Source organism: Dendropsophus ebraccatus, chromosome 2, assembly GCF_027789765.1.
Source record: "Dendropsophus ebraccatus isolate aDenEbr1 chromosome 2, aDenEbr1.pat, whole genome shotgun sequence".
NCBI classification, from domain to species: Eukaryota; Metazoa; Chordata; class Amphibia; order Anura; family Hylidae; genus Dendropsophus; species Dendropsophus ebraccatus.
The window spans coordinates 827062-971240 of NC_091455.1; the positions used below are offsets into that span (position 1 = coordinate 827062).

Genomic DNA, 144179 nt, shown 5'->3' on the forward strand with positions numbered 1-144179 from the left:
ACTTGTATATATAGGCCGGGTCTCCTGTGTACTGTATATATAGAGCCGGTCTCCTGTGTACTGTATATATAGCCCGGTCTCCTGTGTATATAGCCCGGTCCTCCTGTGTATCTGTATATATAGGCCTCGGTCTCCTGTATATATAGCCCGGTCTCCTGTGTACTGTATATATAGCCCGGTCTCCTGTGTATATAGCCCGGTCCCCTGTGTACTGTATATATAGCCCGGTCCCCTGTATACTGTATATATAGCCCGGTCTCCTGTATATATAGCCCAGTCTCCTGTGTACTGTATATATAGCCCGGTCTCCTGTGTACTGTATATATAGCCCGGTCTCCTGTATATATAGCCCGGTCTCCTGTGTACTGTATATATAGCCCGGTCTCCTGTGTACTGTATATATAGCCCGGTCTCCTGTATATATAGCCCGGTCTCCTGTATATATAGCCCGGTCTCCTGTGTACTGTATATATAGCCCGGTCTCCTGTATATATAGGTCGGTCTCCTGTGTATATAGCCCGGTCTCCTGTATATATAGCCCGGTCTCCTGTGTACTGTATATATAGCCCGGTCTCCTGTATATATAGGCCGGTTCTCCTGTGTATATAGCCCGGTCTCCTGTGTATATAGCCCGGTCTCCTGTATATATAGCCCGGTCTCCTGTGTACTGTATATATATAGCCCGGTCTCCTGTATATATAGGCCGGTCTCCTGTGTATATAGCCCGGTCTCCTGTATATATAGCCCGGTCTCCTGTATATATAGCCCGGTCTCCTGTATATATAGCCCGGTGTCCTGTATATATAGGCCGGTCTCCTGTGTACTGTATATATAGCCCGGTCTCCTGTATATATAGCCCGGTCTCCTGTGTACTGTATATATAGCCCGGTCTCCTGTGTACTGTATATATAGCCCGGTCTCCTGTATATATAGCCCGGTCTCCTGTGTACTGTATATATAGCCCGGTCTCCTGTGTACTGTATATATAGCCCGGTCCCCTGTGTACTGTATATATAGCCCGGTCTCCTGTGTACTGTATATATAGGCCGGTCTCCTGTGTACTGTATATATAGCCCGGTCTCCTGTATATATAGGCCGGTCTCCTGTGTACTATATATATAGGCCGGTCTCCTGTGTACTATATATATAGGCCGGTCTCCTGTGTACTGTATATATAGCCCGGTCCCCTGTGTACTGTGTATATAGCCCGGTCTCCTGTGTACTGTGTATATAGCCTGGTCTCCTGTGTATATAGCCCGGTCCCCTGTGTACTGTATATATAGCCCAGTCTCCTGTGTACTGTATATATAGGCCGGTCTCCTGTGTACTGTGTATATATAGCCCGGTCTCCTGTATATATAGCCCGGTCCCCTGTGTACTGTATATATAGGCCGGTCCCCTGTGTACTGTATATATAGCCCGGTCCCCTGTGTACTGTATATATAGGCCGGTCCCCTGTGTACTGTATATATTGCCCGGTCTCCTGTGTACTGTATATATAGCCCGGTCTCCTGTGTACTGTATATATAGCCCGGTCTCCTGTGTACTGTATATATAGGCCGGTCCCCTGTGTACTGTGTATATAGCCCGGTCTCCTGTATACTGTATATATAGCCCGGTCTCCTGTATATATAGCCCGGTCTCCTGTGTACTGTATATATAGCCCGGTCCTCCTGTATATATAGCCGGTCTCCTGTGTACTGTATATATAGCCCGGTCTCCTGTGTATATAACCCGGTCTCCTGTGTACTGTATATATAGCCCGGTCTCTTGTATATATAGCCCAGTCTCCTGTGTACTGTGTATATATAGGCCGGTCTCCTGTGTACTGTATATATAGGCCGGTCCCCTGTGTACTGTATATATAGCCCGGTCTCTTGTATATATAGCCCAGTCTCCTGTGTACTGTGTATATAGCCCGGTCTCCTGTGTACTGTATATATAGCCCGGTCTCCTGTGTACTGTATATATAGGCCGGTCCCCTTTGTACTGTATATATAGCCCGGTCTCCTGTGTACTGTGTATATAGCCCGGTCTCCTGTGTACTGTATATATAGCCCGGTCTCCTGTGTACTGTATATATAGCCCGGTCTCCTGTATATATAGGCCGGTCTCCTGTGTACTGTATATATAGGCCGGTCCGCCGTGTACTGTATATATAGCCCGGTCTCCTGTATATATAGCCCGGTCTCCTGTGTACTGTATATATAGCCCGGTCTCCTGTGTACTGTATATATAGCCCGGTCTCCTGTGTACTGTATATATAGCCCGGTCCCCTGTGTACTGTATATATAGCCCGGTCTCCTGTGTACTGTATATATAGCCCGGTCTCCTGTATATATAGCCCGGTCTCCTGTGTACTGTATATATAGCCCGGTCTCCTGTGTACTGTATATATAGCCCGGTCTCCTGTGTACTGTATATATAGCCTGGTCTCCTGTGTAACTGTATATATAGCCCGTCCCCTGTGTACTGTATATATAGGCCGGTCTCCTGTGTACTGTATATATAGGCCGGTCCCTGTGTACTGTATATATAGGCCCGGTCTCCTGTGTACTGTATATATAGCCCGGTCTCCTGTGTACTGTATATAGCCCGGTCTCCTGTTTACTGTATATATAGGCCGGTCTCCTGTGTATATATAGCCCGGTCTCCTGTGTATATAGGCCGGTCCCCTGTGTACTGTATATATAAGCCCGGTCCCCTGTGTACTGTATATATAGCCCGGTCTCCTGTGTACTGTATATATAGCCCGGTCCCCTGTGTACTGTATATATAGCCCGGTCTCCTGTGTACTGTATATATAGGCCGGTCCACTGTGTACTGTATATATAGCCCGGTCTCCTGTGTACTGTGTATATAGCCCGGTCTTCTGTGTACTGTATATATAGCCCGGTCTCCTGTGTACTGTATATATAGGCCGGTCTCCTGTGTACTGTATATATAGGCCGGTCCCCCTGTGTACTGTATATATAGCCCGGTCTCCTGTGTACTGTATATATAGCCGGTCCCCTGTATATATAGGCCGGTCTCCTGTGTACTGTATATATAGCCCGGTCTCCTGTATATATAGGCCGGTCTCCTGTGTACTGTATATATAGCCCGGTCTCCTGTATATATAGGCCGGTCTCCTGTGTACTGTATATATAGCCCGGTCTCCTGTATATATAGGCCGGTCTCCTGTGTACTGTATATATAGCCCGGTCTCCTGTATATATAGGCCGGTCTCCTGTGTACTGTATATATAGCCCGGTCTCCTGTGTACTATATATATAGCCCGGTCTCCTGTGTACTGTATATATAGCCCGTTCTCCTGTGTACTGTATATATAGCCCGGTCTCCTGTGTACTGTATATATAGGCCGGTCTCCTGTGTACTATATATATAGCCCGGTCTCCTGTGTATATATAGCCCGGTCTCCTGTATATATAGCTCGGTCTCCTGTGTACTGTATATATAGCCCGGTCTCCTGTGTACTGTATATATAGGCCGGTCTCCTGTGTACTGTATATATAGCCCGGTCTCCTGTGTACTGTATATATAGCCCGGTCTCCTGTGTACTGTATATATAGGCCGGTCTCCTGTATATATAGCCCGGTCTCCTGTGTACTGTGTATATAGCCCGGTCTCCTGTGTACTGTATATATAGGCCGGTCCCCTGTGTACTGTATATATAGCCCGGTCTCCTGTGTATATAGGCCGGTCTCCTGTGTACTGTATATATAGCCCGGTCTCCTGTGTACTGTATATATAGCCCGGTCTCCTGTGTACTGTATATATAGCCCGGTCCCCTGTGTACTGTATATATAGGCCGGTCTCCTGTGTACTGTATATATAGCCCGGTCTCCTGTGTACTGTATATATAGCCCGGTCTCCTGTATATATAGGCCGGTCTCCTGTGTACTGTATAGTCGGTCCCCCATATAGCCAGGATTTGCTGTGTTAGAGCTCAGACGGGCAGGATTTCGGTTACTTTGGGCCTGTATATAAGGGCTGAATTTCTTTTGGTTTCAATAAACAATCAGGGACATCTTTATAAAAGTTTGTGTCCCTGTTTGTGTCCGTGTCTCTGACGGCCAATCCTGTTGTCTGCCCGACTCTACAGAGCTAATCTCCCACACTGTATATACATACATATACCCTATATAAGGGGGAACACCGCATATATTATTTTAGACAAACTGAATTTAGCTGCATCAGTATAACCCTCATCTGTCCACTATCACTGACAGCCATTGCTGCATGCTGAGAGGATGATGGGAGTAACTCTCCAGATCTCAGTCCAAAGACCAGATCACCCATCAAATGACGCTTATATGACCTCCGTGTGCTTGAAGTATCATGTTATAAGGACTTTGACCTTCTTATTTTACCGCTTTGTATTTTATTTCTTTAATATTTGTCTTTATTTTATTGCAGCACAAGGGCCCTGTGGCCGATGGATTTTATAGGTTTCTGATTCCAACCCCCTATTAGCGCTTAATGCTTAGAGGACAGATACTGTCAGGAACCGGACAGCAGGACAATACAAGACAGTGAGCCCTAAGCTCAGCCCCGCCCACTGTCCTCTACCTACTTGGCACAATCCGCCCTAAGATGGCAGCGAGCAACTGGGCGGCGGTCCCTGCACTGGCTAGGTGGGACACAAAGACAAGACAGACAGACAAAACACAATGAAGAATAGTCGACAGTCCGGGTCACAACAATCGGGCAGCAAAAGTACAAAATCACAATCCAATAAGCAGAGTCAAAAAACAAGCAATATGGTCAGGGGCCGGCGGCAAGCAAGGATGGTCAGAACACAGGGCAGAAGGGTCAGAGACACAACAGATAATAGCAGAAGTCAAGCAGGCAGAGACTAAGTCAATAACCAGCAATGATATCCCAGACTGAGGAGGTTATATAGGAGGCCGGGGATCTGATCCAGAACATTATTGGACCATCCCCCTGATCTCCAAGCACAGACAGCTGAGAACAAAACAGATCCACTGGCAGGAAGACCTGTCAGTCACAGCAGAACCAAAACACAGATTAACCCTGACATGGCCAGACAGAACTCAGCAGGTGAAGTCGGGTGTGTCTCTCAAAGAGAGCAAATAAACCAGTGTTCAGACACAGCAAAACAAACCACAGAACAGAATAAGAGAATATCAGCGCCTTCTCGGCCGCACAGCACGAGCAGAGGGACGCATGACGCTCCGCAAAGATACCATCCTGACAGATACATTTTCTTTTACGGCTACAAACAGCCTCCTCCACTACTCAAGCTTCCATCCTGCCTCTACACGGACAGCGCTCCCTACGGGCCAATTTCTTAGACTACGACGGATCTGCACTGATTTCTCAGACTTCAAGGTGGCTTCGGCGGACCTTACAAAGAGACTAAGGACTCGGGGTTATCCGAAGAGAGTGGTGTCCAAAGCCAACCAACGGGCTTTGAGGAGCGATAGGACGGAACTGTTACAAACTAAAACCAAAGTGGACCCACCAATCATCAGACTGGTTGCTACCTACAATGAGAATTGGAATGAGGTAAGACAATTGCTAACAAAAAACTGGGGCATTTTAATGAGCGATAACAAGATTGCACAATTTATTTTGGATAAACCTACTATTACGGCACGCAGGGCCCCGAACTTGAGGAACCAGTTGGTGAGAAGCCATTTTGAAAAAAACGGGTAGAAGGCCTCAAAAATTGTGGCCACCTATCCCTGGGGTGAATGTAATGTATGCCCCTTTATGATTTCTAGGAATGAGTTCATCAACCAATCGGATGGACAGAGAAAGAATCTGCGGGAGTATGCTATATCTATTGCTGTGCTCCTGCCCGATAACTTATGTAGGACAGACCACTCAACCCCTGAAGAAACGGCTACAGAAACATCTATCTACAATCTCCTTGGCCAGGCGGGACAAGACAAATGGTAAGACCCTTACTTCAGTGGCTGAACCTTTTCTCATGAAACACAACTGCAGTACAAGAGATCTAAGAGTCGCTGTTTTGGGTAGGATCCATGGCAATGTTCGGGGGGGTGACATGGTCCGTCCCCTGCTCAGAATGGAGTCTCGATACAATTAGGAACTGGACACTCTAACACCAAACGGCTTGATTGAGGAGTTGTTATTCTCAGGGTTCTACAAGAGATGATTTGATGCCATATTCCAACCTTTGTAGTTTGACCTGGTAGGTAGTATTTTCTCTCTTACACTATGGAGCACCAACCATGTGTGGGTCCTCTTCATGGCATGAGTGTTGTGGGGAGGCACTGGGATGGGGTACACGTGTGTGTCAGGGTGGGGGGTGGGGAGGGTCTGGGTGTGTATGTGTGTGCGGGGGGGGGGGGGGGCCTGTAGTAGTGGGTTGTCCCTCTTGGGGGACCTTACGAGGCACATGGACATTCATTGGGTCGTCCTCAGGTCGTCCTCGTCACAGGGCACACGGGTCACTGCTTCACACTTTTCACCCACTGTGCAGTTTTTTTTACATTCATATAGGTTGGGGTCACGCACTGGGCCCCCATGTTGGTCTCTTGTTTACGATAACATATCCTGCTAGTTACACATATAGTATATCCTGCAAGATATACATAATTATAGTGCCAGGCTTTTCCAATCCTGGACAAACCTTAGCCGCCTCCAGGTTACCTGTATCGTCTTCTCTCTTTGAGGTTAGATACACCCACATATACTGTCGTTTTCATCATGTTAATAACCCCTACTCCGTTCTTTATTTATCCTTGAAGGTTAGATACCTCCATTCGTGTTGCCTTATGCGTCTGATCCCTATTACCCTTGTATACAAATCACGGGAGGATACCTCTGCGAAGATGCGTGAAAATCAAAGTCAAGCCAGAAGAGAAAGGAGAAAGAGAAATTGTCTGGATAACCTTAACAGAGAAACTAACCTCTAATCAGATGTCCCCTTGGTTGGAGAAGATACAGAGTGGACTTTAACAAATGTTTGGCCAGGATTTGGATTGTGCTTGGACTGTATGGGATCTTCCCATCCTGCTCACGGTACATTCGCACCTTATTCACCACTATTGTGTGATCAATTGACCTGCATATCGCTTCTTTATTTTTTTTATTTAATTTTTTTTTTTTATTCACTATTGTTCATACATGTGCAGGAGAATATATCATTATTTCCAGATCGTCCCTCATGACAGCACCACCTGGAGATTGATCCCCATTGGTCCTAATAGGAACAGGAAGCACAAGAGGTTAAAAAGGGCCCCACCCCTCCACCTCCTCGGTGGTTTCCTGTTCCTACAGGTCCTGGGGCTGGCGCGGGATCAGTGTTTTTCTGCCAGGCGGGCGAAGGCGACTGATCCTCCCCATCTCTTCGATTGCTCGCACGACTTGGGGTCTGTGCCTCCTGGTCCCATCGTTACCCCGCTGCCGCGCTTAATGAGTTTAAGCAGCAGGGGAAGCAGCATGGAGCTGCGTGCCAGGCCTCGGTCCCACGTGTGTGGTTTCCCTGGTTTCCTCCCGGCCCAGGATCCCTGCCGGCGCGCGCGGCGTCCCACGTCATCACGCTGCGTTGAGCGGGGTACCCTGGGACCGGAAGCTCCGCCTCCAAAATGGCGCCGTCCACCGGAACGCTGCCGCAATGGGGATGCCGGAGGGCAGGTGCTGGGGGCGTTTTGGCGCCAGGATCCCAGCTGATCTGAGGTCTGCTGCTTATTTAAGGTAAGCCAGTGCTGCATTTTCTCCCTCTTTGTATCATGGACGCTCCCCGCTCTGAATCTGTGGAGCAGGCCACTGCGGCGAACCCAGTAAGTAGCTGAGCCAGGGGCTCACTTACTATACTTGGTTACAAACATGCTGGTAGTAGCTCTCCTTCTCTCTCTAGGGAGACAAGGAGACCGCTAAGAAGCCTAAATCCAAGAGATGCAGTATATGCAATGACAGGCTGCCAGAGGGTTATGGAAAACAACTATGTAAGTCCTGTACGGCCAGAATATTGCGGCAGGAGTCCACCTCAGTTATGGATGAACTCCGTAAAGCTATCACCGAAGAGGTTAAAGCCTCGGTGTCTGCAGCTTTAATTAAAGATAAGCCTCCTTCCCCTCAACCACCACCTAAAAAGAGGCGCATGGTTATTGCTGACTCCGACTCTGAGGTAGAGGCTTTATCTACTGGGGATAAATCTGAGGAAAATGAGGCTGAGGATATAGAACCCACTATAGAGAATGTGGTACAAGATACTTCTACTTTTCGGCTGAAGACACTGACATCGCTGTAAGGAGCACAATGGATAGAGAACCCTCTAATAAACAGGACGAAATGTTTGGTGGTCTCAAACCGAAAAAAAGACAAGTATTTCCTGTGCATGAAAATGTAAAAGGTTTAGGTATAGATGAATGGCAGGAGCCAGAGAAGAAATTGCAAATTGCAAAAGAATATAGAGCCAGGTTCCCCTTTGATGAGGAGGAAACTAAGTTATGGACTGAGTCTCCAAAGGTAGACGTACAGGTCTCCAAGATGGTGAAGAAAATTTCTCTTCCCTTTGAGGATGCCTCACAGTTAAGGGATCCTATGGACAGGAAAATAGATGGACTGTTGCGCAGAGCATGGACCTCCACGTCCTCTGCGATCAATCCAAATATTGCTGCTACCACCGTAGCCAGATCCCTGTTTATCTGGCTCCAGGAGTTGGAAAGCCATCTAGAGAAAAAGACTCCTCCAGAAAAGATTTTGGAGTCCATCCCTATGCTCAAACTGCCCACTGCTTATCTAGTAGATATCTCAGCCGAATCAGTTCGTTTTGCAGCTAATTCTGCGGCCGTGACTACGGCAGCCAGGAGGGCCCTGTGGCTAAAAAACTGGGATGGGGATAGTACATCGAAGAATAAACTGTGTGCCATTCCCTTTGAAGGTTCCATGCTGTTCGGCTCCATGCTCAACACCATTCTAGAGCAAGCAGCCGACAAAAAGAAGGACTTCCCCAAGGAAAAAGCTGCAAAAGGTAAACAAAATTTTCGTTCCTTCAAGCAGTATCCCTCTAAATCCTATAGAGGTAAAGGCAAAACTGGGAGGTGGAGCTACCCCAAGGGTGGAAAAGGGAGAGAGTTCCTCCTCAACCCTAAATCCTCAGATAAGAAGCAATAGCAGCCTTCGGGTGGGGGGCAGACTCTCCCAGTTCTATCATCAATGGGAGAACATAAAAAACCCTTTCATTCTGTCATCTTTAGAAAACGGGTTTAAAATAGAATTTTCAGACCCCCCTCCTCAAAAATATTGTACCACTTAATTAGGTTCGGACACCTTAAATGAGCGTCTGTGGCAAGGGGTGTCGGAACTTATTACATTAGATGCAATTATCGAGGTACCTCCGGACCAACAAGGTCAGGGCCACTATTCCAGATTGTTTTTGGTCCAGAAACCTAATGGTACTTATAGAACGATAATAAATCTAAAACCTCTAAACCAGGTAATAGTGTATATAAGATTTAAAATGCAAACACTCAAAACAGCCATCCCCCTAATTTCTAAGGATGCCTGGTTAGCCACGATAGACCTCAAAGACGCTTATTTTCATATACCCATATGCGAAAAACATCAGAAATATCTGAGATTCGCAATAGTTCACAACCACATTACTCACCATTTTCAGTTCAAAGCCCTACCATTTGGAATAGCGTCAGCACCACGCATATTTACAAAAGTTATGGTCAAGTAGTAGCCTATCTCAGACTACAAAATGTGACAATTATTCCATATCTAGATGACCTACTGTTGGTAGCTCAGTCAAAAGATCTTCTAGAGTCAAATATTGCAATAACCATATCTTGCCTTCAGGAGCTAGGATGGATCGTAAATCTTCAAAAATCGGACTTACATCCGTCTCACAGAAAGAAGTTCCTAGGCATGCTTCTGGATACAGAACTTCAGACAACATTTCTTCCTCAAGAAAAGGTAAACACGCTTCTAGAAAAATTCAGGAAATTATCCAAGAAAAAAGTGATGACCATACGAGAGGCAATGTCTGTCCTGGGATCAATGACTTCTTGCATCCCGGCAGTGCCTTGGTGTCAAAGCCACTCTCGGACATTGCAGTCCCAGATCCTAAAATCATGGAATCAGCTTCAGTCTTCCCTTGATACGGAAATGACAGTATCCAGTCAAGTAAAGGCATCACTAAAATGGTGGGTAAACCAAAAGAGCCTAACCAAAGGTCTTCTCTGGTTTCCTCCCCGGGTGACAGCGTTAACCACGGATGCCAGTCAACAGGGCTGGGGCGCCCACATAGGAGGCCGGTACCTACAGGGGCAATGGTCGGAGAGGATAAATCTATGTTCCTCCAATTATCGAGAACTAAGAGCAACATACGAAGCTTTAAGACAAGCAGAACATCAACTCCACCGACATCACGTCAAAGTGTATTCGGACAATGCGACAACGGTGGCGTTTCTAAACCATCAGGGAGGGACACGCCACTCCCTGTTGCAAAGACTATCAGAAAAGATCTTCATCTGGGCGGAACTACATCTACAGTCCCTAACTGCAGTCCATCTAAAGCAGGGGTGGGGAACCTTTTCCATGTCAAGGGCCGGTCGGGCATTAATAAAATCATTCGAGGACCACATACCGTGTGCGGCAGTTAGTAGCGTGGGTTTGCAGCACCCAGGGCAAGGCAAAGTATTGTTCCCCTAGTTCCCCTGCTATTGTAGTTAACCCCCCCCCCCCCCCAGTGATGCCCCTTGTAGTCTAGTTAACCCCCAAGTCATGTCCCTGGTAGCCTAGTTAACCCCCCCAGTGATGCCTCTGGTAGGCCTAGTTAACCCCCATCAGGCATGTCCCTGGTGGCCTAGTTAACCCCCATCAGGCATGTCCCTGGTGGCCAAGTTAACCCCCATCAGGCATGTCCCTGGTAGTCTAGTTAACCCCCATCAGTCATGTCCCTGGTGGCCTAGTTAACCCCCATCAGGCATGTCCCTGGTGGCCTAGTTAACCCCCATCAGGCATGTCCCTGGTGGCCTAGTTAACCCCCATCAGGCATGTCCCTGGTGGCCTAGTTAAACCCCACAGGTCCTCTGTGCTGGTCTTTCTCCTGCAGGCGGCGCGCGATGAAATGACGTCATCGCGCGCGGCCCGCAGGAGACTGAAGACACGCACCGCTCTGCTGGGGAAGAAGCTGGCACAGACAGCATCCTCCTGTATCCGGCAGCTGTCACAGACACCGGAGGATGCTGTGTATGCCGGCTCCTTCCTCCTCCAGAGCGGCGCGCATCACAGGGGAGCTGCGGGCCGCATCGGGAGGTCTCAGGGGCCGGATGCGGCCCGTGGGCCGGAGGTTCCCCACCCCTGATCTAAAGGGCTCAAGCAATGTCGTAGTGGATTACCTCAGTTGCCAACGAATGCTACCAGGGGAATGGAGCCTCAGTCAGGCAGTATTTCTAAATCTCACAGTAAAATGGGGCACCCCAGAGATAGACCTTTTTGCATCAAAGAGAAACAAAAAAGGTAAAAAGATTCTTTTCATTAAATCCACAGGACAATCCAGAACGCTCTAGCCCAGAACTGGGACTTTCACCTAGCTTATGCATTCCCTCCCTTCCCTCTACTGGGGAAGGCCCTTCACAAAATCCTAACAGGCCAAACGCGAGTCATCTTCATAGCCCCAGTTTGGCCGAGAAGGAGCTGGTTCTGCCTCCTAAGACGTCTGTCAGTAGAGGATCCCATCATCCTTCCTCAGACGCACGACCTTCTGACCCAAGGCCCTCTACATCATCAGGGATTAGAACAACTCCATCTGGCAGCGTGGCTACTGAAAAGTCCTTCTTAGCCCACAAGGGTCTCTCCACTAAGGTCATAGACACTTTGCTGAAAAGCAAAAAAGATGTAACCTCCACTATTTATCTTAAATACTGGAAAAAAGTCTGTACTTGGTGAGTCTCCTCCAGATCCTCTTAACCCAGACGTTCCCCAAGTACTAGAATTTTTGCAAGATGGCTTGGATAAGGGACTAGCCCTCAGTACCCTAAAGGTACAGGTATCCGCACTGGGATGTTTTTTTGATTTCCCCATCTCCGAACACAAGTGGGTTAAGAGATTTTTTCGAGCTGTTTCCAGGATGAAGCCAAAAATCACTAATCTTACTCCTCCTTGGGACCTTACTTTGGTCCTTCAAGCCTTAACCCAAAATCCTTTTGAACCCATTGACAAGCTATCAATGAGATTTTTGACTCTTAACCCTTAGACGACCTAGGGCGTAACTGTACGCCCTGGGCATTCCGCGGCTGCAGGGGTTAATGTGACCATATAAAGTAAAGATGGCTGCTGATTATTTCAGCAGCCATCTTTTGCTTACCTGCAGCCGCGGACTCGCGCCCCCCACGCCATCACGATCGCTGTGATTGGCTGGCAAACTAAGGGCAGCCAATCACAGCGATTCTGATGCATTGTGGGCCGATATGACGTTGATAAACCGTGATTGGTGCTGTCAGAGACAGCACCAATCACGGTTATGCCTGGGGCCGTGTCCCACGTGACCCCCGCCCCCCGATCGTCCGGATTGGCCGTTTTATGGAGGCACACAGGCGAGATAGGATGGGTGCCCAGGGACTGTAGCCGGTCCGTTGCTGGGTGGGTGCGGCATAGTGCAACACAAGCCAGCCTTTAGGCAGAGTTCCCCCTCCCTTCTTTCCTAGCCACCCCTTCTTCTGGCCCACATGACCTGGCCAACCAATAGTTTGTGATATATGGGGCATATTACCCCTGGGATTAGCCTACCTCTTCCTCTTGTGATTCCGGAGGCGAGCTGTGCACATCATCTTGCCGTCCGTGACTTCCAGAGCCCAGCGATGTCTGAGGAGCAGCTGCTGCAGGTCATCAGGACCCGTCTGCAGGCTGATGAAGGTCTCCTGGACCGCTTAATTGCGGTCCTTAATTCTCCCCATGGTGCCGGTAATATCCCTCCCCCCACTGACATGAGCACAGGGAGCCGCCGGTCCGCGCGGGTGTCACGCCCACCGGCGAGGCTCAGCCCGGGCTCTATTCCCCCCTCTGGTCGCCGCCGCAGCCGTTCCCGTCTTTCCCCCCCTTCCTCTGAGTCTATCCGCCGGACCGGAAGTGCCGCTGACGTCACTTCCGGTTTGCGCGCGGCACCTCGCGGTCCCGTTTTCCCGCCGCACAGCGCTGCCATGGGAGGTCAGGCCAGCCGCAGCTCCTCATCGGAGCGCCCTCCATCACCCTCACCACCCCTCACCCGACCAGCAGCTGATGAGGCAGTGCAGACTGCCGGTCCTGCTCCGGAGGCAATCCAGCCCCCTATGTCGGCCCTGTCACAGGTCCCTGGGTCTGTGGCTGTCAGTGCTCCTGTCTCCTCCATCCCCCCCCCCTGCCCCTGCCCTCCCACCATCTGCAGCACACGGATCTGAGGCTACAGTGAACCTGCCTCAGACAGATCCTCCTGCTGCCATGTCCCACAAAAGATCCCACAGACCCCGCCACCGCTCTGGTTCCTCTTCCTCCTCCCCAGACTCTGGCAGCCGCGGGTACCGTGGCTCTCGGCGTCGCCACTCCCGCCGTCAACCCAGGTCATCCAGACGGTCTGGAAGATCCAGATCGTCTCGCTGGCGATCTCCGTCCACCTCTGATTGGTCCTCCGGCGAAACTGGCCGGTCGCATGCACGTATGAGGCAGGAGCCTCCGCCGTCCAGGACACGTAGCCTGGTTGTACAAGATGAACCTGCTGTATTCCCCCCGCCTCCTCCTGTTCCATCCGCCCCTCCTGTCCTCCCTTCCCCACCTCCCCCACCTGTGCTTCCTCCACCTGCATCACCTGTGCTTCCTTTTGCTCCTCCTTCATCTGCGGCTGCTGGTGAGTTTACTTATGCTAACGCTTGGGGGGCAGGTCATGGGGATATACTAAATTTACTGAAATCTTTATTGGATAAGTCCCCTTCTCCTGCTTCTGGGTCTGCTGGTGCAACGAAGGACAGCCCACGTCCACACGCGGGGGTACAAAAAGACTCCTTTTTCTGTGGGGTCAGTCCGCTCGGTGCACATGTTGACCCAGAGGTAAAAGAAAAGATTTGGGGTAATCAATATATAGACATTTGGTCCCTCATTTCAGTAGACCAGTTTACTGTTGACAAGGAACGGCGTCTCGCTGACGCCAGACCTTATGAGCGCAGGCCTAAACCTGCTAAAACAATGAACAATTGGTTACAGGCCTTTGCTGTGTTGGGATGCGTGATGGGGCAGAAGCACCCGGAGCGCTGTCAAGAACTCTTTATTTATCTGGACACGGTTTACACAGCTTACAAGACACATGGGGGTTCTGCGTGGTGGAGATATGACGAAGAATTTCGTCGTCGTTTAAGCCTCCAGCCTGATATCGGCTGGGGGGTTAAAGCGACTGATGTGTGGTTACGGCTCATGACGGCACCCCAACGTCCGTACCCCTTTCAGCCCGCGGCCACTGTGTCCGGGGCAGCAGCCCAGGGGACAGTGGCCGTGCGGCGACCAGGTTCCTGCTGGTTGTTCAACGAAGGGCACTGCAGGTTTGCCGGTTTGTGCAAATACCGGCATGAATGTTCAACCTGTGGCAATAACCATCCCGCAATTCGTTGTAAACCACACAGTCTCAAAACACGCCCAGGCGTGGGTGACGGAAAGGACTCCGGTGAGCGTAGCCGCGATGGAGCCCTGGCTAAGCCAGTATCCCAATGAGCAGGCAGCAACACAGCTAAGGGACGGTTTCCGATACGGTTTTTTCATCCCCTTTTACTTAAATCGCACCCCTTTGTTTGCAGAGAACCTAAAATCAGCCAAGGACCAGCCTCAGGTCCTCCAAGAAAAATTGAGAAAAGAGGTTTTGCTGAACAGAATTGAGGGCCCCTTTGATTCCCCCCCTTTCAAGAATTTGAGAGTTTCCCCCTTGGGTGTTGTCCCCAAGAAGGAACCTGGCAAATTTCGTCTCATCCACCACCTTTCATATCCGAAAGGTGTTTCGGTGAACGATGGTATTTCCCCGGAAGACGCGTCTGTATCCTATGTCTCCTTTGACCGGGCGGTCATGTTAATTGCAAAAGCCGGGCAAGGGGCCCTTATGGCAAAGTCTGACATAGAATCCGCCTTCCGTCTTCTCCCGGTACATCCCGATTGCTATCACCTTCTCGGTTGCTACTTCGAAGGGGGGTACTACTATGACACCTGTCTCCCTATGGGCTGTTCCATATCTTGCCATTATTTCGAGATGTTTAGTTCATTTCTCGAGTGGGTGGTGAGGTATGAGACGGCCTCTACGGCGATAACCCACTATCTGGACGATTTTCTTTTTGTGGCTCCTGGAGGCGATAGCAAATGTCTTCACCTACTGAACACTTTTCGTTTCTTTATGAAGCGTTTCGGTGTTCCGGTATCGGAAGAAAAAACGGAGGGCCCAACGACTACGCTGTCCTTTTTGGGCATTGAAATAGATTCAGTCCAAATGGTCTTTAGGCTCCCCCACGACAAACTTCTTCGACTCTCCCAGTTAATAGATGGTTTCTGTGCAGTTCACAAAGTAACCCTACGTCAGATGCAGTCCCTGTTGGGCCTTTTAGTCTTTGCTTGCAGGGTTATGCCGATGGGCAGGGTTTTCTCCCGTCGCCTGTCGTTATCCACCCGAGGAGTTAGAGCCCCTGGGCATCGCATTCGGCTCACCACACAGCTGAAAAGCGACTTGCAGGTATGGAAATCATTCCTAGCCTCCTACAATGGTCGAACATGTCTCAGGAGAGTTGAATGCAGCAACTGCGAGCTTGAACTTTTTACGGACGCCTCTGGTGCTTGCGGTTTTGGTGCCGTTTTCCAGACGGCATGGTGTTTCTCCGCCTGGCCGGAACACTGGAGGTCTTCCTTATGCAAGAATTTAACTCTTCTGGAGCTTTTTCCCATTGTAGTAGCCATTGAAATATGGGGTTCTCAATTCAGTAACAGGCAAATATGTTTTTGGACTGACAATTTGGGTGTCGTTTACTGTATCAACCGTTTGTCCTCCTCCTCCCTTCCTGTTTTATCTTTGTTGAGACATCTGGTATTGCGTTGCTTACAGTTCAACATTTATTTCCGAGCATGCCATGTTCCCGGTAAGCAGAATTTAATTGCTGATGCTCTGTCCCGTTGTCATTGGCAGGAATTCCGAACTCTCTTCCCCACAGCGGATATCCATGGCCATTCATGCCCTCCACACCTCTGGCGCATAGTGGACAGCAGCTCATGACTCTTATCAGTTCTTCGGTGACACCTCCAACCTGGCAGAGGCATGGTAAGGCATGGGCTACGTGGTTGCGTATAGCGGGTTCGAGACAGACAGATTCCAGCGAGGCTGTTAGGTTACAAGTAACCATCGAATATTTGTTACACCTACGTGGCTCCGGTGTCGCTAGCTCCGTCGCAATGCGCTCCCTTTCCGGCGTGGCGTTTTTTCTTAAGCTGCACGGTTGGCCCGACGTCACCAAGCATTTCATAATCAGGCAAGCTTTAAAGGGCTGGAGAAAAGAGCACGTACGTCGGGAAGCGAGGCGCCCAGTGTCTTATAGCTTGCTTACGCGGTTAGTTGACGCATGCCAACTTGTCTGCGCGTCATCATTTGAGGCATCCCTTTTCTCGGCATGTTTCTGCACAGCCTTTTTTGGAGCTTTGCGTGTCGGCGAGCTCCTGCCACCTTCACGATACAAGCAAGGGGGCCTGCTATTTGAAGATGTAGTGCTCGCAAATAGCTCTCTGCGCCTGCGTCTGCGTTGCTCAAAAACCGACCAATATCGCATGGGCACCTGGATACCAATTCAGGGCGTCCAAGGCACGGTCTGCCCCGTGCGCTGTGTCGCCGCTTATTTGGCCATGCGGCCTCAGGGCAGCAATTTTTTCCTCCATGCGGACTCTAGTCCCGTTACAAGATACCAGTTTGTTTCTATTTTTCGACGTTGCCTAACTGCTGTCGGTGCCCCTGCAAACGAGTATGCATCCCATTCCTTTAGAATTGGCGCCGCAACGGAGGCGGCCAGGGCGGGTCTCTCGGAATCCGAGGTTCAGCGAATTGGCCGGTGGCGTTCGGCGTGTTTTGCGAGATACATCCGGCCTGACTTGTTGTAAATCTGCTGTGGTGTTAATTTTAATTTGTATTACAGGCCCTGTCAGGCATGAATTGTTTAGGCCGGAAATATGGGTATTGGGCCACTCTTATGTCGCCAGAGCCCTACAGCGGGCGGAGTGTCGGCCTGGAGGTCGCAATTTGGGTTTCCTTGGAGCCGAGGTCCACTGGCGTGGCATCAGTGGTCTCCGATGGCCCCAAGTATTGCCAGAAGTGGTGGACATCAGCACTAGGGTATCCGGTCCGATCATCCTGGTGCTTCATGCGGGAGGAAACGACCTGTGTTCCATGCGGATGGCCGACCTGATGACATTGATGAGGGCTGATATTGAACGGTTCCCGAATTTCTTTAAAGACATTGTTCTAGTCTGGTCGGAAATCGTCTCCCGGGTGGTATGGCAAGGGGCTCGCGAAGCCGAGGCGGTGGAGCGGGCTCGGAGGTCCATCAACTCCAGAGTCTCCAGATTTGTTAGGTCACGATCCTGGGTGGTAGTCAGGCACAGGCAGCTGGAGGGCGATAACAGCCGTCTTATGCGGCCTGACGGGGTGCACCTATCAGACATAGGTGCGGATATTTTCATTTCTGGCCTTCAGGATGGCATAGAGCAGGCCATGTTCTTGCTTGGCGGGGGTCGGAGCCCAGTATAGGTGTATAGGTCTCCTCCTTGGCGGTTATGGTGGATTGAGTTCTGAGATGAGAGCCTGTACGTACGAGGTGCCCGCTGGGAGTCCGGCGGCCGGCACACCGCGTTCAGCCTGGTTACAATATCTCCACGTTGGAGAGAGTTTGAGTGCCTTAACTTTAAGACAAAATAATAAATGCTGTGGCCGACCCTCGTCCAGCAAAGGTTTAAAGTTGTTGTGTGTTTTGTTATTAACCATTACTTGGGTAGCACAGTGCCAGGTTTTATAGTTCACCTGACTGCAGTCGCCGGTAACCGGCCAATCACGGGCGAGGCGGGCAGTCCAAAATATTGATCCCTCCCTGCTCGCCCTCCTTTTCGTCAGGATCGGCGAGCAGAGAGGGTGTACGTGAGTCCCGTGTGCCCCCCGGTACTGCCCCGTTGCTGCCCCATTGCTGCCCGGTGCCCTCAGCAGGGAAATCGTGTTAGCAGCACACTCTGTGCTGCTACCACTTCCCCTGCTTCTGATCCGCCTCTGCCCCGCCCCCTCCCTTGTGCCATCAGCCCCCACCCCCTCCCTTGTGCCATCAGCCCCCGCCCCCTCCCTTGTGCCATCAGCCCCCACCTCCTGCCTTGTGCCATCCACCCCCACCTCCTCCCTTGTGCCATCCGCCCCCACCTCCTCCCTTGTGCCATCAGCCCCCGCCCCCTCCCTTGTGCCATCAGCCCCCACCTCCTGCTTTGTGCCATCCACCCTCACCCCCTCCCTTGTGCCATCCACCCTCACCCCCTCCCTTGTGCCATCCACCCTCACCCCCTCCCTTGTGCCATCCGCCCTCACCTCCTCCCTTGTGCCATCCGCCCCCACCTCCTCCCTTGTGCCATCCACCCTCACCCCCTCCCTTGTGCCATCCGCCCTCACCTCCTCCCTTGTGCCATCCGCCCTCACCTCCTCCCTTGTGCCATCCACCCTCACCCCCTCCCTTGTGCCATCCACCCCCACCTCCTCCCTTGTGCCATCCACCCTCACCTCCTCCCTTGTGCCATCCACTCTCACCTCCTCCCTTGTGCCATCCACCCTCACCCCCTCCCTTGTGCCATCCGCCCTCACCTCCTCCCTTGTGACATCCGCCCCCACCTCCTCCCTTGTGACATCCGCCCTCACCTCCTCCCTTGTGCCATCAGCCCTCACCTCCTCCCTTGTGCCATCCACCCTCACCTCCTCCCTTGTGCCATCCGCCCTCACCTCCTCCCTTGTGCCATCCACCCTCACCCCCTCCCTTGTGCCATCCACCCTCACCCCCTCCCTTGTGCCATCCGCCCTCACCTCCTCCCTTGTGCCATCCGCCCTCACCCCCTCCCTTGTGCCATCCACCCTCACCCCCTCCCTTGTGCCATCCGCCCTCACCTCCTCCCTTGTGCCATCCACCCTCACCCCCTCCCTTGTGCCATCCACCCTCACCCCCTCCCTTGTGCCATCCACCCTCACCTCCTCCCTTGTGCCATCCACCCTCACCTCCTCCCTTGTGCCATCCACCCTCACCTCCTCCCTTGTGCCATCAGCCCCCACCTCCTCCCTTGTGCCATCAGCCCCCACCTCCTCCCTTGTGCCATCCACCCTCACCTCCTCCCTTGTGCCATCAGCCCCCACCTCCTCCCTTGTGCCATCAGCCCCCACCTCCTCCCTTGTGCCATCAGCCCCCACCTCCTCCCTTGTGACATCCGCCCCCACCTCCTCCCTTGTGCCATCCACCCTCACCTCCTCCCTTGTGCCATCCGCCCCCACCTCCTCCCTTGTGCCATCCACCCTCACCTCCTCCCTTGTGCCATCCACCCTCACCTCCTCCCTTGTGCCATCAGCCCCCACCTCCTCCCTTGTGACATCCGCCCCCACCTCCTCCCTTGTGCCATCCACCCCCACCTCCTCCCTTGTGCCATCCACCCTCACCTCCTCCCTTGTGCCATCCACCCTCACCCCCTCCCTTGTGCCATCCGCCCCACCTCCTCCCTTGTGCCATCAGCCCCCACCTCCTCCCTTGTGCCATCCGCCCCCACCTCCTCCCTTGTGCCATCAGCCCCCACCTCCTCCCTTGTGCCATCCGCCCCCACCTCCTCCCTTGTGCCATCAGCCCCCACCTCCTGCCTTGTGCCATCCACCCTCACCTCCTCCCTTGTGCCATCCACCCTCACCTCCTCCCTTGTGCCATCCGCCCTCACCTCCTCCCTTGTGCCATCAGCCCCCACCTCCTCCCTTGTGCCATCAGCCCTCACCTCCTCCCTTGTGCCATCCACCCTCACCTCCTCCCTTGTGCCATCAGCCCTCACCTCCTCCCTTGTGCCATCAGCCCCACCTCCTCCCTTGTGCCATCCACCCTCACCCCCTCCCTTGTGCCATCCACCCCCACCTCCTCCCTTGTGCCATCAGCCCCCACCTCCTCCCTTGTGCCATCCACCCTCACCCCCTCCCTTGTGCCATCCACCCCCACCTCCTCCCTTGTGCCATCAGCCCCCACCTCCTCCCTTGTGCCATCCACCCTCACCTCCTCCCTTGTGCCATCCACCCTCACCTCCTCCCTTGTGCCATCCACCCCCACCTCCTCCCTTGTGCCATCAGCCCTCACCTCCTGCCTTGTGCCATCCGCCCCCACCTCCTCCCTTGTGACATCCGCCCTCACCTCCTCCCTTGTGCCATCAGCCCCCACCTCCTCCCTTGTGCCATCAGCCCCCACCTCCTCCCTTGTGCCATCAGCCCCCACCTCCTCCCTTGTGCCATCCACCCTCACCTCCTGCCTTGTGCCATCCGCCCCCACCTCCTCCCTTGTGCCATCAGCCCCCACCTCCTCCCTTGTGCCATCAGCCCCCACCTCCTCCCTTGTGCCATCCACTCTCACCTCCTCCCTTGTGCCATCAGCCCCCACCTCCTCCCTTGTGCCATCAGCCCCCACCTCCTCCCTTGTGCCATCCACCCTCACCTCCTCCCTTGTGCCATCAGCCCCCACCTCCTGCCTTGTGCCATCCACCCTCACCTCCTCCCTTGTGCCATCCACCCCCACCTCCTGCCTTGTGCCATCAGCCCCCACCTCCTGCCTTGTGCCATCAGCCCCCACCTCCTGCCTTGTGCCATCCGCCCCCACCTCCTGCCTTGTGCCATCCACCCCCACCTCCTGCCTTGTGCCATCCACCCCCACCTCCTCCCTTGTGCCATCCACCCCCACCTCCTCCCTTGTGCCATCAGCCCCCACCTCCTGCCTTGTGCCATCCACCCTCACCTCCTGCCTTGTGCCATCCGCCCCCACCTCCTCCCTTGTGCCATCAGCCCCCACCTCCTCCCTTGTGCCATCAGCCCCCACCTCCTCCCTTGTGCCATCAGCCCCCACCTCCTCCCTTGTGCCATCCACCCCCACCTCCTCCCTTGTGCCATCAGCCCCCACCTCCTGCCTTGTGCCATCAGCCCCCACCTCCTGCCTTGTGCCATCCGCCCCCACCTCCTGCCTTGTGCCATCCACCCCCACCTCCTGCCTTGTGCCATCCACCCTCACCTCCTGCCTTGTGCCATCCGCCCCCACCTCCTGCCTTGTGCCATCCACCCCCACCTCCTGCCTTGTGCCATCCACCCTCACCTCCTGCCTTGTGCCATCCGCCCCCACCTCCTCCCTTGTGCCATCCACCCTCACCTCCTCCCTTGTGCCATCAGCCCCCACCTCCTGCCTTGTGCCATCCACTCTCACCTCCTCCCTTGTGCCATCAGCCCCCACCTCCTCCCTTGTGCCATCCACCCCCACCTCCTCCCTTGTGCCATCAGCCCCCACCTCCTCCCTTGTGCCATCAGCCCCCACCTCCTCCCTTGTGCCATCCACCCCCACCTCCTCCCTTGTGCCATCAGCCCCCACCTCCTCCCTTGTGCCATCAGCCCCCACCTCCTCCCTTGTGCCATCCACCCTCACCTCCTCCCTTGTGCCATCCACCCTCACCCCCTCCCTTGTGCCATCCACCCCCACCTCCTCCCTTGTGCCATCCACCCCCACCTCCTCCCTTGTGCCATCAGCCCCCACCTCCTGCCTTGTGCCATCCGCCCTCACCTCCTCCCCTTTTTTTGTGATTCCCCCTGCGCCGCTCCGTGCCGCCTGTGCTGTTGCGTCTGTCGGTGGCATAGTGTGTGCAGGGAGATCCTGCTAGCAGCATCCTCTGTGCTGCTAGCGGTCCCCCTGCCTCTCTTTGCCCCCCTCAGACCGTTCCTCCGTGCCGCCCCCTCACCTGCCCACCTCACTTTCCCACCCCTGTGCCAACCTCTCCCCCTGAGTCTCTTTGCCCACTCAGACCGTTTCTCTGCCACCCTCCCCCTCACCAGGCCACCTCACCTGCCCACCCCTGTGCCAGCCTCTCCCCCTGACTCTCTGCCCACTCAGACAGTTCCTCCGCCACCCACCCCCACACCTGCCCACCCCTCTGCCATCCCCCCTGTCTCTCTTGTTCTGATCAGTGACTAATCACTGATCAGCAACAAGTGGGCACAGTTTCTTTTCATCTGAAAAGTTAAAAGTGTAAAAAACACACACACTACACAAATAAAGTTTACTGATTTACATAAACCCCCATATCTAAATCTTACAAAAAAAATGTCCCAACGCCTTTTTTCGGCTGAAGAGGCATATGCTCTTATTGCCTCTGACACCGAAACAGCGAGTGAGGGAGAAGAGGAAGATCCTACTTTCCTTGTTTCGACTTCCTCCTCCTCCTCCTCCTGTTCATCATTTAGTGATGATGAGACCCCAAGGCGCCGAAGGCGTCCAAGGCGAACGCCTCGGGCAGCCTCCCATCTCCACCCCAGTGCTCCCATCTTCACCCCAGCCCCCCATACAAGTGAGCCCATCTGGACCCCAGCCCCCCCCAATTTTGAGCCACAGATTCCCGATTTTGAGGGACAATCGGGAATCCAATTTGACCCCTCAGGCTTCACTGAAATAGACTTTTTTAAACTCTTTTTCAGTGAAGAACTGATAAGTCTGATGGTCGTGCAAACTAATTTGTACGCCCAGCAGTTTCTGGCTCAGCACCCCGTCTCCTCTTTTTTTTCGGGATCCCACAGCTGGACCCCAGTTGATGCAGCAGAAATGATCACGTTTTGGGGTCTTCTGCTGCACATGGGGCTAGTTAAAACCCCCCGAATTAGGCAGTATTGGAGTGTGGATATTTTATATAACACTCCAATACACCGCTTGGCCATGACAAGGCATCGCTTTGAGGCCATCCTCAAATTCCTGCATTACAACGATAATGCAAGGTGCCCCCCCCCCCGAGATGATCCCTCTTACGACCGCCTATACAAAATTAGGCCGGTCATTGATCATCTTGCGGCCAAATTTTCGGAGGTATATATCCCAGGGAAATATATCTCCATTGACGAATCCCTTGTCAGCTTCAAGGGGAGAGTCCAATTTCGCCAGTACCTTCCAAGTAAGAGGGCAAGGTACGGCATCAAACTCCACAAACTCTGTGAGAGTACCTCAGGGTACACTCACAGATTTAGAGTTTATGAAGGGAGGGACACCCACATCCAGCCTCCAGAATGTCCCCCCACTCTGGGAGTTAGTGGGAAGCTTGTGTGGGAACTGATGTTCCCACTACTGGATAAAGGTTACCACCTCTACGTGGATAACTTTTATACCAGTCTCGCTCTTTTCAAATCCCACAGAGCCCGAGCTACTGTAGCTTGCGGCACTGTGAGGAAAAACCAGAGAGGTCTCCCGAGTCACCCTGTGGCAGAAGTACTGCGACGGGGTGTCTTCAAGGCCCATTGTAGCAACAACCTGGTATTAGACAAATATAAGGACAAACGCGATGTCCTTATTTTGACTACTATCCATGGTCCTGGCACGACCCCTGTCCCTGTCCGCGGTACCACCGCAGTAGCACTCAAACCCGATGGTATTTTGGACTACAATCGGTATATGGGAGGAGTTGATCTTTCAGATCAAGTCCTAAAGCCATATAGTGCTCTGCGGAAAACAAACATCTGGTACAAAAAGTTAGCCGTGCACATGGTCCAAACGGCAATGTACAACGCGTTTGTACTTTACCGTTGTGCCGGCCACCCTGGGAAATACCTCCAGTTTCAGGAGGCAGTTGTCAAGGCCCTGATTTTTTGTGGAGGAGAAGGAGGAGGAGGGCCTAGTACTTCTGCAGCTGCAACTGGAGGTCCCCGTATCGTGCCAGGACAGCACTTTCCTGGCGAAGTCCCTCACACTGGCAAGAAGGGCAAAAGCCAGAAAAAGTGTCGTGTGTGCTACAAAAAGGGGTTTAGAAAGGACACGTGTTATCAGTGTGATACCTGTCCTGATAAACCTGGCCTCTGCATGAAAGAATGCTTCAAGACGTACCATACGTCTATGGAGTATTAATTGCCAATCTTCAAAATTCCCAAATTTGTCCTTTCCAATTCGAGTCACTGGCCACTAAAGATGAGCGGACCGTCGGACTTTTGGTCGCTCTCTCGTCATGCCTGTGATCCCGGCTGCATAGTTGTGCTCCCGCGAATATGCGGGCAGGATATTCCAGGGAATTCTACATGGATTGCCTGGAATATCCTGGCCACATATTCCCGTGAGCGGAACTATGCGGCCGGAATCACAAGCATGACGAGAGAGCAATGATGCCATTGGACCATAAGTCCGAAAAGTTCGCTCATCTCTACTGGCCACATGTAGGGTTTATTTTTATTTATTTATTTTTTTATATAGGGGACATAGGGTCCATATACACGGAAAGATTATCTGCCAAAGATTTGAAGCCAAAGCCAGGAATGGATTTGAAAGAGGAGAAATCTCAGGCTTTCCTTTATGACCTGTTCTCTGATCCAGCTTTGGAATCAGACTATAAACAGAGATCAGGTCATAAAGGAAAGTCTGAGATTTCTCCTCTTTCAAATCCATTCCTGGCTTTGGCTTCAAATCTTTGGCAGATAATCTGTCAGATAATCTTTCTGTGTAAATAGACCCATACACGGCATAATTAGTGGAGGGCAGACTTTCCATGTCGGCATCACATGCCGATGTGGAAAGTCATACTGGCCTGACAGTTGAGCTTCTATGTTTCAACTGTCAGCCAATGCCGTGCCTATCTCCTAATTTAGACCTCAAATACACATGGGCTCCCAAGGCCCATTGTATTTGCAGGCTTATAATTAGAGCCAGATTTAGATTTTTTTTTTCTAGAAGGGACATACACGGCATAATTAGGGCATGATCACACTGAGCAAAATCGGGGGAATTCCAAAGCAGAGCTCCACTTGTCTCAGTCTCAAACAGTGTTAGTATGGGAGGGCTCGTGCGTCTCCGCTCAAAGAATTTACATGTCAGTTCTTTGAGCGGAGGCGTGCAAGCCCTCCCATAGACACACTGGTTTACACTGGGGCAGGTGGAATTCCAACGTTATTGCTCGGTGTGAACGCACCCTTAGGGCCAGTTCACAATGAGTAAACACGGTGTAAATCCCACTGTGCTCAGTGTGCTGCTGTAAGTGAATGAGAGGACGCACGCTAGTTTGAGCGGAGAGGACAGGGAGCGGACCAGCGAGCACCCTCTCAATCACTTACAGCAGCAGACTGAGCACGGCGGAGAGGTCCGCCACGGAATAACGCCGTGTTTACTCAGTGTGAACTGGCCCTTTAGTGGAGGGCAGACTTTCCATGACGGCATCAAATGCCGACATGGAGAGTCATACTGGCCTTACAGTTGAGCAGTGTGAAAATTGGCATTTCTAATTTTCAACTACTGCAGCACATTCAGTCCAGGAAAATAAATTTTTGAAACGCTTTTGCACCCTACACCTCCTAAATACATTTCTTGAGTGGTGTAGTTTCTGTAATGGCGTCCTTTTGCTTGGGCATTTTTCTATTTATTTTCCTGAGAATGTCTGCAACTGTCAGCCAACTCCGTGCATGTCTAATTTATTTTTCTCTTTTAACCCTACCTATGTGCCGGTCACCAGTGAGGTCCGTATAGCATGAGGGCTCAAAAGGGCACTCTGTCCTTTTGGAGGCTTGTCCTGTGCCCACATAGCAATTCATTTCCACACCTATATGCAAAGTGGATACCCCCCACAAGTTGGGTCCATATGCTCACTACACCCCTTGTTAAATTCCTTGAGGGGTGTAGTTTCCATAATGGGGTCACTTGTGGGGCATATCTACTGTCTTGGTAACCTGGGGGCTTTGTTAATTTAACATGGCTTCAATGATCCTTTCCGGCCTCAAGAGGGCACTCTGTCCTTTTGGAGGCTTGTCCTGTGTCCATGTAGTAATGTATGTCCACTTGTGGGGTATTTCCCCCTTCGGCGGAAATTGCTCTGCTCATTCCCCCTCCACCCCACTTTTAACCCCTTGAGAAAATGAAAGATTCCAGGCTAGACCAACCTTTTAGTCTAAAAAATTAAATTTTTTATACTAAAATGCTGGTCTAGCTTAGAATCTTTAATTTTCACAAGGGGTTAGAAGAAAAAAATACCCCCTAAACATGTAGAGAATTTGCCCCCGAGTATGGAAATACCTCACATGTGGACTTAAAGTGCCAAGCGGGCGCAAGGAAAGCCTCCAAAGGGAAGGAGCGCCATTTTGGAAGCTGGATTTGGCGAAAATAGAGGACGGACACCATGTTGACTTTACAAAGCGCCTGTGCTGCCAAAACAGTGAAAATACCCACAAGTGACCCCATTATGGAAAGTACACCCCTCAACGGATCTAAAAAGGGGTGTAGTAAGCATATGGACCCCACTGGTGGAAGGCACATAGGTGGAACAATGTGCTGTGAAAATGAAAAAATTAAATTTTTAATTTTTACAACCCATTGTCCCATATTGTGCCTGCCACCAGTGGGGTCCATATACTAACTATACCCCTTGTTACGTTCCTTGAGGGGTGTAGTTTTTATAATGGTGTCACTTGTGGGGGGTTTCTACTGTTTTGGCTGCACTGGGCCTTTGTAAAGTCAACATGGCCTCCGTCCTCCAATCTGGCCAAATCCAGCTTCCAAAATCCAAACGGCGCTCCTTCCCTTTGGAGGCTTTCCTAGCGCCCACTTGGCATTTCACGTCCACATGTGGGGTATTTCCGTACTCGGGGGGAATTGCTCTACATGTCTAGCAGGTTTTTTTCTTTTTCAACCACTTATGAAAATGAAAAAATTGAGGCTAGACTAACTTTTTGGTCAAAAAAAAGTAATTTTTCATTTTCTTAGCAGATTGTGCCTGCCACCAATAGGGTCCATATGCTCACTACACCCCTTGTTACGTTCCTTGAGGGGTGTAGTTTCCATAATGGTGTCACTTGTGGGGGGTTTCTACTGTTTTGGCAGCACTGGGCCTTTGTAAAGGCAACATGGCCTCCGTCCTCCAATCTGGCCAAATCCAGCTTCCAAAATCCAAACGGCGCTCCTTCCCTTTGGAGGCTTTCCTAGCGCCCACTTGGCATTTCACGTCCACATGTGGGGTATTTCCGTACTCGGGGGGAATTGCTCTACATGTCTAGCAGGTTTTTTTCTTTTTTAACCCCTTGTGAAAATGAAAAATGTGAGGCTAGACTAACATTTTAGTTAAAAATATAAAATTTTTCATTTTCACGGCACATTGTTCCACATTTGTACCGGTCACCAGTGGGGTCCATAAGCTCACTATACCCCTTGTTACGTTCCTTGAGGGGTGTAGTTTCCATAATGGTGTCACTTGTGGGGGGTTTCTACTGTTTTGGCAGCACTGGGCCTTTGTAAAGGCAACATGGCCTCCGTCCTCCAATCTGGCCAAATCCAGCTTCCAAAATCCAAACAGCGCTCCTTCCCTTTGGAGGCTTTCCTAGCGCCCACTTGGCATTTCACGTCCACATATGGGGTATTTCTCTAAACTGCAGAAACAGGGCAATACATTTTGTGGTGCATTTCTCTGGTAATAGGTTTTCTACTATGAGAGAAATTGGATTACAATATAATTTGTGCACAGAAAATTGAAATTTTCAATTTTCTTACACATTTAGCTTTTATTTCTGTGACTCAACTAAAGAGTTAAAAAACTTTTTGGGAGTGATTTTGAACAGTTTAGGGGGTGCAGTTTCTGAAATGGGGTGATTTGTGGGGGGGTTATTACATACAATCCCCTTAAATTCACTTCAAACCTCAACTGGTCCCTAACAAAAGCTGATTTTGAAATTTTCTCAAAAATTTGGGAAATTGTTGCTAAACTTTTAAGCTTTCCAGTGTTATAAAAAATTGAAAGCAAGTTTAAAAAATGCTGCCAACATAAAGTAGACATATTGCTAATGTTATTTAGTGTCTAATTTATGTGGTATAACTATTTTCCTTACAGGCAGAATATTTCAAAGTTAGAAAAATGAAAATTTTCACGATTTTTCACATTATTTTGTGATTTTTCACAAGTATTCGCTATAAATATCCACTCAAATTTACCAGTAATATAAAGTAGAATATGTCACGAGAAAACAATCTCAGAATCATTAGGATATGTAAAAGCATCTAGACATTATTAATGGATAAAGTGAAACAGGTCAAAATCACAAAATTTGGCCTGGTCCACTGGGTCATTTTGGGCCGGGTCCTCAAGGGGTTAAAACAGTATTTTTGACTGCGATTACCTCAGCAAGAAGAGTCTGTGAAATCCAGGTGTTGTCCGTGGAAGACCCTTACCTAACCATCTTAGACGATAAAATCATCCTTAAATTAAATCCGTCTTTCCTTCCCAAGGTGGTAACGAATTTCCACAGATCCCAAGATATTGTGCTACCACCTTTCTGTGATCCACCAAATAACGACAAAGAAGCTAATTTTCATTCTTTAGACGTCCGCAGGACGGTCATTACTTACCTAGAGGCTACAAGAGAATGGAGGAGGATTCCAACCTACTATTACAATTCCAAGGGCCTAATAAAGGTAAGAAGGCTTCCAAAGCCTCAATAGCAAGATGGATGAAGTCTGCGATAACAGAAGCCTACAATAAGGTAATAGGTCATCAGGTAAACAGGTTCCGGAGAAACTTAGAGCCCATTCCACCAGGGCAGTCTCTGGCAGCTTCATTAGAGCAGATCTGTAGAGCGGCAACCTGGTCATCACCTCATACGTTCTACAGACATTACAAGCTGAATGTGACAGCGTCTCAGGACATGACGTTCGGACGCAAAGTGTTACAGGCTGTGGTCCCACCCTAAATGGATTATCTGGTATGTCTCCAGGTGGTGCTGTCATGAGGGACGATCTGAAAAGCTGGAATTATTACTCACCGATAATTCGTTTTTCGTGAGTCCATCATGACCGCACCCATTTATTACCCGCCCGCAATGTATATTTCTGTTGTGCTATGTTGGTAGTAATCTGTAAACCACTGAGGAGGTGGAGGGGTGGGGCCCTTTTTAACCTCTTGTGCTTCCTGTTCCTATTAGGACCTATGGGGATCAATCTCCAGGTGGTGCTGTCATGAGGGACTCATGAAAAACGAATTATCGGTGAGTAATAATTCCAGCTTTTCATATCTCTTTAACCTTGCGTTGCACGTAATACTTGGGTCACACATTATACTGTACTCTTTTCTGATATTTATGTGCTGATCACAATTGTCACATATGGTTTCCAGGATAGGAGCCAAGTTCACACTTATTTTGTTTCCACAAGGTCAGAGGTTTATGGGCATTTAGGTTTAGCACTCTGAATCCTTTCTTCACATGGCATGGAGCAGTGGTCGTCCTCAGACATATGGATACTCGGAGCGCTTCTGCTCTTGGCATATTCACTCCTCCATGTCTTGCTTCACTTTTACCACATTTGTAACTAATTCACCTTATATGTGTTATACGTATGGAGGTTCCATATCATAGTACCATGGACCACATCCTATAGTGTTGATGTGATATAACAGCTGCACAGCGCACTCAATCCCATCATATGTAGCATTGTGGTGATATGCCACATGGGATATTCTAGCAATATACTGCACTCGACTACATCAGATGTGACATCATTACATTATGCGGCATTGATAGGCACTATATGTGATATTGCAGTATTTTGGCTATGCTATATGTGATATTGCAGTATTTTGACTATGCTATGTGTGATATTGCAGTATTTTGCCTATGCTATATGTGATATTGCAGTATTTTGGCTATGCTATATGTGATATTGCAGTATTTTGGCTATGCTATATGTGATATTGCAGTATTTTGGCTATTCTATGTGTGATATTGCAGTATTTTAGCTATGCTATGTGTGATATTGCAGTATTTTAGCTATGCTATGTGTGATATTGCAGTATTTTGGCTATGCTATGTGTGATATTGCAGTATTTTAGCTATGCTATGTGTGATATTGCCTTATTTTGGCTATGCTATGTGTGATATTGCAGTATTTTAGCTATGCTATATGTGATATTGCAGTATTTTGGCTATGCTATGTGTGATATTGCAGTATTTTAGCTATGCTATATGTGATATTGCAGTATTTTGGCTATGCTATGTGTGATATTGCAGTATTTTGACTATGCTATGTGTGATATTGCAGTATTTTGGCTATGCTATATGTGATATTGCAGTATTTTGGCTATTCTATGTGTGATATTGCAGTATTTTAGCTATGCTATGTGTGATATTGCAGTATTTTGGCTATGCTATATGTGATATTGCAGTATTTTGGCTATGCTATGTGTGATATTGCAGTATTTTGACTATGCTATGTGTGATATTGCAGTATTTTGACTATGCTATGTGTGATATTGCAGTATTTTGGCTATGCTATATGTGATATTGCAGTATTTTGGCTATTCTATGTGTGATATTGCAGTATTTTAGCTATGCTATGTGTGATATTGCAGTATTTTGGCTATGCTATGTGTGATATTGCAGTATTTTAGCTATGCTATGTGTGATATTGCCTTATTTTGGCTATGCTATGTGTGATATTGCCTTATTTTGGCTATGCCTTATGTGATATTGCATTATTTTGGCTATGCTATATGTGATATTGCAGTATTTTGGCTATGCTATATATGATATTGCAGTATTTTGGCTACGCTATTGTCACAGCATGCCCCACTACAGGTGTTGGAGCCTCTACATGCTTCCCATAGCATTTGGCCCAGCTCCCTGTTGTTCCTGACCTCAGTCCTTGTTCCTGTCCGCAGTCCTTGTCCCTAGTCCCTGCCCGCTGCCTTCCTATTGTTCCTGAGTACTGTCCGCCACCTGCGATCACGCCTACAGTCCTCTGCAGTCCTCTGCCATCTCCTGCCTACTGCTCCTGCCACGCCTCGCCTGCCGTCACTAGCAACCAAGCCAGGGGTAGCGACCTGGGGGTTGCCTGCAGCAGCAAGTCCATCCCACCTTGCGGCGGGCTCTGGTGAAAACCAGCGGCCCCTTAGACTCCGCTCCCTGGTGAGGTTAGTGCCATTGCTAGTGACGGTTCAGTGGATCCACGACTCCAGGCGTTACAGTAGGCTCCAACCATGGATCCCGGCGAGGTGCCTGATCTCCGCGACATAGCCCGAGTGGTCGCCCAACAGGCGCAACAGATCCAGCAATAGTCGCAGCAGATTCAGCAACTCACTGCCGCCTTACAGCAGCGTACTACAGCCCAGCGCTCACCACCTCCTGCTGCTTCTTCGACACTTCGACTGGCTCTCCCAAGCAAATACGCTGGTGACTCCAAGTTGTGCAGGGGATTCCTGACTCAGTGCACCATGCATATTGAACTCTTAAGTAGTCAGTTTTCCACCGAGCGCTCTAAAGTGGCTTTCATCATCAGCCTATTGGAGGGTAGAGCTCTGGCTTGGGCCACGCCGCTGTGGGACCGAGATGACCTTGCTGCTGCCAATCTCCGAACCTTCCTGGCCGAGTTTCGCTCCGTCTTTGAGGAACCTGCCCGTGTGTCTTCTGCTGAGACAGCTCTACTCAATCAGAAGGGAGTTCCTCCGTTGGCGACTACGCCATCCAGTTCCGCACCCTGGCAGCGGAATTAGACTGGAATAAGGCTGCTCTAATAGCCACCTTCAAGAAGGGCCTGTCCAGTCGGGTGAGAGACGTGCTTTCCGCCCGAGACCTACCTACCTACTTTCCTGAACGAACTCATCCTACTGGCCACCAGGGTCGATACTCGTTTTTCTGAGAGAGAGGAGGAGGTCTGGCATGAACGGCGACTAGGCCTGTCCCGTCGCCATCACCAGCTGGCGCCGGTCTTCCAGAATCCTGAAGTTCCGGTGTCCCAGCCGACTCCTGAGATTCCTATGCAGGTGGATCACTTTCGGCTGAGATGTCCCCAATGTCCTCAAGCGTCCGGGAAACGCCAGCACCTAGGTCCGGTGGGAGAGGCGTCCCTAAGTGTGAATGCCACCTCTCCAAAGTTGTCTATGCCAGTCTCCATCCAGACACCCTCAGGACAAACTCACCACACTACTGCCTTTCTCGATTCTGGGTCAGCAGGCAGTTTTATTGCAGCTACATTGGTCCAGAGATGGCGGCTACTCGTGACCCAACTAGCCAGACCCCTGACTATCTCCTCGGTCACGGGCGAGATTCTTACCGACCATGTGCACTACCAGACCGCACCTCTAGTCCTCCAGGTGGGCACTTCACATCAGGAGAAGATCTCCTTCTACGTCCTGCAGCATTCTTCTTCCACCATCCTCCTGGGACTCCCTTTGCTGCGATTACATGCCCCTAAGCTGGACTGGAGAACCGGGAAGATTCTCAGTTGGGGTCAGGACTGTTCCAACCAGTGTCTGAGGTCACCTCAGTCCAAGTACTCTTTGTCGTCACCCGACCCCGCCAAGCCTCTATCCGGCCTACCAGCGGAATACCAAGACTTGCCTGATGCCTTCTCTGCCAAGGAGGCGGACTCTCTACCACCTCATCGGGCGTACGATTGTCCCATAGACCTCCTTCCTGGAACTTCTCCTCCACAAGGTCAGTTGTACCCTCTCTCCGTACCCGATACTGAGGCCATGTCCTCCTACATCCGGGAGAACATACAGAAGGGTTTCATCCGCAAATCCACATCCCCTCCCCACATTATACCTCCCGATCGCCTAGTGCCAGTCGCCACCTCTACTCTTCAGAGAGTGCCCCCCGGAAAGACCTATGTGCGCCCTGCACTTCGAAGACGAATTTTGAAGTGGGGTCATTCCTCTTTTGTGGCCGGACATCCGGGAGCTCAAAAGACCGGGCAATTGATCTCTCGCCACTACTGGTGGCCCAATCTCCTCCAGGATGCCAAGGACTTTGTGGCTTCCTGTGCCGTTTGTGCCAAAAACAAGTCATCCCGTCAAAGACCTGCCGGTCTACTTCAGCCATTGCCGGTTCCAGACCGTCCCTGGCGCCACATAGGGATGGACTTCATCACTGATTTGCCTCCATCTGCAGGCAAGAAAGAGGGGGAGGCCAAAGGGGGGGGAGGGGTACTGTCACGGCCGCGTCCCGTGTTCCGGGCCGCCGCCGCGACCTCTCCATGCAGCCGCCGGGGTCTATGTGCAGGGACCCGGCGTTGCTACTAGTTCGGCCCCGGGGGGCACCTTATCTCGCCCCGCTCCTGTCACCTGCTGTGCCGGCCGGCGCGCGCGTCCCCGCCTTCTAGGGCGCGCGTGCGCCGGCTGTCTCAGCTTTAAAGGGCCAGTCTGCCCCTAATTGGTAGTTGCACCAATCACTCCCTATATAATCCCAGCATGCCCCACCTCAGGTGTTGGAGCCTCTACATGCTTCCCATAGCGTTAGGCCCAGCTCCCTGTTGTTCCTGACCTCAGTCCTTGTCCGCTGTCCTTGTCCCTGCCCGCTGCCTTCCTATTGTTCCTGAGTCCTGTCCGCCACCTGCGGTTACGCCTACAGACCTCTGCCAGCACCATCTCCTGCCTACTGCTCCTGCCACGCCTCGCCTGCCGTCACTAGCAACCAAGCCAGGGGTAGCGACCTGGGGGTCGCCTGCCGCAGCAAGTCCATCCCGCCTTGCGGCGGGCTCTGGTGAAAACCAGCGGCCCCTTAGACTCCGCCCCCTGGTGAGGTTAGTGCCATCGCTGGTGACGGTTCAGTGGATCCACGACTCCAGGTGTTACAGCTATATGTGATATTGCAGTATTTTGGCTATGCTATATGTGACCCAGTAATCCGCCATATCTAATCATGCTATGTGTCGATATAGTTACTAGTTATAGTAATTCGTCACATCTAATTATGTTGTGTGTGTGATATAGCGAATCAGTAATCCGCCGCATCTCATTATGCCAAGGGACTATACATTGAATTACGATCGGTACTATAGCAACATAACAATATGACGTAGCTAATCCTTCTGGACGGGGGATGATCCGTAATCTTGTCTCCGCCCTATATATGTTTCTATTGAATATGAATGGCATCACAATCTTACTTGTTTCTTATTTAGATATACTTTACTATTACGGCGCTGCGCATGAACCAGATTGTTTATTATTATCGACGATGATACTTTATATACAGATATTCATCATTGCTATTGCGCATGCGTTAGATTATTTATATATATACTGCCGACGCCAGTCAGTAACTGTCCACCTATTCACACTTTGAATATACTATTTGTACTATCTGCACTATGTGAATGATACTGATGGCCATTTCATGTTGGCCTGTATAAGTATATCACCTCTAGCGCCATTGATGGCCATCACGTATCTTGGTCTGTATGGAGAGGTTTGCTTCACACACATATGGACAGTTATCAGTTTACAGCTCGCATAGTTAGATCCAGGGTCCCTATATAGTGTCACACTGATGGTGCTGTGTATGTATATATGTATGTGTATATGTATATATAGTGATTGCCATACTCTGGTATCTTGGTCTGTATGGAGAGGTTTCCTTCACACACATATGGACAGTTATCAGTTTACAGCTCGCATAGTTAGGCGTATGATCCAGGGTCCCTGTATAGTGTCACACTGTTGGCGCCAGCCTCTGTGTGTGTGTGTGCATGTATGCGTGTGTATATGTATGTATGTGTGTATATGTGTATATATATATATATATATATATATATATATATAGTGATGCCATATTCTTGTAGTCTGGTTACTTTTACCTCTAGTGACAATGTCTTCCAATGCTACTTTACATGCGTGACTACTCCAAGATGGCGCCGGCTTCTCAGTCGCTTTTATACTCATATATGCGGCTGCCATATTCTTGAAGCCCATACACTTCTGCCTCTAGTGGCAGCTTCTTGATGCTACTGCACATGTGCAGCTCTTCCAATATGGCGCCGGACATGTTTGAGATGTATGATTTTTCATCTAATCTGTAATTGCTCTCAGATGTATAGGTATATATACTATGCCCCTCACCTTACTGCCCACAACCCTGAGGGAGCCGCTAGACGGCAGTACGTGTGGGGTGATTCCTTATCCCATCTGACTCTCATTCTCTTGGACTGCATATGGTGATCTTTTCAATTTTTTTTCCTATTCTCCATTTTTTGTGGTTATATTTTGATTTACCGGGTCTCTGTGTAGGTAGAGATGTTGGATTCCTGTTATTGTACATACGGTCCATGGTCAGAGTGGTAGATTAGTCCTGTCTGGAACGCCAGCAGGACTTATGGGGACATGGTAGTGTTTTTAATGTAGAGCAGTATTTGGGGTGCTGTCTCCCTCATAGCATATGCTATTTTTCTTTTGAGAGGATGGAGACCGAACAGCCGACACACCTGGAATGGTTTTTTCATATTCAGAAACAGGCTGATGATTCAGACAGAGGGCAGGCATGATGTCACAGGGGGCGGGGCTGGATCCCCCAATCCCCTGAGTGATTCACCATCTCTGATCGGCCAGAAGCAGGTGCAGCACTAATTTCTCTGATTGTGCAGTGACATTAGGGCTATGTTCACACATGTTGGGAGTGTCATTGCAGTACTGCAGCATCTGCACAAAAATGATGCAGTAACACAAGTAAATTATGCTAAACGGGAGAGAAGATCAGAGCCTTTTTGTGGAGCTCAACTTCAAAGATAAAAGATGCTTGATCATAATATGTGCATGAAAATGAAGAGAAAAAACAATTCAAAAGCTTCTTTACTTTATTCCAATATCAGCGTTACAGGTAGAGAATACAGTGCTGTGTGGTGTTACAGGTAGAGAATACAGCGTGCTGTGTGGTGTTACAGGTAGAGGATACAGAGTGCTGTGTGGTGTTACAGGTAGAGGATACAGCGTGCTGTGTGGTGTTACAGGTAGAGAATACAGCGTGCTGTGTGGTGTTACAGGTAGAGGATACAGCGTGCTGTGTGGTGTTACAGGTAGAGAATACAGTGCTGTGTGGTGTTACAGGTAGAGAATACAGCGTGCTGTGTGGTGTTACAGGTAGAGAATACAGTGCTGTGTGGTGTTACAGGTAGAGAATACAGCGTGCTGTGTGGTGTTACAGGTAGAGGATACAGCGTGCTGTGTGGTGTTACAGGTAGAGGATACAGAGTGCTGTGTGGTGTTACAGGTAGAGAATACAGTGCTGTGTGGTGTTACAGGTAGAGAATACAGCGTGCTGTGTGGTGTTACAGGTAGAGAATACAGTGCTGTGTGGTGTTACAGGTAGAGAATACAGCGTGCTGTGTGGTGTTACAGGTAGAGAATACAGTGTGCTGTGTGGTGTTACAGGTAGAGAATACAGCGTGCTGTGTGGTGTTACAGGTAGAGGATACAGAGTGCTGTGTGGTGTTACAGGTAGAGAATACAGTGCTGTGTGGTGTTACAGGTAGATAATACAGCGTGCTGTGTGGTGTTACAGGTAGAGAATACAGTGTGCTGTGTGGTGTTACAGGTAGAGAATACAGTGCTGTGTGGTGTTACAGGTAGAGAATACAGTGCTGTGTGGTGTTACAGGTAGAGAATACAGCGTGCTGTGCGGTGTTACAGGTAGAGAATACAGTGCTGTGTGGTGTTACAGGTAGAGAATACAGTGCTGTGTGGTGTTACAGGTAGAGAATACAGTGTGCTGTGTGGTGTTACAGGTAGAGAATACAGTGCTGTGTGGTGTTACAGGTAGAGAATACAGCGCTGTGTGGTGTTACAGGTAGAGAATACAGTGCTGTGTGGTGTTACAGGTAGAGAATACAGCGCTGTGTGGTGTTACAGGTAGAGAATACAGTGCTGTGGGGTGTTACAGGTAGAGAATACAGTGTGCTGTGTGGTGTTACAGGTAGAGAATACAGTGTGTGTGATGTTACAGGTAGAGAATACAGCGCTGTGTGGTGTTACAGGTAGAGAATACAGTGTGCTGTGTGGTGTTACAGGTAGAGAATACAGCGTGCTGTGCGGTGTTACAGGTAGAGAATACAGTGCTGTGTGGTGTTACAGGTAGAGAATACAGCGTGCTGTGTGGTGTTACAGGTAGAGAATACAGCGTGCTGTGTGGTGTTACAGGTAGAGAATACAGTGCTGTGTGGTGTTACAGGTAGAGAATACAGTGCTGTGTGGTGTTACAGGTAGAGAATACAGTGTGCTGTGTGGTATTACAGGTAGAGAATACAGTGTGCTGTGTGGTATTACAGGTAGAGAATACAGTGTGCTGTGTGGTATTACAGGTAGAGAATACAGCGTGCTGTGTGGTGTTACAGGTGGAGAATACAGCGCGCTGTGTGGTGTTACAGGTAGAGAATACAGTGTGCTGTGTGGTGTTACAGGTAGAGAATACAGCGCTGTGTGGTGTTACAGGTAGAGAATACAGTGCTGTGTGGTGTTACACAGCACTGAGACACAGAGACCACGTGACTGAGGCAGAACTCTGCACCTTCTCCATGATGTCCCCTATACACACACAGTGCAGCTCTGGAGTGGTGATTGCAGCTCCAATTAGTTTTGGGTGTGGTCCTGCTGTGCGAGTCTGCTGCTCCTGAGCTCCAAGCAAGCAAGATCTGCCCCTGGGCCTGCTCTCTCCTCCCCAGGGATGAGCGAGGGAGGCGAGGTCCAGGCTTCTGTTTCCCGTGGTAGGCCGCCGGGGAGCAGGAGAAGCCAGCAAGCGGCCTGTACACCTGAAGATTCGGGGATGAGTCGTTCCACCAGGAGTCGCAGTAATTCCATTCCTACTCTCCCCACTGAGGCTGTGGACAACCGAAGAAGCCGAAAGGTTTCCAGAAAGGAGGAATCCACCTCAGGAAAGCAGAGTGCCACCAGCAGAAAGCCAGGTACTTCTGGGAGAAAGCTGAGTGCTCACGGGGGTGAAGCCGACCTCGGTGAGGAAGGCTGGGGAGTGCGGAGGGCCCGGGAGTCTCTCTCCACCTATGGCTCCCGGGTCATGAGCCACCTCCGTGAGTATGAAGAAGCCAGCAAGTCTTTGAGGAGGCTCCGGGAGGAACTGCGCTACGCCCGTGCCAGGGCCAACCAGGCTACAAAGAGGAAGAAGTCTGAGATCCTGGCGGAAGTAAAGAGACTTGAAATGGAAATAAAAGATTTGGAGGAGAGGAAAGCGGAGATACGGGAGATGAGTGGTGGATTTAAAGAAAAACTTATAAATGATGACCGTTTCCGGGAGATGGCTGATAACAGAGAAAGAAGGTTGATGGGGCTGCAACCTGAAAGCCAGGTGGATGAGGATGATGATGACGACGACAACAACAACAATGAGATGGATGAAGACCAACAGCCAGACCCACCTGGCAGCCTGCAGCAACACCAGCAGGCTCCGTACAGTGGGCCCCCTGCACAGCAGCCGGTGGTGACACCTGCCGACTCAGGGGAGGACAGTGACAGCAGCGGCCAGGGAGGGGCGCTCATGGCCCAGATCAGGATGATCGAGTCCCCAGTGTGCCCTCAGAACTTTGTGTTTGGAGATGAACTCCCAGAGGAGGCACCTGGGGGCAAGAAGGGAAAGACCAAGGCAAAGCAGCAAGAAGTGGTGAGTTACATCTACACCCCCCTCCCTGAGACCCCTGAGCCGGCCGCAGGGTCCGTTCATTGTGCGAGCCCCGTTACCCAGCCCAGCCCGTGTTCTGTAGTGGACTCGGTGCAAAGGTGCGGGGAGAATACAGATACTAAAAGGGCGCTGAGCTCCAGCCTTGTTTGTAGTAACAGGGATGGAGCAGAGAAGGCATCGGCCAAACGGCCGGACAGTGAGGGTGGCCCAGCGGTGGGCAAGAAGGCAGACTCCGGTGCTGTAGTTCACTCCCCTGTGGGAGGGGGGGGTGACCCAGTGCCGGAGGTAGTTGCGGTGGCTCCAGACGCTCCCAATAAGACAGGCCAAATAAAAGCTGCAAAAAGGGAAATTTTGTTTTGTATTGGCGCCGCTGATCCCACTGATCAGCGGCACTTGGACAATGCTAAAGACACTGCTGATGAGGCGGAGGGCACTAAAAAGAACAGAGTTGGGATGGCCTCTAGACCGGGCAAGCAGGCTGTCCGGTCCCTTAAAGGGCCAGCGGAGGCTGTCCCAGCTCTAGTGCCCCCGGGATGCTGAGGCAAAAAGGATAGCAAAAACAAAAGAATCATTATCATCCTGTGCTGCATCTGCTGCTGGTCCAGCCAGTGTGATTGAGGGAGGGGATGGGGGTGCGGGGTGTACGAATGATGAAGTGATGGAGTGTGGGGTGACCAGGGATAGTGTTATTGGGGGTGGTAGTGATGGTGTTATGGGGGGTGGTGATGTTGTTATTGGGGGTGGGAATGATGTGATCGGGGAAAATGTTATTGCAGGTGGTGGTAATGTTACTGGGGACAATGTCATTGAAGGTGGTGATGCTGTTATTGGGGGTGGTGGTGATGTTATGGGGGGGATTGGGGAAGTTACTAGAGACAATGTTATTGGGGGAGGTGGTGATGGTGGTGTAGGGGCAGGGACTGGTCCGGTTGCACCCCCAGCAGTAAAAGGACGCTGGTTGACCTCAGGGAGATCAACCAAAACACCGCAGAGACACCATCACGTGTCTCAACGTCAGTGTATTCTAGAACATTGCCCCCTGGGAAATCGAATATGCAAAAGAACACTGCAGAGACACCATCACATGTCTCGACGTCAGTGAACTAGCCAGACCTTCCCTCCGGGAAGGAACAACCAAGCCAAAGCGTTCTCCAGTCAAGGAAACCACCTCAGCAAGGTATCCATCCACAGACAGCTGTTTCGGGGTTTTTGCCCCTCATCAGTGTGGAGTAGGTTTCTGGCTAGTGGGAGCAATGACTAGTATGTGCATGCAAAAGGACGCTGGTTGACCTCAGGGAGATCAACCAAAACACCGCAGAGACACCATCACGTGTCTCAACGTCAGTGTATTCTAGAACATTGCCCCCTGGGAAATCGAATATGCAAAAGAACACTGCAGAGACACCATCACATGTCTCGACGTCAGTGAACTAGCCAGACCTTCCCTCCGGGAAGGAACAACCAAGCCAAAGCGTTCTCCAGTCAAGGAAACCACCTCAGCAAGGTATCCATCCACAGACAGCTGTTTCGGGGTTTTTTGCCCCTCATCAGTGTGGAGTAGGTTTCTGGCTAGTGGGAGCAATGACTAGTATGTGCATGCAAAAGGACGCTGGTTGACCTCAGGGAGATCAACCAAAACACCGCAGAGACACCATCCCAGGGGGCAATGTTCTAGAATACACTGACGTTGAGACACGTGATGGTGTCTCTGCGGTGTTTTGGTTGATCTCCCTGAGGTCAACCAGCGTCCTTTTGCATGCACATACTAGTCATTGCTCCCACTAGCCAGAAACCTACTCCACACTGATGAGGGGCAAAAACCCCGAAACAGCTGTCTGTGGATGGATACCTTGCTGAGGTGGTTTCCTTGACTGGAGAACGCTTTGGCTTGGTTGTTCCTTCCCGGAGGGAAGGTCTGGCTAGTTCACTGACGTCGAGACATGTGATGGTGTCTCTGCAGTGTTCTTTTGCATATTCGATTTCCCAGGGGGCAATGTTCTAGAATACACTGACGTTGAGACACGTGATGGTGTCTCTGCGGTGTTTTGGTTGATCTCCCTGAGGTCAACCAGCGTCCTTTTGCATGCACATACTAGTCATTGCTCCCACTAGCCAGAAACCTACTCCACACTGATGAGGGGCAAAAACCCCGAAACAGCTGTCTGTGGATGGATACCTTGCTGAGGTGGTTTCCTTGACTGGAGAACGCTTTGGCTTGGTTGTTCCTTCCCGGAGGGAAGGTCTGGCTAGTTCACTGACGTCGAGACATGTGATGGTGTCTCTGCAGTGTTCTTTTGCACCCCCAGCAGTGACGGCCCCTAGAAGTTATGCGGGGGCCGCTGCTGGGGGGTGGTAGAATGCCCTCCTCTTCTCCAGGCTCTGGGGACGGCATGTTGCGACGGCGTTTCCTGGAGGCTCTTAAGAAGGGGGGAAAGATCGATCAATGTAGAGGGAAGAGAGGTTGATCTATCCTACTGGATAGACAGGCATGGCCTTGCTGCCTTCCGAGAACAAAGAAGAGGGGAAACCACTTCCCTTCCAACAGCCGGGCAGGGTGGTTTCCGTAGGAATGTGGTTCGTTTTCGGTGGCGGGGCAGTGATACATGTCCTTCAAGGACCAAGGTGGTTGAGCTCCTGCTGAAGATGAGCTTCAAGGCAACTGACATCTATGCTTTGATACATCCTCATGGTACACCCGAGTTCGATGTCAGTTTTGTTCGGCCAGAGGGGCTTGAGCTTTTCTGGTCGAACTATGAATTGATAAAGAACGAGCCCGGCTGGCGGGACTTTGCCGTGCAGGCATTGTCTCGCCAAACTGAAGTCAAGAGAGTGACCGTCTTGACCCGTTATGAGTCACTCTCTTGTGTGGATATCATGACATGGTTAGGGCGGTACGGTGAGGTCATTGGTATTCCACAAAAAAATAGGGATGAGTTTGGCATCTGGTCAGGGGCCTGGACTTTTGTGGTAAAACTCAGACGTTCAGGAAATACGGTTACCCATATTCCATCTTCTGCCTTCCTCGGGAGAGATCGTATCCAGATCTTCTACCAGGGTCAGCCGAAGCTCTGTCACAGGTGCGGCGACCCCACACACTTCAGTGCCAACTGTACGGTACAGAAGTGTTCCTTGTGTGGGGGTGTAGGCCATCATGCTGCATCTTGTGCGGAGATTAGGTGTCACCTGTGTGGTGACTTAGGTCACCCTTTTAGTCGTTGTCCTCGTTCCTTTGCCAATGCGGTCTTGGCCCCGGTGGGTGAAGGCCATGAGCTGGAATCTGCTGGGGAGGGGACTAGCAGAGGTGGAGGAGCTGAGGGGCCAGTGAGGAATAGCAAGAAGACGACACCAGCCAGACTGAGGCGTCTTGATAAGCGCCAAAAAGAGAGGGCCATGGGGGAATCCCAAGTTACTGGGAGAACCTCTGGTCCTGTCCCAGAGGCCAATCATGCTGCTGAGGCCCTGAGGGATGATGAACTGAATGAGGAGGTCAGGAGGTTGCGTAGAGAGGAAGGTGCTGTCACCCCTGAGTCGTCCCATTGTGAGAGCGCGAATGAGGATGACGGGGAGGGATGGCAGGAGAAGAAACGTAAGCGGGGTACAAGTAGAAAAAAGGGAGATTTAAGATCTTCTCCTACCCTGGTCCAGGTGCCAAAGGAAGGTGAGACTTTCTCTCCTCTGATCGGTCTTTCCAATCAGTTCCAAGCCCTCGACAACATCTCTTCCTCTCCAGAAGAGGAAGCTGAGGGTGAGGTTTTGAAGGTGGCGGCAAAGCCTCCAGGGGGGCCGAGCCTTTTTCTCCTAGGGAGGTTGTGTCCTCAGGGGAGGGGACTGGCCCAGAGTCTGGGGACGAGGACGGTAATATTGACAGGGTTATTGAGTTAGAAATGGGGAGGTGCCTGATTCTAGATGTCCTCATGAAGGGACAGGAACTTCGCCTTATTAACATCTATGGTCCACAGTCCAAGTGGGATCGGAAGTGTCTCTTTATGAGGATCAAGCCCTATCTTTTTACAAGTCGGCAGGTGGTCTTTGGAGGGGACTTCAATGTCATTCAATGACAGGATAGGGGAGGTTCCAGAGACAAGCTGACTTATGATGGCGTCGCCCTGAATAGTATAGCTAGTGAGGCTCGCCTGGTGGATGTTCACATCCGGCATACACCAGGCCACGCGGGATTCACCTATCATAGGGGTAGTTGTAGGTCCAGGATAGACAGGTTTTATTTAAAGGAGGAAGCCGTCTCTTCAGCAGTGTCCGTTGTTGAGGTGGAGTTCTCCGACCACTGTTTAATTTTGTTTTCTCTGAATGTTACAGAGACCCCCCGGATGGGTAGAGGCTACTGGAAGCTCAATTCGTCTCTTTTCCCTGAAAAGGTCCAGATCGGGGATCCTGGAGGTCGTCAGATCCTTTTACTCGCACCTCTTGGGGAGGAAGGATCTAGATCGGGATAAGGCCTCAGCTTTCTTGACTGAAACCGTCCCTGAACCAGGGGTAGACCCCTCTCTTGACGTTTTGACAGAGATGATCCAAGAAGAGGAAGTCAGGGTGGCTATTGATGGTCTTGCCCTCAAGAAGTCACCCGGTCCAGATGGCTTAACATCTGAGTTCTATAAGACCTTTAAGGACACTTTGGTACCCCTCTTGACTGAGGTATTAAATGAGTGTCTCTCCTCGGGCACTCTGCCGAGGTCAATAAGGAGGTCAGACCCGTCCCGCATTGAGAATTGGCGTCCCATAGCGCTTCTCAATGCGGACAGAAAGATTCTGGCAAAAGTGCTGTTTAATCGGCTGGTGAAGTTTGCACCTCAGCTCCTTTCGGGGGCCCAGCATTGCTCTGTTCCAGACCGCAGTACCTTTAGTGCTGTGCTCGGTGTCCGGGAGGCTGTGGAGAAGGGTAGGGCAGGTCACTGGAAGGGGTACTTGCTGTCCTTGGATCAGGCAAAAGCGTTTGATCGGGTTGACCACGAGTACCTCTGGTCTGTTCTTCTGAGATATGGCCTGCCGGGGGGGGGGGGGGTTGTTGATTGGCTTAAGACCTTGTATACAGGGGCAGAGAGTTTCCCGCTTGTGAATGGTTGGATTGGCCGCTCTTTTGAGGTTGCATCTGGTGTCCGTCAGGGTTGCCCTTTGAGCCCACTGTTGTACGTGTTTGCAGTTGATCCTTTCCTTAGGAGGATTGATTGTGGACCGTTGGCAGGGGTGAGAATGGACCCTGCGGTGCCGGATTCCACTCTGAGGGTGGTAGCATACGCCGATGATGTGACCATATTCGTCTCCTCGCAAGAGGAGGTGCAGTGTGTGATGTCAGAGGTGGAGCGCTACTCAGAGGCATCTGGGTCCAAGATCAACCAGGATAAGTATAAGAGTCTCTGGCTGGGAGGTGGAGATCCTGGATTTGATCTCCCGGACACCCTTCCAGAGCCCCAGGAGTCTGCAAAAGTCCTCGGCATCGAATTCGGCCAAGGGGATTACCCCAAACTAAACTGGGACAGCAGGCTTAAGATCGCCGCTCAGAAGGTGGATCAGTGGAAGGGTTGGTCTTTGACCCTCAGGGAAAGGGTTAACCTGATCAAAACTTTCCTGCTCCCTTTGCTGATATATCTGGGCAGTGTTTGCATTTTGCCAGAACCGCTCTGGACTCGGGTCTACAGTGTGTTCTTCCAACTGTTATGGGGGAATAGACTGAACCTAGTCAAGAGGGAGGTTACTTACCGTACGAGGAGACAAGGGGGGTTGTGTATGGTGATTACTTACCGTACGAGGAGACAAGGGGGGTTGTGTATGGTCAACCCCGTGGTGTTCCCGGTGAATACCTTTCTTAAGACCAACATTGCAAACCTCTGGAAAGAGAGGGCTCCTCCGTGGGTATTCTCCTGTAGGTTTCGGCCTTTCTTCCAGGAATGGGAGACAGGAGGGCAAGTGAAGGATCTCCGCACACCACACGGGCATCTTCCGGCTTATGCTACCCTGGTTCTGAAGGTCATTCGTCGGTGGGGTTTGGGGATGTGGGAGATTAGGACTCTGTCGAGGAAATTCCTTGACAATAGGGTCCTGTCGTCCCATTTCCAGAAGCCGCTGGCGCTCAAGGATTGCCCAAGCCGGGATCTGGAGGTTGGTTTGGGCCTATTGAATTCCATCAGAATCCCCTTGAAGTTTTGGGACTTGGCTTGGCGCTGCTTCCATGGGAAACTGTATGTGAGGGACAATCTGAAGTGCAGGAGCTCTGAGGATCGGGGATGTCCCCGGGAGGAGTGTGCAGGAGCTGTGAGGATGGGGGATGTCCCCGGGAGGAGTGTGCGGGAGCTGTGAGGATGGGGGATGTCCCCGGGAGGAGTGTGCAGGAGCTGTGAGGATGGGGGACGTCTCCGGGAGGAGTGTGCGGGAGCTGTGAGGATCGGGGATGTCCCCGGGAGTAGTGTGGAGGCATGCTGGAAAGCATGGGGCATTTTCTGCTTCATTGTCCCTTTAATACAGAGGTTTACAACAGGGTGGGCGCTTCCATCGGATGGCCCAGGTTGGCCCGTCTCTCCTATGCGGAATGGGCCTATGGAGCATTCAGAAACCTTGGTGGCTGGGACCGGAGCACTTTATTCCTAGTCAGCATAGTGGTCAGGTACCACACGTGGAGTGCACGGTGTTAAGTATCGACGCAGTGTAAAATCCTCCCTGTGGATGAGGTGGTTAGGGGCACAGTGCCTCCTGTGGATGAGGTGGTTAGGGGAGCGGCGCCCCCTGTGGATGAGGTGGTTAGGGACACAGCGCCTCCTGTGGATGAGGTGGTTAGGGGCACAGCGCCCCCTGTGGATGAGGTGGTTAGGGGCACAGCGCCCCCTGTGGATGAGGTGGTTAGGGGCACAGTGCCTCCTGTGGATGAGGTGGTTAGGGGAGCGGCGCCCCCTGTGGATGAGGTGGTTAGGGACACAGCGCCTCCTGTGGATGAGGTGGTTAGGGGCACAGCGCCCCCTGTGGATGAGGTGGTTAGGGGAGCAGCGCCCCCTGTGGATGAGGTGGTTAGGGGCACACTCGGTGGCCTGGTGAAGGTGCGCTCTCTGGAGTACGAGAGGCTGGGGGCTGGTAGGGCCTCTTGTCTTTGGAGGGGCTCTGCCTTTAAGGTTCCTTAGCCTGCGTCTCCTCTCCTGGTGGTGGGCTGATGCTGGCACATTAGTCTTTTGGTTTGTGCTGTAGCTGTATAGGAATATAGGGCTTGTAGGTACTGAACTTTGGCTTTCGGGCTGTGTGTGGGGCTGAGAAGCCCCACTATGGTTTGCTGTGTATGTTTCTGTATATTATTAGTGTGTATATTGTTAATGTGTTTATTTGTGTATATAGTTTGCATAGTTTGTGTTGGGTCTCCACCTAGGGTTGGGGTTTAGTTGGGGGAGGGGGGTGCACTATATGGGGGAGGGGTGCACTATATGGGGGAGGGGGTGCACTATATGGGGGAGGGCGGTGCACTATATGGGGGAGGGGTGTACTATATGGGGGAGAGGGTGCACTATATGGGGGAGGGGGTGCACTATATGGGGGAGGGGGGTGCACTATATGGGGGAGGGGGGTGCACTATATGGGGGAGGGGCGCACTATATGGGGGAGGGGGGTGCACTATATGGGGGAGGGGTGCACTATATGGGGGAGGGGTGCACTATATGGGGAGGGGGTGCACTATATGGGGGAGGGGGTGCACTATATGGGGGGTGCACTATATGGGGGGTGCACTATATGGGGGAGAGGGTGCACTATATGGGGGAGAGGGTGCACTATATGGGGGAGGGGGGTGCACTATATGGGGGAGGGGGTGCACTATATGGGGGGGTGCTATATGAGGGAGGGGGTGCACTATATGGGGGGTGCTATATGGGGAGGGGGTGCGCTATATGGGGAGGGGGTGCACTATATGGGGGAGGGGGGTGCACTATATGGGGGAGGGGGGTGCACTATATGGGGGAGGGGGGTGCACTATATGGGGGAGGGGGGTGCACTATATAGGGGAGGGGTGCACTAAATGGGGGGTGCAGTACAGCATAATGGTGGGTGCAGTATATGGGGGAGGGGCTGCAGTACAGAATAATGATGGGTGCAGTATATGGGAAAGGGGGTGCATTCACCATTGTGCCTCCTTGCACCCCCTCCCCCATATACTGCACCCCCCTCCCCCATATACTGCACCCCTCCCCATATACTGCACCCCCTCCTCCATATACTGCACCCCTCCCCCATATACTGCACCCTCTCCCCATATACTGCACCCCTCCCCATATACTGCACCCCCTCCCCCATATACTGCACCCCCTCCCCCATATACTGCACCCCTTCCCATATACTGCACCCCCTCCCCCATATACTGCACCCCTCCCCCATATACTGCACCCCTTCCCATATACTACACCCCCTCCCCCATATACTGCACCCCTCCCCCATATACTGCACCCCCTCCCCCATATACTGCACCCCTCCCCCATATACTGCACCCCCTCCCCCATATACTGCAGCCCCTCCCCTCCCCCATATACTGCACCCCTCCCCCATATACTGCACCCCCTCCCCCATATACTGCACCCCTCCCCGCATATACTGCACCCCCTCCCCCATATACTGCACCCCTTCCCATATACTACACCCCCTCCCCATATACTGCACCCCCTCCCCCATATACTGCACCCCTTCCCATATACTACACCCCCTCCCCCATATACTGCACCCCCTCCCGCATATATTGCACCCCCTCCCTATATACTGCACCCCTCCCCCATATACTACACCCCCTCCCCCATATACTGCACCCCATCCCCTATATACTGCACCCCCTCCCCTATATACTGCACCCCCTCCCCCATATACTGCACCCCCTCCCCCCATATACTGCACCCCATATACTGCACCCCCTCCCCCATATACTGCACCCCCTCCCCCATATACTGCACCCCCTCCCCCATATACTGCACCCCATATACTGCACCACCATTATCATACTTACTGCTCTGTCCCCTATAACAATTACCTGCAGACAGAAGCAACTTGGTGGCAGCCCTATAGACCAGTGAGGCTACACTGAATAGGCCACGCCTGCTGTGCAGTCACGTGACTTGAGGAAGTCATGTGACCTTGTGACGTCGGCAGGTCTTTTTACAGTATGGGATACAGACATTCCCCTTCTTTCCCCATGATGCCCCACAGGCTCCGCCCCACGTGGTAAAAATGTCTCCTATACTCCGGCCATTTTACGTAGATTGTAAGCCCCGCCTTACCTATCCAAGCGGGTTGTCCCGCCCCCCTACTATCACAGGAATATGATAGGATAGCACGGGTCACGTGTACCACAGCCATCCTGACGTTATTGCCGATGGCCAGGTCTCATTGACGAGTCTGAGGCCACTCTGTGCGCATGTGCAGATCACAGCAGCTGCGCCTGGTTACTATGACAACGGTGGACAACAGCTTTCCTTCCGTGACCGTCCCAGCATCCTCCACGGCGTCCCTCACCGACCACCGGTCCCAGGTAACGGCGAATTCTGTGTCCTGTGTGTGAGAGAGACCCCGGACATACCGACCATAGAGAGAGAGACCCCTGAGATACCGACCATAGAGAGAGAGACCCCCGGACATACCGACCATAGAGAGAGAGAGACCCCCGAGATACCGACCATAGAGAGAGAGAGACCCCCGAGATACCGACCATAGAGAGAGAGAGACCCCCGGACATACCGACCATAGAGAGAGAGACCCTCGAGATACCGACCATAGAGAGAGAGAGAGACCCCCGAGATACCGACCATAGAGAGAGAGAGAGACCCCCGAGATACCGACCATAGAGAGAGAGACCCCCGAGATACCGACCATAGAGAGAGAGAGACCCCCGAGATACCGACCATAGAGAGAGAGAGACCCCCGAGATACCGACCATAGAGAGAGAGAGAGAGAGACCCCTGAGATACCGACCATAGAGAGAGAGAGAGACCCCCGAGATACCGACCATAGAGAGAGAGAGACCCCGGAGATACCGACCATAGAGAGAGAGAGAGAGAGACCCCTGAGATACCGACCATAGAGAGAGAGAGAGACCCCCGAGATACCGACCATAGAGAGAGAGAGAGAGAGACCCCTGAGATACCGACCATAGAGAGAGAGAGAGACCCCCGAGATACGAACCATAGAGAGAGAGACCCCCGGAGATACCGACCATAGAGAGAGAGAGAGAGACCCCTGAGATACCGACCATAGAGAGAGAGAGAGAGAGACCCCTGAGATACCGACCATAGAGAGAGAGAGAGACCCCCGAGATACCGACCATAGAGAGAGAGAGAGAGAGACCCCTGAGATACCGACCATAGAGAGAGAGAGAGACCCCCGAGATACCGACCATAGAGAGAGAGAGAGAGAGACCCCTGAGATACCGACCATAGAGAGAGAGAGAGACCCCCGAGATACCGACCATAGAGAGAGAGAGACCCCGGAGATACCGACCATAGAGAGAGAGAGAGACCCCCGAGATACCGACCATAGAGAGAGAGACCCCCGGACATACCGACCATAGAGAGAGAGACCCCCGGACATACCGACCATAGAGAGAGAGAGACCCCCGAGATACCGACCATAGAGAGAGAGACCCCCGAGATACCGACCATAGAGAGAGAGACCCCCGGACATACCGACCATAGAGAGAGAGAGACCCCCGAGATACCGACCATAGAGAGAGAGACCCCCGAGATACCGACCATAGAGAGAGAGACCCCCGAGATACCGACCATAGAGAGAGAGACCCCCGAGATACCGACCATAGAGAGAGAGACCCCCGAGATACCGACCATAGAGAGAGAGACCCCCGGACATACCGACCATAGAGAGAGAGACCCCCGGACATACCGACCATAGAGAGAGAGACCCCCGGACATACCGACCATAGAGAGAGAGACCCCCGAGATACCGACCATAGAGAGAGAGACCCCCGGACATACCGACCATAGAGAGAGAGAGACCCCCGAGATACCGACCATAGAGAGAGAGAGACCCCTGAGATACCGACCATAGAGAGAGAGACCCCCGAGATACCGACCATAGAGAGAGAGAGAGACCCCCGAGATACCGACCATAGAGAGAGAGAGACCCCCGAGATACCGACCATAGAGAGAGAGAGACCCCCGAGATACCGACCATAGAGAGAGAGACCCCTGAGATACCGACCATAGAGAGACCCCCGAGATACCGACCATAGAGAGAGAGACCCCCGAGATACCGACCATAGAGAGAGAGACCCCCGAGATACCGACCATAGAGAGAGAGAGACCCCTGAGATACCGACCATAGAGAGAGAGGAGGACCCCCGAGATACCGACCATAGAGAGAGAGAGATCCCCGGACATACCGACCATAGAGAGAGAGACCCCCGAGATACCGACCATAGAGAGAGAGAGATCCCCGAGATACCGACCATAGAGAGAGAGACCCCCGGAGATACCGACCATAGAGAGAGAGAGAGACCCCCGAGATACCGACCATAGAGAGAGAGACCCCCGAGATACCGACCATAGAGAGAGAGACCCCCGAGATACCGACCATAGAGAGAGAGACCCCCGAGATACCGACCATAGAGAGAGAGAGACCCCTGAGATACCGACCATAGAGAGAGAGAGACCCCCGAGATACCGACCATAGAGAGAGAGAGATCCCCGGACATACCGACCATAGAGAGAGAGACCCCCGAGATACCGACCATAGAGAGAGAGAGATCCCCGAGATACCGACCATAGAGAGAGAGACCCCCGGAGATACCGACCATAGAGAGAGAGACCCCCGGAGATACCGACCATAGAGAGAGAGACCCCCGGACATACCGACCATAGAGAGAGAGACCCCTGAGATACCGACCATAGACAGAGAGACCCCAGAGATACCGACCATAGAGAGAGAGACCCCCGGAGATACCGACCATAGAGAGAGAGAGAGAGAGAGAGAGAGACCCCCGAGATACCGACCATAGAGAGAGAGACCCCCGAGATACCGACCATAGAGAGAGAGAGAGAGACCCCCGAGATACCGACCATAGAGAGAGAGACCCCCGAGATACCGACCATAGAGAGAGAGAGACCCCCGGACATACCGACCATAGAGAGAGAGAGACCCCCGGACATACCGACCATAGAGAGAGAGACCCCCGGACATACCGACCATAGAGAGAGAGACCCCCGAGATACCGACCATAGAGAGAGAGACCCCCGAGATACCGACCATAGAGAGAGAGACCCCGGAGATACCGACCATAGAGAGAGAGACCCCCGAGATACCGACCATAGAGAGAGAGAGACCCCGGAGATACCGACCATAGAGAGAGAGACCCCCGAGATACCGACCATAGAGAGAGAGACCCCCGAGATACCGACCATAGAGAGAGAGACCCCCGAGATACCGACCATAGAGAGAGAGACCCCCGAGATACCGACCATAGAGAGAGAGAGACCCCCGAGATACCGACCATAGAGAGAGAGACCCCCGAGATACCGACCAGAAAGAGAGAGAGACCCCCGAGATACCGACCATAGAGAGAGAGAGAGACCCCCGAGATACCGACCATAGAGAGAGAGAGACCCCCGAGATACCGACCATAGAGAGAGAGAGAGACCCCCGAGATACCGACCATAGAGAGAGAGAGAGAGACCCCCGAGATACCGACCATAGAGAGAGAGACCCCCGAGATACCGACCATAGAGAGAGAGAGACCCCCGAGATACGACCATAGAGAGAGAGACCCCCGAGATACCGACCATAGAGAGAGAGACCCCCGAGATACCGACCATAGAGAGAGAGAGAGAGAGACCCCCGAGATACCGACCATAGAGAGAGAGAGACCCCCGAGATACCGACCATAGAGAGAGAGAGACCCCCGAGATACCGACCATAGAGAGAGAGAGACCCCGGAGATACCGACCATAGAGAGAGAGACCCCCGAGATACCGACCATAGAGAGAGAGAGACCCCGGAGATACCGACCATAGAGAGAGAGACCCCCGAGATACCGACCATAGAGAGAGAGAGACCCCCGAGATACGGACCATAGAGAGAGAGACCCCCGAGATACCGACCATAGAGAGAGAGAGACCCCCGAGATACCGACCATAGAGAGAGAGACCCCCGAGATACCGACCATAGAGAGAGAGACCCCCGAGATACCGACCATAGAGAGAGAGACCCCCGGACATACCGACCATAGAGAGAGAGAGACCCCCGAGATACCGACCATAGAGAGAGAGAGAGACCCCCGAGATACCGACCATAGAGAGAGAGACCCCCGAGATACCGACCATAGAGAGAGAGACCCCCGAGATACCGACCATAGAGAGAGAGAGACCCCCGAGATACCGACCATAGAGAGAGAGAGACCCCGGAGATACCGACCATAGAGAGAGAGAGAGACCCCCGAGATACCGACCAGAGAGAGAGAGAGAGAGAGAGAGACCCCGGAGATACCGACCATAGAGAGAGAGAGAGACCCCTGAGATACCGACCATAGAGAGAGAGACCCCCGAGATACCGACCATAGAGAGAGAGACCCCTGAGATACCGACCATAGAGAGAGAGAGACCCCTGAGATACCGACCATAGAGAGAGAGAGACCCCGGAGATACCGACCATAGAGAGAGAGAGACCCCCGAGATACCGACCATAGAGAGAGAGAGAGACCCCCGAGATACCGACCATAGAGAGAGAGAGAGAGACCCCCGAGATACCGACCATAGAGAGAGAGAGAGACCCCCGAGATACCGACCATAGAGAGAGAGAGAAACCCCCGAGATACCGACCATAGAGAGAGAGAGACCCCCGAGATACCGACCATAGAGAGAGAGACCCCCGAGATACCGACCATAGAAAGAGAGAGAGACCCCCGAGATACCGACCAGAGAGAGAGAGAGACCCCGGACATACCGACCATAGAGAGAGAGAGAGACCCCCGAGATACCGACCATAGAGAGAGAGAGACCCCCGAGATACCGACCATAGAGAGAGAGAGACCCCGGAGATACCGACCATAGAGAGAGAGAGAGACCCCCGAGATACCGACCAGAGAGAGAGAGAGAGAGAGAGAGACCCCGGAGATACCGACCATAGAGAGAGAGAGAGCCCCTGAGATAACCGACCATAGAGAGGAGACCCCCGAGATACCGACCATAGAGAGAGAGACCACTGAGATACCGACCATAGAGAGAGAGAGACCCCTGAGATACCGACCATAGAGAGAGAGAGACCCCTGAGATACCGACCATAGAGAGAGAGAGAGCACCCCGAGATACCGACCATAGACTAGAAGAGAGAGACCCCCGAGATACCGACCATAGAGAGAGAGAGAGAGGACCCCCGAGATACCGACCAATATAGAGAGAGAGAGACCCCCCGAGATACCGACCATAGAGAGAGAGAGGAACCCCCTGAGATACCGACATAGAGAGAGAGAGACCCCCGAGGATACCGACCATAGAGAGAGAGACCCCGAATATACGACCATAAGAGAGAGAGAGACCCCCGAGATACCGACCTAGAGAGAGAGAGAGACCCCGAGATACCGACCATAGAGAGAGAGAGAGACCCCCGAGATACCGACCATAGAGAGAGAGAGACCCCCGAGATACCGACCATAGAGAGAGAGAGAGACCCCCGAGATACCGACCATAGAGAGAGAGAGAGACCCCGAGATACCGACCATAGAGAGAGAGACCCCCGAGATACCGACCATAGAGAGAGAGAGACCCCCGAGATACCGACCATAGAGAGAGAGAGAGACCACCGAGAATACAGACCATAGAGAGAGAGACCCCCGAGATACCGACCATAGAGAGAGAGAGACCCCCGAGATACCGACCATAGAGAGAGAGAGACCCCGAGATACCGACCATAGAGAGAGAGACCCCCGAGATACCGACCATAGAGAGAGAGACCCCCGAGATACCGACCATAGAGAGAGAGAGACCCCGAGATACCGACCATAGAGAGAGAGAGAGACCCCCGAGATACCGACCATAGAGAGAGAGAGACCCCCGAGATACCGACCATAGAGAGAGAGACCCCCGAGATACCGACCATAGAGAGAAAGAGACCCCCGAGATACCGACCATAGAGAGAGAGACCCCCGAGATACCGACCATAGAGAGAGAGAGACCCCCGAGATACCGACCATAGAGAGAAAGAGAGAGAGAGACCCCCGAGATACCGACCATAGAGAGAGAGACCCCGGACATACCGACCATAGAGAGAGAGAGACCCCCGAGATACCGACCATAGGGAGAGAGACCTCCGAGATACCGACCATAGAGAGAGAGAGAGACCCCCGAGATACCGACCATAGAGAGAGAGAGACCCCCGAGATACCGACCATAGAGAGAGAGAGACCCCCGGACATACCGACCATAGAGAGAGAGACCCCCGGACATACCGACCATAGAGAGAGAGAGACCCTCGAGATACCGACCATAGAGAGAGAGAGACCCCCGAGATACCGACCATAGAGAGAGAGAGACCCCGGACATACCGACCATAGAGAGAGAGAGAGACCCCCGAGATACCGACCATAGAGAGAGAGAGACCCCCGAGATACCGACCATAGAGAGAGAGAGACCCCCGAGATACCGACCATAGAGAGAGAGACCCCTGAGATACCGACCATAGAGAGAGAGACCCCCGAGATACCGACCATAGAGAGAGAGAGACCCCCGAGATACCGACCATAGAGAGAGAGAGACCCCCGAGATACCGACCATAGAGAGAGAGACCCCCGAGATACCGACCATAGAGAGAGAGAGACCCCGGACATACCGACCATAGAGAGAGAGACCCCCGAGATACCGACCATAGAGAGAGAGAGACCCCCGAGATACCGACCATAGAGAGAGAGAGACCCCCGAGATACCGACCATAGAGACAGAGAGAGAGAGAGAGACCCCCGAGATACCGACCATAGAGAGAGAGAGACCCCCGAGATACCGACCATAGAGAGAGAGAGACCCCCGAGATACCGACCATAGAGCGAGAGACCCCCGAGATACCGAACATAGAGAGAGAGACCCCCGAGATACCGAACCATAGAGAGAGAGACCCCCGATGATACCCGACCATAGAGAGAGAGGACCCCCGAAGATACCGACCATAGAGAGTAGAGAGACCCCCGAGATACCGACCATAGAGAGAGAGACCCTCGAGATACCGACCATAGAGAGAGAGAGACCCCCGGAGTACCGACCATAGAGAGAGAGACCCCCGAGATACCGACCATAGAGAGAGAGACCCCCGAGATACCGACCATAGAGAGAGAGACCCCCGAGATACCGACCATAGAGAGAGAGAGACCCCCGAGATACCGACCATAGAGAGAGAGACCCCCGAGATACCGACCATAGAGAGAGAGACCCCCAAAATACCGATCAATATATATATAAAGGTAACCGCTCTCTATACAGTGATGGGAGATATAGAATATAGTCACAGCATTATATATATATATATATATCCCATCACTGTATAGAGAGCGGTTACCAATAAAATATATATATATATATATATATATCACCGCTCTTTATACGGTTATATCTTGCAGGCGTAGTTGAAGGTGATGGTGGATGAGACACGATGAGCGTTCCAGAGGTGGAGGACCACATCTCCCAGAAGTATGAGATTAAGAAGCGTCTGGGGAAAGGGGTGAGTGCCGCCCGTGCTTCGTATACTATGTGGTATACTCTGTATAGTATGTGGTATATTCTGTATACTCTGTATAGTATGTGGTATATTCTGTATACTCTGTATAGTATGTGGTATATTCTGTATACTCTGTATAGTATGTGGTATATTCTGTATAGTATGTGGTATACTCTGTATAGTATGTGGTATATTCTGTATACTCTGTATAGTATGTGGTATATTCTGTATACTCTGTATAGTATGTGGTATATTCTGTATACTCTGTATAGTATGTGGTATATTCTGTATAGTATGTGGTATACTCTGTATAGTATGTGGTATATTCTGTATACTCTGTATAGTATGTGGTATATTCTGTATACTGTGTATAGTAATGTGGTATACTCTGTATACTCTGTATAGTATGTGTTATATCCTGTATACTCTGTATAGTATTGGTATATTCTGTATACTCTGTATAGTATGTGGTATATTCTGTATACTGTGTATAGTATGTGGTATATTCTGTATACTCTGTATAGTATGGGGTATATTATCATATGTATACTCTGTATAGTATGTGGTATATTCTGTATACTCTGTATAGTATGTGGTATACTCTGTATAGTATGTGGTATAATTCTGTATACTCTGTATAGTATGTGGTATATTCTGTATACTCTGTATAGTATGTAGTATACTCTGTATAGTATGTGTATAGTCTGTATACTCTGTATAGTATGTGGTATATTCTGTATACTGTTGTATAGTATGTGGTACATTCCTGTATACTCTGTATAGTATGTGGTATATTACTGTATACTCTGTATAGTATGTGGTATATTCTGTATACTCTGTATAGTATGTGGTATATTCTGTATACTCTGTATAGTATGTGGTATATTCTGTATACTCTGTATAGTATGTGGTATACTCTGTATAGTATGTGGTATATTCTGTATACTCTGTATAGTATGTGGTATATTCTGTATACTCTGTATAGTATGTGGTATATTCTGTATACTCTGTATAGTATGTGGTATATTCTGTATACTCTGTATAGTATGTGGTATACTCTGTATAGTATGTGGTATACTCTGTATAGTATGTGGTATATTCTGTATACTCTGTATAGTAGGTGGTATATTCTGTATACTCTGTATAGTATGTGGTATATTCTGTATACTCTGTATAGTATGTGGTATATTCTGTATAGTATGTGGTATACTCTGTATAGTATGTGGTATATTCTGTATACTCTGTATAGTATGTGGTATATTCTGTATACTGTGTATAGTATGTGGTATACTCTGTATACTCTGTATAGTATGTGGTATATCCTGTATACTCTGTATAGTATGTGGTATATTCTGTATACTCTGTATAGTATGTGGTATATTCTGTATACTGTGTATAGTATGTGGTATATTCTGTATACTCTGTATAGTATGTGGTATATTCTGTATACTCTGTATAGTATGTGGTATATTCTGTATACTCTGTATAGTATGTGGTATACTCTGTATAGTATGTGGTATATTCTGTATACTCTGTATAGTATGTGGTATATTCTGTATACTCTGTATAGTATGTAGTATACTCTGTATAGTATGTGGTATATTCTGTATACTCTGTATAGTATGTGGTATATTCTGTATACTGTGTATAGTATGTGGTATATTCTGTATACTCTGTATAGTATGTGGTATATTCTGTATACTCTGTATAGTATGTGGTATATTCTGTATACTCTGTATAGTATGTGGTATATTCTGTATACTCTGTATAGTATGTGGTATATTCTGTATACTCTGTATAGTATGTGGTATATTCTGTATACTCTGTATAGTATGTGGTATATTCTGTATACTCTGTATAGTATGTGGTATATTCTGTATACTCTGTATAGTATGTGGTATACTCTGTATAGTATGTGGTATACTCTGTATACTCTGTATAGTAGGTGGTATATTCTGTATACTCTGTATAGTATGTGGTATACTCTGTATAGTATGTGGTATATTCTGTATACTCTGTATAGTATGTGGTATACTCTGTATAGTAGGTGGTATATTCTGTATACTCTGTATAGTATGAGGTATATTCTGTATACTCTGTATAGTAGGTGGTATATTCTGTATACTCTGTATAGTAAGTGGTATATTCTGTATACTCTGTATAGTATGTGGTATGTTCTGTATACTCTGTATAGTATGTGGTATATTCTGTATACTCTGTATAGTATGTGGTATACTCTGTATAGTATGTGGTATATTCTGTATACTCTGTATAGTATGTGGTATATTCTGTATACTCTGTATAGTATGTGGTATATTCTGTATACTCTGTATAGTATGTGGTATATTCTGTATACTCTGTATAGTATGTGGTATATTCTGTATACTCTGTATAGTATGTGGTATATTCTGTATACTCTGTATAGTATGTGGTATATTCTGTATAGTATGTGGTATATTCTGTATACTCTGTATAGTATGTGGTATATTCTGTATACTCTGTATAGTAAGTGGTATATTCTATATACTCTGTATAGTATGTGGTATACTCTGTATAGTAGGTGGTATATTCTGTATACTCTATAGTATGTGGTATATTCTGTATACTCTGTATAGTATGTGGTATATTCTGTATACTCTGTATAGTATGTGGTATATTCTGTATACTCTGTATAGTATGTGGTATATTCTGTATACTGTGTATAGTATGTGGTATATTCTGTATACTGTGTATAGTATGTGGTATATTCTGTATACTCTGTATAGTATGTGGTATATTCTGTATACTCTGTATAGTAAGTGGTATATTCTGTATACTCTGTATAGTAAGTGGTATATTCTGTATACTCTGTATAGTAAGTGGTATATTCTGTATACTCTGTATAGTATGAGGTATATTCTGTATACTCTGTATAGTAGGTGGTATATTCTGTATACTCTGTATAGTATGTGGTATGTTCTGTATACTCTGTATAGTAGGTGGTATATTCTGTATACTCTGTATAGTAAGTGGTATACTCTGTATACTCTGTATAGTATGTGGTATACTCTGTATAGTATGTGGTATATTCTGTATACTCTGTATAGTAAGTGGTATATTCTGTATAATGTGTATAGTATGTGGTATATTCTGTATACTCTGTATAGTATGTGGTATATTCTGTATAGTATGTGGTATATTCTGTATACTCTGTATAGTATGTGGTATACTCTGTATACTCTGTATAGTATGTGGTATATTCTGTATACTGTGTATAGTATGTGGTATATTCTGTATACTCTGTATAGTAGGTGGTATACTCTGTATAGTATGTGGTATATTCTGTATACTGTGTATAGTATGTGGTATATTCTGTATACTCTGTATAGTAGGTGGTATATTCTGTATACTCTGTATAGTATGTGGTATATTCTGTATACTCTGTATAGTATGTGGTATATTCTGTATACTCTGTATAGTATGTGGTATATTCTGTATACTCTGTATAGTAGGTGGTATATTCTGTATACTCTGTATAGTATGTGGTATATTCTGTATACTCTGTATAGTATGTGGTATATTCTGTATACTCTGTATAGTATGTGGTATATTCTGTATACTCTGTATAGTAAGTGGTATATTCTGTATACTCTGTATAGTAAGTGGTATATTCTGTATACTCTGTATAGTAAGTGGTATATTCTGTATACTCTGTATAGTATGAGGTATATTCTGTATACTCTGTATAGTAGGTGGTATATTCTGTATACTCTGTATAGTATGTGGTATGTTCTGTATACTCTGTATAGTAGGTGGTATATTCTGTATACTCTGTATAGTAAGTGGTATACTCTGTATACTCTGTATAGTATGTGGTATATTCTGTATACTCTGTATAGTATGTGGTATACTCTGTATACTCTGTATAGTATGTGGTATACTCTGTATACTCTGTATAGTATGTGGTATACTCTGTATAGTATGTGGTATATTCTGTATACTCTGTATAGTATGTGGTATACTCTGTATACTCTGTATAGTATGTGGTATACTCTGTATAGTATGTGGTATATTCTGTATACTCTGTATAGTATGTGGTATATTCTGTATACTCTGTATAGTAAGTGGTATATTCTGTATAATGTGTATAGTATGTGGTATATTCTGTATACTCTGTATAGTATGTGGTATATTCTGTATACTCTGTATAGTATGTGGTATATTCTGTATACTCTGTATAGTATGTGGTATATTCTGTATACTCTGTATAGTATGTGGTATATTCTGTATACTCTGTATAGTAGGTGGTATATTCTGTATACTCTGTATAGTAGGTGGTATATTCTGTATACTCTGTATAGTATGTGGTATACTCTGTATAGTCTGTATAGTATGTGGTATATTCTGTATACTCTGTATAGTATGTGGTATACTCTGTATACTCTGTATAGTATGTGGTATATTCTGTATACTCTGTATAGTATGTGGTATATTCTGTATACTCTGTATAGTATGTGGTATACTCTGTATACTCTGTATAGTATGTGGTATATTCTGTATACTCTGTATAGTATGTGGTATATTCTGTATACTCTGTATAGTATGTGGTATACTCTGTATACTCTGTATAGTATGTGGTATATTCTGTATACTCTGTATAGTATGTGGTATATTCTGTATACTCTGTATAGTATGTGTATACTCTATAGTATGTGGTATATTCTGTATACTCTGTATAGTATGTGGTATACTCTGTATAGTATGTGGTATACTCTGTATAGTCTGTATAGTATGTGGTATATTCTGAATACTCTGTATAGTAGGTGGTATATTCTGTATACTCTGTATAGTATGTGGTATACTCTGTATAGTCTGTATAGTATGTGGTATATTCTGAATACTCTGTATAGTATGTGGTATACTCTGTATAGTATGTGGTATATTCTGTATACTCTGTATAGTATGTGGTATATTCTGTATACTCTGTATAGTATGTGGTATATTCTGTATACTCTGTATAGTATGTGGTATATTCTGTATACTCTGTATAGTATGTGGTATACTCTGTATACTCTGTATAGTATGTGGTATATTCTGTATACTGTGTATAGTATGTGGTATATTCTGTATACTCTGTATAGTAGGTGGTATACTCTGTATAGTATGTGGTATATTCTGTATACTCTGTATAGTATGTGGTATATTCTGTATACTCTGTATAGTATGTGGTATATTCTGTATACTGTGTATAGTATGTGGTATATTCTGTATACTCTGTATAGTATGTGGTATACTCTGTATAGTATGTGGTATATTCTGTATACTCTGTATAGTATGTGGTATACTCTGTATAGTAGGTGGTATACTCTGTATACTCTGTATAGTATGTGGTATATTCTGTATACTCTGTATAGTATGTGGTATATTCTGTATACTCTGTATAGTATGTGGTATATTCTGTATACTCTGTATAGTATGTGGTATATTCTGTATACTCTGTATAGTATGTGGTATATTCTGTATACTCTGTATAGTATGTGGTATATTCTGTATACTCTGTATAGTATGTGGTATACTCTGTGTAGTATGTGGTATACTCTGTATACTCTGTATAGTATGTGGTATATTCTGTATACTCTGTATAGTATGTGGTATATTCTGTATACTCTGTATAGTATGTGGTATACTCTGTATAGTATGTGGTATACTCTGTATACTCTGTATAGTATGTGGTATATTCTGTATACTCTGTATAGTATGTGGTATATTCTGTATACTCTGTATAGTATGTGGTATATTCTGTATACTCTGTATAGTATGTGGTATACTCTGTGTAGTATGTGGTATACTCTGTATACTCTGTATAGTATGTGGTATATTCTGTATACTCTGTATAGTATGTGGTATATTCTGTATACTCTGTATAGTATGTGGTATATTCTGTATACTCTGTATAGTATGTGGTATGCTCTGTGTAGTATGTGGTATACTCTGTATACTCTGTATAGTATGTGGTATATTCTGTATACTCTGTATAGTATGTGGTATATTCTGTATACTCTGTATAGTATGTGGTATATTCTGTATACTCTGTATAGTAGGTGGTATATTCTGTATACTCTGTATAGTAGGTGGTATATTCTGTATACTCTGTATAGTAGGTGGTATATTCTGTATACTCTGTATAGTAGGTGGTATATTCTGTATACTCTGTATAGTATGTGGTATATTCTGTATACTCTGTATAGTATGTGGTATACTCTGTATAGTATGTGGTATATTCTGTATACTCTGTATAGTAGGTGGTATATTCTGTATACTCTGTATAGTATGTGGTATATTCTGTATACTCTGTATAGTATGTGGTATACTCTGTATAGTATGTGCTATACTCTGTATAGTATGTGGTATATTCTGTATACTCTGTATAGTAGGTGGTATATTCTGTATACTCTGTATAGTAGGTGGTATATTCTGTATACTCTGTATAGTAGGTGGTATACTCTGTATAGTATGTGGTATATTCTGTATACTCTGTATAGTATGTGGTATATTCTGTATACTCTGTATAGTATGTGTTATATTCTGTATACTCTGTATAGTATGTGGTATATTCTGTATAGTATGTGGTATACTCTGTATAGTATGTGGTATATTCTGTATACTCTGTATAGTATGTGGTATATTCTGTATACTCTGTATAGTAAGTGATATACTGTGTATAGTATGTGGTATATTCTGTATACTCTGTATAGTATGTGGTATATTCTGTATACTCTGTATAGTATGTGGTATATTCTGTATACTCTGTATAGTATGTGGTATATTCTGTATACTCTGTATAGTAAGTGGTATATTCTGTATACTCTGTATAGTATGTGGTATATTCTGTATATTCTGTATAGTAGGTGGTATATTCTGTATACTCTGTATAGTATGTGGTATATTCTGTATACTCTGTATAGTATGTGGTATACTCTGTATACTCTGTATAGTATGTGGTATACTCTGTATAGTATGTGGTATATTCTGTATACTCTGTATAGTATGTGGTATATTCTGTATACTCTGTATAGTATGTGGTATATTCTGTATACTCTGTATAGTATGTGGTATATTCTGTATACTCTGTATAGTATGTGGTATATTCTGTATAGTATGTGGTATATTCTGTGTACTGTGTATAGTATGTGGTATACTCTGTATACTCAATACAGTATATTATACTATACAATGTTATATTCGGGGATGATGCTTTGGTGTTATTCTGCCTCCAGGGCACTGACGTCTCTTCTCTTACCGCAGGCCTATGGGATTGTCTGGAAGGCGATTGACCGCAAAACTGGAGAAATTGTTGCTGTAAAAAAAATCTTTGATGCGTTTCGAAACCGGACAGACGCTCAGGTGTGTGTGTGTGTGTGTGTGTATATATTTTTATATATATATTCTGTACACCTCTCCCCTACACACACCCTGATATAGTGAATGATGTGTATATGGACTATGTGTGTATATATGGAGTGTATATGGACTATGTGTGTGTGTATATGCGGTGTATATGGAGTGTGTCTGTATATGGGGTGTATATGGACTGTGTGTGTAAATGGGGTGTATATGTACGGTGTGTCTGTATAAGGGGTGTATATGGACTATGTGTGTATATATGGAGTGTATATGGACTATGTATGTATATATGGAGTGTATATGGACTATGTATGTATATATGGAGTGTATATGGACTGTGTGTATATATGGAGTGTATATGGACTGTGTGTGTGTATATGCGGTGTATATGGACTATGTGTGTATATATGGAGTGTATATGGACTGTGTGTGTTTATATGCGGTGTATATGGAGTGTGTCTGTATATGGGGTGTATATGGACTGTGTGTGTAAATGGGGTGTATATGTACGGTGTGTCTGTATAATGGGTGTATATGGACTATGTGTGTATATATGGAGTGTATATGGACTGTGTGTATATATGGAGTGTATATGGACTGTGTGTATATATGGAGTGTATATGGACTGTGTGTGTGTATATGCGGTGTATATGGAGTGTGTCTGTGTATATGCGGTGTATATGGAGTGTGTCTGTATATGCGGTGTATATGGAGTGTGTCTGTATATGGGGTGTATAGGTCTGATGTGTGTGTGTATATGGGGTGTATATGGACTGTGTGTGTATATATGGACTATGTGTGTATATATGGGGTGTACGGGGAGTGGGTGTATATATATCGCTCCTCATCTCTCTTTCTCCTATTACAGAGAACCTTCCGGGAGATCATGTTTCTTCAGGTGAGTAACCTCCATATTGCTGAGATATCACAGAGGGTGTCGCAGTGTTCAGCTTTAGGGCATGTGATGACCCCTAACCTCATGGTGATGACCCCTGGGGGTCGGGATAACCCCATGTGACCTTTTCTTTCCTGTAGGAGTTCGGAGAACATCCAAATATCATCCGACTGCTGAACGTTATCCGAGCCCAAAACGATAAGGACATCTACCTGGTGTTCGAGTACATGGGTAACGTCTAACATAGTGTGTGATGTCATGTCTGCCCCTCCCCCATATAGTGTGTAATGTATAGTGTCATGTCTGCCCCCCCCCCATATAGTGTGTAATGTATAGTGTCATGTCTGCCCCTCCCCCCATATAGTGTGTAATGTATAGTGTCATGTCTGCCCCCCCCCCATATAGTGTGTAATGTATAGTGTCATGTCTGCCCCTCCCCCCATATAGTGTGTAATGTATAGTGTCATGTCTGCCCTCCCCATATAGTGTGTAATGTATAGTGTCATGTCTGCCCCTCCCCCCATATAGTGTGTAATGTATAGTGTCATGTCTGCCCCTCCCCCATATAGTGTGTAATGTATAGTGTCATGTCTGCCCCCCCCATATAGTGTGTAATGTATAGTGTCATGTCTGCCCCTCCCCCCATATAGTGTGTAATGTATAGTGTCATGTCTGCCCCTCCCCCATATAGTGTGTAATGTATAGTGTCATGTCTGCCCCTCCCCCATATAGTGTGTAATGTATAGTGTCATGTCTGCCCCTCCCCCCATATAGTGTGTAATGTATAGTGTCATGTCTGCCCCCCCCATATAGTGTGTAATGTATAGTGTCATGTCTGCCCCCCCCCATATAGTGTGTAATGTATAGTGTCATGTCTGCCCCTCCCCCCATATAGTGTGTAATGTATAGTGTCATGTCTGCCCCTCCCCCCATATAGTGTGTAATGTATAGTGTCATGTCTGCCCCCCCCCCCATATAGTGTGTAATGTATAGTGTCATGTCTGCCCCTCCCCCATATAGTGTGTAATGTATAGTGTCATGTCTGCCCCTCCCCCCATATAGTGTGTAATGTATAGTGTCATGTCTGCCCCCCCCCATATAGTGTGTAATGTATAGTGTCATGTCTGCCCCTCCCCCCATATAGTGTGTAATGTATAGTGTCATGTCTGCCCCCCCCCATATAGTGTGTAATGTATAGTGTCATGTCTGCCCCCTCCATATAGTGTGTAATGTATAGTGTCATGTCTGCCCCCCCCATATAGTGTGTAATGTATAGTGTCATGTCTGCCCCTCCCATATAGTGTGTAATGTATAGTGTCATGTCTGCCCCTCCCCCATATAGTGTGTAATGTATAGTGTCATGTCTGCCCCCCCCCATATAGTGTGTAATGTATAGTGTCATGTCTGCCCCCCCCCATATAGTGTGTAATGTATAGTGTCATGTCTGCCCCCCCCCATATAGTGTGTAATGTATAGTGTCATGTCTGCCCCTCCCCCCATATAGTGTGTAATGTATAGTGTCATGTCTGCCCCTCCCCCCATATAGTGTGTAATGTATAGTGTCATGTCTGCCCCCCCCATATAGTGTGTAATGTATAGTGTCATGTCTGCCCCCTCCCCCATATAGTGTGTAATGTATAGTGTCATGTCTGCCCCCCCATATAGTGTGTAATGTATAGTGTCATGTCTGCCCCTCCCCCATATAGTGTGTAATGTATAGTGTCATGTCTGCCCCCCCCATATAGTGTGTAATGTATAGTGTCATGTCTGCCCCTCCCCCATATAGTGTGTAATGTATAGTGTCATGTCTGCCCCTCCCCATATAGTGTGTAATGTATAGTGTCATGTCTGCCCCCCCATATAGTGTGTAATGTATAGTGTCATGTCTGCCCCCCCCCATATAGTGTGTAATGTATAGTGTCATGTCTGCCCCTCCCCATATAGTGTGTAATGTATAGTGTCATGTCTGCCCCTCCCCATATAGTGTGTAATGTATAGTGTCATGTCTGCCCCCCCCATATAGTGTGTAATGTATAGTGTCATGTCTGCCCCTCCATATAGTGTGTAATGTATAGTGTCATGTCTGCCCCTCCCCATATAGTGTGTAATGTATAGTGTCATGTCTGCCCCCCCCATATAGTGTGTAATGTATAGTGTCATGTCTGCCCCTCCCCCATATAGTGTGTAATGTATAGTGTCATGTCTGCCCCCCCATATAGTGTGTAATGTATAGTGTCATGTCTGCCCCTCCCCCATATAGTGTGTAATGTATAGTGTCATGTCTGCCCCCCCCATATAGTGTGTAATGTATAGTGTCATGTCTGCCCCCCCCCATATAGTGTGTAATGTATAGTGTCATGTCTGCCCCTCCCCATATAGTGTGTAATGTATAGTGTCATGTCTGCCCCCCCCCATATAGTGTGTAATGTATAGTGTCATGTCTGCCCCTCCCCATATAGTGTGTAATGTATAGTGTCATGTCTGCCCCCCCCCATATAGTGTGTAATGTATAGTGTCATGTCTGCCCCTCCCCCATATAGTGTGTAATGTATAGTGTCATGTCTGCCCCCCCCATATAGTGTGTAATGTATAGTGTCATGTCTGCCCCCCCCCATATAGTGTGTAATGTATAGTGTCATGTCTGCCCTCCCCCATATAGTGTGTAATGTATAGTGTCATGTCTGCCCCCCCCCCATATAGTGTGTAATGTATAGTGTCATGTCTGCCCCCCCCCATATAGTGTGTAATGTATAGTGTCATGTCTGCCCCTCCCCCATATAGTGTGTAATGTATAGTGTCATGTCTGCCCCTCCCCCCTATAGTGTGTAATGTATAGTGTCATGTCTTGCCCTCCCCCCATATAGTGTGTAATGTATAGTGTCATGTCTGCCCCTCCCATATAGTGTGTAATGTATAGTGTCATGTCTGCCCCTCCCCCATATAGTGTGTAATGTATAGTGTCATGTCTGCCCCTCCCCATATAGTGTGTAATGTATAGTGTCATGTCTGCCCCTCCCCCATATAGTGTGTAATGTATAGTGTCATGTCTGCCCCTCCCCATATAGTGTGTAATGTATAGTGTCATGTCTGCCCTCCCCCCATATAGTGTGTAATGTATAGTGTCATGTCTGCCCCTCCCCCATATAGTGTGTAATGTATAGTGTCATGTCTGCCCCTCCCCCATATAGTGTGTAATGTATAGTGTCATGTCTGCCCCTCCCCCCATATAGTGTGTAATGTATAGTGTCATGTCTGCCCCTCCCCCATATAGTGTGTAATGTATAGTGTCATGTCTGCCCTCCCCCCATATAGTGTGTAATGTATAGTGTCATGTCTGCCCCTCCCCATATAGTGTGTAATGTATAGTGTCATGTCTGCCCCTCCCCCCATATAGTGTGTAATGTATAGTGTCATGTCTGCCCCTCCCATATAGTGTGTAATGTATAGTGTCATGTCTGCCCCTCCCCCCATATAGTGTGTAATGTATAGTGTCATGTCTGCCCCTCCCCATATAGTGTGTAATGTATAGTGTCATGTCTGCCCCTCCCCCATATAGTGTGTAATGTATAGTGTCATGTCTGCCCCTCCCCCCATATAGTGTGTAATGTATAGTGTCATGTCTGCCCTCCCCCCATATAGTGTGTAATGTATAGTGTCATGTCTGCCCCTCCCCCATATAGTGTGTAATGTATAGTGTCATGTCTGCCCCTCCCCCCATATAGTGTGTAATGTATAGTGTCATGTCTGCCCCCCCATATAGTGTGTAATGTATAGTGTCATGTCTGCCCCTCCCCCCATATAGTGTGTAATGTATAGTGTCATGTCTGCCCCCCCATATAGTGTGTAATGTATAGTGTCATGTCTGCCCCTCCCCCCATATAGTGTGTAATGTATAGTGTCATGTCTGCCCCCCCCATATAGTGTGTAATGTATAGTGTCATGTCTGCCCTTCCCCCATATAGTGTGTAATGTATAGTGTCATGTCTGCCCCCCCCATATAGTGTGTAATGTATAGTGTCATGTCTGCCCCCCCCATATAGTGTGTAATGTATAGTGTCATGTCTGCCCCTCCCCCATATAGTGTGTAATGTATAGTGTCATGTCTGCCCCTCCCCCATATAGTGTGTAATGTATAGTGTCATGTCTGCCCCTCCCCCATATAGTGTGTAATGTATAGTGTCATGTCTGCCCCTCCCCCATATAGTGTGTAATGTATAGTGTCATGTCTGCCCCTCCCCCCATATAGTGTGTAATGTATAGTGTCATGTCTGCCCCTCCCCCCATATAGTGTGTAATGTATAGTGTCATGTCTGCCCCTCCCATATAGTGTGTAATGTATAGTGTCATGTCTGCCCCTCCCCCATATAGTGTGTAATGTATAGTGTCATGTCTGCCCCTCCCCCCATATAGTGTGTAATGTATAGTGTCATGTCTGCCCCTCCCCCATATAGTGTGTAATGTATAGTGTCATGTCTGCCCCCCCCCATATAGTGTGTAATGTATAGTGTCATGTCTGCCCCCCCCCATATAGTGTGTAATGTATAGTGTCATGTCTGCCCCCCCCATATAGTGTGTAATGTATAGTGTCATGTCTGCCCCTCCCCCCATATAGTGTGTAATGTATAGTGTCATGTCTGCCCCCCCCCCATATAGTGTGTAATGTATAGTGTCATGTCTGCCCCCCCCCATATAGTGTGTAATGTATAGTGTCATGTCTGCCCCTCCCCCATATAGTGTGTAATGTATAGTGTCATGTCTGCCCCTCCCCCCATATAGTGTGTAATGTATAGTGTCATGTCTGCCCCTCCCCCCATATAGTGTGTAATGTATAGTGTCATGTCTGCCCCTCCCCCATATAGTGTGTAATGTATAGTGTCATGTCTGCCCCTCCCCCATATAGTGTGTAATGTATAGTGTCATGTCTGCCCCCCCCCCATATAGTGTGTAATGTATAGTGTCATGTCTGCCCCTCCCCCCATATAGTGTGTAATGTATAGTGTCATGTCTGCCCCTCCCCATATAGTGTGTAATGTATAGTGTCATGTCTGCCCCTCCCCCATATAGTGTGTAATGTATAGTGTCATGTCTGCCCCTCCCCCATATAGTGTGTAATGTATAGTGTCATGTCTGCCCCCCCATATAGTGTGTAATGTATAGTGTCATGTCTGCCCCTCCCCCCATATAGTGTGTAATGTATAGTGTCATGTCTGCCCCCCCCCATATAGTGTGTAATGTATAGTGTCATGTCTGCCCTCCCCCATATAGTGTGTAATGTATAGTGTCATGTCTGCCCCTCCCCCCATATAGTGTGTAATGTATAGTGTCATGTCTGCCCCTCCCCCATATAGTGTGTAATGTATAGTGTCATGTCTGCCCCCCCATATAGTGTGTAATGTATAGTGTCATGTCTGCCCCTCCCCCCATATAGTGTGTAATGTATAGTGTCATGTCTGCCTCCCCCCATATAGTGTGTAATGTATAGTGTCATGTCTGCCCCTCCCCCCATATAGTGTGTAATGTATAGTGTCATGTCTGCCCCCCCCATATAGTGTGTAATGTATAGTGTCATGTCTGCCCCTCCCCCATATAGTGTGTAATGTATAGTGTCATGTCTGCCCCTCCCCCATATAGTGTGTAATGTATAGTGTCATGTCTGCCCCCCCCCCCATATAGTGTGTAATGTATAGTGTCATGTCTGCCCCCCCCATATAGTGTGTAATGTATAGTGTCATGTCTGCCCCTCCCCCCATATAGTGTGTAATGTATAGTGTCATGTCTGCCCCCCCCCCCATATAGTGTGTAATGTATAGTGTCATGTCTGCCCCTCCCCCCATATAGTGTGTAATGTATAGTGTCATGTCTGCCCCTCCCCCCATATAGTGTGTAATGTATAGTGTCATGTCTGCCCCTCCCCCCATATAGTGTGTAATGTATAGTGTCATGTCTGCCCTCCCCCCATATAGTGTGTAATGTATAGTGTCATGTCTGCCCCTCCCCCCATATAGTGTGTAATGTATAGTGTCATGTCTGCCCCCCCATATAGTGTGTAATGTATAGTGTCATGTCTGCCCCTCCCCATATAGTGTGTAATGTATAGTGTCATGTCTGCCCCCTCCCCCATATAGTGTGTAATGTATAGTGTCATGTCTGCCCCTCCCATATAGTGTGTAATGTATAGTGTCATGTCTGCCCCTCCCCCATATAGTGTGTAATGTATAGTGTCATGTCTGCCCCTCCCATATAGTGTGTAATGTATAGTGTCATGTCTGCCCCTCCCCCCATATAGTGTGTAATGTATAGTGTCATGTCTGCCCCCCCCATATAGTGTGTAATGTATAGTGTCATGTCTGCCCCTCCCCCCATATAGTGTGTAATGTATAGTGTCATGTCTGCCCCTCCCCCCATATAGTGTGTAATGTATAGTGTCATGTCTGCCCCTCCCCCCATATAGTGTGTAATGTATAGTGTCATGTCTGCCCCTCCCCCCATATAGTGTGTAATGTATAGTGTCATGTCTGCCCCTCCCCCCATATAGTGTGTAATGTATAGTGTCATGTCTGCCCCCCCCATATAGTGTGTAATGTATAGTGTCATGTCTGCCCCCCCCATAAAGTGTGTAATGTATAGTGTCATGTCTGCCCCTCCCCCATATAGTGTGTAATGTATAGTGTCATGTCTGCCCCTCCCCATATAGTGTGTAATGTATAGTGTCATGTCTGCCCCCCCCATATAGTGTGTAATGTATAGTGTCATGTCTGCCCCTCCCCCATATAGTGTGTAATGTATAGTGTCATGTCTGCCCCTCCCCCCATATAGTGTGTAATGTATAGTGTCATGTCTGCCCCCCCCCATATAGTGTGTAATGTATAGTGTCATGTCTGCCCCTCCCCCATATAGTGTGTAATGTATAGTGTCATGTCTGCCCCCCCCCATATAGTGTGTAATGTATAGTGTCATGTCTGCCCCTCCCCCCATATAGTGTGTAATGTATAGTGTCATGTCTGCCCCTCCCCATATAGTGTGTAATGTATAGTGTCATGTCTGCCCTCCCCCATATAGTGTGTAATGTATAGTGTCATGTCTGCCCCTCCCCCCATATAGTGTGTAATGTATAGTGTCATGTCTGCCCCTCCCCCATATAGTGTGTAATGTATAGTGTCATGTCTGCCCTCCCCCCATATAGTGTGTAATGTATAGTGTCATGTCTGCCCCTCCCCCCATATAGTGTGTAATGTATAGTGTCATGTCTGCCCCCTCCCCCATATAGTGTGTAATGTATAGTGTCATGTCTGCCCCCCCCATATAGTGTGTAATGTATAGTGTCATGTCTGCCCCTCCCCCATATAGTGTGTAATGTATAGTGTCATGTCTGCCCCTCCCCCCATATAGTGTGTAATGTATAGTGTCATGTCTGCCCCTCCCCATATAGTGTGTAATGTATAGTGTCATGTCTGCCCCTCCCCCCATATAGTGTGTAATGTATAGTGTCATGTCTGCCCCCCCCATATAGTGTGTAATGTATAGTGTCATGTCTGCCCCTCCCCATATAGTGTGTAATGTATAGTGTCATGTCTGCCCCCCCCCCATATAGTGTGTAATGTATAGTGTCATGTCTGCCCCTCCCCATATAGTGTGTAATGTATAGTGTCATGTCTGCCCCTCCCCCCATATAGTGTGTAATGTATAGTGTCATGTCTGCCCCCCCCCATATAGTGTGTAATGTATAGTGTCATGTCTGCCCCTCCCATATAGTGTGTAATGTATAGTGTCATGTCTGCCCCTCCCCCCATATAGTGTGTAATGTATAGTGTCATGTCTGCCCCTCCCCATATAGTGTGTAATGTATAGTGTCATGTCTGCCCCTCCCCCTATATAGTGTGTAATGTATAGTGTCATGTCTGCCCCCCCCCATATAGTGTGTAATGTATAGTGTCATGTCTGCCCCTCCCCCATATAGTGTGTAATGTATAGTGTCATGTCTGCCCCTCCCCCATATAGTGTGTAATGTATAGTGTCATGTCTGCCCCCCCCCATATAGTGTGTAATGTATAGTGTCATGTCTGCCCCTCCCCCCATATAGTGTGTAATGTATAGTGTCATGTCTGCCCCTCCCCCCATATAGTGTGTAATGTATAGTGTCATGTCTGCCCCTCCCCCCATATAGTGTGTAATGTATAGTGTCATGTCTGCCCCTCCCCCCATATAGTGTGTAATGTATAGTGTCATGTCTGCCCCCCCATATAGTGTGTAATGTATAGTGTCATGTCTGCCCCCCCCCATATAGTGTGTAATGTATAGTGTCATGTCTGCCCCTCCCCCATATAGTGTGTAATGTATAGTGTCATGTCTGCCCCTCCCCCCATATAGTGTGTAATGTATAGTGTCATGTCTGCCCCTCCCCCCATATAGTGTGTAATGTATAGTGTCATGTCTGCCCCCCCCATATAGTGTGTAATGTATAGTGTCATGTCTGCCCCTCCCCCATATAGTGTGTAATGTATAGTGTCATGTCTGCCCCTCCCCCCATATAGTGTGTAATGTATAGTGTCATGTCTGCCCCTCCCCCATATAGTGTGTAATGTATAGTGTCATGTCTGCCCCTCCCCCATATAGTGTGTAATGTATAGTGTCATGTCTGCCCCTCCATATAGTGTGTAATGTATAGTGTCATGTCTGCCCCTCCCCCATATAGTGTGTAATGTATAGTGTCATGTCTGCCCTCCCCCATATAGTGTGTAATGTATAGTGTCATGTCTGCCCTCCCCCCATATCGTGTGTAATGTATAGTGTCATGTCTGCCCCCCCCATATAGTGTGTAATGTATAGTGTCATGTCTGCCCTCCCCCCATATAGTGTGTAATGTATAGTGTCATGTCTGCCCCTCCCCCATATAGTGTGTAATGTATAGTGTCATGTCTGCCCCCCCCCCATATAGTGTGTAATGTATAGTGTCATGTCTGCCCCTCCCCCCATATAGTGTGTAATGTATAGTGTCATGTCTGCCCCTCCCCCCATATAGTGTGTAATGTATAGTGTCATGTCTGCCCCCCCCATATAGTGTGTAATGTATAGTGTCATGTCTGCCCCTCCCCCCATATAGTGTGTAATGTATAGTGTCATGTCTGCCCCCCCATATAGTGTGTAATGTATAGTGTCATGTCTGCCCCCCCCCATATAGTGTGTAATGTATAGTGTCATGTCTGCCCCCCCCCCATATAGTGTGTAATGTATAGTGTCATGTCTGCCCCCCCCATATAGTGTGTAATGTATAGTGTCATGTCTGCCCCTCCCCCATATAGTGTGTAATGTATAGTGTCATGTCTGCCCTCCCCCCATATAGTGTGTAATGTATAGTGTCATGTCTGCCCCTCCCCCCATATAGTGTGTAATGTATAGTGTCATGTCTGCCCCTCCCCCATATAGTGTGTAATGTATAGTGTCATGTCTGCCCCCCCCCCATATAGTGTGTAATGTATAGTGTCATGTCTGCCCCTCCCCCATATAGTGTGTAATGTATAGTGTCATGTCTGCCCCCCCCCATATAGTGTGTAATGTATAGTGTCTTGTCTGCCCCTCCCCCATATAGTGTGTAATGTATAGTGTCATGTCTGCCCCCCCCATATAGTGTGTAATGTATAGTGTCATGTCTGCCCCTCCCCATATAGTGTGTAATGTATAGTGTCATGTCTGCCCCTCCCCCATATAGTGTGTAATGTATAGTGTCATGTCTGCCCCTCCCCCCTATAGTGTGTAATGTATAGTGTCATGTCTGCCCCTCCCCCCATATAGTGTGTAATGTATAGTGTCATGTCTGCCCCTCCCCCCATATAGTGTGTAATGTATAGTGTCATGTCTGCCCCTCCCCCATATAGTGTGTAATGTATAGTGTCATGTCTGCCCCTCCCCCCATATAGTGTGTAATGTATAGTGTCATGTCTGCCCCCCCATATAGTGTGTAATGTATAGTGTCATGTCTGCCCCTCCCCCCATATAGTGTGTATGTATAGTGTGATGTCTGCCCCCCCCATATAGTGTGTAATGTATAGTGTCATGTCTGCCCCTCCCCCATATAGTGTGTATGTATAGTGTCATGTCTGCCCCTCACCCCATATAGTGTGTAATGTATAGTGTCATGTCTGCCCCCCCATATAGTGTGTAATGTATAGTGTCATGGTCTGCCCCCCCCATATAGTGTGTAATGTATAGTGTCATGTCTGCCCCTCCCATATAGTGTGTAATGTATAGTGTCATGTCTGCCCCTCCCCCATATAGTGTGTAATGTATAGTGTCATGTCTGCCCCCCCCCATATAGTGTGTAATGTATAGTGTCATGTCTGCCCCTCCCCCATATAGTGTGTAATGTATAGTGTCATGTCTGCCCCTCCCCCATATAGTGTGTAATGTATAGTGTCATGTCTGCCCCCCCCATATAGTGTGTAATGTATAGTGTCATGTCTGCCCCTCCCCCCATATAGTGTGTAATGTATAGTGTCATGTCTGCCCCCCCCATATAGTGTGTAATGTATAGTGTCATGTCTGCCCTCCCCCCATATAGTGTGTAATGTATAGTGTCATGTCTGCCCTCCCCCATATAGTGTGTAATGTATAGTGTCATGTCTGCCCCCCCCATATAGTGTGTAATGTATAGTGTCATGTCTGCCCCTCCCCCATATAGTGTGTAATGTATAGTGTCATGTCTGCCCTCCCCCATATAGTGTGTAATGTATAGTGTCATGTCTGCCCCTCCCCCCATATAGTGTGTAATGTATAGTGTCATGTCTGCCCCTCCCCCATATAGTGTGTAATGTATAGTGTCATGTCTGCCCCTCCCCCATATAGTGTGTAATGTATAGTGTCATGTCCTGCCCCCCCCATATAGTGTGTAATGTATAGTGTCATGTCTGCCCCCCCCCCTATAGTGTGTAATGTATAGTGTCATGTCTGCCCCTCCCCCATATAGTGTGTAATGTATAGTGTCATGTCTGCCCCTCCCCCATATAGTGTGTAATGTATAGTGTCATGTCTGCCCCCCCCCATATAGTGTGTAATGTATAGTGTCATGTCTGCCCCTCCCCCATATAGTGTGTAATGTATAGTGTCATGTCTGCCCCTCCCCCATATAGTGTGTAATGTATAGTGTCATGTCTGCCCCTCCCCCATATAGTGTGTAATGTATAGTGTCATGTCTGCCCCCCCCATATAGTGTGTAATGTATAGTGTCATGTCTGCCCCTCCCCCCATATAGTGTGTAATGTATAGTGTCATGTCTGCCCCTCCCCATATAGTGTGTAATGTATAGTGTCATGTCTGCCCCTCCCCCATATAGTGTGTAATGTATAGTGTCATGTCTGCCCCCCCCATATAGTGTGTAATGTATAGTGTCATGTCTGCCCCTCCCCCCATATAGTGTGTAATGTATAGTGTCATGTCTGCCCCTCCCCCCATATAGTGTGTAATGTATAGTGTCATGTCTGCCCCCCCCCATATAGTGTGTAATGTATAGTGTCATGTCTGCCCCCCCCCCCATATAGTGTGTAATGTATAGTGTCATGTCTGCCCCTCCCCATATAGTGTGTAATGTATAGTGTCATGTCTGCCCCTCCCCCCATATAGTGTGTAATGTATAGTGTCATGTCTGCCCCCCCCATATAGTGTGTAATGTATAGTGTCATGTCCTGCCCCTCCCCCATATAGTGTGTAATGTATAGTGTCATGTCTGCCCCCCCCATATAGTGTGTAATGTATAGTGTCATGTCTGCCCCTCCCCCATATAGTGTGTAATGTATAGTGTCATGTCTGCCCCCCCCATATAGTGTGTAATGTATAGTGTCATGTCTGCCCCCCCCATATAGTGTGTAATGTATAGTGTCATGTCTGCCCCCCCATATAGTGTGTAATGTATAGTGTCATGTCTGCCCCTCCCCCCATATAGTGTGTAATGTATAGTGTCATGTCTGCCCCCCCCCATATAGTGTGTAATGTATAGTGTCATGTCTGCCCCTCCCCCCATATAGTGTGTAATGTATAGTGTCATGTCTGCCCCTCCCCCCATATAGTGTGTAATGTATAGTGTCATGTCTGCCCCTCCCCCATATAGTGTGTAATGTATAGTGTCATGTCTGCCCCCCCCCATATAGTGTGTAATGTATAGTGTCATGTCTGCCCCTCCCCCCATATAGTGTGTAATGTATAGTGTCATGTCTGCCCCTCCCCCCATATAGTGTGTAATGTATAGTGTCATGTCTGCCCCTCCCCCATATAGTGTGTAATGTATAGTGTCATGTCTGCCCCTCCCCCCATATAGTGTGTAATGTATAGTGTCATGTCTGCCCTCCCCCATATAGTGTGTAATGTATAGTGTCATGTCTGCCCCCCCCATATAGTGTGTAATGTATAGTGTCATGTCTGCCCCTCCCCCATATAGTGTGTAATGTATAGTGTCATGTCTGCCCCTCCCCCCATATAGTGTGTAATGTATAGTGTCATGTCTGCCCCCCCCATATAGTGTGTAATGTATAGTGTCATGTCTGCCCCCCCCCCATATAGTGTGTAATGTATAGTGTCATGTCTGCCCCTCCCCCATATAGTGTGTAATGTATAGTGTCATGTCTGCCCCTCCCCCATATAGTGTGTAATGTATAGTGTCATGTCTGCCCCTCCCCCATATAGTGTGTAATGTATAGTGTCATGTCTGCCCCTCCCCCATATAGTGTGTAATGTATAGTGTCATGTCTGCCCCTCCCCCATATAGTGTGTAATGTATAGTGTCATGTCTGCCCCCCCCATATAGTGTGTAATGTATAGTGTCATGTCTGCCCCTCCCCCCATATAGTGTGTAATGTATAGTGTCATGTCTGCCCCTCCCCCCATATAGTGTGTAATGTATAGTGTCATGTCTGCCCCTCCCCCCATATAGTGTGTAATGTATAGTGTCATGTCTGCCCCTCCCCCCATATAGTGTGTAATGTATAGTGTCATGTCTGCCCCTCCCCCCATATAGTGTGTAATGTATAGTGTCATGTCTGCCCCCCCCCCATATAGTGTGTAATGTATAGTGTCATGTCTGCCCCTCCCCCCATATAGTGTGTAATGTATAGTGTCATGTCTGCCCCTCCCCCATATAGTGTGTAATGTATAGTGTCATGTCTGCCCCTCCCATATAGTGTGTAATGTATAGTGTCATGTCTGCCCCTCCCCATATAGTGTGTAATGTATAGTGTCATGTCTGCCCCTCCCCCATATAGTGTGTAATGTATAGTGTCATGTCTGCCCCCCCCCATATAGTGTGTAATGTATAGTGTCATGTCTGCCCCTCCCCATATAGTGTGTAATGTATAGTGTCATGTCTGCCCCTCCCCCATATAGTGTGTAATGTATAGTGTCATGTCTGCCCCTCCCCCCCTATAGTGTGTAATGTATAGTGTCATGTCTGCCCCTCCCCCATATAGTGTGTAATGTATAGTGTCATGTCTGCCCCTCCCCCCATATAGTGTGTAATGTATAGTGTCATGTCTGCCCCTCCCCCCATATAGTGTGTAATGTATAGTGTCATGTCTGCCCCTCCCCCATATAGTGTGTAATGTATAGTGTCATGTCTGCCCCTCCCCCCATATAGTGTGTAATGTATAGTGTCATGTCTGCCCCTCCCCCATATAGTGTGTAATGTATAGTGTCATGTCTGCCCCTCCCCCCATATAGTGTGTAATGTATAGTGTCATGTCTGCCCCCCCCATATAGTGTGTAATGTATAGTGTCATGTCTGCCCCCCCCCATATAGTGTGTAATGTATAGTGTCATGTCTGCCCTCCCCCCATATAGTGTGTAATGTATAGTGTCATGTCTGCCCCTCCCCCATATAGTGTGTAATGTATAGTGTCATGTCTGCCCCTCCCATATAGTGTGTAATGTATAGTGTCATGTCTGCCCCTCCCCCCATATAGTGTGTAATGTATAGTGTCATGTCTGCCCCCCCCATATAGTGTGTAATGTATAGTGTCATGTCTGCCCCCCCCCATATAGTGTGTAATGTATAGTGTCATGTCTGCCCCTCCCCCATATAGTGTGTAATGTATAGTGTCATGTCTGCCCCTCCCCCATATAGTGTGTAATGTATAGTGTCATGTCTGCCCCTCCCCCCATATAGTGTGTAATGTATAGTGTCATGTCTGCCCCCCCATATAGTGTGTAATGTATAGTGTCATGTCTGCCCCTCCCCCCATATAGTGTGTAATGTATAGTGTCATGTCTGCCCCTCCCCCATATAGTGTGTAATGTATAGTGTCATGTCTGCCCCTCCCCCCATATAGTGTGTAATGTATAGTGTCATGTCTGCCCCTCCCCCATATAGTGTGTAATGTATAGTGTCATGTCTGCCCCTCCCCCATATAGTGTGTAATGTATAGTGTCATGTCTGCCCTCCCCCCATATAGTGTGTAATGTATAGTGTCATGTCTGCCCCCCCCCATATAGTGTGTAATGTATAGTGTCATGTCTGCCCCTCCCCCCATATAGTGTGTAATGTATAGTGTCATGTCTGCCCCTCCCCATATAGTGTGTAATGTATAGTGTCATGTCTGCCCCTCCCCATATAGTGTGTAATGTATAGTGTCATGTCTGCCCCTCCCCCCATATAGTGTGTAATGTATAGTGTCATGTCTGCCCCCCCCATATAGTGTGTAATGTATAGTGTCATGTCTGCCCCCTCCATATAGTGTGTAATGTATAGTGTCATGTCTGCCCCTCCCCCATATAGTGTGTAATGTATAGTGTCATGTCTGCCCCCCCATATAGTGTGTAATGTATAGTGTCATGTCTGCCCCCCCCCATATAGTGTGTAATGTATAGTGTCATGTCTGCCCCCCCCCATATAGTGTGTAATGTATAGTGTCATGTCTGCCCCCTCCCCCATATAGTGTGTAATGTATAGTGTCATGTCTGCCCCCCCCCATATAGTGTGTAATGTATAGTGTCATGTCTGCCCCTCCCCCCCATATAGTGTGTAATGTATAGTGTCATGTCTGCCCCCCCCATATAGTGTGTAATGTATAGTGTCATGTCTGCCCCCCCCCATATAGTGTGTAATGTATAGTGTCATGTCTGCCCCTCCCCCATATAGTGTGTAATGTATAGTGTCATGTCTGCCCCCCCCATATAGTGTGTAATGTATAGTGTCATGTCTGCCCCCCCCCATATAGTGTGTAATGTATAGTGTCATGTCTGCCCCTCCCCCATATAGTGTGTAATGTATAGTGTCATGTCTGCCCCTCCCCCATATAGTGTGTAATGTATAGTGTCATGTCTGCCCCTCCCCCCATATAGTGTGTAATGTATAGTGTCATGTCTGCCCCTCCATATAGTGTGTAATGTATAGTGTCATGTCTGCCCCCCCATATAGTGTGTAATGTATAGTGTCATGTCTGCCCCCCCCATATAGTGTGTAATGTATAGTGTCATGTCTGCCCCTCCCCCATATAGTGTGTAATGTATAGTGTCATGTCTGCCCCTCCCCCATATAGTGTGTAATGTATAGTGTCATGTCTGCCCCCCCATATAGTGTGTAATGTATAGTGTCATGTCTGCCCCTCCCCCCATATAGTGTGTAATGTATAGTGTCATGTCTGCCCCTCCCCCCATATAGTGTGTAATGTATAGTGTCATGTCTGCCCCCCCCCATATAGTGTGTAATGTATAGTGTCATGTCTGCCCCCCCATATAGTGTGTAATGTATAGTGTCATGTCTGCCCCTCCCCCCATATAGTGTGTAATGTATAGTGTCATGTCTGCCCCCCATATAGTGTGTAATGTATAGTGTCATGTCTGCCCCTCCCCCCATATAGTGTGTAATGTATAGTGTCATGTCTGCCCCTCCCCCCATATAGTGTGTAATGTATAGTGTCATGTCTGCCCCTCCCCCCATATAGTGTGTAATGTATAGTGTCATGTCTGCCCCTCCCCCATATAGTGTGTAATGTATAGTGTCATGTCTGCCCCTCCCCCCATATAGTGTGTATTGTATAGTGTCATGTCTGCCCCTCCCCCCATATAGTGTGTAATGTATAGTTTCTTGTCTGCCCCTCCCCCCATATAGTGTGTAATGTATAGTGTCATGTCTGCCCCTCCCCCCATATAGTGTGTAATGTATAGTGTCATGTCTGCCCCTCCCCCCATATAGTGTGTAATGTATAGTGTCATGTCTGCCCCCCCCATATAGTGTGTAATGTATAGTGTCATGTCTGCCCCCCCCATATAGTGTGTAATGTATAGTGTCATGTCTGCCCCTCCCATATAGTGTGTAATGTATAGTGTCATGTCTGCCCCCCCCCCCATATAGTGTGTAATGTATAGTGTCATGTCTGCCCCTCCCCCCATATAGTGTGTAATGTATAGTGTCATGTCTGCCCCCCCATATAGTGTGTAATGTATAGTGTCATGTCTGCCCCTCCCCCCATATAGTGTGTAATGTATAGTGTCATGTCTGCCCCCCCCATATAGTGTGTAATGTATAGTGTCATGTCTGCCCCCCCCCATATAGTGTGTAATGTATAGTGTCATGTCTGCCCCCCCCCATATAGTGTGTAATGTATAGTGTCATGTCTGCCCCTCCCCCCATATAGTGTGTAATGTATAGTGTCATGTCTGCCCCCCCATATAGTATGTAATGTATAGTGTCATGTCTGCCCCTCCCCCCATATAGTGTGTAATGTATAGTGTCATGTCTGCCCCCCCCATATAGTGTGTAATGTATAGTGTCATGTCTGCCCCCCCATATAGTGTGTAATGTATAGTGTCATGTCTGCCCCTCCCCCCATATAGTGTGTAATGTATAGTGTCATGTCTGGCCCCCCATATAGTGTGTAATGTATAGTGTCATGTCTGCCCCCCCATATAGTGTGTAATGTATAGTGTCATGTCTGCCCCTCCCCCCATATAGTGTGTAATGTATAGTGTCATGTCTGCCCCTCCCCCATATAGTGTGTAATGTATAGTGTCATGTCTGCCCCTCCCCATATAGTGTGTAATGTATAGTGTCATGTCTGCCCCTCCCCCCATATAGTGTGTAATGTATAGTGTCATGTCTGCCCCCTCCCCCATATAGTGTGTAATGTATATAGGTCATGTCTGCCCCTCCCCCCATATAGTGTGTAATGTATAGTGTCATGTCTGCCCCTCCCCCATATAGTGTGTAATGTATAGTGTCATGTCTGCCCTCCCCCCATATAGTGTGTAATGTATAGTGTCATGTCTGCCCTCCCCCCATATAGTGTGTAATGTATAGTGTCATGTCTGCCCCCCCCATATAGTGTGTAATGTATAGTGTCATGTCTGCCCCTCCCCCATATAGTGTGTAATGTATAGTGTCATGTCTGCCCCTCCCCCATATAGTGTGTAATGTATAGTGTCATGTCCTGCCCCTCCCCCCATATAGTGTGTAATGTATAGTGTCATGTCTGCCCCCCCCATATAGTGTGTAATGTATAGTGTCATGTCGTGCCCACCCCATATAGTGTGTAATGTATAGTGTCATGTCTGCCCTCCCCCATATAGTGTGTAATGTATAGTGTCATGTCTGCCCCTCCCCCCATATAGTGTGTAATGTATAGTGTCATGTCTGCCCCTCCCCCATATAGTGTGTAATGTATAGTGTCATGTCTGCCCCCTCCCCCCCATATAGTGTGTAATGTATAGTGTCATGTCTGCCCCTCCCCCCATATAGTGTGTAATGTATAGTGTCATGTCTGCCCCCCCATATAGTGTGTAATGTATAGTGTCATGTCTGCCCCCCCCCCCATATAGTGTGTAATGTATAGTGTCATGTCTGCCCTCCCCCATATAGTGTGTAATGTATAGTGTCATGTCTGCCCCTCCCCCCATATAGTGTGTAATGTATAGTGTCATGTCTGCCCCCCCCCCCCCCGCTGTCTCTTCTCTCTCTCCGCTGTCCCTTCTCTCTCCCCGCTGTCCCTTCTCTCTCCCCGCTGTCTCTTCTCTCTCCCCGCTGTCCCTTCTCTCTCCCCGCTGTCTCTTCTCTCTCCCCGCTGTCCCTTCTCTCTCCCCGCTGTCCCTTCTCTCTCCCCGCTGTCCCTTCTCTCTCTCCGCTGTCCCTTCTCTCTCCCCGCTGTCTCTCTCTTCGCTGTCCCTTCTCTCTCTCCGCTGTCCCTTCTCTCTCTCCGCTGTCCCTTCTCTCTCCCCGCTGTCCCTTCTCTCTCCCCGCTGTCCCTTCTCTCTCCCCGCTGTCCCTTCTCTCTCCCCGCTGTCTCTTCTCTCTCCCCGCTGTCTCTTCTCTCTCCCCGCTTTCCCTTCTCTCTCCCCGCTGTCTCTTCTCTCTCCCCGCTGTCCCTTCTCTCTCCTCGCTGTCCCTTCTCTCTCTCCGCTGTCCCTTCTCTCTCCCCGCTGTCTCTCTCTTCGCTGTCCCTTCTCTCTCTCCGCTGTCCCTTCTCTCTCCCCGCTATCCCTTATCTCTCCCCGCTGTCTCTCTCTCCGCTGTCCCTTCTCTCTCCCCGCTGTCTCTCTCTCCGCTGTCCCTTCTCTCTCCCTGCTGTCCCTTCTCTCTCCCCGCTGTCCCTTCTCTCTCCCCGCTGTCCCTTCTCTCTCCCCGCTGTCCCTTCTCTCTCCTCGCTGTCCCTTCTCTCTCTCCGCTGTCCCTTCTCTCTCCCCGCTGTCCCTTCTCTCTCCCCGCTGTCCCTTCTCTCTCCCCGCTGTCCCTTCTCTCTCCCCGCTGTCCCTTCTAATCTCCCCGCTGTCCCTTCTCTCTCCCCGCTGTCCCTTCTCTCTTCCCGCTGTCCCTTCTCTCTCTCCGCTGTCCCTTCTCTCTCCCCGCTGTCCCTTCTCTCTCCCCGCTGTCCCTTCTCTCTCCCCGCTGTCCCTTCTCTCTCTCCGCTGTCCCTTCTCTCTCCCCGCTGTCCCTTCTCTCTCTCTCCGCTGTCCCTTCTCTCTCCCCGCTGTCCCTTCTCTCTCCCCGCTGTCCCTTCTCTCTCTCCGCTGTCCCTTCTCTCTCCCCGCTGTCTCTCTCTTCGCTGTCCCTTCTCTCTCTCCGCTGTCCCTTCTCTCTCCCTGCTATCCCTTCTCTCTCCCCGCTGTCTCTCTCTCCGCTGTCCCTTCTCTCTCCCCGCTGTCTCTCTCTCCGCTGTCCCTTCTCTCTCCCCGCTGTCTCTCTCTCCGCTGTTCCTTCTCTTTCCCCGCTGTCCCTTCTCTCTCCCCGCTGTCCCTTCTCTCTCCCCGCTGTCTCTCTCTCCGCTGTCCGTTCTCTCTCCCCGCTGTCCCTTCTCTCTCTCCGCTGTCCCTTCTCTCTCCCCGCTGTCCCTTCTCTCTCTCCGCTGTCTCTTTCTCTCCGCTGTCCCTTTTCTCTCTCCCCGCTGTCCCTTCTCTCTCCCCGCTGTCCCTTCTCTCTCCCCGCTGTCCCTTCTCTCTCCCCGCTGTCCCTTCTCTCTCCCCGCTGTCCCTTCTCTCTCCCCGCTGTCCCTTCTCTCTCTCCGCTGTCCCTTCTCTCTCCCCGCTGTCCCTTCTCTCTCTCCGCTGTCTCTTCTCTCTCTCCGCTGTCCCTTCTCTCTCTCCGCTGTCCCTTTTCTCTCTCCCTGCTGTCCCTTCTCTCTCTTCGCTTGTCCCTTTTCTCTCTCTCCGCTGTCCCTTTTCTCTCTCCCCGCTGTCCCTTCACTCTCTCCGCTGTCCCTTCTCTCTCTCCGCTTTCTCTTCTCTCTCCCCGCTGTCCCTTCTCTCTCCCCGCTGTCCCTTCTCTCTCCCCGCTGTCCCATCTCTCTCCCCGCTGTCCCTTCACTCTCCCCGCTGTCCCTTCACTCTCCCCGCTGTCTCTTCTCTCTCCCCGTTGTCCCTTCTCTCTCTCCGCTGTCCCTTCTCTCTCCCCGCTGTCCCTTCTCTCTCCCCGCTGTCCCTTCTCTCTCCCCGCTGTCCCTTCTCTCTCCCCGCTGTCCCTTCACTCTCTCCGCTGTCCCTTTTCTCTCTCCCCGCTGTCCCTTCACTCTCCCCGCTGTCCCTTCTCTCTCCCCGTTGTCCCTTCTCTTTCCCCGCTGTCCCTTCTCTCTCCCCGCTGTCCCTTCTCTCTCCCCGCTGTCCCTTCTCTCTCCCCGCTGTCCCTTCTCTCTTCCCGCTGTCCCTTCTCTCTCTCCGCTGTCCCTTCTCTCTCCCCGCTGTCCCTTCTCTCTCCCCGCTGTCCCTTCTCTCTCTCCGCTGTCCCTTCTCTCTCCCCGCTGTCCCTTCTCTCTCCCCGCTGTCCCTTCTCTCTCCCCGCTGTCCCTTCTCTCTCCCCGCTGTCCCTGCTCTCTCTTCGCTGTCCCTTCTTTCTTTCCGCTGTCCCTCCTCTCTCTTCGCTGTCCCTTCTTTCTTTCCGCTGTCCCTCCTCTCTCCCCGCTGTCCCTTCTCTCTCCCCGCTGTCCCTTCTCTCTCCCCGCTGTCCCTTCTCTCTCTCCGCTGTCTCTTCTCTCTCTCCGCTGTCCCTTCTCTCTCTCCGCTGTCCCTTTTCTCTCTCCCTGCTGTCCCTTCTCTCTCTTCGCTTGTCCCTTTTCTCTCTCTCCGCTGTCCCTTTTCTCTCTCTCCGCTGTCCCTTCACCCTCTCCGCTGTCCCTTCTCTCTCTCCGCTGTCCCTTCTCTCTCTCCGCTGTCCCTTCTCTCTCTCCGCTGTCCCTTCTCTCTCCCCGCTGTCCCTTCTCTCTCCCCGCTGTCCCTTCTCTCTCTTCGCTGTCCCTTCTTTCTTTCCGCTGTTCCTCCTCTCTCTCCGCTGTCCCTTCTCTCTCTCCGCTTTCTCTCTCTCCGCTGTTCCTTCTCTCTCCCCGCTGTCTCTCTCTCCGCTTTCTCTTCTCTCTCCCCGCTGTCCCTTCTCTCTCCCCGCTGTCCCTTCTCTCTCTCCGCTGTCCCTTCTCTCTCCCCGCTGTCCCTTCTCTCTCCCCGCTGTCCCTTCTCTCTCTTCGCTGACCCTTCTCTCTCTCCGCTTTCTCTTCTCTCTCTCCGCTGTTCCTTCTCTCTCCCCTCTGTCTCTCTCTCCGCTTTCTCTTCTCTCTCCCCGCTGTCCCTTCTCTCTCTCCGCTGTCTCTTCTCTCTCTCCGCTGTCCCTTTTCTCTCTCTTCGCTGTCCCTTCTCTCTCCCCGCTGTCCCTTCTCTCTCTTCGCTGACCCTTCTCTCTCTCCGCTTTCTCTTCTCTCTCTCCGCTGTCCCTTCTCTCTCTCCGCTTTCTCTTCTCTCTCTCCGCTTTCTCTTCTCTCTCTCCGCTGTCCCTTTTCTCTCCCCGCTGTCCCTTCTCTCTCTCTTTGCTTTCCCTTCTCTCTCTCCGCTTTCTCTTCTCTCTCCGCTGTCCCTTTTCTCTCTCTCCGCTTTCTCTTCTCTCTCCGCTGTCCCTTTTCTCTCCCCGCTGTCCCTTTTCTCTCTCTTCGCTGTCCCTTTTCTCTCTCTTCGCTGTCCCTTCTCTCTCCCCGCTGTCCCTTCTCTCTCCCCGCTGTCCCTTCTCTCTCTCCGCTGTCCCTTCTCTCTCCCCGCTGTCCCTTCTCTCTCCCCGCCGTCCCTTCTCTCTCTCCGCTGTCCCTTCTCTCTCTCCGCTGTCCCTTCTCTCTCCCCGCTGTCCCTTCTCTCTCCCCGCTGTCCCTTCTCTCTCCCCGCTGTCCCTTCTCTCTCTCCGCTGTCCCTTCTCTCTCCCCGCTGTCCCTTCTCTCTCCCCGCTGTCCCTTCTCTCTCCCCGCTGTCTCTTCTCTCTCCCCGCTGTCTCTTCTCTCTCTTCGCTGTCCCTTCTCTCTCCGCTGTCCCTTTTCTCTCTCCCCGCTGTCCCTTCACTCTCCCCGCTGTCCCTTCTCTCTCCCCGCTGTCCCTTCTCTCTCCCCGCTGTCCCTTCTCTCTCTCCGCTGTCCCTTCTCTCTCCCCGCTGTCCCTTCTCTCTCCCCGCTGTCCCTTCTCTCTCTCCGCTGTCTCTTTCTCTCCGCTGTCCCTTTTCTCTCTCCCCGCTATCCCTTATCTCTCCCCGCTGTCCCTTCTCTCTCCCCGCTGTCCCTTCTCTCTCCCCGCTGTCCCTTCTCTCTCCCCGCTGTCCCTTCTCTCTCCCCGCTGTCCCTTCTCTCTCCCCGCTGTCCCTTCTCTCTCCCCGCTGTCCCTTCTCTCTCCCCGCTGTCCCTTCTCTCTCCCCGCTGTCCCTTCTCTCTCCCCGCTGTCCCTTCTCTCTCTCCGCCGTCCCTTCTCTCTCCCCGCCGTCTCTTCTCTCTCCGTTGTCCCTCGCTCTCCCCTCGTGTCTGTAAGTGGAACCTGGAGCTGTTCTCTAGTAGCTGGAGGCGTCCCGTACCTCATGATGTCATCACCGTTTTTCAGAGACTGATCTTCACGCAGTTATTAAGAAGGGGAATCTCCTAAAGGACGTGCACATGAGATACATCCTGTACCAGCTGCTGAAGGCCACAAAGTTCCTGCACTCTGGCAATGTCATACACCGGGACCAGAAGGTAAAGGGATGAGAAAAAAGGTCCCCGGGCATGGGTGGGAGTCCTAAGGCAAAAGTCACAGAGGTGAGGGGCGATTGTTACAGGCATGAGGGTGTGGTATCTTGTAGAGTAACAGGGAAGTGCTGTGCTGTAGGGCGACCGGTGTCATGTCCTGTAGGGCTCCAGAGCGGGGTCCTGTTGGGAGATGGCTCTGGGCTCTGGGTCGGGTGAGGTCCTGTAGGGCGACGGGTCTCGGATCTGGGTCAGGGGTGGGGTCCTGTAGGGCGACAGGTCTGTACTCTGGGGCAGGGGTGGGGTCCTGTAGGATGACGGGTCTGGGCTCTGGGGCTGGCTTGGCATCCTGTAGGGCGATGGGTCTGGGCTCCAGGGTGCGTGTTATGTCCTGTAGGGCGACGGGTCTGTACTCTGGGGCAGGGGTGGGGTCCTGTAGGATGACAGGTCTGGGCTCTGGGGCAGAGGTGGGGTTCCTGTCGGGTGACGGGTCTGGGCTCCAGGGTGCGCGTTATGTCCTGTAGGGTGACGGGTCTGTACTCTGGGGCTGGGGTGGGGTCCTGTAGGGCGACGGGTCTGGGCTCTGGGGCAGGGGTGGGGTCCTGTAGGGTGACTGGTCTGGGCTCTGGGTCAGGGGTGGGGTCCTGTAGGGCGACGGGTCTGTACTCTGGGGCAGGGGTGGGGTCCTGTAGGGCGACGGGTCTGGGCTCTGGGTCAGGGGTGGGGTTCTGTAGGGCGACAGGTCCGGGCTCTGGGGCAGGGGTGGGGTCCTGTAGGATGACGGGTCTGGGCTCTGGGGCTGGCTTGGCATCCTGTAGGGCGATGGGTCCGGGCTCTGGGGCAGAGGTGGGGTCCTGTCGGGTGACGGGTCTGGGCTCCAGGGTGCGCGTTATGTCCTGTAGGGTGACTGGTCTGTACTCTGGGGCAGGGGTGGGGTCCTGTAGGATGACGGGTCTGGGCTCTGGGGCAGGGGTGGGGTCCTGTAGGATGACTGGTCTGTACTCTGGGGCAGGGGTGGGTTCCTGTCGGGTGACGGGTCTGGGCTCTGGGTCAGGGGTGGGGTCCTGTAGGATGACTGGTCTGTACTCTGGGGCAGGGGTGGGGTCCTGTAGGATGACTGGTCTGGGCTCTGGGTCAGGGGTGGGGTCCTGTAGGGCGACGGGTCTGGGCTCTGGGTCAGGGGTGGGGTCCTGTAGGATGACTGGTCTGTACTCTGGGGCAGGGGTGGGGTCCTGTAGGGCGACGGGTCTGGGCTCTGGGGCAGGGGTGGGGTCCTGTAGGGCGACTGGTCTGGGCTCTGGGTCAGGGGTGGGGTCCTGTAGGGCGACTGGTCTGGGCTCTGGGGCAGGGGTGGGGTCCTGTAGGATGACTGGTCTGGGCTCTGGGGCAGGGGTGGGGTCCTGTAGGGCGATGGGTCTGGGCTCTGGGTCAGGGGTGGGGTCCTGTAGGGCGACGGGTCTGTACTCTGGGGCTGGCTTGGCATCCTGCAGGATGACGGGTCTGGGCTCTGGGGCAGGGGTGGGGTCCTGTAGGGCGATGGGTCTGTACTCTGGGGCAGGGGTGGGGTCCTGTAGGGCGACGGGTCTGGGCTCTGGGTCAGGGGTGGGGTCCTGTAGGGTGACTGGTCTGGGCTCTGGGTCAGGGGTGGGGTCCTGTAGGGTGACTGGTCTGTACTCTGGGGCTGGCGTGGCATCCTGTCGGGTGACTGGTCTGTACTCTGGGGCAGGGGTGGGTTCCTGTCGGGTGACGGGTCTGGCCTCCAGGGTGCGCGTTATGTCCTGTAGGGTGACTGGTCTGTACTCTGGGTCAGGGGTGGGGTCCTGTAGGGCGACGGGTCCGGGCTCTGTGGCAGGGGTGGGTACCTGTAGGATGACTGGTCTGGGCTCTGGGGCAGGGGTGGGGTCCTGTAGGATGACGGGTCTCGGCTCTGGGGCTGGCGTGGCATCCTGTAGGGCGACGGGTCTGGGTTCCAGGGTGCGTGTTATGTCCTGTAGGGTGACGGGTCTGTACTCTGGGGCAGGGGTGGGGTCCTGTAGGGTGACGGGTCTGGGCTCTGGGGCAGGGGTGGGGTCCTGTAGGGCGATGGGTCTGGGCTCTGGGGCAGGGGTGGGGTCCTGTAGGGCGACGGGTCTGGGCTCTGGGGCAGTGGTGGGGTCCTGTAGGGTGACGGGTCTGGGCTCTGGGGCAGGGGTGGGGTCCTGTAGGGCGACGGGTCTGGGCTCCAGGGTGCGTGTTATGTCCTGTAGGGTGACGGGTCTGGGCTCTGGGGCAGGGGTGGGGTCCTGTAGGGCGACGGGTCTGGGCTCTGGGGCAGTGGTGGGGTCCTGTAGGGTGACGGGTCTGGGCTCTGGGGCAGGGGTGGGGTCCTGTAGGGTGACGAGTCTGGGCTCTGGGGCAGGGGTGGGGTCCTGTAGGGCGACGGGTCTCGGCTCTGGGGCAGTGGTGGGGTCCTGTAGGGCGATGGGTCTGGGCTCCAGGGTGCGTGTTATGTCCTGTAGGGTGACGGGTCTGTACTCTGGGGCAGGGGTGGGGTCCTGTAGGGCGACGGGTCTGTACTCTGGGGCAGGGGTGGGGTCCTGTAGGGCGACGGGTCTGGGCTCTGGGGCAGGGGTGGGGTCCTGTAGGGCGACGGGTCTGGGCTCTGGGGCAGTGGTGGGGTCCTGTAGGGCGACGGGTCTGGGCTCCAGGGTGCGTGTTATGTCCTGTAGGGTGACGGGTCTGGGCTCTGGGTCAGGGGTGGGGTCCTGTAGGGTGACGGGTCTGGGCTCTGGGGCAGGGGTGGGGTCCTGTAGGGCGACGGGTCTGGGCTCTGGGGCAGGGGTGGGGTCCTGTAGGGCGACGGGTCTGGGCTCCAGGGTGCGTGTTATGTCCTGTAGGGCGATGGGTCTGGGCTCTGGGGCAGTGGTGGGGTCCTGTAGGGCGACGGGTCTGGGCTCCAGGGTGCGTGTTATGTCCTGTAGGGTGACGGGTCTGTACTCTGGGGCAGGGGTGGGGTCCTGTAGGGTGACGGGTCTGGGCTCTGGGGCAGAGGTGGGGTCCTGTAGGGCGACGGGTCTGGGCTCCAGGGTGCGTGTTATGTCCTGTAGGGTGACGGGTCTGTACTCTGGGGCAGGGGTGGGGTCCTGTAGGGCGACGGGTCTGGGCTCTGGGGCAGAGGTGGGGTCCTGTAGGGCGATGGGTCTGGGCTCTGGGGCAGAGGTGGGGTTCTGTAGGGAGATGGGTCTGGGCTCCAGGGTGCGCGTTATGTCCTGTAGGGCGATGGGTCTGGGCTCCAGGGTGCGTGCTATGTCCTGTAGGGTGACGGGTCTGGGCTCTGGGGCAGTGGTGGGGTCCTGTAGGGCGACGGGTCTGGGCTCCAGGGTGCGTGCTATGTCCTGTAGGGTGACGGGTCTGGGCTCTGGGGCAGGGGTGGGGTCCTGTAGGGTGACGGGTCTGGGCTCTGGGGCAGGGGTGGGGTCCTGTAGGGTGACGGGTCTGGGCTCTGGGGCAGGGGTGGGGTCCCGTAGGGCGTTGGGTCTGAGCTCCAGGGTGCGTGTTATGTCCTGTAGGGTGACGGGTCTGGGCTCTGGGTCGGGCATGGCGTACTGTAGGGTGATTGCTGTCTCTTTGCCCGCAGCCCTCTAATATCCTGCTGGATGCGGACTGTCTGGTGAAGCTGTGTGACTTTGGCCTGGCGCGCTCCCTCTACCAGATCCAGGAGGATTCTGGGAATCCAGCTCTCACGGAATATGTGGCTACACGATGGTACCGTGCTCCAGAGATATTACTGGCATCTCACAGGTACATGGGGGAAATGATGGGGCATGGCTGCTGGTGGGCGGTCAGTGCCTGTATCCTGAATGCCCACTGTGACCCCCTCAGGTACACCAAGGGTGTGGATATGTGGAGTGTGGGCTGTATCCTGGCCGAGATGCTGCTGGGCAAACCGCTCTTCCCGGGCACCTCTACCATCAACCAGATAGAGCGCATCATGAGTGTCATCCCCACGCCAACACAAGAAGGTAGGTGTATCGCCAGTCACAGGAGACGGGTGTCCCCCCCGTATCCCCAGTCACAGGCGACGGGAGTCCCCCCCCGTATCCCCAGTCACAGGAGACGGGTGTCCCCCCTGTATCCCCAGTCACAGGAGGCGGGTGTCCCCCCCGTATCCCCAGTCACAGGAGATAGGAGTCCCCCCCGTATCCCCAGTCACAGGCGACGGGAGTCCCCCCCCCCCCCCCCGTATCCCCAGTCATAGGAGACGGGTGTCCCCCCCCCGTATCCCCAGTCATAGGAGACGGGTGTCCCCCCCCGTATCCCCAGTCACAGGCGACGGGAGTCCCCCCCCGTATCCCCAGTCACAGGAGACGGGAGTCCCCCCCCCCGTATCCCCAGTCACAGGAGACGGGAGTCCCCCCCCGTATCCCCAGTCACAGGAGACGGGAGTCCCCCCCCCCCCCCCCCGTATCCCCAGTCACAGGAGACGGGAGTCCCCCCCCCCCCCCCCCGTATCCCCAGTCACAGGAGACGGGAGTCCCCCCCCCGTATCCCCAGTCACAGGAGACGGGAGTCCCCCCCCGTATCCCCAGTCACAGGAGACGGGAGTCCCCCCCCCCCCCCCGTATCCCCAGTCACAGGAGACGGGTGTCCCCCCTGTATCCCCAGTCACAGGAGGCGGGTGTCCCCCCCGTATCCCCAGTCACATGTAAGTGCACCCGGCACTAACCTTCCACCAGTCATCTCTACTCATCCCCATCAACCATTAACCTCTTAAGGACGCATGACGTACCGGTACGTCATGCGTCCGCAAGAGGAGTTCAGAGTGGGACTGCATCTGATTACTGTATGGCACGGTCCGATCGCCGTACCCGCTAATACAGTAATCAGATGCAGCTGTCAAAGATGACCGATTACCGGACGCATCTTATCCCTGGTGTCTAGTGGTGTCTCGTGGTCTTCGCCGGGGGGGGGGGGGGACTAACCCTAACCTCGGGGGGGGGGGGGGGGGGAAATAACCTTAACCTTAACCTTAACCCCAGGGGGGAATAACCCTAACCCCAGGGAGGGGGGAATAACCCTAACCCCAGGGGGGGGGGGGGAATAGCCCTAACCCCAGGGGGGCTTCTAGTATAAGTGTAAAAAAAAAAAAGTGTTATTAGTAAAAAGCCCCCTCCCCTAATAAAAGTGTCACGTCCGGGGCAGGGAAGAGTGAGCCCTATCTGAACCCAGACCCCTATCCCTACCTGCTTGGACGACCTGCCCTAAACAGCAGTCCCCAACTGGGCGGCGGTCCCTACACTGGCTAAGTGCAGGAGGGGAGATGAAACAGTACAAGTCTGGAGGAAGCAAGGGCAACAACAAAAACAGGAGAACTACAAGTCCCAGCAGACCTAACCATTAAGGCTAGACAAAGGAGAAAGATAAACCAAATACCAACAAGCCAGGTCAAACCAGGAAGTCACGTCATACACAGAATCACAATCCAGAAGTACCACAAGTCCAAGCCAGAAGTCAAACCGAGAAAGCAGTCCAGGGAAACAAAGAACAAACCAAACAAGCCGAGTCAGAACCAGGAGGTCACGTCAGATCCAAATCAGAATCCAAAAGACAACGTCCACAATATAGATGAAGAGGTCAAACACAGAGAGGAGCACACAATAATCGCACGAGCCAAAAGACTTGGTCAGGGGCGAGGCAAGGAAGCCTCCACCTGTTTATATCAGAGCAGGGAGGGAGTAAGGAGGCAGCATCAGCTCTGATTGGCCCGGCGTCTCTGTACTCTGACAGGCTGAACAGCATGCCTGTCAGACAGTCCAGACGCCTCCCCCCTTTCCAGCTGGTGTGCTGAGAGAGCAGCTATGTTCATAACAAAAAGTCTGAATCACCCCCCTTTTCCCAGGTTTTTATTAAAAGTAAATAAATAAATAAACATATTTAGTATCGCCGCACACGTAATCGCCCGAACTATTAATTAATCACATTCCTGATCTCGCACGGTGAACGGCGTCAGCGCAAAAAAATCCCAAAGTGCAAAATTACACATTTTTGGTCGCATCAAATCCAGAATAATTGTAATAAAAAGCGATCAAAAAGTCGTATATGCGCAATCAAGGTACCGATAGTTTTTTGCGCCATGATGTGTTCTTTCTGACACCTGACACAGCGCCATAGAGCAAAGGATAAAAGCGCTATAAGCCGGGGACGGAGCGATTGTAAGGGACGTATATTTGGTAACAATGGTGTGAATTTCTTCCATCAGATACAATATAAGTTATACGTGTTATATATCGCTGTAATCGTAACCACCTGAGGAACATGCATAACAAGTCAGTTTTACCCCAGGGCGAATGGCGTACAAACAAATACCCCCCAAATAAAAGAAATGCGTTTTTTTGTTCAATTTTACCAAACTTTGAATTTTTTTCTGGTTTCGCAGTGTACTTTATGCAAAAATTCAGCCTGTAATTGCAAAGTACAATTAGTGACGCAAAAAATAAGGATAAGGGCTGATGTGGGTCTCTAGGTGGAAAATGCAACTGCTATGTATGTATGTATGTATGGCCGTATATACACAAGGAGGGAAAAACGAAAACGCAAAAATGAAAAGTGGCCCCGTCCTTAAGGGGTTAAAGACACAAGACCAATAATTTCTTAAACTTATGTATTTATTTATTTATATATTTATAAGTATTAACTAAACCAGGTTATAGCCAAAGTGTCCACCCCAACAGGGGTGACATCCCCAAAAATGCCGGCCTAAGCCGAGCATACCCCAAAAGGGGCGTGGCCCATTCCACAAGTACTTGCAGACCCAGATTGTGATGGTGTCCACCTTTCAGACATCGGACTTAATATCTTCAAAGTCCTCGAGGTCACAATGGTGGTAAGACAAACCACCGATGGAAGCGAGAAATCTCGCCACTCCCCTATTAAGCCTACGTCTTATGTGTTCAAGATCGAAATAACCATGGTACGACCAAGTCCACCTAGGCAAGAAGGCTGTGAGGGAATAACCATGGTACGACCAAGTCCACCTAGGCAAGAAGGCAGTGAGGCAATAACCATGGTAAGACCAAGGCCACCTAGGCAAGAAGGCTGTGAGGGAATAACCATGGTAAGACCAAGTCCACCTAGGCAAGAAGGCAGTGAGGCAATAACCATGGTAAGACCAAGGCCACCTAGGCAAGAAGGCTGTGAGGGAATAACCATGGTAAGACCAAGTCCACCTAGGCAAGAAGGCTGTGAGGGAATAACCATGGTAAGACCAAGTCCACCTAGGCAAGAAGGCTGTGAGGGAATAACCATGGTAAGACCAAGGCCACCTAGGCAAGAAGGCAGTGAGGGAATAACCATGGTAAGACCAAGGCCACCTAGGCAAGAAGGCAGTGAGGGATTAACCATGGTAAGACCAAGGCCACCTAGGCAAGAAGGCAGTGAGGGAATAACCATGGTAAGACCAAGGCCACCTAGGCAAGAAGGCAGTGAGGGAATAACCATGGTAAGACCAAGGCCACCTAGGCAAGAAGGCTGTGAGGGAATAACCATGGTAAGACCAAGTCCACCTAGGCAAGAAGGCAGTGAGGCAATAACCATGGTAAGACCAAGGCCACCTAGGCAAGAAGGCTGTGAGGGAATAACCATGGTAAGACCAAGTCCACCTAGGCAAGAAGGCAGTGAGGCAATAACCATGGTAAGACCAAGGCCACCTAGGCAAGAAGGCTGTGAGGGAATAACCATGGTAAGACCAAGTCCACCTAGGCAAGAAGGCAGTGAGGGAATAACCATGGTAAGACCAAGTCCACCTAGGCAAGAAGGCAGTGAGGGAATAACCATGGTAAGACCAAGGCCACCTAGGCAAGAAGGCTGTGAGGGAATAACCATGGTAAGACCAAGGCCACCTAGGCAAGAAGGCAGTGAGGGAATAACCATGGTAAGACCAAGGCCACCTAGGCAAGAAGGCAGTGAGGGAATAACCATGGTAAGACCAAGGCCACCTAGGCAAGAAGGCTGTGAGGGAATAACCATGGTAAGACCAAGGCCACCTAGGCAAGAAGGCAGTGAGGGAATAACCATGGTAAGACCAAGGCCACCTAGGCAAGAAGGCTGTGAGGGAATAACCATGGTAAGACCAAGGCCACCTAGGCAAGAAGGCAGTGAGGGAATAACCATGGTAAGACCAAGGCCACCTAGGCAAGAAGGCAGTGAGGGAATAACCATGGTAAGACCAAGGCCACCTAGGCAAGAAGGCTGTGAGGGAATAACCATGGTAAGACCAAGTCCACCTAGGCAAGAAGGCAGTGAGGGAATAACCATGGTAAGACCAAGGCCACCTAGGCAAGAAGGCAGTGAGGGAATAACCATGGTAAGACCAAGGCCACCTAGGCAAGAAGGCAGTGAGGGAATAACCATGGTAAGACCAAGGCCACCTAGGCAAGAAGGCTGTGAGGGAATAACCATGGTAAGACCAAGGCCACCTAGGCAAGAAGGCAGTGAGGGAATAAACTGTGTAAAACATTCAACATAAGCTCAATATGGTGGGGCCTCCTCCCCACATCATTGCCACCTGCCTCTATGACAATGGACAAACACACTTTCTTTTTTTTCAAGTTATATAAATCTTTATTCTCCCTTTTACATCACACATCAATTACAAAATTTCCAGAAATAAGCAACAAATTTAACCCTTTAAGGACGGGGACAATTTCGATTTTTGCACTTCCGTTTTTCCCTCCTTGTGTATATAAGGCCATACATAGCACTTGCATTTTCCACCTAGAGACCCACATGAGCTCTTACTTTTTGCGCCACTAATTGTATTTTGCAGTGACGGCTGAATTTTTGCATAAAGTCACTGCGAAAGCAGGAAAAAATTATATGTGTAGTGAAATTTTTTATTACAATTTTTCTGGATTTGATGCGACCAAAAATGTGTAATTTTGCACTTTGGGATTTTTTTGCGCTGACGCCGTTTACCGTGCGTGATCGGGAATGTGATTAATTCATAGTTCGGGCGATTACGCACGCGGCGATACCAAACATGTTTAAAAATAAATATCTATAACATGGGAAAAGGGGGGTGATTCTGAGGGGAGGGGGCTTTTTATTAATAACAACACTTTTATTTTGACTTTTACACTTAACCCTAGGGTTAGGGTTATTCCCCCCCTGGGGTTAGGGTTATTCCCCCCCCCCCCCCGGGGTTAGGGTCATTCCCCCCCCTGGGGTTAGGGTTATTATTCCCCCCCCCCCCCCCCCCCCCCCCCCGGGGTTAGGGTTATGCCCCCCCCTGGGGTTAGGGTTATTCCCCCCCCCCCCCCGGGGTTAGGGTTACTCCCCCCCCCGGGGTTAGGGTTATTCCCCCCCCTGGGGTTAGGGTTATTCCCCCCCCCCCCCCGGGGTTAGGGTTATTTCCCCCCCTGGGGTTAGGAATATTCCCCCCCCCCCCCCCCCCCCCCCCCGAGGTTAGGGTTATTCCCCCCCCAGCCACTTCCTCCCCCCCCCCCCCCCCCCCCCCGGGGTTAGGGTTATTCCCCCCCCTAGGGTTAGGGTTATTCCCCCCCCAGCCACTTATTCCCCCCCCCCCCCCGGGTTAGGGTTATTTCCCCCAACTGGGGTTAGCGTTATTTCCTCCCCCCCCTGGGGTTAGGGTTATTTCTCCCTCCCCCCGGGGTTAGGGTTATTCCCCCCAGCCACTTATTCCCCCCCCCCCCCTCGGGGTTAGGGTTATTCCCCCCCCAGCCACTTATTCTCCCGCCCCCCCCCCCCCCCCCCCGGGTTAGGGTTATTTCCCCTAACTGGGGTTAGCGTTATTTCCCCCCCCCCCCCCCCCTGGGGTTAGCGTTTTTCCCCCACCCCCCTGGGGTTAGGGTCGTTTCCCCCACCCTGGGTTTAGGGTTATTCCCCCCCCCTCCCCCCGGGGTCAGGGCACCTGTATTCTAGCCAGGCCCCCTTCGGCGCCCTATAATGGTGTTGCAGCCAAACAACACTCTGCCACTAAATTTAACAATTGGTTTCTATGGAGACCCCATATCCCACCCCTCAGGAGATAATCCCAGATTAGGAAGTGCTCTCCTGTAGGCCCAGTACACATAAGAGGTCCCCATAAGTGGGGCGAATGTATAGCCTGTACCTGGCAGCCTTCCATCTACCCAAGCGCATAATGTTAGTGGGTTACAAAGAGCAGACATGGATGCTTGTGCAGCGGCCCCAATACGAAAGGAATGTGCGCTAAAAGAATCACCATGCACTCCCAGCGTGCGCAAACACTGCTTAAAAATGGCAGAAAATTGGAACCTAGACAGGGCCGAACCGTCTGCATGAATGAAAAAGCAGTCTGATACACCCGGATGAATTTTCACAAAATCCAAGAGCGACTGAACAGGGGAAGCCATAGAACCAGGCAGGCGATTGAGAGACACCACAATACCCTTACCTAAACGATCCGTTTTAGAATGTCGCACACAAACACGCAAAGAATGAGGGGTATAAGACACATCAGATAGCAATAAGGGGGACTGAGACCGAGTATTAGCAGCCACTAATTCCCCTAAACGGAAGACCCCCAGAAATAAAATAAATAAAAGGCCAAAGCGTTGAAGCTGCAAACGACACAAAGGGTCGGCAATATCATTTACCCCTCCTGGCAGAAATTTCGCCTTGACTCAAATGTTAAGTTTGAAACAAAGTTAAACCAACTTAATGAGAAGCTCAGACCTAGAGGAAAGGCGATTCAGAGCATGTAAAACGCCTTTATTGTCAGTACACACCAGAATCCGCTTGTTTCTAAAACAAGGCCCACACACAGATAAAGCAAGCACACCAGGAGCACAATATTGGACATAACTCCATTTGCAACCCAGGTAAGAGCCCAGGGACCAGCACACCAGTGCCCTGACCAATACGCCCCATAACCGATCGACCCAGCCGATCAGTAAACAAGCTCAGGGCAGACGCCTCTACAAAGTCTTCCTGCCACACAGATCTACTGTTGACGGTAGACAGGAATTGATCCCATAAAGCAAAGTCCTCCTGCAAATAACTCGTCAACCGTGTGTGGAAACCAGCAGATTTCAAGCCTCTCGTAGCCATAGAAAGGTGGCAAGAGAAAACTGTCCCCATGGGAATGGCCCGAACTGCAAAAACTAAGTTGCCAAGTAAACAATGCAATTCTTTGAGAGTGATCTTTGTTTTGGGCAAAATCTTAGCAAAGTCTGAGTTTTCAAAACTTAAGCTACAGGCAAACGAAATTCCATTCTCTGGGAATCTATAACAATGCCGAGAAATTCCAACCTAATGCATGGCTCAATGGTCTTGTCCAGAGCAAGTGGCACCCCGAAATAATTGCAAAGAGACCTAAAAGTATTCAACAGAAAAGCACACGCCCCAGTACCCCCTAGGCCAACGAATAAAAAATCGTCGAGGTAATGGATTGTAGTAAATCCCAATCTATAAAAGAGCTAAAGGCTTCGAAATAATAGCAAGAAAGGCTAAAACCCATAGGAAGGGACTTGTCAAAGTAGTACTAACCATCAAACACAAAACCTAGGGAGTTATAACCTGAAGGAGAAACACTGAGAAGACGAAAGGCTGACCCCCCCAATCCCCTTGTACCTTCGGATAGCTGCTTTTACTCCAAGATCTGTCCTGCGGTCCGTTCAGCAGGGGATGCAGTTATTGTCCTATAAAACAACTTTTAAAATGGCAGGCCTGTGCCCAACAGCCGTGACCTAGATTGTGTCTGCATTAGGCTGGCACCACCCCTCCTCCTTCCTCCCCACCCTCCTCATCATTAGGAATGCTCCAGGCAGATTGTCTCCTATTCTCCACCTGTGTCAGCACGGCACATGGGCTGGATCGTTAAGGCAGCTGTGTAGTTTTCACTGCAGAGGAATAGGAAAAATGGTGAAGAGGGTGGGGAGGAGGGACGGAGGGATGGTGCAAAGTAAGGGCACAGAGATTCTAAGCCACGGCCAAAGGGCATGGGGCTGCAAGTTTAAAAGTAGTTTTTTAGGACAATAACTGCATCACCTGCCGAATGGACCCCAGGACAGATCTTGGATTAAAAGCAGCTATCCGAAAGTACAAGGGGGGGGGGGGGGGGTCAGATTGTGGGTACAGAGTCACTTTGTTAGCTAAAGCTGATATTAAAGCATGACAACCTGTCATTCTAACTAGCTCTAATGCATCATAAAAGGAACTATAGGACACAGAAAACCAAGTGGTATCAACAGAAGCATTAAGGGAGCTGTATAAGACGTGATGTATAAGACGGTATAAGTGGAGGTCAAATGGACCTTCAACTCTCCCCTCACTCATTTCTTTACCAATCTTTTGGCGCACAATGTGCAGATTTAAGATTACACACTAATTGACAAGCCAGACCATCAAATTCAGCGACCATAAAGCCATCAACAAAAGGTGACCACAACATCCTAGCCATCTGAGGCTTTGGGTTAGCCATGGCCGCATTCTTGTTACATTCACCGGCGTCCAGACTCTGTAAGGGAAGCAGGTTGTTGTGAGGTTTGGGCGAGATGCTTGAAGCACCGAGTGACTGGCTGAGCCCCGCCACAGTGGGCACATTTGTGTCAGTACATGCAGTTCCCAAACCACCTACATTGTGAGTAATTATATGCAAAGCAGACCCCTATACGCAAGGAGCAACAGGCCGAGACCTCTGTGGGATCATGAGGCTGATGCATAAACCCACGTCCTCCTGACCCCACTCCATGCCAGGATGTACGGACAACTTTTCATCATATAGTAACCAAGTAACCTCCAAAGTTTCTATACGCCTCTAAAATCATGTCCACGTGTTGAAACAACAACACAGTGGTCTCTGGGGGGGGGGGAATCCTTCGTCAAGTACAGTTGTACAGATACAAAATGACTGTAACCAGTTGTTGAATGATCCATTGATAGGAGGCTTTTTGCGCTCCTCCTTCTCATCCTTTTTATCAACTTTAACTTCCTTAAAATGTGGTAATAGTGTAAAAACATCCATATTTTCCAACCTCCAAATCTTTTCCTCAATAGCACCATTCAAATGGTATCCCAAAGGGGAAATCTGACACTTCCGAGCCTCCTTCATGCAAATGTCAGGCACAATAGGAGGCTGTGCATCCTCACATTTATCCTGACAGACAGGGAGATGCCTGTGCAGTCTATCTGAGGACGGAGACCCCCAGGGCCGCTGACACATAGGATTAATACAGTCAGAAGACGCTGCAGACCTCTCTCACTCACAGACCAGACAGGACAGAATCATCCAGGGAAACTGCTTATGCTGTGCGGAGGGGAGACCCTGAGGGGAGATAAGGCATAGGAGGAGTATGTCCGGCCTCTTCAGGTGTCGCTCCCACCACAAGCCCCGTATTCTTAGCAGCTGGCCCTCCTGTGGTCTGCCCGGCCTGCTTCTTGCCCACCTGGGACGGCGGCGTCACCTTCTTCTTCTGCCTCTGCACCCAACCCGTGGTGCGGCGGCGAATGGTAAATCCGCGCTCCCCACCAGCAAGTGCAGCAGCTGGCTCTCCGTCTCCACCATCTCCGGCACCACCTGTAGACTAGCTCCATCCCAGCGTCACAGCTCTGCCCGGTGGCGGCCCCTGCCCCTCGCTGTATCCCCAGTCACAGGAGATGGGTGCCCCCTGCCCCCCCCCCTATATCTCCAGTCACAGGAGACGGGTCCCCCCCCCCCCCCATCCCCAGGAGACGGGTCCCCCCCCCCCCCCATCCCCAGTCACAGGAGACGGGTGTTCCCCCCCCCATATCCCCAGTCACAGGAGACGGGTGTTCCCCCCCCATATCCCCAGTCACAGGAGACGGGTGTTCCTTCAGTATCACTGGTCACTCTTCTCTTACAGACATCCTGGCTATACGGTCGGACTATGGAGCATCGGTGATCGGCCGAATGAACGTTCGGTGAGTCTCATGTCTGGGTGGTGAGCATGATGTGGGGTCACCAATGTTATCCGTTACCCCCCTGTGACCCCCTTCTGTGTCCTGTAGTCAGAGGATTCCTCTTCTGGAGCTGCTGCCTCCCAGTTGCCCCCCAGAAGCCATTGACTTGCTCAGCAAACTCCTGGTCTTCAACCCTGACAAGAGGCTGACGGCAGAGGAGGCGCTGGAGCACCCGTATGTGCGCAGGTGGGTGCCTGTCCAGAGGTCACAGGAGGTATGGTGGCCATCATATGACCATGGACCCCTCCCCCCCCCCCCCCGTACCTCGGCTGTCCCCCATTACCCTATACTCCGGCTATCCTCCATCACTGACCCCTGTACTCCGGCTATCCCCCTTCACTGTCCCCCATTACCCTATACTCTGGCTATCCCCCTTCACTGACTCCCCTCCCCCCCGTACCTTGACTGTACCCCACTACCCTGTCCTCTGTACTCTGGCTATCCCCCATCACTGACCCCCTTAACCCGGCTATCCCCCATCACTGACTCCCTTACCCCGGCTGTCCCCCATCACTGACTCCCTTACCCCGGCTGTCCCCCATCACTGACCCCCTTACCCCGGCTGTCCCCCATCACTGACCCCCTTACCCCGGCTGTCCCCCATCACTGACCTCCATACTCTGGCTATCCCCCATCACTGACTCCCTTACCCCGGCTGTCCCCCATCACTGACTCCCTTACCCCGGCTGTCCCCCATCACTGACCCCCTTACCCCGGCTGTCCCCCATCACTGACCCCCTTACCCCGGCTGTCCCCCATCACTGACCCCCTTACCCCGGCTGTCCCCCATCACTGACCCCCTTACCCCGGCTGTCCCCCATCACTGACCCCCTTACCCCGGCTGTCCCCCATCACTGACCCCCTTACCCTGGCTGTCCCCCATCACTGACCCCCTTACCCCGGCTGTCCCCCATCACTGACCCCCGTACTCTGGCTATCCCCCATCACTGACCCCCGTACTCTGGCTATCCCCCATCACTGACCCCCGTACTCTGGCTATCCCCCATCACTGACCCCCGTACTCTGGCTATCCCCCATCACTGACCTCCATACTCTGGCTATCCCCCATCACTGACCCCCGTACTCTGGCTGTCCCCCATCACTGACCCCCGTACTCTGGCTGTCCCCCATCACTGACCCCCGTACTCTGGCTATCCCCCATCACTGACCCCCGTACTCTGGCTATCCCCCATCACTGACCCCCGTACTCTGGCTATCCCCCATCACTGACCCCCGTACTCTGGCTATCCCCCATCACTGACCCCCGTACTCTGGCTATCCCTTATCACTGACCCCCGTACTCTGGCTATCCCCCATCACTGACCCCCGTACTCTGGCTATCCCCCATCACTGACCCCCGTACTCTGGCTATCCCCCATCACTGACCCCCGTACTCTGGCTATCCCCCATCACTGACCCCCGTTACTCTGGCTATCCCCCATCACTGACCCCCGTACTCTGGCTATCCCTTATCACTGACCTCCGTACTCTGGCTATCCCCCATCACTGACCCCCGTACTCTGACTGTCCCCCATCACTGACCCCCGTACTCTGGCTATCCCCCATCACTGACCCCCGTACTCTGGCTATCCCCTATCACTGACCCCCGTACTCTGGCTATCCCCCATCACTGACCCCCGTACTCTGGCTATCCCCCATCACTGACCCCCGTACTCTGGCTGTCCCCCTATCACTGACCCCCGTACTCTGGCTATCCCCCATCACTGACCCCCGTACTCTGGCTATCCCCTATCACTGACCCCCGTACTCTGGCTATCCCCCATCACTGACCCCCGTACTCTGGCTGTTGGAGTAAAAGTAAGGCAGCTCACTGAACCTCCGCTGGGAAGCCTGGATGGCACACAGCAAATGCAAAGACGAAGAAAGAAGTTGCTGACACAAACAGAGCATAAAGGACGCATGTGAACAGCAACCAACAAATTTGTCTTCAAAAAGCCAAAACATGCAGGTTTACAAATACTGGTAACATGATTATAATAGATGCAATGAATGTAATCACCTACAGCATATAATGCATCCAGCAACTATATAAATATTCAGTAAGTGAGGAGAAGATCATGTCGCTGATTCAGTCCATTGGGGACTCTGGTGGCTAGAAGGAAAATCCAGTAACTTTCTCTATTCAGGAGTTTCCGTTTGTGTTCTCCCCCTCTTATTGGACGGGTGACTTTTTCAATGCCCGTAACACGTAATGACTCTGTGGACCCTGAATGGACAGTACGAAAATGCCTTGTTAGCATGGATACACTCGCTGTCAGGCTAGATACATCTGAGATATGGCGCCGAATGCGTTCTTTGAGAGACCGTGTAGTGCAGCCCACGTACTGAACCTGACACACATCGCAGGCTGCCAGATACACCACATGTGATACAGTGTTACAGGTCAGGCCTGTATTTAGAGTTCATGCTGCCCTAGGCACTTTGCACGCAGAGGCGCCCCCCCCCCCACGTTGCTGCACATGCATGGTATATACCCTGGCACTTGGGTGCCGCTCTGCTTGATGCCGCTGTTCTCATCAAACAGACGTGATGGAGGAAGGAAGGAGGCCGGGGACGTCTTAGTTTGGGGGCCGCTTCTGTCCAGTGTTGGACTGGGGTACCTGGGGCCACCAATATAGAACCAGTGAGACACGACATGCTGACCCGCTTCTTTCCTGAATTCATCTGTATCTGTGACAAATCTCAGAACCCCCTACACTTATACAGCTCTCAGGGTATGCTGGGAGTTGTAGTCTCTGAGAGGACAACCCTGTAATAAATCACTGTATGCAGAGTCTCCTGGTGGCTGCAATCTGTGGGTGACAACCATCAGCCCTGAGGGTCCAGCAATACATCTGTCTACAGCCGCAGTTATCATAGGATTGTACTACTGTACTACAACTCCCAGCATATCCTGAGGGCTGCAGACTGTTCTGGGAGTTGTAGTGCCTGCAGCTGTTGTAGTTGGGTCCTATACACTGGATGCTTTGTGGCATATAAGAATACATAGATCTGTGGGGGCTCAGTGCAGGGAAGTGACCCCAGAACATCACTAATAGGGGATAGGGGGAGATGTTTTTGTTCTGTCCCCTATTAGTGATGTTCTGGGGTCACTTCCCTGCACTGAGCCCCCACAGATCTATGTATTCTGATCTTCCACAAAGCACCTAGTGTATAGGACCCAACTACAACAGCTGCAGGCACTACAACTCCCAGCATGTACTGACAGTCTGCAGCCCTCAGCATATGCTGGGAGTTGTAGTAGTTGGATTCTAGTTTAAAAGTTTGGGCTAGTGTACTGTAGTGACCACGGGGCTGTGTCAGTACACTACCACCAACAATACACTGACCCATTTAGACCCCAATGGTACACAGGCTCTGCACACTATAGAAGTGATTACAGTGCAGTTACTAATGACTCACAGGTGACATCTTCTCCAATTGCTGTCGCTCACTCTTTGCTTTCCTCTCCAACTCGCAGCCAACATGAAGACTTCTCCGACCACAACTAGTCTGCAAGCAGGCAGAGCAGGGGTGACTGGGGAAGGGAGGCAGCTGGGGGTGACTGGGGAAGGGAGGCAGCTGGGGGTGACTGGGGAAGGGAGGCAGCTGGGGGGGACTGGGGAAGGGAGGCAGCTGGGGGTGATAGGGAAGGGAGGCAGCTGGGGGGTGCTGGGGAAGGGAGGCAGCTGGGGGTGACTAGGGAAGGAGAGGCAGCTGGGGGGGACTGGGGAAGGGAGGCAGCTGGGGGGGCTGAGGAAGGGAGGCAGATGGGGGTGACTGGGGAAGGGAGGCAGCTGGGGGGACTGAGGAAGGGAGGCAGCTGGGGGGGACTGGGGAAGGGAGGCAGCTGGGGGGGACTGAGGAAGGAAGGCAGCTGGGGGGGACTGGGGAAGGGAGGCAGCTGGGGGTGACTGGGGAAGGGAGGCAGCTGGGGGGGGACTGAGGAAGGGAGGCAGCTGGGGGTGACTGGGGAAGGGAGGCAGCTGGGGGGGGACTGAGGAAGGGAGGCAGCTGGGGGGGTGACGGGGAAGGGAGGCAGCTGGGGGTGACTAGGGAAGGGAGGCAGCTGGGGGGGGGAAGGGAGGCAGCTGGGGGTGACTAGGGAAGGAGAGGCAGCTGGGGGGGACTGGGGAAGGGAGGCAGCTGGGGGTGACTGGGGAAGGGAGGCAGATGGGGGTGACTGGGGAAGGGAGGCAGCTGGGGGGGACTGAGGAAGGAAGGCAGCTGGGGGGGACTGGGGAAGGGAGGCAGCTGGGGGGGACTGAGGAAGGAAGGCAGCTGGGGGGGGACTGGGGAAGGGAGGCAGCTGGGGGTGACTGGGGAAGGGAGGCAGCTGGGGGGGGACTGAGGAAGGGAGGCAGCTGGGGGTGACTGGGGAAGGGAGGCAGCTGGGGGTGACTGAGGAAGGAAGGCAGCTGGGGGGGACTGGGGAAGGGAGGCAGCTGGAGGTGACTGGGGAAGGGAGGCAGCTGGGGGTGACAGGGGGAGCAGCTGGGGGGGACTGAGGAAGGGAGGCAGCTGGGGGGGACTGAGGAAGGGAGGCAGCTGGGGGGGACTGGGGAAGAGAGGCAGCTGGGGAAGGGAGGCAGCTGAGGGTGACAGGGAGAACAGCTGGGGGAAAGGGGGAGCAGCTAGGGTGGCAGGGGAGAAGCTGGGGTTCAGGGGGAGAGGCTGGGGGTCAGGGGGAGCGGTAGGGGGGCAGGGGAGAAGCTGGGATTCAGGGGGAGGGGCTGGGGGCAGGGGGAGAGTCTGGGGGGGCAGGGGAGAGTCTGGGGGTCAGGGGAGTGGCTGGGGGGTAGGGGGAGAGGCTGGGGGCAGGAGAGAGGCTGGGGGGGCAGGGGAGAGGCTGGGGGGTAGGGGGAGAGGTTGAGGGTTAGGTGGAAGGGCTGGGGGGCAGGGGAGAGGCTGAGGATGCAGGGGGGCGGGCAGACGCTGTGGGGCAGGGGGGAGAGGCTGGGGGGTCAGGAGAGAGGCTGGGGGGGCAGGGGAGAGGCTGGGGGGGCAGGAGAGAGGCTGGGGGGGCAGGGGAGAGGCTGGAGGGGGCAGGGGAGAGGTTGAGGGTTAGGTGGAAGGGCTGGGGGGCAGGGGAGAGGCTGGGGGTAGGGGCAGAGGCTGCACCCCAGCAGGGGAGCAGCTGAGGATGCAGGGGGGCGGGCAGACGCTGTGGGGCCGGGGGGGAGAGGCTGGGGGGGTGACGGGGCGGCCAGGAGCAGGATGGGCAGGCAGGCTGGTTCCCTCCCCCCATGCAGCGCCGAGGTCCGGGGCAGGGGCTGAGCTTCCGGCGCACACACAGACTGACAGAGGCCGGAAGCTCACAGCTGCAGCCCCGCGGTCCCGGATCTTCTCTCCTGCTCGGCGATGACGTCACATCACGTGAGCGCCGCCGAGCAGGAGAGAAGATCCGGGGCTGCAGCTGTGAGCTTCCGGCCTCTGTCAGTCTGTGTGTGCCGGAAGCTCAACCCCTGCCCCGCACCCCGGACCTCGGCGCTGCATGGGGGGAGGGAACCAGCCTGCCCATCCTGCTCCTGCTCCCGGTTGCTCCGTCACCCTAGGACTAGGCACCTGTGGGCCGGTGCCTACGGAGGTTTTTTTATTATTAAAAAAAAAAAAAAAGTGTTCCCCGCAGGGCGCCGCCCTAGGCACCGGACCACGGGTGCCTAGTGGCAAATACGGCCCTGTTACAGGTAATGTATGAGCGTATACTGTATTCCTTGCTAGTTACAAAAGACTGAAGATTGGCCCCAGTTTTTAGATAGCCACATGTGATGCATCTGCCATGACCGCACTTGTGACAACCCTTGTGTGGTATCAGGCACTTCCTTCTTCATACTGCTTACTGGAAAATAGACTTGGTGATAGTCTAGAGCCAAGGGTGGGGCCCCGTCTGGATACCACTCGTACTCCCCCACTGACTATCTTGTCTAACAAGGGATCCTGCCTGAGAACCTGTAAATATTTGGTAATAATTTTTCTGATGTCATTAACCCCAAGCCGCACCATGCAGTTATAATACGTCATCGTGCTGAAACTAACCTTCTACCATGACGTATTATAAGTGCGTGGCTTCAGATGCTCGCTGTTTACACAAACAGTGACCGGAAGCTGACAGTCTAGTGTAACTGCCACTGGAGTTCCAGCATCGGCAATTGCCGGCATTGGTGGATCGGTAACGGTAATTGATGTGGTAAAAAATACATAAAATTTGCATTTTCTTTGCAGAGATTCCAATGTAATCCTAACTTTTCACTCTTACTTTGCAGCTATTCCTGTGAAATGCCCAAAGGGTTAAACTGTGTGACTGTAGATTTTAATACTTGAAAGGGTGAAGATTTCAAAATGGGGTAAATTATGGGGGTTTCTAGTATACAGGCCTCCAAAATATACTCCAAAACTGAACTGGTGTCTAAAGAATTTCTCAGCTTGAAATTTTCATGAAAAATTAGAAAATTGCTACTAAACATTAACGGCCTCTATCATCCTAAACAAGTAAAAGCATGTGCACCAAATGCTGTTATTATAAAGTAGACATGTTCTAGATATGAATTAACAAATAATTTATGTAATATAACTATTTTCCTTATTGGCAGAGACTTTCAAATGTAGAGAAATGCTATTTTCAATTTTTCACAACATTTTGGAGTTTTTTCACAAAAAAATTCTAAAGTTATAAACCCAAATTTACCACTAACATAAAGTAGAATATGTCACGGAAAAAACTATCTTGGAATTAAAAGGATTGGTTAAAGCATTCCAAAGTTATTGATGCTTAAAGTGACACATGTCATATTTGAAAAATTTGGCCGTGTCCTAAACGCCAAAACTGGCTGTGTCCCCTATGGGTTAAATTGGCGACTAAAGGTGGTAACAAATGTGGGTATGGAGGCAGATGGTTGTTTGTGCTTTCATCACAGCAGAGTTATCTATCAGATCATTTCTGTTTAAAGAGGCTGCTCTGTTATGTGCCTGTTCACACTGTGTAACCTCTAGACAACAAACCTTTTTGTAGCTTCTCTGATTCCGCAGCAAAAACGGTGTCATCTGAGCAGTTACGCCGTAAACGGTGCCATTCCCCATATGGGACGTCGTTCACCACATGGGGGGGGGGGCAGGATGTGGCTAGTAGCAGTGAGTTTCCTGCATTTTCCTTTCTATAGGGGGAGATGTCAAATCTATTATTCCCTATCTAGATATTAATATCCAGAAAGGAAATCTTATCTCCACCAAAGGTGGAAGTGAAGCTCAAATTCATGTCATTTGAATTAACATACCGTAGAAATTCCGAACATCTGTTGTCTGACCCACACCAGACGATCAGCAGATCATCTATGTACCTGCCCAGCCAGACTATCTCTTGGAAAAAAGGATTTTGCGGTGAAAAAATGTATAGCGATTCCCATAGCGACATATAAATGCCCGCTAGGGATGGGGAGAACTTAGCCCCCATAGAAGCTCCCGGCGTCTGCAGATAGAAATCGCCATCGAACATAAAAAAATTGTTATTCAAGAGATAGTCTGTAGCCAGGACAAGGTACTCCTGCAGGCAACTTACCTAGGGCAGAACGTCTTGCCATGGACCAGCTTCGAGCGAACCCAGACCTCATAATCCGCAGTGCGGACAAGGGAGGTATGGTTGTTCTTCTCGACGCTGGCCTGTATGAAATAATGAATAAAAAACTTTTAAATGATCCTATGCGCTATAGGAAGCTGCCTGGTAATCCTATAGAATCTTGCCAGAAGGCTCTGGACAAAGTCTTACTTGAGGGTCTGCACAGAGGCGTCTTAAACCGGAGGACACATGATTACTTGAGAGTATTGGAACCAGTCACCCCAATTTTTCACTCTTTACCAAAAGTGCATAAAGGGTTTTTTCCTCCCCTCCCCGTCCTATTGTGGCGGGTATAGGTTCCTTGGGTGAACGATTGGGTGACTGGGTTGACCATTTCTTACAACCACTCCCACAGGTCACTCCCACATATATTTGTGACACCAAGCATGTTTTGGGCCTTTTGGAAATGATGACTGTGGAATCAAATTACAGTGTAGCCACATGTGACGTGACTGCACTGTACTCGTCGATCCCCATAAACCTGGGCTTACGGGCACTGAAAGACTTTCTTCACATGCATAGCCCATATAGCCAGGTTCTGCAGGAGTACCTTGTCCTGGCTACAGACTATCTCTTGAATAACAATTTTTTTATGTTCGATGGCGATTTCTATCTGCAGACGCCGGGAGCTTCTATGGGGGCTAAGTTCTCCCCATCCCTAGCGGGCATTTATATGTCGCTATGGGAATCGCTATACATTTTTTCACCGCAAAATCCTTTTTTCCAAGAGATAGTCTGGCTGGGCAGGCACATAGATGATCTGCTGATCGTCTGGTGTGGGCCAGACAACAGATGTTCGGAATTTCTACGGTATGTTAATTCAAATGACATGAATTTGAGCTTCACTTCCACCTTTGGCGGAGATAAGATTTCCTTTCTGGATATTAATATCTAGATAGGGAATAATAGATTTGACATCTCCCCCTATAGAAAGGAAAATGCAGGAAACTCACTGCTACTAGCCACATCCTGCCCCCCCCCCCCATGTGGTGAACGACGTCCCATATGGGGAATGGCACCGTTTACGGCGTAACTGCTCAGATGACACCGTTTTTGCTGCGGAATCAGAGAAGCTACAAAAAGGTTTGTTGTCTAGAGGTTACACAGTGTGAACAGGCACATAACAGAGCAGCCTCTTTAACCCCTTAAGGTCCAAGCCAATTTTCGTTTTTGCGCTTTTGCTTTTTCCATTTTATGTTTAAAAGTCCATAGCGCTTGCATTTTTTCACCTAGAGACGTATATGAGCGCTTATTTTTTGCGAAACCAATTGTACTTTGCAATGACAGGCATAATTTTTCCATAAAATATGTTGTGAAACCGGAAAAAAATCATTTGCGCTGTCAAATTGAAAAAAAACCGAATTTGTTTTGATTTCGGGGAGATTTGCATTTACGCCGTTCGCCCTATGGTAAAACTGACTTGTTATACATGTTCCTCAAGTCGTTACGATTACAGCGATATATAACATGTATAACTTATATTGTATCTGATGGCCGGTAAAAAATTCAAACCATTGTTACCAAATATACGTTCCTTACAATCGCTCCATTCCCGGCTTATAGCGCTTTTATCCTTTGGTCTATGGGGCTGTGTCAGGTGTCAGTTTTTGCGCCATGATGTGATCTTTCTATCGGTACCTTGATTGCGCATATACGACTTTTTGATCGCTTTTTATTACATTTTTTCTGGATTTGATGCAACCAAAAATGCGCAATTTTGCACTTTGGAATTTTTTTGCGCTGACGCTGTTTACCGTACGAGATCAGGAATGTGATTAATTAATAGTTCGGGCGATTACGCACGCGGCGATACCAAACATGTTTATTTATTTATTAATTTATATTTATAAAATGGGAAAAGGGGGGTGATTTGGACTTTTATTAGGGGAGGGGATTTTTTATTAATAAAAACACTTTTTTACTTTTTTTTTTACATACACTAGAAGCCCCCCTGGGGGACTTGTATATACACAGCACTGATCACCCTGGGGGACTCCTATATACACAGCACTGATCCCCCTGGGGGACTCCTATATACACAGCACTGATCCCCCTGGGGGACTTGTATATACACAGCACTGATCACCCTGGGGGACTTGTATATAGACAGCACTGATCCCCCTGGGGGACTTGTATATACACAGCACTGATCCCCCTGGGGGACTCCTATATACACAGCACTGATCCCCCTGGGGGACTCCTATATACACAGCACTGATCCCCCTGGGGGACTTGTATATACACAGCACTGATCACCCTGGGGGACTTGTATATAGACAGCACTGATCCCCCTGGGGGACTAGTATATACACAGCAAAGATCCATGAGATCGGTCATAGATTGCTATGGCCTGCTGCAGGCCATAGCAATCTATTGCCGAGCCGGGATCAGCGCCATTCCGACGCTGAGGCCCGGCACTGCCAGAAGAACGGATCTCCCCCCCGCGATCGCATCGTGGGGGGGAGATCCGACCCACTAGACACCAGGGATGTGATGTCTAAAGCACTTCAATGCAGCTGTCAGGTTTGACAGCTGCATTGAAGTGCTTAATTAGCCGGCGCGGCAACGGGACCCGCGCCGGCTAACAGAGGCACTGCCCGGCTGCACGTGTCAGCCGGGATCAGCGCCGTTCAGAGCGGGGTCCCGGCGGGACCCCGCTCTGAACACCCCCCGCGGCGCCATGACGTATTAGATACGTCATGGGTCGCTAAGGGGTTAAACAGAAATGATCTGATAGATAACTCTGCTGTGATGAAAGCACAAACAACCATCTGCCTCCATACCCACATTTGTTACCACCTTTAGTCGCCAATTTAATGACATCAGAAAAATTATTACCAAATATTTACTGGTTCTCAGGCAGGATCCCTTGATAGACAAGATAGTCAGTGGGGGAGTACGAGTGGTATCCAGACGGGGCCCCACCCTTGGCTCTAAACTATCACCAAGTCTATATTCCAGTAAGCAGCATGAAGAAGGAAGTGCCTGATACCACACAAGGGTTGTCACAAGTGCGGTCATGGCAGATGCATCACATGTGGCTATCTAAAAACTGGGGCCAATCTTCAGTCTTTTGTAACTAGCAAGGAATACAGTATACGCTCATACATTACCTGTAACACTGTATCACATGTGGTGTATCTGGCAGCCTGCGATGTGTGTCAGGTTCAGTACGTGGGCTGCACTACACGGTCTCTCAAAGAACGCATTCGGCGCCATATCTCAGATGTATCTAGCCTGACAGCGAGTGTATCCATGCTAACAAGGCATTTTCGTACTGTCCATTCAGAGTCCACAGAGTCATTACGTGTTACGGGCATTGAAAAAGTCACCTGTCCAATAAGAGGGGGAGAACACAAACGGAAACTCCTGAATAGAGAAAGTTACTGGATTTTCCTTCTAGCCACCAGAGTCCCCAATGGACTGAATCAGCGACATGATCTTCTCCTCACTTACTGAATATTTATATAGTTGCTGGATGCATTATATGCTGTAGGTGATTACATTCATTGCATCTATTATAATCATGTTACCAGTATTTGTAAATCTGCATGTTTTGGCTTTTTGAAGACAAATTTGTTGGTTGCTGTTCACATGCGTCCTTTATGCTCTGTTTGTGTCAGCAACTCCAAAACATGCAAAAAATTTTTTTGTTTGTATAGCACATGGATTATTTCTCCACATTTTAATTGTATCCTAGGGGGAGGGGTGTCTACTCACTTGATCCCACCTGGACAGATTTTTAAATGGGGTTTGTCATTGTGAATGTGTATCAAGTTTTAGGGCATGTAGCCCGAAACATGTCGATCCTTTGGACTAGGAGTATCTGTTTCATCTTCAAATAAAAGTTTGCTTTTATGGGACTGGATATCTGGAGCCGGACAATCTTCTTTCTTCATACTCTGGCTGTCCCCCATCACTGACCCCCGTACTCTGGCTATCCCCCATCACTGACCCCCGTACTCTGGCTATCCCCCATCACTGACCTCCATACTCTGGCTATCCCCCATCACTGACCTCCGTACTCTGACTGTCCCCCATCACTGACCCCCGTACTCTGGCTATCCCCCATCACTGACCCCCGTACTCTGGCTGTCCCTTATCACTGACCTCCATACTCTGGCTATCCCCCATCACTGACCTCCATACTCTGGCTATCCCCCATCACTGACCACCGTACTCTGGCTGTCCCCCATCACTGACCCCCGTACTCTGGCTGTCCCCCATCACTGACCCCCGTACTCTGGCTATCCCCCATCACTGACCTCCATACTCTGGCTATCCCCCATCACTGACCCCCGTACTCTGGCTATCCCCCATCACTGACCTCCGTACTCTGGCTATCCCCCATCACTGACCTCCGTACTCTGGCTGTCCCCCATCACTGACCCCCGTACTCTGGCTGTCCCCCATCACTGACCCCCGTACTCTGGCTGTCCCTTATCACTGACCTCCGTACTCTGGCTATCCCCCATCACTGACCTCCATACTCTGGCTATCCCCCATCACTGACCTCCGTACTCTGGCTATCCCTTATCACTGACCTCCGTACTCTGGCTGTCCCCCATCACTGACCTCCATACTCTGGCTGTCCCTTATCACTGACCTCCGTACTCTGGCTATCCCCCATCACTGACCTCCGTACTCTGGCTATCCCCCATCACTGACCTCCGTACTCTGGCTATCCCTTATCACTGACCCCCGTACTCTGGCTATCCCCCATCACTGACCTCCGTACTCTGGCTATCCCCCATCACTGACCCCCGTACTCTGGCTGTCCCCCATCACTGACCTCCGTACTCTGGCTATCCCTTATCACTGACCCCCGTACTCTGACTGTCCCCCATCACTGACCTCCATACTCTGGCTATCCCTTATCACTGACCCCCGTACTCTGACTGTCCCCCATCACTGACCCCCGTACTCTGGCTATCCCCCATCACTAACCCCCTACTCTGGCTGTCCCCCATCACTGACCCCCGTACTCTGGCTATCCCCCATCACTGACCTCCGTACTCTGGCTATCCCTTATCACTGACCCCTGTACTCTGACTGTCCCCCATCACTGACCCCCGTACTCTGGCTATCCCCCATCACTGACCTCCGTACTCTGGCTATCCCTTATCACTGACCCCCGTACTCTGGCTATCCCCCATCACTGACCTCCGTACTCTGGCTATCCCCCATCACTGACCCCCGTACTCTGGCTATCCCCCATCACTGACCTCCGTACTCTGGCTATCCCTTATCACTGACCCCCGTACTCTGGCTATCCCCCATCACTGACCTCCGTACTCTGGCTATCCCCCATCACTGACCTCCATACTCTGGCTATCCCCCATCACTGACCTCCGTACTCTGGCTATCCCCCATCACTGACCTCCATACTCTGGCTATCCCCCATCACTGACCCCCGTACTCTGGCTGTCCCCCATCACTGACCCCCGTACTCTGGCTATCCCCCATCACTGACCCCCGTACTCTGGCTATCCCTTATCACTGACCCCCGTACTCTGGCTATCCCCCATCACTGACCCCCGTACTCTGACTGTCCCCCATCACTGACCCCCGTACTCTGGCTATCCCCCATCACTGACCTCCATACTCTGGCTATCCCCCATCACTGACCCCCTTAACCCGGCTATCCCCCATCACTGACCCCCGTACTCTGTCTGTCCCCCATCATTGTCATCCTCTGTGTCTCAGGTTTCACTCTGTGGCTCGGGAGCCGGCGTTGGATTATGATGTCATTCTCCCACTGGATGATGATGTTCAGCTGTCAGTGGCCGAGTACAGGAACAAACTATATGAGGTGAGGAGGGGGAACCTGGTCACATGACCCCAGAGATGTCTCCGCCCCTGGACAGGCTCATGCCAATCATTGCTTTCTTCTTTTCTTTTTCCATTTAGATGATTTTAGAAAGGAAGACAAATACTCGGAGACAGAAGAGAGAGCAGGAGAGCGGCCATCCTGCAGCCACCGATCCAGCGGATGCAGGCCGCCCACATGACACTACGCCCCCAAACACCTGCCATGTCCCAGGGGCTGCTGGGAAAACTGCTGCCAGTGACCCTGCCCCAGAATGTGACAGCTGCCCCCAGTATCCCCTGCAGAACCCCCTGAAGACCAAATCTCTAGGTTACAACCCCATCACCCACAACGTCCCTCCGGGTATGTGGGGCAGGGTAGGGAGGGGGTGTGGGCGTCCCTCCGGGTATGTGGGGCAGGGTAGGGAGGGGGTGTGGGCGTCCCTCCGGGTATGTGGGGCAGGGTAGGGAGGGGGTGTGGGCGTCCCTCCGGGTATGTGGGGCAGGGAGGGGGTATGGGCGTCCCTCCGGGTATGTGGGGCAGGGATGGGGTGTGGGCGTCCCTCCGGGTATGTGGGGCAGGGATGGGGTGTGGGCGTCCCTCCGGGTATGTGGGGCAGGGTAGGGAGGGGGTGTGGGCGTCCCTACGGGTATGTGGGGCAGGGCAGGGAGGGGGTGTGGGCGTCCCACTGGGTATGTGGGGCAGGGAGGGGGTGTGGGCGTCCCACTGGGTATGTGGGGCAGGGAGGGGGTGTGGGCGTCCCTCCGGGTATGTGTCGCAGGGATGGGGTGTGGGCGTCCCTCCGGGTATGTGGGGCAGGGTAGGGAGGGGGTGTGGGCGTCCCTCCGGGTATGTGGGGCAGGGTAGGGATGGGGTGTGGGCGTCCCTCCGGGTATGTGGGGCAGGGTAGGGAGGGGGTGTGGGCGTCCCTCCGGGTATGTGGGGCAGGGTAGGGAGGGGGTGTGGGCGTCCCTCCGGGTATGTGGGGCAGGGTAGGGATGGGGTGTGGGCGTCCCTCCGGGTATGTGGGGCAGGGCAGGGAGGGGGTGTGGGCGTCCCTCCGGGTATGTGGGGCAGGGAGGGGGTGTGGGCGTCCCTCCGGGTATGTGGGGCAGGGAGGGGGTGTGGGCGTCCCACTGGGTATGTGGGGCAGGGAGGGGGTGTGGGCGTCCCTCCGGGTATGTGGGGCAGGGATGGGGTGTGGGCGTCCCTCCGGGTATGTGGGGCAGGGTAGGGAGGGGGTGTGGGCGTCCCTCCGGGTATGTGGGGCAGGGATGGGGTGTGGGCGTCCCTCCGGGTATGTGGGGCAGGGAGGGGGTATGGGCGTCCCTCCGGGTATGTGGGGCAGGGATGGGGTGTGGGCGTCCCTCCGGGTATGTGGGGCAGGGTAGGGAGGGGGTGTGGGCGTCCCTCCGGGTATGTGGGGCAGGGATGGGGTGTGGGCGTCCCTCCGGGTATGTGGGGCAGGGTAGGGAGGGGGTGTGGGCGTCCCTCCGGGTATGTGGGGCAGGGATGGGGTGTGGGCGTCCCTCCGGGTATGTGGGTGGGGGATGTGGGACTCACAGTTATCACTGCACGGTACTATTAACTTATCTCCCTGTAGCCGGGACCACTCACTGGCGAGGAGCCGCTCAGCAAAAGAGATCAGGAAGTCAGCAAAGCCACGAGCCCCCCATGAGCTCCGGGGCAGCACAGGGGGTAAGTGTCCTATATGACGACCCCAGGGCTGCTGGGAGCCCCCTATAAATCCTGCTGCTGATCTGTCCATCCTGCTCTCTCCACAAGGTCAGTAAAAGTTCCGAACCACGAGGAAAGACGGCGCCCGTCACCAGGACCCGCTCCTCCTCACTGACCCAGCAGGCAAGAGCGGCCGCACCAAACAACCCCCTGACCCGGAAGGAGACAGTGAGCGTCGCCGCTGTCAGCGCCAGACTGGTAAGTACCAGGAAACCGAGGAGACTGGTGATACTGGGAGGTGCTCGCTATACTGGTGACACTGGTAGTAACTGGGGTCCTCTCTGTACTGGTGATACTGGCAGTAACGTAGGTCCTCGCTGTACTGGTAGTAATTGAGGTCCTCTCTATACTGGCGTTACTGATCCCTACACTGGCTGATCTCTACCTCTCTTCTCTGACAGAACCAGCGCTCCCCAGCAGTACAGACCAGGGATATCAGATCAGCTCAGAAGTTCAGTAAGAAGATGTTCCAGGGGGCATCCAATGTGAGCACAGTGGGCGACCCCAAAGCTTCGCTGCACAGCTACACCCAGGCCTATGGGACCATCAGTAAGTCAGCGCTGCAGAACCTGACACTACAGAACGCCACACCGGCCGACAAGTGATGGACACGGGGGAACATCCTCTGAAGTAACCTGCTGTGGGTCCCTATCACCAGGGGCCCTCTGTGTTACTGCTCCAGACTGTGGCCCTCCTTCTGCAGCAGATCCTCAAGTGCCTTTATCCATGTAGAGGTGACAACCGGGCCCCAATGTGCACCATAAGAGCTGTGCCTTGTACATAATCCAGCCCCAAACCTTCTGGTCACGTCATCCTGTTGTGTTTTATACTGTTCAATAGAAGTGGATTATTTATTTAGTCTTGTGTGGTGTGAATCGGTCTGTGGGATCGAGTTACACTGTGGGTGATCAGTGATCATCATACTGATCCAGCTGCTCTCTATGTCACGAAAGGGACTCATGACCAATAGAGACGGGCACTGAGCAGTTAGTCTTTTCTCCAATAAAGTCCTTTACACCAATGCAATGGAAGCTTCAGATATCACATACACAGCGACATGGTGAGAAGAGCGCCGCAGCTTAGTCTCCTCATGTCCAGCCACATCTACCTCTGAGACATGGCAGGGTATATCACTAGCTAGAGTCACCCCCCTGCGGAGAGTGTAGAAGATTCCAGAGGGTCAGAAAAGTCCCTGATCAGTATCACAATGTACAATGCTGATACAACAAGCAACAAACCAAGGAAGAAAACTACATAAACAAACACATCTCTGTGACATCCCCTCCCCCAGAGAAAGGAGCTTCAGATCTCCCCGTGTTTAGGGGTCGTCTGAAGGCTCCTAAGTTCATCAAAATTGTTTTTCTAGTGTGAACTACATGTAAAGTGTCACAGAGATCCCTGTCCACTGCAGAAGTAACCAGCTGGTATGTTCTGAGGACAGTTCCTCCATAAATGACTATGACTGTCACAGTTCCAGCATGTTCCTATGTGCCATATTTCTGGACCAGCATCTGGTACATGGTTGGTAAGTGTAAGGTCCCCTTGCTGTCCTACTGGTGCAGTATTACCAGAAGATGTCTCCCCCATCATTACCCAGCAGGATATCAGCAGGCAGCTTGTCCATCACCCCCACTGCATGTTGGATGGATCCTTCCCCCAGTCCAGAGTCACTTGGGCAACAGTCACTTCGCATTTCTCCCCACCGGCCAATAAAACCTTTGCTGTCCGTCCTGGGATTATTTTGTCCACAGTAACAACATGGGGTTCTACCAGAGTGATGAAAGCTCCGGAGTCCATGAAGCCTTCAGCTCGCCGCCCACCCACCTGTACTGGAACCACATTATTTTTCCCATCCTCACAGCTCCCACACACTCCTCCCGGGAACATCCCTGATCCTCACAGGTCACGCACACTCCTCCCGGGAACATCCCTGATCCTCACAGGTCACGCACACTCCTCCCGGGAACATCCCTGATCCTCACAACTCCCGCACACTCCTCCCGGGAACATCCCTGATCCTCACAGGTCACGCACACTCCTCCCGGGAACATCCCTGATCCTCACAGGTCACGCACACTCCTCCCGGGAACATCCCTGATCCTCACAGGTCACGCACACTTCTCCCGGGAACATCCCTGATCCTCACAGGTCACGCACACTCCTCCCGGGAACATCCCTGATCCTCACAGGTCACGCACACTCCTCCCGGGAACATCCCTGATCCTCACAGCTCCTGCACACTCCTCCCGGGAACATCCCTGATCCTCACAGCTCCCGCACACTCCTCCCGGGAACATCCCTGATCCTCACAGGTCACGCACACTCCTCCCGGGAACATCCCTGATCCTCACAGGTCACGCACACTCCTCCCGGGAACATCCCTGATCCTCACAGGTCACGCACACTCCTCCCGGGAACATCCCTGATCCTCACAGGTCACGCACACTCCTCCCGGGAACATCCCTGATCCTCACAGCTCCCACACACTCCTCCCGGGAACATCCCTGATCCTCACAGGTCACGCACACTCCTCCCGGGAACATCCCTGATCCTCACAGGTCACGCACACTCCTCCCGGGAACATCCCTGATCCTCACAGGTCACGCACACTCCTCCCGGGAACATCCCTGATCCTCACAACTCCCGCACACTCCTCCCGGGAACATCCCTGATCCTCACAGGTCACGCACACTCCTCCCGGGAACATCCCTGATCCTCACAGGTCACGCACACTCCTCCCGGGAACATCCCTGATCCTCACAGGTCACGCACACTCCTCCCGGGAACATCCCTGATCCTCACAGCTCCCACACACTCCTCCCGGGAACATCCCTGATCCTCACAGGTCACGCACACTCCTCCCGGGAACATCCCTGATCCTCACAGGTCACGCACACTCCTCCCGGGAACATCCCCGATCCTCACAGGTCACGCACACTCCTCCCGGAACATCCCTGATCCTCACAACTCCCGCACAGTCCTCCCGGGAACGTCCCCCATCCTCACAGCTCCCGCACACTCCTCCCGGGAACATCCCTGATCCTCACAGGTCACGCACACTCCTCCCGGAACGTCCCCCATCCTCACAGCTCCCGCACACTCCTCCCGGGAACATCCCCGATCCTCACAGGTCACGCACACTCCTCCCGGGAACATCCCCGATCCTCACAGGTCACGCACACTCCTCCCGGGAACATCCCCGATCCTCACAGGTCACGCACACTCCTCCCGGGAACATCCCCGATCCTCACAGGTCACGCACACTCCTCCCGGGAACATCCCCGATCCTCACAGGTCACGCACACTCCTCCCGGGAACATCCCCGATCCTCACAGGTCACGCACACTCCTCCCGGGAACATCCCTGATCCTCACAGGTCACGCACACTCCTCCCGGAACATCCCTGATCCTCACAGGTCACGCACACTCCTCCCGGGAACGTCCCCCATCCTCACAGCTCCCGCACACTCCTCCCGGAACATCCCTGATCCTCACAGCTCCCATACACTCCTCCCGGGAACATCCCTGATCCTCACAGGTCACGCACACTCCTCCCGGGAACGTCCCCCATCCTCACAGCTCCTGCACATTCCTCCCGGGAACATCCCTGATCCTCACAGGTCACGCACACTCCTCCCGGGAACATCCCTGATCCTCACAGGTCACGCACACTCCTCCCGGGAACGTCCCCCATCCTCACAGCTCCTGCACACTCCTCCCGTAGACATCCTCCATCCTCACAACTCCCGCACAGTCCTCCCGGGAACGTCCCCCATCCTCACAGCTCCCGCACACTCCTCCCGGGAACGTCCCCCATCCTCACAGCTCCCGCACACTCCTCCCGGGGACGTCCTCCATCCTCACAACTCCCGCACAGTCCTCCCGGGGACGTCCCCCATCCTCACAGCTCCCGCACACTCCTCCCGGGGACATCCCCCATCCTCACAGCTCCCGCACACTCCCCCCGGGGACGTCCTCCATCCTCACAACTCCCGCACAGTCCTCCCGGGAACGTCCCCCATCCTCACAGGTCACGCACACTCCTCCCGGGAACGTCCCCCATCCTCACAGGTCACGCACACTCCTCCCGGGAACGTCCCCCATCCTCACAGGTCACGCACACTCCTCCCGGGAACGTCCCCCATCCTCACAGGTCACGCACACTCCTCCCGGGGACGTCCCCCATCCTCACAGCTCCCGCACACTCCTCCCGGGAACGTCCCCCATCCTCACAGGTCACGCACACTCTTCCCGGGAACGTCCCCCATTCTCACAGCTCCCGCACACTCCTCCCGGGAACGTCCCCCATCCTCACAGCTCCCGCACACTCCTCCCGGGAACGTCCCTGATCCTCACAGGTCACGCACACTCCTCCCGTAACATCCCTGATCCTCACAGGTCACGCACACTCCTCCCGGGAACGTCCCCCATCCTCACAGGTCACGCACACTCCTCCCGGGAACGTCCCCCATCCTCACAGGTCACGCACACTCCTCCCGGGAACGTCCCCCATCCTCACAGGTCACGCACACTCCTCCCGGGAATATCCCTGATCCTCACAGGTCACGCACACTCCTCCCGGGAACGTCCCCCATCCTCACAACTCCCGCACACTCCTCCCGGGGACGTCCCCCATCCTCACAGCTCCCGCACACTCCTCCCGTGGACGTCCCCCATCCTCACAGGTCACGCACACTCCTCCCGGGAACATCCCTGATCCTCACAGGTCACGCACACTCCTCCCGTGGACGTCCTCCATCCTCATAGCTCCCGCACACTCTTCCCGTGGACGTCCTCCATCCTCACAGCTCCCGCACACTCCTCCCGGGGACGTCCCCCATCCTCACAGCTCCCGCACACTCTTCCCGGGAACGTCCCCCATCCTCACAGCTCCCGCACACTCCTCCCGGGAACGTCCCCCATCCTCACAGCTCCCGCACACTCCTCCCGTGGACGTCCTCCATCCTCACAGCTCCTGCACACTCCTCCCGGGTACTTCCCCGATCCTTAGAGCTCCTACACTTTAGATTGTCCCTCACATACAGTTTCCCATAGAAGCAGCACCAAGCCAAGTCGCAAAACTTCAAGGAGATCCTGGTAGAATTCAATAGGCCAAAACCAACCTCCAGATCCCAACTTGGGCAATCCTTGAGCGCCAGCGGTTTTTGGAAATGGTATTGACAGGACCCTATTGTCAAGGAATTTCCTCGTCAGAATCCTAATCTCTCCCATCCCCAAATCCCACCGACGAATGACCTTCAGAATCGCGGTAGCATAAGCCGGAAGATGCCTGGCAGAGTGTCTCTTGTTCCTGGAAGAAAGGCCATAACCATCCCCTACAGGAGAATACCCATGAAGGAGCCCTCTCTTTGCAGAGGTTTGCAATGCTGGTCTTAAGGTCATCACCAATAATACTAATCATCAGCACTAAAACCTTCAGCTCCAGGGTGCAGGTGATTTGGCACCAAGGCAAAAGAAAGGCTAAATTTTATGAACACATCTTAGACCCAGCAGCATCTCCTTCACAACACCACTGGGAACAGCAGCGCCAAGTGACCGGAGCTTCCTCTGCTGATCTGCCCATAGCTGCCCCCCTCCCATCAGGAAGCAATCTTATTGTCCACCACTGGACCATCTCTCCTGGGCCAATATTATTGTCTGCCTTCAGACTTGATTGTCCACTTTTGCTACTTCAAACAGAAATGGCGCTTACTGCCATACTAATCCACAACAGAAGTCCAGCTTCCGTACCGCAGTGCCTGCCAGCTAAACCAGTCCCCAGCTTCTCCTGGCACATCGGGGAACCTGTTACACATGGATAGATTTGTCACTCGCTCCACAAGCTGTCCTGTGGCTGACAGAGGGGCAGAACACATGGTGCTCTAATGCTGCCAGAGAGGCAGAGAGCCGTACCTGTGTTCTCTAACTTCCAAACAGGGCAAGAAGACATCATCCTTCCATCCCTGGGATGGCTTCTTTCACAGAACGCTCAACCACCCAAAGTCCTTCAGGTCAGACTGGTAGCTGAACACAGCTCCAGATTAAAAAGAAACCTTGGTTCAATCACCCTCTCGGCCTCTTTGCTCTAGTTCCTCTACGCCTGATGCTTGTACTTCAGAGATCCTGCTTATTGCATAGAGTAAGCAGCGTAGACCATGCATCTTCTGTCTCATACACAAATTCAAACCCTTATGAATTCCAATTTAATTCCCGGGACTACACTGACGATCTTGAAAATAGGGTTATGTCTGCTCATGCTGGTTTGGGATGACATCTTCTGTACAGTATATTATACTGTTTATTTATTTTATTCAACTATAAGTGCTGATTCTTCTCCAAGGAAAAATAAGATGTCCCCTGAAAATAAGATATTGCAACATCTTTGGGAGAAAAAATTAGGATATAAAAATATGAAAATAAGATATATTATTTACTCTATGCTCTAGTTCCTCTACAGCTGATGCTTTTACTTCAGAGATTCTACTTACTGTATCCAGGTTCAGTCTCAATAAGTATAGCTGTTATATAGCAGCCTTCAGGAGACTGGACCTGGATACAGTAAGTATAGCTGGTATATAGCTGCCTTCAGGAGACTGGACCTGGATACAGTAAGTATAGCTGTTATATAGCTGCCTTCAGGAGACTGGACCTGGATACAGTAAGTATAGCTGTTATATAGCAGCCTTCAGGAGACTGGACCTGGATACAGTAAGTATAGCTGTTATATAGCTGCCTTCAGGAGGCAGGACCTGGATACAGTAAGTATAGCTGTTATATAGCTGCCTTCAGGAGACTGGACCTGTATACAGTAAGTATAGCTGGTATATAGCTGCCTTCAGGAGACTGGACCTGGATACAGTAAGTATAGCTGCCTTCAGGAGACTGGACCTGGATACAGTAAGTATAGCTGTTATATAGCAGCGTTCAGGAGACTGGACCTGGATACAGTAAGTATAGCTGTTATATAGCAGCCTTCAGGAGACTGGACCTGATTACAGTAAGTATAGCTGTTATATAGCAGCCTTCAGGAGACTGGACCTGGATACAGTAAGTATAGCTGTTATATAGCAGCCTTCAGGAGACTGGACCTGATTACAGTAAGTATAGCTGTTATATAGCAGCCTTCAGGAGACTGGACCTGGATACAGTAAGTATAGCTGTTATATAGCAGCCTTCAGGAGACTGGACCTGGATACAGTAAGTACAGCTGGTATATAGCAGCCTTCAGGAGACTGGACCTGGATACAGTAAGTATAGCTGTTATATAGCTGCCTTCAGGAGACTGGGCCTGGATACAGTAAGTATAGCTGGTATATAGCTGCCTTCAGGAGACTGGACCTGGATACAGTAAGTATAGCTGTTATATAGCTGCCTTCAGGAGACTGGACCTGGATACAGTAAGTATAGCTGTTATATAGCAGCCTTCAGGAGACTGGACCTGATTACAGTAAGTATAGCTGTTATATAGCTGCCTTCAGGAGACTGGACCTGGATACAGTAAGTATAGCTGTTATATAGCAGCCTTCAGGAGACTGGACCTGGATACAGTAAGTATAGCGGTTATATAGCAGCCTTCAGGAGACTGGACCTGGATACAGTAAGTATATCTGTTATATAGCAGCCTTCAGGAGACTGGACCTGGATACAGTAAGTATAGCTGGTATATAGCAGCCTTCAGGAGACTGGACCTGGATACAGTAAGTATAGCTGTTATATAGCAGCCTTCAGGAGACTGGACCTGGATACAGTAAGTATAGCTGTTATATAGCTGCCTTCAGGAGACTGGACCTGGATACAGTAAGTATAGCTGTTATATAGCAGCCTTCAGGAGACTGGACCTGGATACAGTAAGTATAGCTGGTATATAGCAGCCTTCAGGAGACTGGACCTGGATACAGTAAGTATAGCTGTTATATAGCAGCCTTCAGGAGACTGGACCTGGATACAGTAAGTATAGCTGTTATATAGCAGCCTTCAGGAGACTGGACCTGTATACAGTAAGTATAGCTGTTATATAGCTGCATTCAGGAGACCGGACCTGGATACAGTAAGTATAGCTGGTATATAGCTGCCTTCAGGAGACCGGACCTGGATACAGTAAGTATAGCTGGTATATAGCTGCCTTCAGGAGACTGGACCTGGATACAGTAAGTATAGCTGGTATATAGCTGCCTTCAGGAGACTGGACCTGGATACAGTAAGTATAGCTGTTATATAGCTGCCTTCAGGAGACTGGACCTGGATACAGTAAGTATAGCTGTTATATAGCTGCCTTCAGGAGACCGGACCTGGATACAGTAAGTATAGCTGGTATATAGCTGCCTTCAGGAGACTGGACCTCAGCTTTGTTATACAGCAAGATTATAATTTACATTCATTATTTTTATTGTTATGCTGTAAATCACATCTACTGCCAATTTAGATTTTAAAAATTATAAAGACACGGACACTTTCAGACAATGATTGTATATTCCCATATATCTATCAATCTCTGTAAATCAGAATTATTACTACACAGACCTTTTTAAGTATCAGACGGATGTGAAAGCTTTGGGTCTTTCTTTGCAACATTCCTAAATCACCTATTTGGGTGTAAAAATAGGGAAGACCTGTCAATCACTGTACACACTCCGTTATCCCCCCCATATATCCTGTATCCAAGGCATATGGCATTGTTGGTGTAAGCTCCCCCTTTCTTTACTCAGTGTCATCTAACACAGTGCTTCTCAACTCCAGTCCTCACCAACAGCTCATGTTTTGAGGATATCCCATACAAAGGACACCTGTGCTAATACCTGATGCACTGAGTAGAATGATATCACCTGTGCTAATACCTGATGCACTGAGTAGAATGATATCACCTGTGAAATACTAAGGAAATCCTCAAAACATGAGCTGTTGGTGCAGCCTGAGGACTGGGATTGAGAAGTATTGCTCTAACAGACACATGGGCCAGGAGAGAACCCGGATTCCCTTAGTGAAATGAATGCTTCCTCGGAGCGCAGGAGTCGTCCATTTTCCAAACATTGGTGGCTATAATATAGCACAGTGTCTTATACAACATCTCTGAGGAGCCAATGACTTGCATCGAGCACCGATCTACATTCGCTTACTGAGCTCATATACGACCAATAATCGTGCACCAAGGGCTGTGTCTATATTATCTTACAAGGGCTGCATGGACGTTACTAACGAGATATAAAGTATACCGACCTCTCTGCGCTCCCGGCCGTATCTCAAGTGACGGGCTGCTCAGCCAATCACGGGCCGCTCTGATCACTTACCACTCTGCCACTTCCCGGTCATCATCAGACAGTACAGTGTAGGCAGGTATGGGGGAAGGCTATCATAAAACCATGCTTATTATAGTTTATTACTGCAGCAAACACTAGTGCATTGTGGGGAATAAAAGTCAATGGTCTTTTCAGGAATACTGTAGGTGCTGGATAGGCCCAAGTATTGGCTCGGGAGATATCAGCACCTGCTCCATTACAGCTCTTAACCCAATGGTTTCTGCTGTATAAAGCAGTGTTACACAATGTGGGGTGGCAGCTCCGATCTTACCATGGGCGGGGGGGACTCTCAATTGGTTCCATCCCCCCACACACATGGCCGCATGCAGCACCAGGTGAGACTGTTCAGGCAGGTAACAAAGGGTGGAAGGAGATCACTTGGCTGAGTCTTCCTGCTCTTCCTCCTCGTCCAGACGCTTCAGCTGTTCCTCCACCTCTGGGGGCACCGTCACCTCTAAGAGGTTTTCTAACCCAGGCTCTGGCTCATCACTGATCAGGATCTGCAGGGACACACATGGTCCTGTTACTCCTGTATGTCAGACAGCTAATAAAAGGATCCCACCTGTCCATGTCACTCACCTGGATAACCTTCTCACAAGTTCTCTTCACATCGGCCTCAGTCTCCCAGGAATGCAGCGATCTCAGGATCAGGTAAGTTCCCTGATCTTTAAGGATACGACGTCCACCTGGGGTAGCACAGAGCTGCGGGAAGCACATAGAAGAGTCAATGAGTAAGATGGTAGGGGAGGAAGGTCACATGATGCAGCCACCCAAAACCAATGGACCCTCAAGGTCCTACTATTACACGGGGCTATTATATGCTCAATCAGGCCTGTGTAATAAAGACAACGGTCAGCCAAGGAGCCGATCATCAGCTGATTGATGTCCGTGCATCGCTGCGTGTAATAGGAGGTGTACGGTCTGGAGCCGATCATTAGACGATTGATGTCTGTGCATCGCTGCGTGTAATAGAAGGTGTACGGTCTGGAGCCGATCATCAGCTGATTGATGTCCGTGCATCTCTGCGTGTAATAGGAGGTGTACGGTCTGGAGCCGATCATTAGACGATTGATGTCTGTGCATCGCTGCGTGTAATAGAAGGTGTACGGTCTGGAGCCGATCATCAGCTGATTGATGTCCGTGCATCGCTGCGTGTAATAGGAGGTGTACGGTCTGGAGCCGATCATCAGCTGATTGATGTCTGTGCATCGCTGCGTGTAATAGGAGCGTTGTTTTTAGATTATTTTATTTCTGGCATAGGCTCTGGAGACGTCCACATCTATCTCCCATATCAACGGCGAAAGAATACTACAATCTGCTGTATTGGACATCTATAAGTCCCATTTATATATATTTTATTATTTATTATTCGATTATTTGTCTTGAGTATCTCATTCTGAGCGTTATATATATACATGTTCACCTTTTGGATTATATAGAAATGGGTTTCACAATTTTATATTTTTGTGTTTTCACATATTATATAATTTTATTTACATTGTCACAGTTTTCACTTATGGTCATGATTATTATCAATATTTAAAAATTTACATATTTTTTATTATTTTTTATTATTTTTTTATATTAAAATATAATTTTTGCAATTAATTAGATAATTAAACATTAATTTTTATTTTAATTTTCATATATATATATATTTTTGTATGTGCAAATGTTTGATTCTCACTCTTTATATTCATTTTTCACTGGATCATCGAGCAATTTCACATTTATGAATTTTCTAGCATTTTATATATTTTGGCACTATTCACATTGTATTGTTGTGACATGCGTTTTTTATGCGTTTTACATAAAATTTTATACTGGGCATTTTTATAGTGATTTAACACACATTTATACACTGTTTCTTTTCTTTTTTGCAAATATATCACTTATTTAACACTAGTATATTTTGTGCCTTTGGCACATCATACACAATTTTTGAGAGCAAATTTTGCACATGTATGATGTATTAATTAGTGAATTATGTGGCTGATTTATGTTTTTATTAATTTTTTTGGGGGGGGACTTTAATGTAGTTTATAACTGATTAAATAGTAACTGTTTTAGGGGACTTTTAGTGTAGTTTACAGCTGATTAGATAGTACGCCCATTCATATACTGAAGACACTTATGCATTCTTTTATTTTGTCCGCATGTGTGCGCATGTGCGAGGTCTCTCCCGATACCACTTGCGGCTCGGAGCACGGTCACGTGATCACGCTTGGCGTGGGTCATGTGTGCTCGGACCCGGAAGTGTTTGAGACGGATGGCCCTGGGAACATGCGCCGACGATACATGCAGGTGATTGTTATCATTATGTGTGGAATGGAGTTTTTCATTGGTTAGAGCCAGGAACAGGGGATATAAAAGATCAGATCTAGTAGTGTGGCGCCACCCCTCGATAAAGGAGTGTTGCCGAAACGCACGTCGGGGCGCACCTCATGGGTATTGTATGAACATACAGATCAGGTAATGTTTCAGTGATAGGGATGTTTGTGATATTAGTCTATGGTCTTTAGGGATATGTTGTTTATTGTAATGAACCCTTGCTGAATATGTAGACCCTATTTATTGTTTGTGCCAGGCACCTTACTTGTAATACTTACAACGCTTGCATTTTTGCACATGTATGTTATAGGCCGGCACTGTAGTATATGCACTTTACCCATGTTTTTTGTCATCATCCGTTCTGATTCAGTTTGTGTTTTTATGATATATATTGTTATATGTCTGTGTTATCAATAAAAATTCATTCGTGATTGTATTATATCTGGGTACAGTATTTTTTTGTAGGTATATTGTATTGTTTTGCTGTTATAGCACCCAGTAGATTATCCCCATATATTGTATAGTTTGCACTTGCTTGTTATACCTCTGGGGTAGAGTATCAGCTAGTAAATTTTTTGTTTGGTGTAATAGGAGGTGTACGGTCTGGAGCCGATCATCAGCTGATTGATGTCTGTGCATCGCTGCGTGTAATAGGAGGTGTACGGTCTGGAGCCGATCATTAGACGATTGATGTCTGTGCATCGCTGCGTGTAATAGGAGGTGCACGGTCTGGAGCCGATCATCAGCTGATTGATGTCTGTGCATCGCTGCGTGTAATAGGAGGTGTACGGTCTGGAGCCGATCATCAGACGATTGATGTCTGTGCATCGCTGCGTGTAATAGGAGGTGTACGGTCTGGAGCCGATCATCAGCTGATTGATGTCTGTGCATCGCTGCGTGTAATAGGAGGTGTACGGTCTGGAGCCGATCATCAGCTGATTGATGTCTGTGCATCGCTGCGTGTAATAGGAGGTGCACGGTCTGGAGCCGATCATCAGCTGATTGATGTCTGTGCATCGCTGCGTGTAATAGGAGGTGTACGGTCTGGAGCCGATCATTAGACGATTGATGTCTGTGCATCGCTGCGTGTAATAGGAGGTGCACGGTCTGGAGCCGATCATCAGCTGATTGAAGTCTGTGCATCGCTGCGTGTAATAGGAGGTGTACGGTCTGGAGCCGATCATCAGACGATTGATGTCTGTGCATCGCTGCGTGTAATAGGAGGTGTACGGTCTGGAGCCGATCATCAGCTGATTGATGTCTGTGCATCGCTGCGTGTAATAGGAGGTGTACGGTCTGGAGCCGATCATCAGCTGATTGATGTCTGTGCATCGCTGCGTGTAATAGGAGGTGCACGGTCTGGAGCCGATCATCAGCTGATTGATGTCTGTGCATCGCTGCGTGTAATAGGAGGTGTACGGTCTGGAGCCGATCATCAGACGATTGATGTCTGTGCATCGCTGCGTGTAATAGGAGGTGTACGGTCTGGAGCCGATCATCAGCTGATTGATGTCTGTGCATCGCTGCGTGTAATAGGAGGTGTACGGTCTGGAGCCGATCATCAGCTGATTGATGTCTGTGCATCGCTGCGTGTAATAGGAGGTGTACGGTCTGGAGCCGATCATTAGCTGATTGATGTCCGTGCATCGCTGCGTGTAATAGGAGGTGTACGGTCTGGAGCCGATCATTAGACGATTGATGTCTGTGCATCGCTGCGTGTAATAGGAGGTGCACGGTCTGGAGCCGATCATCAGCTGATTGAAGTCTGTGCATCGCTGCGTGTAATAGGAGGTGTACGGTCTGGAGCCGATCATCAGCTGATTGATGTCTGTGCATCGCTGCGTGTAATAGGAGGTGTACGGTCTGGAGCCGATCATTAGACGATTGATGTCTGTGCATCGCTGCATGTAATCGGTGGTGAGTGATCTGCAGCTGATGAAAGTAAATAATAAACACCTATACTTACCTGCCCACGCTCCCCGATGTCCTCTTGCTTCTTCCCAGCTGACTGGAGCCCCTACACCAGGGGTGGGGAACCTTTTCCATGTCAAGGGCCGGTCAGGAATTAACAAAATCATTCGAGGGCCACATACCATGCGCGGCAGTTAGTAGCACCCGGGGCAAGGCTAAGTATTGTTCCCCTAGTGTCCCTGGTAACCTAGTTAAACCTCCCCCCCCCAGTCATGTCCCTGGTAGCCTAGTTAACCTCCCCCCCCCAGGCATGTCCCTGGTAGCCTAGTTAACCTCCCCCCCAGTCATGTCCCTGGTAGCCTAGTTAACCTCCCCTTCCCCCCAGGCATGTCCCTGGTAGCCTAGTTAACCTCCCCCCCAGTCATGTCCCTGGTAGCCTAGTTAACCTCCCCCCCAGTCATGTCCCTGGTAGCCTAGTTAACCTCCCCCCCAGTCATGTCCCTGGTAGCCTAGTTAACCTCCCCCCCAGTCATGTCCCTGGTAGCCTAGTTAACCTCCCCCCCCCCAGGCATGTCCCTGGTAGCCTAGTTAACCTCCCCCCCAGTCATGTCCCTGGTAGCCTAGTTAACCTCCCCCCCAGTCATGTCCCTGGTAGCCTAGTTAACCTCCCCCCCCCAGGCATGTCCCTGGTAGCCTAGTTAACCTCCCCCCCCCCCCCAAGGCATGTTCCTGTAGCCTAGTTAACCTCCCCCCCCCCCCCAAGGCATGTTCCTGGTAGCCTAGTTAACCCCCCCCCCCCCAGGCATGTCCCTGGTAGCCTAGTTAACCTCCCCCCCCCCAGTCATGTTCCTGGTAGCCTAGTTAACCTCCCCCCCAGTCATGTCCCCGGTAGCCTAGTTAACCTCCCCCCCAGTCATGTCCCTGTAGCCTAGTTAACCTCCCCCCCCCCCCCCAGTCATGTCCCTGGTAGCCTAGTTAAACCCCCCCCCCCAGGCATGTCCCTGGTAGCCTAGTTAACCCCCCCCCCCCCAGGCATGTCCCTGGTAGCCTAGTTAACCTCCCCCCCGGGCATGTCCCTGGTAGCCTAGTTAACCTCCCCCCCCCGGGCATGTCCCCGGTAGCCTAGTTAACCCCCCCCCCCCCAGTCATGTCCCCGGTAGCCTAGTTAACCCCCCCCCCCCAGTCATGTCCCCGGTAGCCTAGTTACCCCCCCCCCCAGTCATGTCCCCCGGTAGCCTAGTTAACCCCCCCCCCAGTCATGTCCCCGGTAGCCTAGTTAACCTCCCCCCCCCAGGCATGTCCCTGGTAGCCTAGTTAACCTCCCCCCCGGGCATGTCCCTGGTAGCCTAGTTAACCTCCCCCCCGGGCATGTCCCTGGTAGCCTAGTTAACCTCCCCCCCCCCCCCAGGCATGTCCCTGGTAGCCTAGTTACCTCCCCCCCCCCAGGCATGTCCCTGGTAGCCTAGTTAACCTCCCCCCCCCAGGCATGTCCCTGGTAGCCTAGTAACCTCCCCCCCGGGCGTGTCCCTGGTAGCCTAGTTAACCTCCCCCCCCCCCCCCAGTCATGTCCCTGGTAGCCTAGTTAACCTCCCCCCCGGGCATGTCCCTGGTAGCCTAGTTAACCTCCCCCCCCCAGGCATGTCCCTGGTAGCCTAGTTAACCTCCCCCCCGGGCGTGTCCCTGGTAGCCTAGTTAACCTCCCCCCCCCCAGGCATGTCCCTGGTAGCCTAGTTAACCTCCCCCCCCAGTCATGTCCCTGGTAGCCTAGTTAACCTCCCCCCCAGTCATGTCCCTGGTAGCCTAGTTAACCTCCCCCCCCAGTCATGTCCCTGGTAGCCTAGTTAACCTCCCCCCCAGTCATGTCCCTGGTAGCCTAGTTAACCTCCCCCCCAGTCATGTCCCTGGTAGCCTAGTTAACCTCCCCCCCAGTCATGTCCCTGGTAGCCTAGTTAAAAGCTACAGTAAGTATAGCTGTTATATAGCAGGAGACTGGACCTGGATACAGTAAGTATAGTTGTGTTATACAGCAAATTTATAATTTACATTATTTTTTGTTGTTGATATCATGCTGTAAATCACATCTACTGTGGATTTAGATTTTGAATGTTATAGGGACAGGGAGACTGTAATTTGCAGATTCTTATATTACAGTGTTTGTGCTGCTCTCCCGTATGATATGAGAAAGTTACAGCTCATGAAGCATTTAGACCCAAAAACCACAAACAACTTCTATATGTGAACGGAAAGTAATGAGGCCCCCCCACAGGACACATCTATAGCTATACGGAGAGCTCTTAAGGGTCTTTACACTTAAACTCTAATGGATCAGACCACTATCTTATATCAGAAAAACTAAGCCTTGCAGACACATGGGAGCACGGCCTGGGGGTGGCCCCCCATTGCAGACACATGGGAGCACGTCCTGGGGCTGGCCCCCCATTGCAGACACATGGGAGCACGTCCTGGGGCTGGCCCCCCATTGCAGACATATGGGAGCACGGCCTGGGGGTGGTCCCCCATTGCAGACACATGGGAGCACGTCCTGGGGGTGGTCCCCCATTGCAGACACATGGGAGCACGGCCTGGGGGTGGCCCCCCATTGCAGACACATGGTGGCACGTCCTGGGGGTGGTCCCCCATTGCAGACACATGGGAGCACGTCCTGGGGCTGGCCCCCCATTGCAGACACATGGGAGCACGGCCTGGGGGTGGTCCCCCATTGCAGACACATGGGAGCACGTCCTGGGGGTGGCCCCTCCATTGCAGACACATGGGAGCACAGCTTAGAGGTGGCCCCCCATTGCAGACACATGGGAGCACGTCCTGGGGGTGGCCCCCCCATTGCAGACACATGGGAGCACGGCCTGGGGGTGGCCCCCCATTGCAGACACATGGGAGCACGTCCTGGGGGTGGCCCCCCATTGCAGACACATGGGAGCACGGCCTGGGGGTGGTCCCCCATTGCAGACACATGGGAGCACGGCCTGGGGGTGGCCCCCCATTGCAGACACATGGGAGCACGGCCTGGGGGTGGCCCCCCATTGCAGACACATGGGAGCACGGCCTGGGGGTGGCCCCCCATTGCAGACACATGGGAGCACGTCCTGGGGCTGGCCCCCCATTGCAGACACATGGGAGCACGGCCTGGGGGAGGTCCCCCATTGCAGACACATGGGAGCACGTCCTGGGGGTGGTCCCCCATTGCAGACACATGGGAGCACAGCTTAGGGGTAGTCCCCCATTGCAGACACATGGGAGCACGTCCTGGGGGTGGTCCCCCATTGCAGACACATGGGAGCACGTCCTGGGGCTGGCCCCCCATTGCAGACACATGGGAGCACGTCCTGGGGGTGGCCCCCCCATTGCAGACACATGGGAGCACAGCTTAGGGGTGGCCCCCCATTGCAGACACATGGGAGCACGTCCTGGGGGTGGCCCCCCCATTGCAGACACATGGGAGCACGGCCTGGGGGTGGCCCCCCATTGCAGACACATGGGAGCACGGCCTGGGGGTGGCCCCCATTGCAGACACATGGGAGCACGGCCTGGGGGTGGTCCCCCCATTGCAGACACATGGGAGCACGGCCTGGGGGTGGCCCCCCATTGCAGACACATGGGAGCACGGCCTGGGGGTGGGCGGGCAGGTACTCACCAGCTGCAGACATTCCAGCAGCATCTTCCGGATATCTGGGTCAGGCTCCCGCTGTTTGTCTTCTGGAAGATACTGCAGGTCAGGGGGGAGGACTGCAGAGAGAGTGGAAGAAAACCTCAGGAAACCGGTGGGCCCCACAACCCCCCCTCCCCCATTGACAACATGCCCCCAGTGTGTATTATCAACTGGGGGTGGAATATATTAGGGAACTAGTAACTGCCCCATCTCCCCTCATTCTTACCTTCCACTTCATCTTCTGTATACTCCTCTCCACCTGCCAGAGGAAGCAACAGGAAGGGCAGCAGCTCCACGTCACCCCCCAGCAGCCAGGCATGATCCTCTACAAGACAACAGGAGGCGGCCATCATCATCTCCAACAACTGCATCAGCTGACCCATCACATGGTTCAAAAAATATCAGGAGACACCACAGTCTACTGATAAGGCTAGGTGATGTGATTTTACCTATTTGCACCGTACCTATATGACTACATAATATAAATATTATATACACTCACCGGCCACTTTATTAGGTACACCATGCTAGTAACGGGTGGTCTTCTGCTGCTGTAGCCCATCTGCCTCAGAGTTGGCCGTACTGTGCGCTCAGAGATGCTCTTCGGCCTACCTTGGCTGTAACGGTTGGCTATTTGAGTCACTGTTGCCTTTCTATCAGCTGGAACCAGTCTGCCCATTCTCCTCTAACCTCTGGCACCAACAAGGCATTTCCGCCCACAGAACGGCCGCTCACTGGATGGTTTTTCTTTTTCGGACCATTCTCTGTAAACCCTAGAGATGGTTGTGCGTGAAAATCCCAGTAGATCAGCAGTTTCTGAAATACTCAGACCAGCCCTTCTGGCACCAACAACCATGCCACGTTCAAAGGCCTCAAATCACCTTTCTTCCCCATACTGATGCTCGGTTTGAACTGCAGGAGATTGTCTTGACCATGTCTACATGCCTAAATGCACTGAGTTGCCGCCATGTGATTGGCTGATTAGAAATTAAGTGGTAACGTGCAGTTGGACAGGTGTACCTAATAAAGTGGCCGGTGAGTGTATATATTTATATTATGTGGTCATATAGGTACGGTGCAAATAGGTAAAATCACATCACCTAGCCTTATCAGTAGACTGTGGTGTCTCGTAATATACAAGATACATGCTGCTTTATAGACTGTGGTGTCTCCTGATATATATATCTTATATATATATATATATATATATATATATATATATATATATATATATATATATATATATCAGGGCGTGATCAGAGAGATGTTCTGGATGAAGGAGATGAATGCTGGCAGCACATCAATGAGAAGAGCTCCTGGAAAGTTATCATTTATAGTCACAATACACAAGGAGAAGAGAGACAGAAATCTATAAACAATATATGGAGAATAACACATTGTGCCAGCCTGACTGCACAGTACAGGAAGCTACTGACCATATATGGACCGGCCTATCAGAGTGTGACATGTATGTGTCTTGTGACTTGGAACCCCGCCTGTATTGGATGTTTACATATTTCTTATGAATACACTACGCATGAGTAGTACCGCCCCATAATCTGTCTATAAAATGTGATTACCATAATAAAACTTGGGCCATTATTATCCAGGCTTATAATCCTGATACATTGTCTTATCTGTGTCCGTGATTTATAAGTGACGAGTTGGTAACACTGCAGGTTACAGCTCTAGATAAACTTGAAACCATCCTATACCTGGGCTGCTGACTTTACTCCATAGAGACGGGTCAACATCTAAATTTAGACTTATCAATTTGGCGCTCGATCCGGGACTCAGCCTCTTGCAAACCAGAACGCAGACAGACGGGATGTGGTGGTTTATCCGTCATCGGACGCACAGATATAACTGGCCAGGTAAGAAAGACTTTCCTTTCTTACGTACTATCTGCGCCTCAGGGGAACGGATCTAATGAGATTCCCGTCACACCTGCGTTCTCTATATGTCTGTAATGCTGAGTCTATTTGTTAGACAAAGAACTCTGTAACCCAGGATAGGACAAGGTTAAAGTGCTGCATTGCCGTCGCAAACTGTGGTGTGATTGAGATAAGCTGTTGCTGTATTTATGCTGAATTAAGGAAAGGGATTGCCGAACTTATTCACTTCTACGTCCTTACGGGGAGGCTGTGATTAATGCTTAACCCTTGTAATACAGCATGGCATCGAGAGCAGCTGTGAGGTCACAGACAGTAGGCGCATAGACTCTCTGTATGAACGGGTTCCGGAAGTGAAAACAATCTGTTCGGTGACCGGTGGAAATAGTACTTGTATTGGTTCCACTCCTTGCTTGTGCCCTGTCGATTCGGTACAAGATGTAGGCGCCATGGATCAGTAGACCCGTGGATTATTCTCAGCCAGCTTAGGAGGGCAATAAAGAGGGAAGCATCCCGCCGCAAGCAGGAGCCTACTATAAGACCTAGATAGGTCTGGACAATCCCCAATAAGCTACCTAGGGCTGGGTGCGAGAATGGGACAGATGTTCACTAAAAACAGGAACTCATCATCTTTATGGGAGGGCTATGGGAAATTGAACAGCTAAGATATAGTTAGCAATGGGCATGAGAAGATGCAGTGTAAGACCTAGAGCAGATATTGAGGAGGTTTGATATGAAGGCAGATACATGCCTTAGCCCCACCAACCTCTGGCTCTCTGACCAACACCTGGGAAACCCCTCACACTCCTGTGCACACTTATTATGCCTTGTGGGTAGGTGACCAGACCTACATGTAACATGCGGGGCAAATGGGTCCTTGGAATTTCCTGGAACCTTAGGGGTCAATGTAAGTACTATCCCTAGTGGGGAATCAAGGATTAGAGAGTAGGGAGAGATGAGAGCCAGAGGGTCAGACAGAAGGAAAACATTCAGGATAATGGGTGGGAAGCACAGGTCCAGCTGGGTGGACATGTGCCGGTGACCACCAATATCTAGATAAGACAGAATATTGTAGTGGTGTTGGCCGACCCAAGCCACATCATTATGTTATAAACTGGGTTCAATGGTGTATCTGTATACAAACCCCAGACCCTGCAAAAAGCCAACCTACCTCCAATGGTGGCGTATAGACCCTATGTTCTGCAGGAGCCAACCTACCCCCAATGGTGGCGTATAGATACTATGTTCTGCAGGAGCCAACCTACCTCCAATGGTGGCGTATAGATACTATGTTCTGCAGGAGCCAACCTACCCCCAATGGTGGCGTATAGACCCTATGTTCTGCAGGAGCCAACCTACCCCCAATGGTGGCGTATAGATACTATGTTCTGCAGGAGCCAACCTACCTCCAATGGTGGCGTATAGATACTATGTTCTGCAGGAGCCAACCTACCTCAAATGGTGGCGTATAGACCCTATGTTCTGCAGGAGCCAACCTACCCCCAATGGTGGCGTATAGACCCTATGTTCTGCAGGAGCCAACCTACCCCCAATGGTGGCGTATAGACCCTTTGTTCTGCAGGAATCTTCCCCTTGGTCGGCTGTTGAAGTAGTTACTTTGATTTAAAGTGCCCCTGACCTGATTGTAAGACCAATGCCTTTTTGAAGTGGGCAGCCTAAATTCACATGTGTACAATGTCATATAAGTGGAGATGGAGAAGGAGAACAGTCCAGCTCATTGCTAGATACAGTACTGAGAGAGCTGAAGAGGTTAATGAATATGCTGGAGGAGTTTAGCAGCATACAATTATTTTGGCATATAATCAGCCTCACAAGAGTTCTTGTTTGTTTGTGTTATCACATGCTGTTAATGTCCTCCCCTACACTATACTGTTATATTGCAGCCAGTCTTGCCAAGCTGGTGTTCCCCTTTAGAAGAAGAATGTGACTTGTTACAAAATATTGATCATTTTTTGTTGTCCCAATCATAAAACATGTATTTATTTGTGTACGCCACGTTTCTGTATTCAGCCCTCAAAGATGGCGACGGAAAGCCAACCACTCCCACATATCATCCACGTCTGTATTATAATTGTGACATCTCAAAACCACGCCCTAAGCCAACACCCCTATATCCGGTTATCCAGTCCGGTGGCCATTTTAACTCCTGGCATTTCTGTCCCCCTCCCATACTGCTTAATGTCACTGAGGGGGCGGGCACAGGACTCTCCGATAGAGTCTGACAACTGTTCTGCACATTTATCGATGAATGTTATTACCTGATGGTTAGGAAAGTTGTTTGTTCAAAGGAAAAGTATAGAGACTGTTTGAAAGACTCAGGTCTAGTAGACCTATTAGTGTATAAGATTGTTGTACGGAAGTGTCAGGAGAAGTCAGAGGGGAAAAGCAAATTTATTAGGAAGAGAAAAGTGATAATGGGTAAATTGGTTTCCGGTCTCTTCCTGAGGTAACCGTACATAGTGTACAGGTGGAGGGGGAGATGTTTCCAGTCTCTTCCTGAGGTAACCGTACATAGTATACAGGTGGATGGGGAGATGTTTCCGGTCTATTCCTGAGGTAACCGTACATAGTGTACAGGTGGATGGGGAGATGTTTCCGGTCTCTTCCTGAGGTAACCGTACATAGTGTACAGGTGGATGGGGAGATGTTTCCGGTCTCTTCCTGAGGTAACCCTACATAGTGTACAGGTGGATGGGGAGATGTTTCCGGTCTCTTCCTGAGGTAACCGTACATAGTATACAGGTGGATGGGAGATGTTTCCGGTCTCTTCCTGAGGTAACCGTACATAGTGTACAGGGGGATGGGGAGATGTTTCCGGTCTCTTCCTGAGGTAAATGTACATAGTGTACAGGTGGATGGGGAGATGGTTCCGGTCTCTTCCTGAGGTAACCGTACATAGTATACAGGGGGATGGGGAGATGTTTCCGGTCTCTTCCTGAGGTAACCGTACATAGTGTACAGGTGGATAGGGAGATGTTTCCGGTCTCTCCTGAGGTAACCGTACATAGTGTACAGGGGGATGGGGAGATGTATTCCGGTCTCTTCCTGAGGTAACCGTACATAGTATACAGGTGGATGGGGAGATGTTTCCGGTCTCTTCCTGAGGTAACTGTACATAGTGTACAGGTGGATGGGGAGATGTTTCCGGTCTCTTCCTGAGGTAACCGTACATAGTATACAGGTGGAGGGGGAGATGTTTCCGGTCTCTTCCTGAGGTAACCGTACATAGTATACAGGTGGATGGGGAGATGTTTCCGGTCTCTTCCTGAGGTAACCGTACATAGTATACAGGTGGATGGGGAGATGTTTCCGGTCTCTTCCTGAGGTAACCGTACATAGTGTACAGATGGATGGGGAGAGGTTTCCGGTCTCTTCCTGAGGTAACCGTACATAGTGTACAGGTGGATGGGTAGATGTTTCCGGTCTCTTCCTGAGGTAACCGTACATAGTATACAGGTGGATGGGAGATGTTTCCGGTCTCCTCCTGAGGTATCCGTACATAGTGTACAGGTGGAGGGGGAGATGTTTCCGGTCTCTTCCTGAGGTAACCGTACATAGTGTACAGGTGGAGGGGGAGATGTTTCCGGTCTCTTCCTGAGGTAACCGTACATAGTGTACAGTTGGAGGGGAGATGTTTCCGGTCTCTTCCTGAGGTAACCGTACATAGTGTACAGGTGGAGGGGGAGATGTTTCCGGTCTCTTCCTGAGGTAACCGTACATAGTGTACAGGTGGATGGGGAGATGTTTCCGGTCTCTTCTCTGAGGTAACCGTACATAGTATACAGGTGGAGGGGGAGATGTTTCCGGTCTCTTCCTGAGGTAACCGTACATAGTGTACAGGTGGATGGGGAGATGTTTCCGGTCTCTTCCTGAGGTAACCGTACATAGTGTACAGGTGGATGAGGAGATGTTTCCGGTCTCTTCCTGAGGTAACCGTACATAGTATACAGGGGGATGGGGAGATGTTTCCGGTCTCTTCCTGAGGTAACTGTACATAGTGTACAGGCGGATGGGGAGATGTTTCCGGTCTCTTCCTGAGGTAACCGTACATAGTGTACAGGGGGATGGGGAGATGTTTCCGGTCTCTTCCTGAGGTAACCGTACATAGTGTACAGGTGGATGGGGAGATGTTTCCGGTCTCTTCCTGAGGTAACCGTACATAGTGTACAGGGGGATGGGGAGATGTTTCCGGCCTCTTCCTGAGGTAACTGTACATAGTGTAGAGGTGGATGGGGAGATGTTTCCGGTCTCTTCCTGAGGTAACGGTACATAGTATACAGGTGGATGGGGAGATGTTTCCGGTCTCTTCCTGAGGTAACCGTACATAGTATACAGGTGGATGGGGAGATGTTTCCGGTCTCTTCCTGAGGTAACCGTACATAGTGTACAGGGGGAGGGGGAGATGTTTCCGGTCTCTTCCTGAGGTAACCGTACATAGTATACAGGTGGAGGAGGAGATGGAGACCAGCGGATGGAGAGGACGTACGGGGTAAAGATGGAAAGCGGACAGTAAGTAACTGTGTTTGCCGGCAGCCTTGTATCTTAGGGCCCTATTCCACAGTAACTGATAATCGGCCGGATCGGCCCTATTTGGCCCGATTCGGCCGATTATCGTTCGGTGAAATAGAGAGAACGATCAGCCGATGATCGGGTCATCGGCTGATCGTTCATTTAGGGCCAGACCTAAAATCATCGTTCCCCCACCGCGCATTGCTACGGTTGAATAGCGGTGCGCGACCGACGATTTGACAGCAGCAGCATCATACATTACCTGCAGGTCTTCTCCGCGCTGTCTTCATCCCAGGGTCCCGCGCTCTCTATCTTCTGAATGGCCGGTCAGCTGACGGAGCGCTCAGCTAATCACAGGCCGGGACCTGAGTGTGGCCTGTCAGCTGACCGGCCATTCAGAAGATAGAGAGCGCGGGACCCTGGGATGAAGACAGCACGGAGAAGACCTGCAGGTAATGTATGACGCTGCTGCAAGGACATTGGTAACGATGTCCTTGCAGCCCTCGCTCAACGATCATCGGGCCGTGGAATAGGCCCAGTAAACGTGCGGCGATCTAGCAGATCGCAGCTCGTTTAGATCGTTGATCGGGCCCTCCTCGGCCCGTAGAATAGGACCCTTACTGTGAGTTATTGGATAAAACCAGCAGAAGGAAGCCATGTGTAATGTGATGTAGTATCCTCACATTGGGCGGCCCAGGTGTCAGCAAATAATACAGCCGTACACAACCCTCTCGGCCTGTGATTGGCTGAGCGCTCCGTCAGCTGACCGGCCATTCAGAAGATAGAGAGCGCGGGATCCTGGGATAAAGACAGCGCGGAGAAGACCTGCAGGTAATGTATGATGCTGCTGCAGTCAAATCGCGCACCGCTATTCAACCGTAGCGATGCGCGGTGGGGAAACGATGATTTTATGTCTGGCCCTAAATGAACGATCAGCCGATGACCCGATCATCGGCTGATCGTTCTCTCTTTTTCACCGAACGATAATCGGCCGACTCGGGCCAAATAGGGCCGATCCGGCCGATTATCGTTACTGTGGAATAGGGCCCTAAAATACAAGGCTGCCGGCAAACAGTTACTTACTGTCCGCTTTCCATCTTTACCCCGTACCTCCTCTCCATCCGCTGGTCTCCATCTCCCCCTCCCCCTCCACCTGTATACTATGTACGGTTACCTCAGGAAGAGACCGGAAACATCTCCCCCTGTACACTATGTACGGTTACCTCAGGAAGAGACCGGAAACATCTCCCCATCCCCCTGTATACTATGTACGGTTACCTCAGGAAGAGACCGGAAACATCTCCCCCTCCACCTGTACACTATGTACGGTTACCTCAGGAAGAGACCGGACGCATCTCCCCATCCACCTGTACACTATGTACGGTTACCTCAGGAAGAGACCGGAAACATCTCCCCCTCCACCTGTATACTATGTACGGTTACCTCAGGAAGAGACCGGAAACATCTCCCCCTCCACCGTCACAATATGTACGGTTACCTCAGGAAGAGACCGGAAACATCTCCCCATCCACCTGTATACTATGTACGGTTACCTCAGGAAGAGACCGGACACATCTCCCCATCCACCTGTATACTATGTACGGTTACCTCAGGAAGAGACCGGAAACATCTCCCCCTCCACCTGTATACTATGTACGGTTACCTCAGGAAGAGACCGGAAACATCTCCCCATCCACCTGTACACTATGTACAGTTACCTCAGGAAGAGACCGGAAAGCGAGAATTATTACTCACCGATAATTCGTTTTTCATGAGTCCATCATGACAGCACCACCTGGAGAGATTGAATGCCATTAGTCCTAATAGGAACAGGAAGCACGAGAGGTTAAAAAGGGCCCCTCCCCATCTCACCCTCAGTGTTTATCAATTACTATCAACATAGCATATCTTAACACAAGTATCATATCGTATAACAAGGGCGGGTAATAAACGGGTGCTGTCATGATGGACTCATGAAAAACGAATTATCGGTGAGTAATAATTCTCGCTTTTCAGACCGTCCAGTCATGACAGCACCACCTGGAGACATACCAGATCATCAATTAGGGGGGGACCACAGCCTGCAGCACTTTTCGTCCGAACGCTAGATCTTGGGACGTGGCCACGTTTAGCTTGTAGTGTCGATAGAAGGTATGAGGGGATGACCATGTAGCCGCTCTGCAAATCTGTTCAAGCGAAGCTGCAGATTTCTCTGCCCAGGAGACAGACATAGCTCGAGTAGAATGAGCTTTTAAGGCTTTTTGGTACTTCTCTATTTGAAGCTTTATAGGCTTCTGCGATTGCTGATTTCATCCATCTTGATATAGATGCCTTTGAAGCTTTCTTGCCCCTGTTGGGGCCTTGAAATTGGAGAAACAGATTAGCATCTATTCTCCAGGTTTTGGTATTTTGAAGATAAGTGAGAACTGCCCTGCGAACATCTAAGGTATGGAAACAAATTTCCTGGTCGTTTTTAGGAGGATCACAAAGGACGGCAAGATGATATCTTGTGACCTGTGGAAATTTGAAACCACCTTAGGAAGGAAAGACGGGTTCAGCTTGAGGACAATTCTATCGTCTAGAACCGTAAGGTACGGTTCTTCCGTGGAGAGTGCCTGGATCTCGCCGACTCTTTTTGCCGATGTTATGGCAACTAAGAAAATGGTCTTTAGTGTCAAAATCTTGTAGATAGTTCCTGGATAGGTTCAAAAGGTTTTGGGTTAGTGCCTGTAGGACTAGGTTTAAGTCCAGGGTGGAGTAAGGTTCGAGATTTTCGGTTTTAACCTCGAAACTGCTTTGAAAAATCTTTTAACCCACCTGTGCTCCGCGATTGGTGAATCGAAGAAGCAACCCAACGCAGACACCTGGACCTTAAGTGTACTAAGCGAAAGTCCTTTATCCAGGCCTTGTTGTAGGAAGTCCAGTATTGCGGCATGTTCGGTTTGCAGGGATCAGGGGGAATGTCGCCACACCATGTGCAGAATTTTCTCCAATATTTCAAGTAAATGGAGGATGTAACATCCTTTTTGCTACTTAACATAGTGTCGATCACTCTTGGCGAAAGGCCCCTGCGAGCTAGGAGGGACTTCTCAGTAGCCAGGCCGCTAAGTGGAGTTGTTGAATCCCTTGGTTGATTTAGCGGGCCCTGGACGAGAAGATCTTCCCTTTGAGGTAGTAGGAGGGGACCTTCTATTGTCAGCTTTTTTAGGAGACAAAACCAACTTCTTTTTGGCCATACCGGAGCTATGAAGATTACCTGAGTATGAGCAACTAGGATTTTCTGTAGTGCTCTTCCTAACAGGGGAAATGGAGGAAACGCGTAGGCTAGATGGAAATTCCATGGCTGGATTAGCGCGTCCACCGCCTCCGGATTGTCCTTTGGGTTTAGGGAGTAAAACCTTTCCACTTTTCTGTTTTTTCTTTGTGGCGAATATGTCCACCTCGGAGTTCCCCATCTTTCTGTCAGGTTCAGGAACTCTTGTGATTTAGGCTCCATTCTCCTGGTAATATCTTTTCTCGACTCAAAAAGTTCCGCTTTTTGTGTTGTTTGTCCCTTTTAGGTGGACTGCTGACAATGATTGAAGGTGTACTTCCGCCCAGCTGAAGATTTCTGCTGCCATTTTTTGTAGGAGCGAGTGACGTGTCCCCCCTTGGTGATTTATGAACGCCACTGTAGTCGCATTGTCTGAGTATATTTTGACATCCTTTCCGTGTAGGAGATGTTCTGCACCTTTTAGTGCTTTGTATACTGCCTTCAGTTCTCTTAGGTTTGATGAGCACCGGCTTGTCTTTTCCGACCACTGCCCCTGAAGGTATAGGTCTTGAACATGTGCTCCCCACCCCATTGGCTGGCGTCTGTCGTCAGGGTTACCGTCTGAAGAGGGGACCAGCGAAGTCCTTTTATTAGATTTTTTTCGTCTAACCACCATTTCATCGACCGCTTTATCTGTGTTGACACTGGCATCTTTGCATCTAGGTGCGACTGAAGACGGTCCCAGGTTTTCAGGATTGGGTTTGCAGAATGCGTGAGTGACTCTGGCACCACGGTACTGCCGACATGCATGATGTCATGGAGCCGAGAATGGACATTGCCTCCCGGACCGTTGTTGTTGTCTTCCTGGCAAACTTCCTGAATTTGTCCAGAAGAGTTGTACCTTGTCCTGGGAAGAAAGGTCACCTGTCTTTCCGTATCTAGTATCATGCCAGAAATTTTTTCCTGTGGGCTGGGGTCAGATCCGATTTTTGAACGTTCACAATCCAGCCTAAATCTTGGAGAGAGGAATGGTCAAAAACAATGTGTGCATTCAGTTGTTCTTTGGATTGAGCAACAATAAGTAGGTCGTCTAAATAAGGAATTATCATTACGCCTTTTACCCTGAGATAGGCTATCACTTCCACCATCACCTTCGTGAATATCCGGGGGGCAGAGGCTATTCCGAATGGGAGTGCATTGAATTGGAAGTGATGAGTGGTATTGTTGTGTATCAGAGCGAATCTTAGGTATTTTGATGGTTCTCGTAGATGGGGACATGAAAGTAAGCGTCTTTCAAGTCTATTGTGGCTAGCCAAGCTCCCTTGGATATTAATGGAATTGCTGTTTTTAGAGTTTCCATTTTGAATCTCTTGTAGGCTATTACTCGGTTTAGAGGCTTGAGGTTTATGATGTCCTGAAAGCTCCATTTGATTTTCTGGACTAGAAATAACCGGGAGTAATGGCCTTGACCCTGTTGGGAGGGGGAACTGGAACAACAGCTTCCAACGAGAGAAGTTCTAATACGCCTAGCCACAGACGGGTGTTCAATAGGTCTGAGTCGAGATTGGTTGTGCAGAATCTCGGAGGAGGGAGGTCTGAAAACTCTATCTTGTAACCTTTCTCTATTGTTGACAATATGAAAGGATTTGATGTTATATTCTCCCACAGGTGAACGAAATGGGAGAGCCTCCCTCCTACCGGGATCGAGTCATTGTTTTTTGTCTGCGGGTTTGGGATTGAGCATGAACTCTCTCCCTTTGCCGCCCTTGGGGTAGCTCCATCTCCCAGATTTCCCTTTTCCTCTATAAGAGGGGGTGGTATTCTGCCTATAGGGACGAAAATTCTGTTTACCTTTAGGTGTCTTCTCTTTAGGAAAATCCTTTTTCCTGTCCGCCGCTTTCTCCAGGATGGAATCGAGAACGGATCCGAACACTAGAGATCCTTCGAAGGGAATGGCACACAATTTAGTTTTAGAGAGGTTATCACCTTCCCAGCTTTTTAGCCAGAGTGCCCTCCTAACAGAGTTGGTGAGGGCTACATTTTTTGCTGCGAAGCGGACAGATTCTGCTGAAACGTCCACCAGAAATGCTGTGGCCAGTTTCAGCATAGGTACAGACTTAAGCAAATCTTCTCTAGAGGACTTATTACGGAGATGATTTTCCAGTTCCTCCAACCATACAAACAGAGATCGGGCAGCACTGGTAGCGGCTATATTAGGATTTAGCGCA

General features: G+C 50.6%; 2 protein-coding genes across 4 annotated transcripts in view; one reads left to right on the plus strand and one right to left on the minus strand.

Moving 5' to 3' along the window:
* The first annotated feature begins 47778 nt into the window (after positions 1-47778).
* Positions 47779-115932, plus strand: MAPK15 (mitogen-activated protein kinase 15). The gene is made up of 15 exons (XM_069959759.1): positions 47779-48110; positions 55188-55288; positions 62570-62668; positions 63537-63566; positions 63704-63794; positions 85860-85990; positions 89598-89761; positions 89843-89982; positions 99823-99880; positions 99968-100105; positions 113235-113340; positions 113439-113700; positions 114941-115035; positions 115123-115272; positions 115476-115932. The coding sequence occupies exons 2-15, from the start codon at positions 55220-55222 to the stop codon at positions 115677-115679; spliced, it is 1737 nt and encodes a 578-aa protein (XP_069815860.1). The 5' UTR covers positions 47779-48110; positions 55188-55219; the 3' UTR covers positions 115680-115932.
* Positions 115933-123441: 7509 nt separating this feature from the next.
* HGH1 (HGH1 homolog) overlaps positions 123442-144179 on the minus strand; it is a 67342-nt gene continuing 46604 nt past the window's right edge. For all 3 annotated transcript variants that reach the window (XM_069956850.1, XM_069956852.1, XM_069956851.1), the window contains exons 4-7: positions 132503-132601; positions 132262-132353; positions 124947-125069; positions 123442-124867 (exon numbers count right to left, since the gene is read on the minus strand). In XM_069956850.1, coding sequence (XP_069812951.1) covers positions 124742-124867; positions 124947-125069; positions 132262-132353; positions 132503-132601 — 440 coding nt within the window. In that variant the 3' untranslated portion in view covers positions 123442-124741. The remainder of the gene's footprint in view (positions 124868-124946; positions 125070-132261; positions 132354-132502; positions 132602-144179) is intronic.

Excerpts from the sequence above, each read along its gene's own strand:
- MAPK15 (XM_069959759.1), top strand. The coding sequence starts at position 55,220 with ATGAGCGTTCCAGAGGTGGAGGACCACATCTCCCAGAAGTATGAGATT. Across the intron at positions 63,567-63,703 it reads GGGAGATCATGTTTCTTCAG|GAGTTCGGAGAACATCCAAA; the intron begins GTGAGTAACCTC and ends TCTTTCCTGTAG. Across the intron at positions 115,036-115,122 it reads GCTCCGGGGCAGCACAGGGG|GTCAGTAAAAGTTCCGAACC; the intron begins GTAAGTGTCCTA and ends TCTCTCCACAAG.